Raw genomic sequence first — 144179 nt, forward strand, 5'->3', positions numbered from 1 at the left:
ACATGACATCGTCGATGGCAACCACCGACTCACGCTCGGACTCATTTGGACCATCATCCTCCGCTTCCAGGTACACAGAATATTATAAATGTGTAAAATATTATTTGTTCTGTTATTTTATAACATTTTTCCCCTACTCACTATAGTACTGTACTCTTAGATGTATTATTTATTTATATTTATTTATTTACTTAAACCATTTTTTATTATTTATTGGAATCTTTTATTTTAAATATTTATTTGTTTATTTATATAGAAAATATTCACTTTATATTATTTACATTCTAACTAGTACTGTCAAATCAATTAATCGTGATTAATTGCACTTAAAATTTTGTAAATATTTGTTATATACACACACACACACACACATATATATATTATATATTTACAAACTTTTGTTAAATGCGATTAATCGTGATTAATCGACTTGACAGTACTAATTTTAACACTTTTTTGCCCACTTGTTATGGTACTGTACTCATATATATTATTTATTTATATTTATGTACTTATATTGTAATCACTTGTTTATTATATAGAAAAAATATTTAGTTTTTATTAACATTTGAACACTTTTGTCCTACTCACTATAGTACTCTTAGATGTATTATTTATTTATTTATTTATATTTATTTATTTATTTATGTACTTAAACCAATTTTTTATTATTTATTTATTATTTAATTTCTAATATTTTACATTCACTTTCCCCCTCACTATAGTACTGTACTGTTTTATTTTATTAAGGTGTATTATTTGTTTATATTTATATATTATTCATTTATTTAAACTTTTTTATTATATATAAATATATATTATATAATTTTTAAAATATATTTAAATTTTTTTTTATTTATTTATATAGAAAATATTTAATTTCTATTATGTTACATTATAACCCTTTTTTCTACTCACTATCATACTCTACTGTTGTATTATTTTTTTAAATATTTATTTAATTTTTTTATATTAATCTGTTCCCCAGACCCGAGTTTTGAAACCCCTTTCGTAATAGCACTGTTTTCATTTTCATCACATGATTAAATAAATGCACAAAGCATCCATTTTGTGTTATCATTTGTGTAACAGATCCAAGACATCAGCGTGGAGACAGAAGACAATAAAGAGAAACGCTCAGCCAAGGACGCCCTGCTGCTGTGGTGCCAGATGAAGACCGCGGGGTGGGTGAATGTCCAGATGAAACACTTCAACGTATTCATGTTCCTGATGTCTGACTGTTCTCGTTTGTGTTTCACAGCTATCCGAACGTCAACATCCACAACTTCACCACCAGCTGGCGTGATGGAATGGCGTTCAATGCCCTCATTCACAAACACAGGTACCAATTTCAGTTCATTTAAATCAAAAGCTCTGCTTTGCAAACTTAATATCCTTAACTCTTAATACTTTTAATTTTTCCAGGCCAGACCTGATTGATTTCGACAGACTGAAGAAGTCCAACGCTCACTACAACCTGCAGAACGCCTTCAACCTGGCCGAGCAGCACCTGGGTCTCACCAAACTTCTGGACCCAGAAGGTAAAAGTCCATCCTGGTCTCACAGCTTCTACACCTCACAGTCAAACACACAATCACACCTTGTGGCGTCTTTTTTGCAGATATCAGCGTAGACCATCCCGATGAGAAGTCCGTCATCACTTATGTCGTCACATACTACCATTATTTCTCCAAGATGAAGGCCTTGAAGGTGGAGGGCAAACGTATCGGAAAGGTCTGAGTCTTCAAAACACGTAAACTTCTAGAAGGTTCTCCGTTGTCTGTGAAAGAAGATTTGATGATTTTAGTCATGTATGCTATTTATTTATTCGTTGATCAGTTTGGTAAGAAACATAAGATATTCTTATTAAAATAAAACATGTATTAAATAAAACAATAATTAATAAATAACATTAAATAAAAATAAATAAGTTCCTAATGTGCTGTTTATTTATTTACTTACTTATTTATTTATTTAGCAGTTTTGTAAATAATTAAATAAATACATTCCTTATTGAGATGTAACCATTAAATATTTAAATGTTCCTATTAAAAATAGTTTAAATATTCCTATTAAAATAAAATTAGTTTTATTTTTTAAATAAATAAATTCCTATTTGAAATGTCACCATTAGCAATGGCATCATCTTAATATTTACATATTTAATTGCAATTGGTCTTCTATCCTACCTGTATTTATTACTTATAAAATAAAATTAAATAAATAAATACATTACTTTTTGAGATGTAACCATTAAATATTTAAATATTCCAATTAAAAATAAGTATTTTAAACATTCCTATTAAAATAAAATGTTTTAATCTTTTTTACTACTAAAATAAAATAAAAATAAATTAATAAAATAAGTTTTAAATAAACAATTTAAAATTATAATAATTTAAATATGTAATATTTATAATTATATATATTAAAATAAATAAATAAATATAATTAAATAAAAAATAAATACCTAATTTAAATGTAACCGTTATCTTAATATTTACATGCTTAATTGTAATTGGTCTTTATCTTACATCTGTTTTACATTCTGAACTGTGATAGGTTCAGTTTTTGTTGCATATTTTTAACCAAATCTGATGTGGCGTTTAATGTACAGAATCGAAGTCTAAATCCTCAGCTTTAACGATGGTGCATGGCGACTCTTATTTCCTTCAGGAAATGCAAAACGAATTGACATTAAAATGTGTTTTCTCTAGGTGCTTGACAACGCCATCGAGACTGAGAAGATGATCGAGAAATATGAATCTCTGGCGTCCGATCTGCTGGAGTGGATTGAACAAACCATCATCATCCTCAACAACCGCAAGTTTGCAAACTCACTGGTTGGAGTCCAGCAGCAGCTTCAGGCCTTCAACACCTACCGGACAGTGGAGAAACCGCCCAAGTGAGTGTCCACCACAGACATACAGCAGAAATATCAGGACTAGAACAAACTGAATTTGATTTTCAACTCGTCTCTCCACAGATTCACTGAGAAGGGCAACCTGGAGGTGCTTCTGTTTACTATCCAAAGCAAGATGAGGGCCAATAACCAGAAGGTGTACATGCCCCGAGAGGGCAAACTCATCTCAGACATCAACAAGGTGAAAAATACCTCGTTTTCACTACGTCTTAAATCAAGAAAAAATTTACTGGAGAAGCAAAAATGACCATTATTAAGTGCTTAAAACAACAAATATCTGCTAGTGGGTTAAAAGCAAATTTATAGTACAAACACGGTATTTTTTGTAACTTCAGCACGTTAAAAGCATCAGTTTTCTCTGACTCTCTGTGTTGATGTGATGATGTCGCAGGCGTGGGAGCGTCTGGAAAAGGCTGAGCACGAGCGCGAGCTGGCGTTGAGGACCGAGCTGATCCGACAGGAGAAGCTGGAGCAGCTCGCCAGACGCTTCGACCGCAAGGCCGCCATGAGGGAGACCTGGCTGAGCGAGAACCAGCGCCTCGTTTCCCAGGTTCAATCTGACAGCGTTTGCTGTCTAAACAAACACATGTGCTGCGTAATATTACTTCAGCCTTGATTTTAAACGAGTTTGTGCCCCCTGGTGGTGAAAGAGTTGAATGACACACAATATAGCTGTTTGTACACTATTTTATATTTTAATAAATAATATATTTTATAATTACACACACATATACATATAGTATAATGTCAAAGTATAAATATAAAATAGTGCATTCAAAATTGTACTATATTTCTATATATATATATATATATATATATATATAACTAAATATCTTATATTAAGATATTTAATTATAATATATTTTAAAAAAATCTATTTATATTTAATATTTATTAATTGTACATTTATATTATTATTATTATTATTTATATTATTTTTATGAAAACAAAGGCTTTAAAAGCAAATTTTTATAACGTTCTGTGTATATATGTAAAATTGTTTTATATTTCTGTTATGATATTTAGACATTTAATTCTAATATATTTATATGTTCTCACTTATATTGTACATTTATATTATTATTTCTACTTTTTTTTTATGAAAACAAAGGCTTTAAAAGCTAATTTTCATAACGTTGTATGTGTGTAATATATATATATATATATATATATATATATATATATATATATATATATAAAAACAGTTTATTTATATTATATTATTTATTATGAATTATGTTCTAATTATAAATTTGTATTATCATTTATATTATTTTTATGAGCAATCTCTGCTTCTTCTAAATCATACATGAACCAAACAATAATTGTACTATATTTCTGAACAATGTTATGAAAGATATTTAATTAAAATATATTTAAAAAAGAAAGTTTATTTATATTTTAATATTTATTATGAATTATTATGTTATTACTTATTTATGCTATTATTATTTATATTAGTTTTTATGAAAATAAAGGTATTAAATTAGCATTTTTCATAATTTTGCCACAAAAAAATCTATGCTTCCTCTAAACATACATGAACAAAACAATAATTGTACTTCTAAACTGTTATGAAAGATAGTTTGTAGAAACATTAATTTCTTGATTTAATATACAGTTTATGTAAACACTGGTAAAACTGGGTGTTCCATCCATATACATAACTGATTTTTAATTTTTATTATTATTATTTGCTTTTTTTAATCATACATACAAATATATATACAGAACAAAAACAAAACATTAAATACAACAACAACAAAATAACCCCAAAACAGTCTTATAAGACAAAGAGAAAGGAAAAAAAAGGGGAGGAAAAAAAGCAAATTTTTAATAATAACATGTTTTTGAACTTTTTGTACAAAAACGAAGATCATAGCCAAACATTTGGCATCTCTCAAATTCCCAGATGTATAATCTTAGATTAATTCATTGAAAACAAATAGACAAAAATGAATCACAATGAAAACTAGTGTGTTTTTTCTCATCATTCCTGTTTGTTTTCTGCAGGACAATTTCGGATTCGACCTCCAGGCGGTTGAGGCAGCTACCAAAAAACACGAAGCCATCGAGACAGATATTGCAGCGTACGAGGAGCGCGTGCTGGCGGTGGTCGCTGTGGCCAAAGAACTGGAGGCCGAGAACTACCACGACATCAAGCGAATCACGGCTCGCAAAGACAACGTGCTGCGCCTGTGGGAGTATCTGCTGGAGCTGCTCAAAGCTCGCCGGCAGCGGCTGGAGATGAACCTCGGCCTGCAGCGCGTCTTCCAGGAGATGCTCTACATCATGGACTGGATGGATGAAATGAAGGTGAGAAGAAGAGAAGGGGCTCAAGTGTCTTAAATCGCTGGAATCTTTGGCTCAAGACGGATTCGCTCGTCGTTCGTGAAATTTTTTGGGTATTTTTTTGAAAAAATTACTTTTGCAAACTAGTTCCTGATCGGAACCAAACCAGAGCAGCAAGATCCTCTGGAGTCTGATTGTCAATAATTATCATAAAAAAAGTTGAAATTTCAATTCACGGTCTCTAAGGGCCGCCAAAACTTTCGAAGTGGGCGGAGCCACTTTGACTAAAATGGCTGTAACATGAAAAGAATGATATATTTTTACCAAATTTGGCACATCTATGTAAGAGCTCATTCTGTGGTCGTGTGAAAAAGGACGTGGTGACTGGCCACTTGGTGGCGCTATAACAGGAAAAAAACTTGAAAATGGCTATAACTACTTCACTGTTTGAAAATTGGCATGCAGTGACTTTGTCCAAGGCGCCATATGTCTCTGTGGACATTGACGCATCTAAAAAAACATGTCCGCCATCGGCCAATGAAGTTTGAGCAGCTATCAGACAAGGTTAACGGAGGCTGATCTGAACGAAACTCGCTGGGCTTGTTTGATTCATGCCCCTAGAGGCCTGTGTGTAATTTGAAAAAAAATCGGCCAGTGCAGGGTGCCTTCATGTTGTTTATGTGCGTAAAGGATTGTGTATCGAGCGATTTTTCGCACACGCCCACGACATGGTAGAACTCCTCATTCTGAGAAACTCTGCGTCTAGGACCGCCACTGTCCATCGAATTGTTCGTTAAATATTGGAGATTATTTCAAAAACCTGCTTTGTCAAACTAGTCCTAGGTTTTTGGTTCAACCTCGATAACTGTTAAAAAGCTTTGTAAACCATATATTTCCTATGGTAAATTGCCTGTATTTGGCTGTAAATGATCGAGATGGCTTGCCAAAGCTTGCCAAATAAAACATAATACCTTTTAGGCATGTGCTTAAAGGCCTTAAAGCGCTTGAACCCTGATAATTGCTGCTCGCAGCTATATTCAAATTCAGAATTATGATGATTATTATTGCAAATACAATACTGCTGTCTATAGCATGGTTTTTATTATGCCTGAGATTAAGTTTAGCTGAAAATGAGGATAAAAAATCTCATAGCTTTTCTATAGCTAATAATTTAAATGCTGAAGTTTTAAGTTTCATATCCTGATGATTGTCTGCTGTCCTCCGCAGATGCTGCTGCTGTCTCAGGATTATGGGAAGCACTTGCTTGGGGTGGAAGATCTGCTGCAGAAACACGCTCTGGTGGAGGCCGACATCGGCATACAGGCCGACCGCGTCAAAGCCGTCAACGCCAACGCACAGAAGTTTGCCGTGGACGAGGAGGGTAAGAAGAGCGCTCTGCTGCCCCCTTTCAAATACTAGCTTTTCTAGTCTACAACCAAAGTAATTTGGTTTAGTGTCTTCAGTGCATCAGGAACACTTTATTGTGAAGTTATTTAAATAATGCATAATATTCATAGAAATCATTTTATAGATATTCTATGCGTTCACATTTATGCTTTTCCAATAAAATCCTATTTTTTCAGAATAAAAAAAGTCCAGTACAGACAGCTCATTTATTATAGTGCAGTTTTGTGCGTTTACGAGGACATTATCTCACCTCTCGTTAGTGATTCCTGGTTAAAAACCAGCGGGTTCAGATTCAGATTTTTTCTTCGGAGGAAACATGCAGAGCTCGTCCAGACTGGGTTTTGCAAGGTTCCCACGGTCATTGAAAACTTGGAAATAACAGCAATTTAACAACTGATTTCCAGGCCAGGAAAAATCAGGGATATGTAATAAATTTTTAGAAGTCATGGAAAAGATGTGAACGTTTTATATTGAATATGAATTTCCCTGGCTGTGCTCTAAATGGAGATAAATCCTCGTTTGAGCCACATTCAAATCTCAGAGCATTTTGTGGTTACACTTTATAAGTAACTTTGCAACTACGTGTGAACTTTATATATAGTATATACTATATATTGGTATATTTATAGTATATATTTATATACAACATTTGAAGTGGATCAAAAAAGTTCATCAAAGTTGTCCTAAGAAGTCCTTTTAGGACAACTTTAATGAAAGGTTTTGATCCACTTCAAATGTTCACTACTATATATATATATATATATATATAATACTGTTCTAGTATTTATTAATATTTTGCATTAGTAATTTTTTATGTCTATTTAGCTTTGTCATTTTAATACTTAAACTTAAACTCATTTAATTTCAGTTAGTTGCCAAAGCAACATTTCTAATTTTAGTTTTTTTATCTAATATTTGTATTTTATTTCAGCTTTATTTTAATTAATGAAAATTAGTTCCAGCTTTAGTTTTAGCTAACAATAAAAACACTGCCTGATATACACGTAGAATAATCCCCAGCAAACTCCAATAATAATTTTAAAAATATTTAAAGGTGCAGTAAGCAATTTCTGAGAAACGCTGCTGATATTTGAAGTCACCAAAACAAACACGCCCCTACTTAATAGCCCCGCCCCTAAATTCACAAACACGCTATGCAGCACAGGCTCCTCCCCCCTCATGAGTGGACACGCCCCTTGCTGCGGATTGGCTACAAGTGTGTTTTGGTGCTCGGTCTGATCCACTTTCAACAGCGTTTCTCAGCATTTCTCCTTTAAGCAGTGCCTAAAAAAGCATTGGTCAAAAAGGATGAATATCCTTTTTCTAAAAGCATATGGAATTGAAAGTCACTGTACTCAACAATAGTGAAGAAAAAATGAAAACAGAGCTTAAGATTCAAAGTGGTGTCTTTACCCAACTGTCCTCTCCATCTGTGTCCCTATTTCCCTCTCTAATGTTTTCTACCTTCTCTCCATCCCGCTGCAGGCTACAAACCATGTGACCCTCAGGTCATTCGTGACCGCGTGGCCCACATGGAGTTCTGCTACCAGGAACTGACCCAGCTCGCAGCCGAGCGCCGCGCCCGCCTCGAAGAGTCCCGCCGCCTTTGGAAGTTCTTCTGGGAGATGGCCGAGGAAGAGGGCTGGATTCGCGAGAAAGAGCAGATCCTGTCCTCGGACGACTGCGGTAAGGATCTGACGGGCGCCGTCCGCCTGTTGAGTCAACATCGCGCCCTCGAAGATGAAATGAGTGGCCGCGCCGGTCACCTCCAGCACACAGTGCGCGAAGGTCAAGCGATGGCCGACGCTGGGCATTTCGGTGAAGCCAAGATCCGTGAGCGTATTGCAGATGTCCAAGCTCAGTGGGCCGCTCTGGAACAGCTGGCAGCGGTGAGGAAAACCCGCTTGGAAGAAGCCTGCAGCCTTCACCAGTTCCAGGCCGACGCGGACGATGTTGACGCCTGGACTTTGGACGCGCTCCGAATCGTCTCCACCGCTGACGTTGGCCATGATGAATTTTCCACTCAAGCTTTGGTCAGGAAACACAAAGACGCGTCATCTGAGGTTGCTAGTTATCGGCCAGTGATCGACGCCCTTCACGAGCAGGCGCAATCCCTTCCTCCCGAACTGGCGCAGACTGCGAACGTCAACGAGCGGCTGGCGGGCATCGAGGAACGCTATAAGGAGGTTTCAGAGTTGACCAGGCTGAGGAAACAGGCCCTGCAGGACGCCTTGGCGCTCTATAAGATGTTTAGCGAGGCAGATGCATGTGAACTCTGGATCGATGAGAAAGAGCAGTGGCTCAACAGCATGGAGATCCCAGAGAAACTGGAGGACCTTGAGGTCATTCAGCACAGGTGAGAGCTTAAGTCTGTATCTTTGTGAACATATTTATCACACCAGTTGGGATTTGTGGCATGCAAATTGCATTAATTTTGCATGCGTGTTTTGCGGCATTACTTGATTTGTGTCATTGAATACATTTACATTTACATTTACTCATTTGGCAGACGCTTTTATCCAAAGCGACTTACAAGTGAGGAATAACATGCTAAACAATGCAGTGTTTGCATATAAGTGATTCTTAGTGAATTCCACCAGAATGTTTGAAACTTTCAAGGTAATAGAATGAATCAGGAGTTTGTTTTGCACTCACAAAACCTGTAACCTTAATCACAGCCATCTCAAGAAGTTGTAGAAAAGTTGAGCTAGATGAGTAAAATTTGTCATGAAAAATCTTGATGTTGGCTTGAGAAAGCCTAAAGTTTGAAGTAGTTTAAAAAGCTTGAATTTTGAATCAGTTGTAGTTATAAAAGCTTGAAGCAGTTTTAAGTTTGACTTAGTTTAAAAAGCTTGAAGCAGTTTAAAACAGTTTAAAAATCGTGAAGTTTGAAGTAGTTTTAAGTTTAAAACAGTTTAAAAAGCTTGAATTTTGAATCAGTTTTAAATTTGTAGTAGTTATAAAAGCTTAAAGCAGTTGTAAGTTTGAAGAAGTTTAAAAATCTTGAATTTTGAAATGGTTTTAAGTTTGAAATAGTTTTAAAAGCTTGAGGTTTAAAACATTTTAAGTTTGAAGAAGTTTAAAAATCTTGAAATTTGAAATGGTTTTAAGTTTAAAATAGTTTTAAAAGCTTGAGGTTTGAAGAAGTTTTAAGCTTAAAGTAATTTTAAAAGCTTGAAACACTTCCAAGTTAGGTGGATGTAGCTTGACAGCTTAGTAGATCAAAATTTTGTTTTCCTCAACCCAACATAATTAGGATCATTTACTGCCACAGCTGAAGAACAGCAGTACAAGTAAACTTCTGCATGTTCCCTGTGGTCGAAAACAGATTGAACTCACTCTAGTGTGGTCAGACATCACATCCTCCATTTCTCAAGCATAAAACATTATTCTTCAGAGCTGCTGTTCTTGAACATGCTGATGATAGAGTGATAAAAATGACTTTTTTACGTTCCAGGTTTGAGAGTCTAGAGCCTGAAATGAATAACCAAGCCTCACGTGTGGCCGTCGTCAATCAGATCGCCAGGCAGCTGATACACAACGGACACCCGAGCGAGAAAGACATCAAAGCCCAACAAGACAAACTCAACACCAGGCAAGTCATAGTATTTTATGTTTCTGCCAAATGTATTTTTAAGCTCTGTGTAGAAAGCAGTACTAGTATAGCTGGTCACAAGAACGTTACTGGATGCTGAATGCCCAAAAAACTGCTATTTGCTTGATAAAAATGCAATTGTAGGGCTATATATATTCATTCTGTCACTGTTTGGATGTAGTAAAACACCCACAGATGTAGCAGAAAACATCTGGGTCATGTTTGCATTTTCTTCTGTCACTGGCCATAATTGAAATCAGCATTAGGCATAAAATAATGTTATACATGTGAATATTGGCTGAGAATTGAACAGATAGTTGTAACCTTGCTCAGTTTTTCTGGTGATTAAGGGTTAATGCAAGACTACTTTGAAAGTATTAGTCTTAAAAATTAGTTAGAAACAAGTAATGCAGGGCTGGTTAGCTGCGAGCAGCAATTATCAGGGTTCAAGCGCTTTAAGGCCTTTAAGCACATGCGTAAAAAAGTATAATGTTTTAATTAGCAAGCCTGTAACCATCTCGATCATAGATGGAAAAGACCATTTACAGCCAATACAGGCAATTTGCTATAGGAAATAAATGTTTTTTAAAGCTTTTTCTCCAAAGTTGTTTTTTGAAATAATCTCCAATATTTAATGAAGGTTTTGATAGACAGCAGCAGTCCTAGAGGCAACGATTGGGCGTGTGCAAAGAATTGTGCATAATTTCGAATTACTCACAGGCCTCTAGGGCCGTGAGTCAAATAGGCCCAGTGTGTTGCACTCCGATTTTTTTTCATAGCTGCTCAAACTTCATTGGCCGATGGCAGACATGTTTTTTGAGATGCGTCAATGTCCTCATAGACAGTCATGGCACCTTGGACAAAGACACTGCATGCCAATTTTCAATTCAATTGGACTAACGGTGAATTAGTGATAGCCATTTTCCTGTTTTTTTTTTCTGTTATAGCGCCACCAAGTGGCCAGTTGCTGCGTCCTTTTTCACATGACCTCGGAATGAGCTCTTACATAGATGTGCCAAATTTGGTGAAAATATCTCATTACGTTCACGAGTTACAGCCATTTTAGGAAAAGTGGCTCCGCCCATTTAGAATGTTTCAGTGGCCCTTAGGGACCATGAATCGAAATTTCAACTTTTTTTTGATAACTATTGACAATCAGATGCCAAAGAATCTTGCAGGACTGGTTTGGTTCCGATCAGGCCAAAAACCTAGGGCTAGTTCGCAAAAGTAGGAAATGAATCATGCATTTTGTCCATCTTGAGCCAAGGATTCTAACGATATAAGACATTTGAGTCTACGCCTAACGGTTTAGGAGTTTTGGTGTTGTTGTTAATGGTGTAATATTTCTTGTCTTAATTACAAACTGACTTAAATTTTAATATGTATTGCAGTTCATGTGTTTAAATACAACCTGATGCTCATCCGCAGGTGGAGTCAGTTCCGCGACCTGGTGGACCAGAAGAAAGAGTCCCTGAACTCCGCCTTGGGCGTGCAGAACTACCACCTTGACTGTAATGAGACAAAATCCTGGATCCGTGAGAAGACAAAAGTCATCGAGTCCACCCAGGAGCTGGGCAACGACCTCACGGGCGTAATGGCCCTGCAACGCAAACTCACCGGCATGGAACGCGATCTGGCTGCCATCGAAGCCAAACTGGGCGACCTCCGCGGTGAGGCGGATCGCTTGGCCGGCGAACATCCCGACCAGGCCAAAGCCATCACGGGACGGCTGGCGGAAATCACCGCCGTTTGGGAGGAGATGAAAGACACACTACGAAACCGCGAGGCATCTCTTGGCGAAGCCAGCAAGCTGCAGCAGTTCCTCCGCGAGCTGGATGATTTCCAGTCCTGGCTTTCCCGTACGCAGACGGCCATTGCGTCCGAGGACATGCCCAACACACTAGCCGAGGCGGAGAAGCTTCTAGCCCAACACGAAGGCATCAAGAACGAGATTAACAACTACGAAGAGGACTACCAGAAGATGAGAGACATGGGTGAGATGGTGACACAGGGACAGACGGATGCTCAGTACATGTTCCTGAGACAAAGGCTCCAGGCTTTGGATACTGGATGGAACGAGCTTCACAAGATGTGGGAGAACCGCCAGAACCTTCTGTCACAGTCTCACGCCTATCAGATCTTCCTCAGAGACACCAAACAAGCCGAGGCCTTCCTCAACAACCAGGTAATTTGTCTGTCTAAAACCACTTCAAACTTCTATTTCTAACTTTTCACCAGGCTTCCTCAATCCACCATCAAAGTTTGTCTTGATGATATTTCATCTTGTTCTGTTGCGTATCTTTCTGTAGGAGTATGTTCTGGCTCATACCGAGATGCCCACCACCCTGGAAGGGGCAGAAGCTGCCATTAAAAAACAGGAGGACTTCATGACCACCATGGACGCCAATGAAGACAAGATCAACAGTGTGGTGGAGGCCGGTAGGAGACTTGCCAGCGATGGAAACATCAACGCCGACCGCATCCAGGAGAGAGCAACCTCCATCGATGACCGGTAACAGGACACATCCGATTAATTGTGTTAAAGTGAATAGGAATAATAGATAAAAGGGTAGATCTGACCTTCAACCTTTAACCTGCAGGCACAAGAAGAACCGTGAGGCGGCTGTGGAGCTGCTCATGAGGTTGAAGGACAACAGAGACCTGCAGAAGTTCTTGCAGGACTGCCAGGAGGTGAGCTGAAATAGAAGGCAAAATCCATAGAAATACAGCTTAACTAAACAACTCGAACCTACTTTACCCATTTTAGAAGACTGGCAATTTATGGAGAAGATGGAGGGAATTTGTGGACCAAGAGAATTAGTAATTATATAATAGATGTCATCACAAATTGTTGTTATATATATATGTGTGTGTATGTTAGTGTGTTTGTGTTTGCTCTTCTGTGGTAATGTTTTTGTTGGGTTCTGTTGCCATTACAAATTCATTGTGACATGTGTAGGAAGTCAGCTGCATCCTATATGACTCTTATAAAGAAAAATAATAACAGAAATACATCTTAACTTGACTTTTTTACATCTTTTGTATAGCTGTCCCTGTGGATCAATGAGAAGATGTTGACAGCACAGGACATGTCCTACGATGAAGCTCGAAACCTGCACAGCAAATGGCTCAAACATCAAGCTTTCATGGCCGAACTGCAGTCCAACAAAGAATGGCTGGACAAAATCGAAAAGGTCAGTTATCAATGCGTTTAATTGATCATGTTAGATCATAAATGTGCTTATTGCATTCCATATCCTCTTCCAGTATTGTGTGTAATAGCATTAATCTAATTTTAAGTCATTATCATATAAATGTCTGTCTGTCTGCAGGAAGCGAAGCAGCTGGTCTCGGAGAAGCCGGAGACAGAAGCTGTAGTGAAGGAGAAGTTGGCGGCGCTGCAGAAGATGTGGACCGAACTGGAAACCACAACTCAGACTAAAGCCCAGTGCCTGTTTGACGCCAACAAGGCCGAACTCTTCACACAGAGCTGCGCCGACCTGGACAAATGGCTGGTGGGCCTGGAGGGTCAGATCCAATCAGATGACTATGGCAAAGACCTGACCAGCGTCAACATCCTGCTCAAGAAACAACAGGTTTGAGTTGATTTTTCAGACCTCACCAGCAGATACTTGTTCTTGGTGGAGTCCTGAGGGACTTTGTAAACATTTTTTGGATGAGACTAACTCTGTGCTTATTTGCTCCAGATGTTGGAGAACCAGGTGGAGGTTCGTCAGAGGGAGGTGGAGGAGCTTCAGTCTCAAGCTCATGTGCTGCGACAGGAAGGAAAGGACACGGACGAGGTCGATGGACGTCGGATCGAGGTGGAGCAGAAGTTCCAGGAGCTGCTGGAGCCGCTGTTGAAGAGGAAAAACTTCCTCATGGCCTCTCGTGAGATCCACCAGTTTAACCGTGACGTGGAGGATGAGATTGTATGTTTGCGTTTAAAATACGCCCACCTGCTTATGTGTTTACAGCAGATGTTTAACGGATAGTTTCTCTACAGCTTTGGGTTGAGGAGAGGATGCCTCTTGCTACGTCGACAGACCATGGCAACAATTTACAGACTGTTCAGCTACTTATCAAGAAGAACCAGGTAATGTGTTTAGGGTTAACTGAATTGCTATTTACAAGCAAATACTCACACATTCAAATCTGGAGCAATTCAACACACACTTACTCAAAATGTCCTGCTCTACAGACATTACAGAAGGAGATCCAGGGCCATCAGCCTCGCTGTGACGACATATTCGAGCGCAGCCAGAGCATCCTGAAGGCCGACAGCCCCAACGTGGAGTCGATCCGAGCCCGACTGACCGACCTGCAGCAGCTGTGGAGCCTGATCATCCAGGAGACGGAGAAACGCCACACCAGACTCGAGGAGGCCCATAAGGCCCAGCAGTACTACTTCGATGCAGCTGAAGCTGAAGCCTGGATGAGCGAGCAGGAGCTCTACATGATGTCTGAAGAGAAGGCCAAAGTTTGTGCAAGATTTTACCCTATTCACCTTTTGGTTTCTTGCCATAACTGCTCAAGTGAACATTAGGTTGGTTTGATATTTCGTATACTCCTTTTCAGAAATGTTGTTGTCTCGTTGTTGTTCTCAGGATGAGCAGAGTTCAGTGGCCATGCTGAAGAAACACCAGATCTTGGAGCAGGCGGTGGAGGACTATGCTGAGACTGTTCACCAACTGTCCAAGACGAGCCGAGGCCTGGTGGCCGCCAACCACCCTGAGAGGTACAGAGTTACCTCTCACACTTACAATGCACTTAATCTGGATCTGGATCTCATTTTGACTCAATCTGATTTTGACACTGACATTGAAATCTAAATCTGGATCTGAATTTGAATGTAAATCTAAATCTGATTTTGGCTCTGGCTCTAAAACTGACTTTGATTCTAAATCTGGATCTGGTTTTTCAGATTTTCAGACTCTGAAACGGACATCTTTGACAGTGATGTCATTTATTTAATTAATTATTCTAAACCTGGATATGGATCTGAATTTAAATATGCGGCTCTGAAACAGACCTTGAGTCTACATTTAAATCTAGAACCTGATTTTGCCTCTAAAACTAACTTTGACTTTTATTTTTTATTTTGATTCTAATCTGAATCTAATTCTGTTTTTGACTACAATTCTGAAACTGATTCTTAAACTATCTGTATTTTAATCTTGATTTGATTGATTCTGGCTTTGAAACAGTTTGATTTTATTTCTAAATCTGATTTTGACTCTAAAACTAACTTTCATTTTTTATTTTGATTCTAAATCTATTTTTGACTGTAATGCTGATTCTTAAACTAAATCTGGATTTTAATCTTGATTATGATTTGATTATGGCTTTAATTAATGGACTTTGATTCTAAATATGGATCTAAATCTGATTTTGACTCTAACTCTAAAACTAACTTTGACTTTCATTTTTAATTTTGATTCAAATTTTGAATCTAAATCTTCTTTTGTCTGTAATGCTGAAACTGATATTAATTCTAATCTAGATCTAGATTTTTATATTAATCTGATTTGATTCTTGCTCTAAAATGGACTTGGACTTTGATTCTAAATCTGGATTTGAATGTGAATCTTATGTTAACTCTAACTAAAACTGACTGACTTTGTTTCTAAATCAGAATTTGAATATTAATCTGATTTTGACTCTGAAACTGACTTTGAATTTGATTCTAAATCTGTATCTAAATGTGATTTTGACTTTTTCTTAATCTGGATTTGAATATTACTCTGATTTAGACTCTGACTCAAAAATTGACTTTGAATTTGATTCTAAATCTGAATCTGATTCTGACTATGGTTCTGGCTTTGTTTCTAAATCTGAATTTGAATATTAATCTGATTTTGACTCTGAAACTGACTTTGAATTTAATTCTAAATCTGTATCTGAATATGATTCTGACTTTAATTCTAAATCTGGATTTGAATATTACTCTGATTTAGACTCTGACTCAAAAATTGACTTTGATTCTAAATCTGGATTTGAATCTGATTTTGACTCTGAATCTGATTGTAACATTGATTTTGAATTGATCTGAATTAAACTCTCACATTTGTATTTCGAATCATCTTTACACCTCTGGCTCCAATAATATCATATGCTGAACATCTCTGAATATGATCTTAAAATTAACCCTGGCTTTGTGTGTGTCTGTGCTGTAGTGAGAGGATCGGCATGCGCCAATCACAGGTGGATAAGCTGTACGCTGGACTGAAGGACCTATCAGAGGAGAGGAGAGGCAAACTGGAGGAGAGGTTCCGCCTCTTCCAGCTGAACCGGGAGGTGGACGATCTGGAGCAGTGGATAGCCGAGAGAGAGGTGGTGGCTGGATCTCACGAGCTCGGCCAAGACTACGAACACGTTACCGTGAGTCAGAACAAATTAAAGTCCAGCATTTTCTTGAAGTTACTATGTTATATAGCATACAGTGTGCCTCAATTACAAAACAATCTGCAGTCAAATGCTCCGAACAAACATATAATCCTTCAACGCAATCCAGGATTGATGTTTAATTCAATTAATATTCATAAATGGTGCAGTGCAGAGTTGTAAATGTACTAAAAATTATTATCTTAATGTATTTGTCTTCCTCTCTCCTACAGATGCTGCAGGAACGCTTCCGTGAATTCGCCCGGGACACCGGAAACATCGGTCAGGAGCGTGTGGATGGCGTCAACCGCATGGCGGACGAGCTCATCAACGCTGGCCACGCCGACGCCGCGACTGTCGCCGAGTGGAAGGACGGTCTGAACGAGGCCTGGGCCGATCTGCTGGAGCTCATCGACACGCGTACGCAGATTCTCGCCGCATCCTACGAGCTGCACAAGTTCTACCACGACGCCAAGGAAATCCTGGGACGCATCCTGGACAAGCATAAGAAGCTTCCAGAAGAGCTGGGCCGAGACCAGAACACGGTGGAAACCTTGCAGAGGATGCACACCACATTTGAGCACGACATCCAAGCACTTGGAACGCAGGTGCGTCAATCAGATCCAAAAAATACACATAGATATTAATACACACAAAGTAATTTTTGGCTAGAATGAGTGGCATAAAAACATCTGATTGGTTGAGAAGTTTGACATGCCCTGTCGCAAATAGCCTGTGTTATGAGACTAATATTGCACAACAACGAAGTACATTAACCAGTTTTATTGGCTAAATGCACTAAGAACAATTGGCTGCGTTTTACTCACTGCTGCCCCCTGCTTGTGTCCTCAGGTCAGGCAGTTGCAGGAAGATGCCGTGCGCCTGCAGTCAGCATATGCTGGAGACAAAGCCGACGACATCCAGCGGCGTGAGGGCGAGGTGCTGGAGGCCTGGAGGAGTCTTCTGGAAGCCTGCGAGGGCCGACGGGCACGACTGCTGGATACCGGAGACAAGTTCCGCTTCTTCAGTATGGTGCGTGACCTCATGCTCTGGATGGAGGACGTCATCCGCCTTATCGAGACTCAGGAGAAGCCCAGGTGTGTGTCTGTGTGATGATATTGTGCCTGAATGTTCAGCATCATTTTGTGAGTGTCCTCGAAAGGGGAAGTTGTTCATAAAGAGACAAAAAAAGTAGGAGGTTCTGTGTGTGTTGATGTCCCAGATCAGTCTGGAGGTATTAATCTGTTGTTTTCTTCAGGGATGTGTCATCTGTGGAGCTTCTCATGAACAACCACCAGGGTATCAAAGCTGAAATCGATGCCCGTAATGACAGTTTCACGGCCTGCATCGAGCTGGGCAAGTCTCTCCTGGCGCGGAAACACTATGCATCAGAGGAGGTGGGTACAACCGCACACGACGCATTCAGAGGTTCTTATACAACCACTGGACCATTGAAAAACCATCTTTAGATATCTCGTTCCAGTCCTTCATGTCCATTTACCTGTCCCACAGATTAAAGAGAAGTTGCTGCAGTTGACGGACAAGAGGAAAGATATGATTGACAAGTGGGAGGACAGATGGGAGTGGCTGAGACTGAGTGAGTATGATAGGAAATGACTCAGTGTTATGAACCATTAGAAAGTAGTTTCCCCAGCTGTATGAAGATTAGCATAAAACTGATCAAACGTTATTATAAATAAATATGTTAGTATAAAAAAATTAAATAAATGTAATGTTAAGTTTAGTATAAAGCTTATATAATTTATTAATATAAATAATACATTCATATTAATATATTAAACATATTTCTGTAAAATTATTAAATTAAATAAATATAATATATTAATGTTAGTATAAAATTAAAAGAATATATTTTAGTAATATATTAAATCTATCATGTCGGCATAAAATTAAATAAATAAATATATATATATATTAATATAAATTTTTATTAATATATGAAATGTATTAATTTTGTAAAAAAATATATAAATACATGTAAGGTTAGTATAAAACTAATGTAAATAAAAACCATTTATTAATATAAATAATATATTTATATTAATATATTAAATGTATTATTTTAGTAAAATTAAATTAAATAAATTATACTAATATAATATATTAGTGTAATATTAATATAATATATTTATAATAATATATTAAATGTATTGTCAGTATAAAATTAAATAAATATATATTTAACTAAATAAATATTATTTATTATTATAAATAATATATTTATATTAATATATTAAATGTATTAAATGTAATGTATTATTTCAGTAAAAAATACTAAATTTAATATATTAGTATTAATACTTAAAAATATATTAATATAAATAATATATCTTTCTGTTAATATATTAAATGTATTTTGTAAAAAAAAAAATATATATATACATGTAAGGTTAGTATAAAACTAATGTAAATAAAAATCATTAATATAAATAATAGATTTATATTAATATATTAAATTTATTATTTTAGTAAAACATTTTAAATAAATTTAACATTAAAGTTTTTTTTTAAATGTAATATATAAGACAAGTAAAAAAACTAAAATAAATAAAATTTAATATATAGTTAATATTTTTATTAATATATTAAATTTATTAAATTTAACATATTAACAAGAATTTTCAATTAGAAAATCGAATAGAAAATTAAATGTATTATTTATTATTTTAAATGTATCACAGTGTTTTACTTCTGTCCATTGGTCAAGTGAGATCTCAAAATGGCGGACACGTGTATCAGTCTACCGCTGAACAAGATTATGATTTCATACATGTCTAATAAACCATTAAGAAGGAGTTTCCCATCTGATGTGATCCGAAGGGATCGGTTACTGCCATCGCCCTGTATTTGACATCTTGGGAGTCAGAGCCTCTCTTCCCATGATGCTTAGCAACCCTTACACACCTATTTCTGACCTTATAATGGGAAGTGTGTAAAAGGATGTGGGCAGCTTGGACTTTAAATTACATTGACTTTAACTTCCCCTTTCACCTTGCCTGTGTGTGTTTGCAGTTTTGGAAGTGCACCAGTTTTCACGGGACGCCGGCGTGGCAGAGGCATGGCTGCTGGGACAGGAGCCATATCTGTCCAGCAGGGAGATGGGACAGAGTGTGGACGAGGTGGAGAAACTGATCAAACGACACGAAGCGTTCGAGAAATCAGCCGCGACCTGGGAGGAACGCTTCTCAGCGCTGGAGCGACTGACTACGGTAAGAGAGAGAGAGTGTGTGTGTGTGTGTGGGTGTGTGTAAGACGTCACCGTGACTCTGAACTTCTCGGTTGTCTCTGGCAGTTGGAGTTATTGGAAGTGAGAAGACAGCAAGAGGAGGAAGAGAGGAAGAGGAAACCGCCCACACCGGAGCCGGTCCAGGCGCAGGACGCAGAAACACAGCAGAGGTAAACGCTCGACACGCTCACAGAAACACGCCACATGTCACACAGATGCTCCTCTACACTGTCAGGTAACGTGTGTTAAATACAGACTTCAGCTTTATTATCTGATGTTAAGCTCTGTGCTTTTAATTTGAACATATTTTGTGTAATTAGTGTTCTTAAACTAAACTTTTATAAACTAAATTATTATTTAAAATGTAATATATTAAAATCAGTATAATAATAATAATAATATAAATGAATATAATAATGTATTTATATTAGTATATTAAATTATTATTTTAATATACATTTAATATAACTAATATAAATCTGTATATAAATATAAATAATATATTTTTATTATTGCATTAAACATATTATTTAGTAAAAATATTAAATGTATTATTTTAGTAAAAATATTACATTTGGTATATTAAGATATTAGTATAAAACTATAATAAAATTAGTATAGTATAATTAGTACTAGTATAAAATTATATTAAACATTTAGTAAAAATATTAGTAAAAGTAAAAACAAGTTTGTACTAATCTTAATATATTAGATGTATATAATTAAATATAATGCATTTATATTACTATATTAAAAGTATTATTTTAGTAAAAATATTACATTTGGTATATTAAGATATTAGTATAAAACTAATATAAATCTATAAATATAAATAAGATATTTGTATTATTATATTAAACATATTATTTACTAAATGTATTATTTTAGTAAAAACATTTGTGTACTATTATTAATCTTAATTTATTAAATGTATATAATTAAATACAATTTATTAATATAAATCATATTTATATTATATTTAAAGTATTTTAGTAAAAATATGTTTGGTATATTGATAATATAAATAAATATAATTTATTTATTTTATTTTTTTAGTAAAACAATGTTTTACTAATCTTAATATATTAAATGTATATAATTAAATATAATGTATTAATATAAATCATATTCATAATAGTATTATTTTAGTAAAAATAATGAAATATGTTAAGATTAATAATATAATTTATTAATATGAATAAATAAAATAAATAAATATATTTTTTCAGCAGGATATTTAAAGAATATTTAGATATTTTACAGGAAAACAGGACTAGTGGTTAAACAAAATGGACGGTTAGTGGTGTATCATCATGTATGAGGTGTATATAAACTAAAATTAAAATTAAATCAACATTTTGTGCAAGATTTATTAAAAAAATTATTAAAAGCACAGTCAATATTTTTTTAAACTGATGCAAGGGGATCTTTCACTTCACCGGTCAAGCGAGATCTCAAAACGGCCTGCATGTGTCAGTCTACCACTGAACAAGAATATGATTTCATACAGTGTTCATAAGTAACGTTATGGCTTCATATGTGTGTGTGTGTGTGTGTGTGTGTGTGTGTGTGTGTGTGTGTGTGTGTGTGTGTGTGTTCACAGAGAAGGAGAGCAGATTGCCCAGAACGGACTACCATCAGACCAGGACTCGCCACGGGTTAGTTACCGCTCCTGTACCTACCCACAATACACTACCAGTCAACAGACACCACGAACTACCGGTCAGGGTCACTGACAGTTCCCATAATGCTCTCTGATGATCCCATATCAGTGACAAACACCTTTGCACCATCTGTGCTTGTCAGCTGTTTATTAACTACCGTCAGGTTATCAGTAATGACAGTGTGTATCAATAACTTCTGTGTGTTTTGTGGACATTAAGAAGATACCACGGATAAATAATGGAAGCCTATGGTAAATATGGAGCTCATTTTGTTGTTAATTCCCCAAATGAGTGTTATATAATGTGTCTTTTGATGTGGAACTTCTAGATGGATGAACTTCTGATTGTGTTTAAGGAAAAAAGGAACTTGATTCCTTCCAGTTTCTCTGTATTAATGGTGCGTTTTAGACGTCCATTGTAAGTGCATTACTGTAAAAGCGAAGTGTGCTTCCTCCTCTTGATATTCTTTTCCGTTTTAATGGACAGCAGTCGAGAGCATTGCTTTAAAACAACAGTTTTGATATTTAAATTGGTGCAAATTATCTGCCATTTTTGATAGTTTTGCTTTGCTTTGTTTTGTTTGTGAAACTGAAACATGTTGTTCAGTCCTAAAAGTCCAATAGAGTTTAAATGATGTGGGGCTTTTTTGTGTTTGTTTGAGGTGATTTACCATAAAATGCTCTGAAAACACTGTATGGCGGCTCTGTTTACTTCTAGTATCGCTGAGGACACACTTTCTTCACTCTTTACTAGCAACGTTCACTAACAATAAATTAACTGATTCTCTCTAGAGTTTGTATGTTGTGTATATATGACGGCTGTCACGTGATTATCTGTCTCTTTTGAATGACTTCACTGGCTGCTTATGAGAGTTTTTCACAGATGTTAGTGTTGAGATAGTAAAGATGAACTAAAGAGATTGTGTTTGAGTTCCTGAAAGCCGTTTTAGCGGAGCAGGACGCGGCTCGTGGTCCCCGTCAGACGGTGGTACAGTAACACCTCTGGAGTGAATTCTGTGTGCTGTTGCTTTAAGCATGACGTTTCTTTCAATCAGTTCGGCAAAATTAAGAGTATTTACGTGAACTGATTGATCTTCAGACATCTATGATGTTTCCTGACGCTCTGCAGTGACTGTAGATCGATAGTTTTCCATCTTGCATGATCTTTTTACATTTAAAGTCAACATGGAACGGCATTCAAAACGTTATTACTTCCGTTATGTGATGTATTGCAAATAATATTATCCAATAGTAGTATAAATAAATCTAATTTATTAGTATGCGTAATATATATTTATTAATATATTAAATGTGTTATTTTTAGTAAAAATATAATTTATTAATATAAATACTTTATATTAAATGTATTATTTTAGTAAAAATAATTAAATTATATTAATATATTAAGATTAATACAAAACTATACCTTATTTATATTAACATTAAATTTTTATTTTAGTAAAATAATTAAATAAAATTAATATATAAAGCTAATAAAAATAAATATAATTTATTAATATAAATAATTTATTTATATTTAATATATTAAATGTATTATTTTAGTAAAAAATAAATTAATAAATAAATATAATTAATATAAATACTTTATTTATTTTAATATATTACTTTATTTATAATAATATTATATATTATTATTGGAATAAAGTTAATATAAATAAATAGAATTTATTAATATATATACTTTATTTATATTAATATATTAAATGTATTATTTTTTGTAAAAAATTAAATCAAAAACATGTAATATATTAAGATAGTACCAAATTAATATATTTATATTAATATATTAAATTTATTGTTTTAGTAAAAATAATTAAATTATATTAATATACCTTATTTATATTAATATATTACATTTTTATTTTAGTAAATATAATTAAATAAAATTAATATTTTAAGATTCGAATAAAGCTAATATAAATAAATATAATTTCTTAATATAAATAATTTATTTATATTAAATGTATTATTTTAGTAAAAAAATAAATTACTAAATAAATATAATTTCTTAATATAAATACTTTATTTATATTAATATATTAAATGTATTATTTTTTGTAAAAAATTTAATCAAAAACATAATATATTAAGACAGTATCAAATTAATATATTTATATTAATATATTGCATTTTTATTTTAGCAAAAATAATTAAATAAAATTAATATTAAAATTGGAATAAACAATAATAATAAATAATTTATTAATATATATACTTTATTTATTTTAATATATTAAATGTATTATTTTTTGTAAAAAATTTAATCAAAAACATGTAATATATTAAGATAGTATCAAATTAATATATTTATATTAATATATTAAATTTATAGTTTTAGTTAAAAAAAAATTAAAAGATATTAATATTAGCATAAAACTAATTTAAATAAATATATTACTATTAAATGTATTAAGTAGAAAATAAATAAATATAACAAATAAATTTAGTATAAAAGTAATATAAATATTAAAATATAACATTTATTTTTTTAGTAAACCAAAAATATATATATATATATATATATATATATATATATATATATATATATATTAATATATATTAACATTATCCAGTAGCCTGCATGTCTTTGGTGACATCACAAAAAGGAAGCAAGTTAATAAATCATTAACAATAAGATCAGGAACATGTTTTATCAAACTAAATAGGGTGAACATTGAGTTCATGTTGACTTTCTAGTGTATTTTTTCTATTAATCACTTTTTCACTCCATTTTAATGAGATTCTCATCTCTAAATCAGCCAAAGTGATATTTTCCTCCTAACGATTTCTGAAACGGTTCTTTCAGAATTCATCATGTGTGACTGACTTTCTAAGTTGTTCAAACCCAACAGTGTTTGTGAAGTATTTCTCGTCATAAGCGTAACGCGTGGTCATGTGTTCGCAGGATGGAGTGGACGGCGAGATGAACGGAGTGGCCGAGAGGAGCTCGAAGGAGCCGAGTCCGATCCCGTCACCGACCGCAGACAGACGGGGGAAAGGCAGCCAGTCCGCAACGCTGCCGGCTAAAGGCCAGGAGACGCCGTCCGCCCAGCTGGAGGGATTCCTGCACCGCAAACACGAGTGGGAGGGTCACAACAAGAAAGCGTCCAGCAGGTATGATAACGAAGCTTCAAAATTAACTTTTGCCATTTGAAAGTTGAGTGTCTATTAATGGGAAAATCTTCAGTGTGTTTGGCGCTGAAATGGAGAGTTTGTCTGAGAAAATTCCATCATCAAATTCTCAGGTCATCTCAAGAATCATTGCTGAATTTATGCAGGAACATCTGGATTTGTTTTTCCACTTGGATTGATGAAACCTTTTCATTAAAATGACAAACAAGTCCAGATGCTCCTGGATAAACTCAAGCAGACGGTGTTTTGTTTGTCCGAGTGACTGAGCTCTGTGTGCGTCTCCTCAGATCCTGGCATAACGTGTACTGTGTCATCAATAACCACGAGATGGGCTTCTACAAAGACAATAAGAGCGCGGCTCAGGGCATCCCGTACCACAACGAGATCCCCATCAGCCTGAAGGACGCCGTCTGCGAGGTCGCCGTTGACTACAAAAAGAAGAAGCATGTTTTCAAGCTCAGGTGAGGAAGAGATTATTGTAGTTATTTTAATCATAATCTGAATGATGTTTTTCTGCTGTGACTGAACGTGTTGTTCCTCTTAACAGAGTTACTGACGGAAATGAGTATCTCTTCCAAGCCAAAGATGATGTAAGTCTGCTTTTATTATAACTCCAGTAATATTACACTATAAGAAAACTGTTCGTGGTTCACTTCTGCACACATTCTGGAGCGCTGCCCCCTTGTGGTACATGAGAAACTGAACCTTCACATGACTGACTGACTGAATTACAGGTTTTAGTTCAGTTTCATTAGTTCAATACATGAACTATAAATGAGATTTTATAATCAAATATCTAATTCACCTGCATATTGCAGCAACAGATAGATGGATAGAACGATGGACAGATGGATGGATGGAATGATAGATGGATGGATAGATAGAACAACAGAGCAATAGACGGATGGATGGAATGATAGATAGATAGATAGATAGATAGATGGAACGACAGAGCAATAGATGGATGGATGGAACGATGGATGGATGGATAGGTAGATAGAATGACAAAGAGCGATGGATGGATGGATAGAACGACAGATAGAGCGATGGATGGATAGATAGATAGAACGATGGATGGATGATGGATGGATAGATAGATGGATAGAATGATGGATGAATAGATGGATGGATGGATAGATAGAACGACAGAGAGCGATGGATGGATGGAACGATGGATGGATAGGTAGATAGAACGACAGATAGAGCGATAGATAGAACGATTGATGGATGAATAGATGGATAGGTAGATAGGACGACAGATAGAGCGATGGATGGATGGAACGATAGATAGATAGAAAGATAGAATGATGGATGGATGGATAGATAGATGGATAGATAGATAGAATGACGGAGAGAGAGAGATGGATGGATGGATGGAACGATAGATAGATAGAGTGAGATGGAACAATGGATGGATGGATAGATAGATAGAATGATGGATGGATGATGGATGAATAGATGGATGGATGGATGGATAGGTAGACAGAACAACAGATAGAGCGATAGACGGATGGATGGATAGGTAGATAGAACGACAGAGCGATGGATGGATGGAATGATGGATGGATGGATAGATAGAACGATGGATGGATGAATAGATGAATGGATAGATAGATCGAACGACGGAGAGAGATGGATGGATGGAACGATGGATGGTTGGATAGATAGAACGACAGAGGGCGATGGATGGATGGATGGATGGAACGATAGATAGATAGATAGATAGATAGAACGACGGAGAGTGATGGATGGATGGAATGATGGATGGATGGATAGATAGAACGATGGATGGATGAATAGATGAATGGATAGATAGATCGAACGACGGAGAGAGATGGATGGATGGAACGATGGATGGTTGGATAGATAGAACGACAGAGGGCGATGGATGGATGGATGGAACGATAGATAGATAGATAGATAGATAGATAGAACGACGGAGAGTGATGGATGGATGGAACGATGGATGGATAGGTAGATAGAGCGAAAGATGGATGGATGGAATGATAGAACGATGGATGGAGGATGGATGAATAGATGGATAGATAGATAGAACGACAGAGAGCGATAGATGGATGGATGGATGGAACGATGGATGGATAGACATTACAATAAAGTGAATTTATGCAAACGTGTATTTTAAAGTTTTCTGAATGTGATTAACTGTGTGTGTGTGTGTGTGTGTGTGTGTGTGTGTGTGTTTGAAGGAGGAGATGAACACATGGATTCAGGCCATTCAGAACGCCGGCAGCGGCTCCTCGTCCTCCGAGAAATCCGAGATCACGCCTAGCAACCAGAGCACGCCCGCCTCCAGCCGCGCCCACACGCTCCCGGCAACCGTCACCCTGACGACCGAATCCAGCCCCGGCAAGCGCGAGAAAGACAAGGAGAAGGACAAAGAGAAGCGCTTCAGTCTCTTCAGCAAGAAGAAGCAGTAGACGTCCGTCTGTTCCCCTGGCAACAGAAACATTCGATTCTCTCATTCCCTTAATTCTTTTACGACTTCTTCTCATTTCGATTCTGTCATTTTGTTTGTGTCTGCCCACCTCCAGTGATATCCCAGCATGCAAAGCTCATGAAGATGCCACACTCTGTGCCTGACACCCCACGAATTGGGTTCCAAAGTTGTACAAAACGAAAGGAAAATGTTTAACACAAAAAAAAAAAAAAAGCAAGAGTGTGTCGCGAATCGATTCCAATCCCGATTTGGAAGTTTTAAAGGACCGGATGTGTTTTTTTACGCTCTTACGTTTCTATTGTGGTTGATTTTCAAATCCTGAATCTTGCTATCTCTCGTTTTTGTATCTGTGTGTCATTGAGGGGTCTGGATATTTAAAACATTTTCCTCAATTTTGTGAGGCTGTCTTGGAGAGACGACGAATCTCTCTTTGTTGTTAGGGAACAAGACAGTGATGCTTCGAAACGATTCCATTGTCCCGCCAGCAGGTGGACGGACCGAGAAAATTCCACGTTAACGAATTGTTGCGCTGAAATAGCTACGCCAAGTTTCGTCAGATTTGCCTTTTAACGAATATAAGCTGATAAAACAGATACTTGCTAATATGAAAGTAGACTAACACTCGCTCGAGGGCCTGGTAGACTTGTGTCATGTGATCAGATCAAGGCGGGTCGTACCAAACTCTAAGAATGTTTGCTATATACAGAGGACTAGTAACCTGAATCAATTTTTTTTCCTTTTTGTTTGTTAATTGTCATTTCTCTTGGGTTTTATCATAATATATGTTTCAAATAATTCTAGTACAGAGTATAAAAATTAGATGTATTATAAACACTTTAAAGCATCAATGTTAAGTGAACAGTGGAACATTTACTGGTACAAAGGTAATGTTACTCCAACAACAACAACAAAAAAAAATTAAAAAAAGAACAAAAAAAAATATGAATACGGTTACTTGCTTGTGGGCTATAGCACTGAGCATTATCTTTTCTCTTTGTTTTCTCGTTATGGCTTCATCCCGCTCTCCTGCTCTTTGATACATAGTGCGCATCCCCTCCGTCACTGTATCTATTGTAATTTTCATCTACTGCACAATCAAAAGCAACATACTAGGAATGAAATCCTTCGCGATGTCGGGCGTCCTGAGCGCGTATAGAAACGCTCAGATGTATGAAACTGCACCTGTAGACTTTAACCCCCCTGCCCTGTTAAATATGTGCGATGTCATTAAATGCTTTTAAACATTATTCTTGTCTTTCGACTCATCTGTTGGTTTGACTGATTGTGTGTGTGTGTGTGTGTGTGTGTGTTAGCTAGATCTTGCTCTTTCTTAAAGGTAGGGTAGGCAATTTCAGAGAGGCTAGCAATAGCGAGCTAGCTTTGAAAGCATAAGATCGTTTCAGACAGGGTTGCCAGGTTTGTGTAACAAAACCAGCCCAATTACTATTCAAAAATAGCCCATTGGCATTCTGGTGTGGCGACAAATCAGGTCCTCTCTCGAGATATGGGCTGCATCCGAAAACTGAAAAATGCTGCCTTCGGAGGACGCGTTCCAAGGTAGGAAGGCATCAAGGCATGTCCGAATCCAAAGTTGGCTTCACTTGAGATGCCTTCATCTGATCGATTTTTGAAGGTAGCATAGATGTATCCTTCGCTGCCTTTGATATCCCACAATCCTGTGCTTTCAATTTCAGAGAAGCTAGCAATAGCAAGCTAGCTTTGAAAGCATAAGATACCTTAAGACAGGGTTGCTAGGTTTCCGTAAAGAAACCAGCCCAATTGCTATTCAAAAACTAGCCCATTCGCATTCTGGTGTGGCGACAAATCTCGAAATAGGGGCTGCATCCGAAAACTGAAAAATGCTGCCTTCGGGGGACGCGTTCCAAGGTAGGAAGGCATCAAGGCACGTCCGAATCCAAAGTTAGCTTCACTTCCTGTATTATGAGATGCCTTCATCTGATCGATTTTTAAAGGTAGCATAGATGTATCCTTCCCTGCCTTTGATATCCCACAATCCTGTGCTTTCAATTTCGGAGAAGCTAGCAATAGCAAGCTAGCTTTGAAAGCATAAGATACCTTCAGACAGGGTTGCTAGGTTTCCGTAACGAAACCAGCCCAACTGCTATTCAAAAACTAGCCCAAACGCATTTCGGTGTGGTGGGAAATCGAGTCCCCCCAGGAACTGGGTCTCCTCTAGGATCCAGAGTGATCCCATTGGTTCAACTGACTTTTAATGGGTAGTATTTTTAGCACCTGATTACAGTTCCTGCAAAATCACGTTATGATTTATGTAGTTTAAAATGCGTTAAAATGACCATTAATGTCTTTTAAATTACATGGTTCATTTAACTGAAGCTATAGACCTTATGTAGCCCCGCCCCTTTTCAGCGCTGCGCTCGTTGTCTTTTGTCTTCCGGTTTGTATTTCCACTGCGATCTTACGTATTTATGAATGAACTGCTCGTTTTAAAATGTTCCCGGTCTACTGACATTTGTTAAGACATCTGCTTTAAACATTACAATGCTCACGATAACTTTCATTAACTCTACAACAAGTAAATCCACTTCACCAGCTAATTATTCTTTGACAGCGATGCCATAGAAATGTACATGGCTACCGCAAAAACGGAAGTTCAAAGACAATATTACAAAGATGGCGGCGCGCTTGTTTCTCTGGCGCATAAGGTCTATAGAGGGTATGCATAGGCGTCACTTTCCCGCCGGAACGCGCTCCCTCAGCTGGACTGAGTGGCAAAAGAACCTGCTGGATGACTGGATTTAATAGGGGAAACTGCGAAAACGCGAGTAAAACACACGATTACACTAAAGGTTGGGCTCGAAAGTGTTCCTTACAACTTGTCAAATAAACCTAATCCATGGAAACTGACATGCAGCCAGGAATCGTGTTTCCTTACATTTATATGTGCCTGATTTCGACGCCAGGGAAATACATAAAGCAAATCTGCCTGTGAACCCTTTTTATAACTACAATATAGGTAGATTTAAATCCGAGAGATCACTTATCAGTGTTATATATATCGTCATATCATCCAGCCCTAAAACTTCTATAGTTTTTGTCGGTGTTTATTTAAAAACACCCAATTATGCAGAATATAAGATGGGAAATATTTAATTGATGAGTTGTCAATAGAGTATATAACAATAAAATATAAAGGGTACGATTTTACCTCAAAATCCAACATTTTGACACAAAATGATAACTGAAAATCCATGTTTCTCTGCCTGGAGTCCAGCTGTTTCTGTGAATTGCAGCATTTGCTTCTTTTTTCTGTAGCTTTTGGCAGTCTGTAAAATATACCTCAGATTTTGTGTCAAAGCTGTTTGTACAGTCAATCACAAAGCTCTTTCCCGTTTTGGATGTGTTTTGTGTGTTTTTCGCTGCATTCACGCTGAAAACCAATGCTGCCACTCAGTGGGCGTAACCGCAGTCATAACGGTCGACGGTGACGTCACGTGCATACCCTATAGGTTACTGGTTAGGGTACTGTTTTGTAGTTAGCTTATGTACTAGCATAGCATACATCTGCCCGATTAGCCTGCTAGCTTAGCTTATATTATATTAGGTAGGCCTGTGTTTTTTGCTTCCAGTTACATGTTTCAAATTAATGTTTGTGTGTACTTAACATGACAATTTATTAAAAATGTATAATAGTAATATTATATACTATACCACATTGCTATTAATGTGTAAAATTAATATTAAATTACTTTTACAGAACATATTGCTCTTTCATAAAAGCTATGGTAGACAAGAGGCTAGCAATAGCAAGCTAGCTTTGAAAGCATAAGATCGCTACAGACAGGGTCGCCAGGTTTGCGTAACAAAACCAGCCCAATTGCTATTCAAAACTAGCCCAATCACATTCTGGTGTGGCGACAAATCAGGTCCTCCCTTGAAATATGGGCTGCATCCGAAAACTGAAAAATGCTGCCTTCAAAGGACGCGTTCCAAGGTAGGAAGGCATCAAGGCACGACCGAATCCAAAGTTGGCTTCACTTGAGATGCCTTCATCTGATCGATTTTTGAAGGTAGCATAGATGTATCCTTCGCTGCCTTTGATATCCCACAATCCTGTGCTTTTAATTTTGAGGAAGCTAGCAATAGCAAGCTAGCTTTGAAAGCCTAACCCTTCAGACAGGGTTGCCAGGTTTGCGTAACAAAAACTAGCCCAATCGCATTCCGGTGTGGTGAGAAATCGAGTCCCCCCAGGAATCGGGGCTCCTTTAGGACCGGGAGTGATCCCATTGGTTCAACATACTTTTAATGGGTAGTATTTTTAGCGCCTGATTATAATTTCTGCAACATCATGGTATTTATATCGTTTAAAATGCGTTATAATGACCATTAATGTCATGGTTCGTATACTAGTATATAACTGAAGCTATAGGTTGTGAAATCAAGCATTTCTCGTTCGTACTGTTTTTTTAGTTACCTTATGTACTAGCATAGCATACCCGATTAGCTTGCTAGCTTAGCTTATATTATATTAGGTAGGCCTGTGTTTTGCTTCCAATATAGTTACCAATTACATGTTTCAAATTAATGTTTGTGTGTACTTAACATGACAATTAAGATATTAAAAATTATAATAGTAATATTATATACTATACCACATTGCTATTATTGTTTAAAATGAATATTAAATTACTTTTACAGAACATACTATGTTTAGGCATGGTTGTGTTTCCAGTTTGTTTTATTATACAATACATAGGCATTCATTTTATATTTCAATCATGTTGTTTGTGCACTTAATGTAATAAATATCACAAAATATTGAAATAGGTTGTAATTTGCCAAGACGTCATGATAACAACTTTTGATCAGGCATTACCGCCTGGGTCCTAAAGGAGACCCGATTCCTTGGGGGACTCAATTTCTCATGACACTGGTGTGGCGACAAATCAGGTCTTTTCTCAAAATCTTTGTTAGAACCCCGAGCTATCCCATTGGCTCAAAATACTTTTAATTTGATACTCTCTTTAGCGTCTGATTTCATAATCATGTTATTATAAATGCTGTTTGAACTATGTTATGACCATTAATGTCTGTATTAGTTAACCTATGTACTAGCATAGCATACAGATACCTAATAGCTTAGTTTATGCACGCATTTGCACTTACCCTTCATGTATTCACAATAATATTTAATGTAATTACGTGTTAATTTAAATGTTAAATGTCCAAATATTTCAGTTATTTCCTGTAAAAGAATGCAATGATGTTCAATTATTCACTTAATAGGCTATTATTATTATTATTATTATTATTAGGCTATTAATGAATGAACAGTTTGTCAGGTGAAAGAAATTACGTTCAATTTGTTTGATTATGCACTATATCGCTATACATATTTTGAATTAATATCGTTCGTTTGTACTAAGTTAACTTATAGTTGATGGAGACCGAATTTTGAGGAAGTTCCCGCTTCAATCGTGAACTAAAAAACAACCCGCGGGAACACTGTAAAAGTAGACCAATTCCGCGGGAAAACCACGGACTTGGCAACACAGTGAATTGAGTCGGCTCACGTGATTTAAGTTTCGCGCTTAAGAATTCCGTTAAGGTAAAAGGCAGCTGCTGTTTGTTTGCACACACTGATGACGTGTGATGTCTGCGCGAGCAGGGTGCGCGGAGGTATGCAAATACATGTTGACAGGCAGGTAGGACATCCTATTATTGAATTCGAACCGAATGCAATGATTGGATGAATGTTTTTTGGTCCTGAGACTTTCTTAGAAGATATATATAGGCTGCATTTTTAAATATTTGATGTGAAGAGAGTTTAAAGAGAGTGTTTATGAAAAAAATTGCCTACCTTTAACTTGTGGATATACAAACCGTTCAAATGTTGTTGTTTTTTTTGTTGTTTTTTTTAACTGGTAAAAATATTTTACAATATTATTGTTTTAACTGTATTTTTAATCAAATAAATGCAGCCTTGGTGAGCAGAAGAGACTTCTTTTAAAAACGTTAAAAAATCTTACCGACCCCAAACTTTTAGTGTATTTCAGGAAAGTCTCCATTTGCATAGAATTGAGATATTAGAGAGATCTATTTTTTCTTTCTGTGTGTGAGAGTTGCTGTAAAGCTTTTGGGGGCGACACCTCATAAGTTTTAAAGAAACACACACACCATCTGTGATCTCCATATGTCTGTAATTAGTTCATGAGGTTTACTGATTCAGCGATCACACACACCAGAACGTTTGGAATCAGCACAACTTCCTGTCATGTGACTCACCCTAAACCAAAACACTGATATCATGTCTGTGATACAAGCAATGCAGAATCAAGAGTCTCACAACTGACATAATTTTACACTTCACACTTCATAGATCTGAGACTTTTAATATAATTATTAAATTACTCAGCATTTCTAGAACCAGTTACGTACTTAATTCACATGAAACAGTCATTATGTAAAATATTAAGCTATTTTATTCACTTTAGTACCTTTTGAAAGTGTTTTCAAGACTAGTGGGCAGTATGTAGGATTTGAAAAAATAAATGTATGCTAAATAAACATTTTATACTAATGAATTGATGTGAAATCTGCAATATGGACATGATTTTTCTGTTATTAATTCATTCATTAAGATCCCGACAGATGCACTGAGCTCTTTAGTCACGTGAATCCGTCTTAAGCAGAATCAGTGGTGTCGGGATTTCCTTCCGCTGGGGGATGATGGGGGATGCTGGGGATGCCCTTCCCGGCGTCCTCTCTGTGACCGTGAACGTGTCCACTCACACGTGAAAACACGCTACTGTAGGTTTGTAATTGCATCATAAGCACAGCTTTTATCCATTCGACTATCACATTTGCAGCTGTGCAATTTATTTTTTATCCGCTAGTCGTACAATCCTAACGCAGACATTAAATTCGGAAGAAAATACGGTACAAACAATATCCACACTTCAACTTATTTTATATATATATATAATTTTATTTTTCATGATTTTATATAAATTCTTAGTGGATTCGTATTTGAATCACTTTAAAATTATTGTAAATAAATATACAATTAGAAATACAATATCATTCCTTTAAGATTTCTCGAATATGCTTTTTTGTTGTTGTTTACAAAATTACAATATAATATAATATAATATAATATATAGCAAAACCTAATCGCTGGATATAGTAAGAAGACCCGTATGTTCAGCACGTTGGACAGCGCGTGCTGAGCGCTCATGGGATTTGAAGTCATTTTCGTGCGGTTGCGCGTCATTGGCGACCGTTTAGAACTACAAGTCCCGTGATTGTTTGCGCGGCGCCGCTTTCTCTGCTTGTAGGCATCATCGGAAACGGGCCACAAGGCGTCGTAGTAACCAAGCCGAATGGGTTACTAGAAACCAGAAATCATATTCTCTAAAATATTACGCCAATAGCTCAACTCAGAGCGTCTTTACTCCCTCAACGCTGCGCTGACTTCGCGGTGGAGGGATTAATCCACCTAAACCAGCTCGCGCGGCTCTTCTCCTGGCTTCTGCATCTCAAACCCGGTTCCTGATGATTCAGTGATCCGGATCACGCGAGGAATGGAAGAGTTTGCTTGAGTATCACTGGGAATTGAAGAGCTTTAGGCGAAAGTTGAAGAAGATGAAGACGTTTGTGGGTAAGGTCTGATCGTCGGTGCTATGCGGGGCGGTCGAGAGTCGTCTGACGGTTGAAATCGTGGAGATTTTCTGAAATCCTGGCGGCAAACACGCCGACTTTTGCCCTTTAGAGAAGATTAATGCCATGATGGCTTTGAGGTTTGTCTCCTCGGTGAAGACCTGAAGTCTCTGCAACCCTTTAAAGACGTCCAGAGCTCAGTGTGATGGAAGTAGATGAACGCACGAGGATGTTATAGATGCATTTGGATCTTCTGCTAGTTGTTTTAATGGTAATGCAGATTTACCATGCTCTTTAAAGGCTTTTATACTCTAAAGCCTGATGCAATGGCTGGTAGGTGCAACCAACTAATCCATTCTTGACTGTTTCATAGTTGAATTCCCTTTAATCTGGATCCAAATATCAGCATTTTCCCTTCATTTTAGCCTGATTTCTTCATGACACCCATTGGGATCTTCAGACAGCCTTCCCTGTACAGGTGACCCAGCTGATGTTCCAGTTATGATGCCCATGCTGCATGCATGAACTTCAAGAGGGCATTGAATGCTGGCAGTGCTGTAGGGTTGGTGTTGCCTAGTGGTTAAAGATCTGAACTGGTGACTGAAAGCCTGTAGGTTCCAACCCTACAAGAGGTGATCCATCACCATTGTGTCCTTGACCTCAGAGAGACGGTCCCTGTAGAAAGTCCACTGTTAGTCAGCTAAATGACACATTTGTGACTTGTAGACGATTGCAGATCCCGAGAGCATGGCAGAGAAGACGGCTCCCCGCTGTCAGCTGAGGCTGGAGTGGATTCATGGATATAGAGGACATCAGTGCAGGAATAACCTGTACTACACCGCAGGGAAGGAGATCGTGTATTTTGTGGCTGGAGTTGGAGTGGTGTACAACACCAGAGAACACACACAGAAGTTTTACTTGGGACACAACGACGACATCATTAGGTATGATGGTCTTCATAACATTTATATTATTGGTACATTATTGGTGTCATGAATTTGTAACACTGAAAACATCAAAAAAATACTACATGTACTTTTTTTTAAATGCCAAAAAGCATCATGTATACCACGGTATAATATAGTAATAATATAAATAATAAATAATAATACTATATAATAAATAATATAGTAATCATTCAGTACCATCATATGTAACAAGGTACCATGATAATACCACGTTTTTAATGTCGTGTTATTTCTTTGAGTACCGTGATGTCAGTTTTTTGGACATATACTATGGTAATAGCATGATTTTAGGCCATGTACCATGGTAATGGCATTGCTTTCTTTTAAATGTGACAATGTATCATGATACAGTAATCATTTGGTACTATGATAGTTAACAAAGTACCATAATAATACCATTCTTTTAAGCATGTACCATGGTAATGTCATTGTATTCCTTGGGGTACCATGAAATTACAGTATAATTATTAAGTACCATGGTATGTATCAAAGTAATAACATGTTTTTAATATGCACCATGGTAATGTCATGGTATTTTTTGGAGTACTGTGATATCTCAGTTTTTTTGTTTGTTTTTTTTGGACACATACTATGGCAATACCATGTTTTTCTGGTCACGTGCCATGATGATACCATGTTTTGGGACATTTACCATGGTAATGCCATTGTATTCTTTTATAAGCCATGATATGTCATGCATATACCATGGTAAATTCATATATCAATCAGTACCATGGTATGTAACAAACTAATACCATGATAATACCATGCTTTTTAGCATGTACCATGGTAATGTCATTGTATTTCTTGAAGTACCATGATATTACAGTATTATGGACAAGTACCATGGTAATCCCATGATTTTTGGACATGTACTGCGAGGATACCATGTTTTCTGTACATTTGCCATGGTAATGTCATTGTATTCTTTTAAATGTCACAAGGTATGATGTAAATACCATGGTAAATTAATATCATAATTATACAGTACCATGGTATGTAACAACATTTCATGGTAATTCCATGTTTTTTAAAATGTACCATGGTAATGTCATGGTATTTTTTGGAGTACCATGATATTTTTTTTTGGACATATACTATGGCAAAACCATGTTTCTTTGGTCACGTGCCATGATGATACCATGTTTTGGGACATTTACCATGGTAATGCCATTGTATTCTTTTATAAGTCATGACATGTCATGCATATACCATGGTAAATTCATATATCAATCGGTACCATGGTATGTAACAAAGCAGCTTGATAATACCATGCTTTTTAGCATGTACCATGGTAATGTCATTGCATTTCTTGAAATACCATGATATTACAGTATTATGGACAAGACATGATTTTTGATTTATGGACATTTACCATGGTGATGTCATTGTATTCTTTTAAATACCACAAAGTATGATGTAAATACCATGGTAAATTAATATCATAATTATTTAGCACCATTGTATGTAACAAAGTAATACCATGTTTTTTAATATGTACCATGGTAATGTACATAGTACCGTGATATCTTTTTTTGGATGCATACTATGGCAAAACCATGTTTTTCTGGTCATGTGCCATGATGATTGATTAATATATCAATCAGTACCATGGTATGTAACAAAATACCATGATAATACAATATTGTACCATAGTAATGTCATGGTATTTCTTGGACACATACTATGGAAATATAATGTTTTTCTGAACCACAGCAATTACATGTTTTCTGTACATTTTTACCATAGCATTGCCATATTTTTGAGTACCATGGTACATGAATAATCATTGATGATATATATTATAATACCATCACTGTACTACGGTACTGCCACAGTACTTTTTTGTAAGAATGGTTTGTCTGTGCGTTTCTGTAGTGTCGACAGTAGTTGTTCCTCTATGATAAAGTCGTTTGTATCTGATTTGCACCGAGACACCTGATGATATCTGAACATCGGCACGTCTTTATCAGACCATCGTCTCCTGGATGGATCAATGCTGAGCTTTACAATCGCCCTCCAGCAGACGAGGGGTCATATACTGATCGTATCACTGAACAGCAGCAGGAGTTTGGAATGAAATGGGGTTCATGTGTAGAGACGACAGCAGGATGACCCTGATGGAGGGCAGCGCTTGTGTAAAAAGCTTTTCATGTTCAGCAAACCTATGCAATTTTTCTCCTCACTGGAGAGATGGGCCGATATACGGTGAGGAAGTGACCGTGTTTTTCCCCTCGCTCTCGCCTCCAGGTGAACTCACTCTGTTCGGACACGTATAAAAGAGGGCACTTGTGTTTCTAGCAAGGTGAAAGAGCAGTTTGAACAGTACTCGGGACCAATTAAGACTAAAAAAAAAAAGATCAAAAAAGCTGGCTTCAAGTTTGCATCTTGCATTTTGCGTGAAGACTTGGTTTGTGGACTGTGTTGTGACAGAAAGCCAAGCAGATTTAGCAACATTTGCGTTTTCCCAACTGCCAAATCCGAGACTTCCAGGACGAGCGCACAGCACAGGCTCTGTTTGCGCCCGAGGATGGGATGCTATTCTTATCATCTGATTCCATTCACGGCAATTATCGTCTTGCCCAGACGCTCTGGTATAACTATCCTGTTTGTTTATGATGAGGTTTAATTGCCTGGTTAGAGTTGGTGAAACTTCAGCGCATGTTACGTTCAAACAGTCACGGGATGTGGGCGAAAATATGTTATGCCGAGGCGTCTTGTTTTAGGCTGAGCCTACTATTGATGGATTTAGTAATTAGTGTTAATTGCCTCAAGTGTCCCGTCAGCTCGTTTAGCAGGTCTCTCTGTAATGTGCACCTATAAACGGAAACCACGAGACAGCGTTTGTGTTATTGCAGTAATTGTTTGTTTATGGAAACTCTGACATTCAGTGTTCTTGGCTTTTGCTGGATTGTATTATATTAGAACACACACTCACACACACACACACACACACACACACAATGGTCATGGTCGACGTAGACTGAAGAGTGAGTATATTAACCCAGTTCATCTCGCTGCCTGAGGGGGATCTTTGCTATTAAAAGTCATATTAAAAGTACTATGAAAAAACACACATGATGCCAGTGGCGCAGAAGTATAAAATATGCTTTTACTGCAGTGAAGAGCCAAATCTGATGAATATAGTGTCATTTTGGGCTATTTTACAGCAGTCTGGTGTAGCTGGTGTTTTATGCAACAGTTATTTAAGGTGTTTAAGTCAATCGGCACTAATGATACATGGTTCAAGTGACCCAATTCCGATGTTTTCGTCCCATGTGGCACAGATCGGATGTGACCCTCGAACATCTGATATGAATCGGTGTAATTCCCGTCTATGCGAGTCGTACGCCTTTGAAAATGCGACGGTGGTAAATGACATCTTCAACTGTGAACACATGACTCTTTTCAGTGGCGCAATGGAGGATGAAGGCTTAAAGGGGACCTATTATGGCCCTTTCACAAGATGTAAGTCTCTGGTGTCTCCAGAATGTGTCTGTGAAGTTTCAGCTCAAAATCCCCCACAGATCATTTATTATAGCTTGTCAAATTTGCCCCTATTTGGGTGTGAGCAAAAACACGCCGTTTTTGTGTGTGTCCCTTTAAATGCAAATGAGCTGCTGCTCCCGCCCCCTTTCCAGAAGAGGGCGGAGCTTTAACAGCTCACGCTTCGGTTGCTCAACAACAACAAAGCTGGAGAATCTCACACAGCCAAAATGAGGATTGTCAGTAACGGCGTTCAGCCTTACATAGTTCGACACTGATGGAGATGTCTATTTTGCCTTGTTTCGCCAAGTGTATAAATGCAGATATCGGATATGGGTCACTTTTAAAAGATGTAAGCTAGACATCAGAAAACTGGATATAGTCACCAAATTGAAGTTGGGCATCAAGACCTGCAGTGTAAATGCAGCCTTAGTGATTTAGATTTATGAAGAAGAATTAAAGTTCAGCTTGTAACTCATCTTGCAGTACATCTTCAGTACGTCTTGTTGAGGAGAAATGTGCTGTTATTATTATATGCTAATTTATTTATGCAAGAAGATTTAAACCTGGCAGGCGATAAAACAAGCGATTACTCAAGACCAGCTTCACTTGTTTTCTTGTACAAACATTCTTAAATCAAGATACATTTACTTGAGAAGCAAAATGGCTTAAGATAAAGTTTTTTTTTTTTTAAATTATCAAAACTAAGTGAATATATGCTGAAAACAAGACAAATATCTGCTAATGGTGTAAGAAAAAAATAAACTTCTGACCCCAATGGCAGATATTTTTTCTTGTTTCAGGCATAGACGAGTCGTTCTCTGGGCCTGGTGTCAATAAAAGCTTTTATTGGACTAACAAGGAAGTTTTCAGTTCTGAAACTTACAGGATATTCTTATAGTACGATGACCTCTTTATATATCAAAAGCTCAAGGAAAAGTTAATTTCTCAATTCATGACCCCTTTAATAAATGTTAATTTCCAACATACTTTGGGTTCATTTTAAGCAATCAATACAGTAATTTTTAAACAATAGTTGAATTAAATATAACTACCCAGCAGGTTGGGCAAACATTTAACCCAACCGCTGGGTTAAAACAACCCATTTGCTGGGTTAAAACAACCTAACTGCTGGGTTAAAACAACCCAAACGCTGGGTTAAAACAACTCAAACGCTGGGTTAAAACAACCCAACTGTTGGGTTAAAACAACCCAATCGCTGGGTTAAAACAACCTAAATGCTGGGTTAAAACAACCCAACTGCTGAGTTAAAACAACCCAACTGTTGGGTTAAAACAACCCAATAGCTGGGTTAAAACAACCCAATAGCTGGGTTAAAACAACTCACATGCTGGGTTAAAACAACCCAACTGTTGGGTTAAAACAACCCAATCGCTGGGTTAAAACAACCCAAATGTTGGGTTAAAACAACTCAAACGCTGGGTTAAAACAACCCAGTCGCTGGGTTAAAACAACCCAAATGCCGGGTTAAAACAACTCAAACGCTGGGTTAAAACAACCCAACTGTTGGGTTAAAACAACCCAATCGCTGGGTTAAAACAACCTAAATGCTGGGTTAAAACAACCCAACTGTTGGGTTAAAACAACCCAATAGCTGGGTTAAAACAACCCAATTGCTGGGTTAAAACAACTCACATGCTGGGTTAAAACAACCCAACTGTTGGGTTAAAACAACCCAATCGCTGGGTTAAAACAACCTAAATGCTGGGTTAAAACAACCCAACTGTTGGGTTAAAACAACCCAATAGCTGGGTTAAAACAACCCAATTGCTGGGTTAAAACAACTCACATGCTGGGTTAAAACAACCCAACTGTTGGGTTAAAACAACCCAATCGCTGGGTTAAAACAACCCAAATGTTGGGTTAAAACAACTCAAATGCTGGGTTTGTCTATTTTCAACCCAACTTGGGTAGTTTTTAAACCAGCATTTTTTAGAGTTTAAACATGAACATCATGATTTTCTGTAAAGCTGCTTTTAAACGATGTGTATTGTGAAAAGCACTATATAAATAAATGTTGCTTTGATATTTTTATTGGAAAATCAAAATGATGGTTCTTTGAAGATTAAAAAAAGTTTCTTTCTAGATTCTTCAGATCAGTGTTTTTGGTTTCTAGGTTCTTTAAAGCACCAGACAATAGATGGTTTTCTAAATGTTTTATTAACGTCTAGATTGCACATGTGTGCTGACTAGTACAGATGCTTTGAGTCAAAGCGCTCATTGTTCTTGTTTCTCTCAGCATGAAGGGCAAGTGTTGTTGGGTCACCTCTATCAGCCCAGATCTGACCCCAAACACAGTGAGATTAGCCGAACATTTGAGCTCTTAACAGGGGGCAGACGCTCCGTGGAATTACTGTAAGCTCAAATTCCACGCTGTCTCATCCCGTGAGCGGAGGACACGTTTGTTTCTTGTTTCTGTGCTGAAATGTCTTGTCATGGTTTTGGATATGCATGATTTTCAGAGCTCATTATGACTAAAACAAACTGACTACTCATTTCATTAAAGCTCTCGTTGGAGATGCGTTCATAATTGCATTATCCTAATGAACTGATCCCTGCTCACTCACTGCTTTTTTCTTCTCTTAAAAATAGCGCAGAATTGTTTTTTTGAGCAAGTGCAAATGGAAATTTGAATGAGCAACTTGTGATGGTAATTTAAATTAATTTATACCACAGCGTTGTTGCATTTTAGACTAATAACTGAGGTGTTAATTAATTAATTTGGCTATTACAGATTCATATTAGAATAACGGTGACATGCTCTTGTTTTAAGACACTACGGAGCCTCGCACGTGATATATACTGTATCGTAGCCAGGAATTAAGAATTTCTTTCCACAATTTATTAATTTGTTCCCTCGTTTTAGTAAATCGTGGCCTAATGCTGAACTAATTCGCTCCCTTGTTTTGGTTTAACTAACTTAAGTAAATTGAGGGAAGAAATGATTATATGTTAGACTACGGGGCTGTTGAATGCTTGATTGTGATTGGTTGATGAACGTTGTGCAATTATCAACTATCTGAACATTCTTAAATCAAGATACATTTACTTGAGATGCAAAATGGCATAACTTAAGATATAAAATGTTTTCTGGAAAAAATGATCAAAATGAGGTGAGTTTAAGCTTAGAAGAAGATAAAATATCTGCAAATGGGGTCAGAAAAATAAACTTAAAGCATAAACTCACTTCATTTTAATACATTTTTCAGAAAACAAGACTTAATATGTTATATAAATTTCCTTCTCAAGTAAATGTATCTTGATTTAAGAATGTTTAGATATTTGTACTGGAAAACAAGATCATTTTTTGCACTGTAATAGTATAAATATTGAAATATTGAAGTAGTTTTTTTGCACAGATATGCTGTAATAGATTTTTTTTTAATGATTAATTTGATCAGATTATCTGTGCACTGCAAAAACAATTTTTTCTTGGTTAGTAAGGCTGAACACCGTTACTGACAATCCTCATTTTGGCTGCGTGAGATTCTCCAGCTTTGTTAATGTTGAGCGACCGAAGCGCGAGCTGTTAAAGCTCCGCCCTCTTCTGGAAAGGGGGCGGGGAGCAGCAGCTCATTTGCATTTAAAGGGACACACACAAAACAGCGTGTTTTTGCTCACACCCAAATAGGGCAAATTTGACAAGCTATAATAAAGGATCTGTGGGGGATTTTGAGCTGAAACTACATTCTGGGGACACCAGAGATTTATTTTATATCTTGTGAAAAAGGGGCATTATAGGTCCCCTTTAATTCAAAGGGAAAACAAGTTATAAACTCACATGAATTTTTCAATAAACAAGACTTGAGTTATTTTGCATTTCAAGTAAAGATATTTTTACTGGAATTTTAATTGCAGTGTGGTCAGTAGTTCTTGTAGTTTTGTTCTTTTATTATGCTTAAAGCTAGTGTTTTTTGTTTAGCATCGGATCAGAAACCTGTCTCTGGTTGCAGGTCTCAGACAGCTGGAATTATTTCAGGCATTTCCAAAAGTGCGCTGTCACGACAGCGGTCAGACGTCCCACTTCACTGCACAAAGACTTCAGCACATCTGCGGAGGCATATCTCGCGCTCGCACTCTCTCTGGCATGCTTATCATCCGCTCTTCATATTCCCTTTCAGCTTCCTCCCTGGAGGCCTACAGTCACTGGTGTTCATTTGACTGCAGATCCTTCCCAGAATCCTTCAGCTGTTCACTGACTCACAGGGGTCCAGCACTAAACCCAGAGAGGGTCATGAGTAAACGCCTACGGGCGTCCCAACACACATACTGATGACGGGTCAGTCTCAGAGAAACATGTCCGGGAAAATAATATTATATTGTGCATAAAGAAAATAAAACACATTTAGATTTTTTTCTTTTTTTTGCATTGAGATATTATTCTCATGATAATTAAGCCCATTTCTCTCCAAATTCTAATTCTTGTAATGCATCTGAGGTTTGTTTTACTTTTACATTTTTTGAAGTTGAAAACTATTTCAGTCTTTCTACTTCAAAATTGCACGTGTTCTTTTCCAGCTAACAGGGAACATTCTCAGAAAAGAAAGAGTACTTCAGAAAGAGTACAGAATCTCCGGATCAAAACACAGGCGAAGAAGCAGCAGAAACAAGCGATAGAAGCATTGCTGACGCACATGTCAAATAACACAATCATCAAACATTAAAGGATTAGTTCACTTCAGAATGAAATTTTCCTGATAATTTACTCACCCCCATGTCATCGAAGATGTTCATGTCTTTCTTTCTTCAGTCGAAAAGAAATTGAGGTTTTTGAGGAAAACATTCCAGGATTTTTCTCCATATAGTGGACTTCACTGGGGTTCAACGGGTTGAAGGTCCAAATGTCAGTTTCAGTGCAGCTTCAAAGAGCTCTACATGATCCCAGACGAGGAATAAGAGTCTTATCTAGAGAAACCATCGGCCATTTTCTAAAACAAAATAAAAAAAATTATATTTTTAACCACAAATGCTCGTCTTGCACTGCTCTGTGATGCTCCATGCATTACGTAATCATGTTGGAAAGATCACGCGTGACGTAGGTGGAAGTACCGATCCAGTGTTTACAAAGCGAACGTGCAAAGACTAAGCTAAATGCCCTTTACAAAAAAGGGTAAAACAACGATGTCAGGTGATTTTTGAAGTTTTTCGCCCTACCGCGGTACTTCCGCCTACGCGTGACCTTTCCAACGTGATTACGTAATGCGTGGAGCATCACAGAGCAGTGCAAGACGAGCATTTGTGGTTAAAAAGTATATTATTATTATTTTTTTTTTTTTTAGAAAATGGCCGATGGTTTCTCTAGATAAGACTCTTATTCCTCGTCTGGGATCATGTAGAGCTCTTTGAAGCTGCACTGAAACTGACATTTGGACCTTCAACCCGTTGAACCCCAGTGAAGTCCACTATATGTTTTCCTCAAAAACCTTCTTTTTAATTATTTGTGAAAAAGTACTAGCAATTTCTGAGTGAAAACCATTTCGAAGGCTATTTTTTCCCCAATTGTATGAACGTGTTTTGTGAGATTCACCGACTCTCTCTATCCGCTCCATTCAAGCCAGAACATCTGTTCCAAAGCATTCAGTATTAGATTTTGTTGCCATATCTGATGTTTTTATGAGCACACACACACACACACACACACACACACACACACACACACACACACACACACACACACACACACACACTCTTTTATCTGTTGTGTGTGAAAAGCCTTGATTCGATCAATAGCCACAGAGTTGCAGCTGCACGCTGCTTTCAGAGCCGCTGTCAGTGATGTCAAAGTCACGGTCAGTGTTTCTTCTTCTCTTTCCTCTCGCCACATCTTCTCCCTCTCACTGGCAGAGCAGAATGTTGTTTCATCACTCAGGATGCTTAATGGAGATTTCAGTTATGATTAAGTTTAGTATAAACTTTGTTTTTGCTTCTGGAGTAATATAGACACAAATTAGATTCCCTGTGCAAGACACCCTGATGCTAGCGTGTTGTGGTCGGTTGCCAAGGTTCTTTGATACTGTTGCATAAAATGGTGTGAAATGAGTTACATATACGGCAAAGCTTGATACTTAGTTTTAGGGGTTTGTTGAAATGCAAGAATTAGCTATAAAATGAAACTGGAGAGAAGCTCGGATCATCTGATGAGAAATGTTTGAGTTCATAATAAGATCTCTGGCTTTTGGATTCTTGAGCAAATCTGAGTACAGTTTAAGACAGTGTTTATATTGTTAAAGGGTTAGTTCACCCAAAAATGAAAATAATGTCATTTATTACTCACCCTCATGCCGTTCTACACCCGTAAGACCTTCGTTCATCTTCAGAACACAAATTAAGATATTTTTGTTGAAATCTGTTGGCTCAGTGAGGCCTGCATTGCCAGCAATGGTACTTCCTCTCTCAAGATCCGTTAATGTACTAAAAACATATTTAAAACAGTTCATGTGAGTACAGTGGTTCAATATTAATATTATAAAGCGACGAGAATACTTTTTGTGCGGCAAAAAAACAAAATAATGACTTTTTAACAATATCTAGTGATGGGCAATGTCAAAACACTGCTTCATGAAGCTTCGAAGCTTTACGAATCGAATCAGTGGTTCGGAGCGCCAAAGTCACGTGATTTCAGCAGTTTGGCAGTTTGATATGCGATGCAAATCACTGATTCGACACAAAAGATTCGTAACGCTCCGAAGCAGTGTTTTGAAATCGCCCATCACTAGATATTGTAAGTCATTATTTTGTTTTTTTTGGCGCACAAAAATATTCTCGTCACTTTATAATACATTTTAAATATTAAATATTTTTATATTTTTAATATTTAAAAATATTTTTAAAAATATATATTTTTTAAAATAATTAAAAATATATATATTTTTTATTATTAAAAAATAATAAATTAAAGCTATATAGAAATATAAACAAATAAAAATGACAAGAATATAACAAAATTACCAAAATTAAAATGAAAATATACAAATAATTCAAGCTAATTTAAAATATTAATAAATAGTATAATATAAGTAATACTAAAATAACACTGGTTTAAGATGAAACATTTTACTTCGCTAATGTGATGCATTTCAGAGTAAAAACAGGATATTTAATGAGAAAAAACAATGTCAAAATTTGATCGGATGGTAAAAAGGTGGTTTCATTGCAATTAATGCATCTAAAGTTAATGGGTCATTTTTCATTTTATTTTGACTTTAAAGGGGTTGTATGTAGAATTCAGAAACTCTTGTTTTTAGCGACACCGGTGGCCGTTAAGTGAACTGCAGCAGCAACTTACTGAATATGTAAATATGTTCTGCGCACTTTCATCTCAATAACAAAATGTGAGACTATACTAATTAATCACATGACACATTGACATTACAGTACAGAATGGCTCTTTCGGCATTGACCCGAACATTGTATAAGCATTCGTTAGTTTCATGTCTCATAGAACGGAAGAGAAGCTCTCGGGCATAAACGTCACATCCTTTTGATTTTCCCGGTAAAAACGACCCGAGTCCATCACATAAAAATCAGTCTACCGGCTTTCATAGACAACCGGAGAAGGTCTCGGAAGCACAAGCTGTTCGTATATTGGCAATAAAAAAAGCGATTAATACATGAAAATTCTGACATATAGCCCCTTTAAGCAACAGTCCTGGTCTTGTAGAAGCAATTAAGATATTAAAGCGATCTCATTAGTGATTTTTCCCTACTGCAGGTTGTTACTTGCACATATGTGGTAACCCACAAACACACACACACACACACACTTGATGGCAGCACATCTGTAGCACATAACCGCGTTGGCACACAGCACAGCTGCTGGCTTGGGTTTTATGCCAGTGTACATGGAGAGACTTTGATCGTTCTGCAACTCACGGACACACACACACATACACACACACACACACATTGAGGCAGTTTAGCCCTGTTTAATCTGCCTTTGATCTGTGATTGAGAGGAAACTCCTGCCCCGTTACCCCTGCTGTTACAGATGGCAGGGGACGAGGTGCTAATATCAGCCCTAATGGGACTGTAGTGAATGTCATGTGCTCTTTTACAGTAAATCCCTGTGACTCTGCACTTTGCACCTGCCATAATGACACAATTATCGTGTATTATATTTATTAACGCAATAACCTGTCTGAGGCGATGTATGGCAATCCTTTTACCACAGTATAGGAGAGATGTTAGCATTAGTATTGTTAACTAAAACTATTAAAAGTCATTTTCGTTAATCAAAGCTGAAATATATATATGTATATATGACATTATTTTGGCTGGATTATTCGATTTTTTTGGTAACATCTCTGGTTTTGTCGCAGCAATGTCACGCTTCTGACAGGTTTATCTGCTTTGACTTTTTTTCCACCTGCTGCATGGAGAACGTCCCTGAGCTCCGGCTCTCGCGGTCCGTCACCATGGCAGAGCCGTTGCCTTGGAGAGACTCAATTCATTTGTGACATCATCTTCCTGTAAGGAAAGTCAGTGCAGACAGAAGGACTCGTCTCATATATGCAGGGCTGATCCCGCTGTGGCTTCCTCAAGCACGCGTTTCTCCCACACCGATTCATTTTAGCATTTAGTCACATTATCGCACTTTTCTGCACTCATGTATTGCTCTGGAGTAAAGCTGTTTTAATGAGATTAATTTCCTTACTTACATTCAGCTTTATATCTCATATTCAGACTTTTGACTAGCATTTTATTTGGGCCAAGAACTGCCCTGTTTTGATTTTGTTTTTTGTTTTGCTTTGGTTTTTTGTTCTTTTTTGGTGGCACAAAAATCATAAAATAAAATAAAATAAAAATTAGTTAAGTTCTAAATTCTGTTCTGTCAAAAAAAAAATATATTATTATTATTATTAATTAAAAATAATAAGTACTGGTATAGTAGAAATATATATAATGTATAATAAAACATTATATAATATTAGAAATATTTATATTTTAAAAATATAATGTGTATATATATATATATATAAAGATATTTATATATATAATTTATATAATTAGTGCTGTCAATCAATTAAAAAATAGCTAATCGTGATTAATCGCACCTAACATTTAAAGTTTTTAATATATTTTTATATTGTAATAATTTCACATTTAATCTCTAAATTAATATAGAGACAACATAAATATTTTTAACCCGTTAAACTGAAAAAAATAATCGCATGCGTTAGCGTGTTAATTTTGATATATGCAGACTTGGGAGGGTTACTTTAAAAATGTTTTCCGTTACAGTTACAAATTATTTCATAAAAAAAGTATTCAGTGACATAATCCAAGTACCACAATATGAAAGTAATGTAATCTGATTACTTTTGGATTACTTCAAGGTCACATATATAAAGAAAGAAAGAAAGAAAGAAAGGGGTAAACTTTACTGTAAATAAAGTGCATTTTTAAATTTAATTTTAATTAGTTCTTCTCAATTTCTGCAAGTTTTTAAATGTTACATGTTCCATACTATAGAATGTGTCTCAACAATAGAAATATTTTAAAAATCTGATAAATTATCTATTGCAATATTATTACCGTTGTTATTTAGAGCTTAAATATATAAAAGTGACATCAGATCATAACCAAACTGAACAAGCTCAGATCAAACATTTCTGTTCATGTTTGTTTTGCTTTAATTTTAATGTTTAGCAGTTTGGTTACTTTTAAAAACTATTAAAACTAAGCAATCATGTCTCATTTCCACAAATTGGGAATACACAGCCCTGAATATATATGTATAGGTCTATTCAGACATCCAGTGGCTACAGTATGGTATTACAGATTATTTTTTAGTCCTTGATAAAGAAAATGTTTTCGTAGCTGGAAGGCAGAGTTTGCACTGTACAACCATGTTGTTTGCATTTTCTTCTTTGAAAACAAAATAGCAGTGAAATTTCCATGAATTAAAGCGTTTTTTTCCCGCGGGCAGCATCGTACTCAACTAGCAGCAGTGATTCAATCTGCATCTGAGGAGATTGTATACAGGTGTTATTTGCGCATGCACCAGCAGGTGGCTCACGTGAGTCATCACTGGCAACAGAACCAGGAAATACTGTATAATCAAGCAGCGCTTAATATGGTGTTATTATGGCAAAATAATTATTTATTTAGAAACCACTGTAATCCTGATAGTATCCCCCCTTTTTTCAAAATGTAACTGTAATCTGATTACTACATTTTTTTACGTAACTGTAACGAATTACAGTTACTGGATTTTTGTATCCTGATTATGTAACGCCGTTACCGTTACTTGACATTAACGTTTTTGCTCATTATCGATGTGATTTTCCAAAGTTACTAGTCACTCAGCATTTTCACTGGCCACAATTTTGACATTGATACCATGGGGAAAAACTGTCATATAGATATTTTTAATATTATCTCATAATTTGGCAGCAGGTTTATTAGGCTGCTGTCACTTTAAGACCTGACGCACGGATCCATTATGCTGTTACACATGCGTTTTCTTTCTCAACTGTTTACGTTCACTTAAAACATAAGTGACTGTGTTTATGTGAATAATCGCCAAGACTGGCATTTTGACATTATTTTGTATGTATTTGACTGTTTAAGCACAATAAGCAGCGAAAAACTCAATTTAGTACTGAGAGGCGGCTTTATGTGGCGCACTTTGGGTGTGAGAACAAAATCTGTGGGAATGAGTAAAATTATGTGCAATCCCACGCCGAAATTCAAGCCCTGTAACACAGCTGGTATCGTGTATCTATTCTGCGGAAAATTAGTATTGGAAGCGTTTTTTGATATTTCAGTATCGGCATATATTGAAAAATCGATATTTTTGACAGCACTACATTGCACTTAGTTTATTATTTCAGATGCCTTTTTAAAAGACTACAGTTGAAAAGTGCGTATATTATATATAAGATTCAACCCACCAAAGTGGCTAGTAAGAGTGACTGCGTTACACGCCACTGCTGAAATACACCCGCATTTGGTGGGTTGGTGGGTGTTATAATATATTTCAATAATGATAACTCTCTGAATAGCTTTAGCATGTTATTGAATATGGCAATGTATTTGCTCTTGGCGGACTAGATCTGTTGCTGCTGCAGAGCAAAAATGGACTTGTTACTGCTAAGATCTGCTGCTGCTGCATAAATACACACATAAATCCTGTAGCAGATCTTGGCAGGTGGAGCTGGGGAGGTGGAGGGGTTCAGAGGAACTCTGATAGCGCTGCAGGACTAGAATGTTGAGCAAGCAATCTCATTGGCTGCAGGATCAGCAGAGACCAATCAGCTTGTGCCATATGGTAATGATCGCTTGCAGATTGCATGTAAAAATCCACCTGTGCCATCTAGAGTTTCATGACTGAACTAGATATATATAATTTTGTAATTTGCTGCAAAGTCCTCAAACGAAACACTTGAGTATCTTTCAGTGTTTCAATGCTTTCTTTCTTTCTTTCTTTCTTTCTTTTCATTCAGTGTAACTCACAGCATGCATCTCTTCTCTGTGTACTGGTGTAGTGCCAGCAGCATTTAAAATTGCTGCTGTGACCCCCGTACCAAAAAAAAATAACATTAATTTCAATAATCTTAATAATTTTCATCCCATATCCAATCTTCCGTTTTTAAAATTTTAGAATTCTCATCTTACTGCAAATAATCTTTTTGAGCCCCTTCAATCGGGATTCCGTAAACTCCACTTCACTGAAACAGCTTTAGTTAAGGTCACTAATGATTTGTTAATAGCTTCTGATTCTTGCTATCTTGATTCTTCTTGATCTCAGTGCCGCATTCGACACTGTTGATCATTCAATTTTACTTACTCGGTTAGAGTCTGTCTTTGGTGTTTCTGGGACTGCACTAAGCTGGTTTGATTCTTATCTCTCGGATCGAAAGCAGTTCATTGCTATGGGTGGTTGCAAGTCTGATATTGGTGTTGTGAAATCTGGTGTTCCTCAAGGACCAATTTTGGGCCCTTTACTTTTTAGCATTTACATTTATCCATTGGGTCAACTTTTAAGATCACTTGGTCTCAACTTTCACTTTTATGCAGATGACACTCAGGTTTATGTACATTCAAAATCTGATGTTAATGTGGCTGTGTCTTTTCTTTCTCAATGTATTTCTGAGATAAAAAAATAGATGTCTGGAAATTTCTTGTGTCTGAACAGTGACAAGACGGAGGTAATGCTCATTGGTTCACCCTACCAGATACGTAAGGCTGGGTCTTTAATTTTAAGTGTGGATGGCTCTACACTGGAATTTCAAACAAAATAAAAAAATTTAGGGGTGATATTTGATGCACATTTAACATTTGATCCCCATGTTCAGAACACTGTAAAGACATCATTCTTTCATCTAAAAAATATTGCCAGATTGCGTCCTACGCTGTCACTTCCAGTGGCTGAAAAGTTGATCAATATCTTTGTGTTTTCTCGCATTGATTATTGTAATGCTTTGCTGGTTGGGGTCTCAAATGCCACCCTAAATAAATTACAGCTGGTTCAAAATTCTGCCACCCAAATCCTGTCTGGAACCAGGAAAAGGGATCACAAAGAGTCTTTACATTGGCTCACTGTCAGATTTCGTGTGGATTTTAAAGTTCTCATGCTTACTTATAAAGCTTTGAATGGTTTGGCTCCTCACTATCTCGCTGAGCTTTTAGCCCCCTACACACCTGTGCGTGCTCTCCGCTCTTCGGAAACTGGCCTTTTAATCGTTCCACATACCCGTTTAAAATCTATGGGTGATCGGGCGTTTTCTTCAGTCGCTCCAAGACTATGGAATTCCTTGCCTGCTCGAATTAGGCAAGCAGAATCCCTTAGTGTTTTAAATCTTCCCTTAAAGCTTATTTCTTTAGGGTAGCTTTTACTTGATTATATTGAAATTGTTATTTTTATTTACTTGTTTTTGACAGTATGTTCTTATTTGGTGTATTTTTTATATCTCACTTATTTTAAAGTATTGTTTGTATAATTGTATGTTTTCTTTTTTTTCTCCTGTGAAGCGCTTTGAGATGCTACTTTTTAAAGGCGCTATAGAAAATAAAGTTTATTATTATTATTATTATTCTGTTCTCAGTCTAGCGCTGCATCCGGATAAGATCCAGGTGGCCACAGGTCAGGTTGGGAAGGATCCGTATATCTGCGTGTGGGACTCTTACACCCTGACGACAGTGTCCATCCTGAGAGACGTTCACACTCACGGTGTGGCCTGTCTGGCCTTCGACGCCGACGGACAAGTGAGTCAAATTATTTCTGAATCACTTCATATGATGATTCTCTGGAATACCTGATTCTGATTGATCACTTGCTGCATTCTCAAATATTTTTCTATAATGAGACTAACATAATCATTGACCATTTGAATATTAGCATGTTTTTTGCCATATTTAGTATTTGTATTATTAAATTATTAAAATCTGTGTTTGCAAATGGTCTCATCTAACTGCATATTTTCTCCTGTCGTTTGCATTTGTATAATCAGCGTTTAGCTTCGGTGGGGCTTGATGCCAAAAACACTGTGTGCGTTTGGGACTGGAAAAAAGGGCGTGTCTTAGCCACCGCCACGGGACATTCTGATAGGGTAAGACAGAACGGACTGTTCATCAGTTAATTACATCAAAACTGCCAAGTCCAGCGTTTCATTCATAATGCCAGAAAGATCTAGTTCACGAAGTTAAAAAATGCAGAACATGCCCATACGGTTCACACATGGTAGGACCGTTTCCATAGCAACAGATGCTACACCTCAGTGATGTGAATGAATAACTGTTAAGAGCATTATGAATAAGTTATTGTTATGTTACAATGCAGAGGAGAAATTCAATGCATGAACTGACAGATAGAGTATGTTTCCTAATCTGAATCACACACACACACACACACACAGTTTGAGATGACAGAGCAGCTTAGTGAAGATCCACAGACACCAGAAGATTCCCTAAGGTGCCATTAAAACCCTGCAGCTCTGTGTCTCTCTCTCCTGTTCCAGCTCAACAACTTCACTGGCATGACTGCCAAAATGTAAACTGCCGATGGAATATAAAGCCTTTTATAATTTATATCTGTTGCATTTTACATTTATGCGTTTGGCAGATGCTTTTATCCAAAGCCACTTACATTCGAGGTGTACGGTATATCAGTTAATGCATTCCCTGGGAATCAAACCCATGACTTTGCATGCTCTACGCTTTGAGCAACAGGAGTGCTTTAAGGGATGTTTATGTGCAGATAATGAATGCAAATAATAAACAAATCAGACTGTTTGAAAGATAAATGCATTATTAATAGAAGAAACATTAAAAGACTTCATGCATTGTTCCTATTGCAATTTAAACGTATGCATTTGGCAGACGCTTTTATCCAAAGCAACTTTCATTGCATTCAGGGTGTATAATTTATCAGACTATTTGAAAGATAATAGCATATTTTATTACGAGTAGCCGTGCGATATGGCTGTATATCAGCACGGCTGTGATTCGGCCGTAGGTAATCACAGCCATGCTGATATACAGCCATATTTCACAGCTACGAGTGTGATATTGCATTTATACAACAGTTTGATGGGACAAGCGTGTAAATAAATAAGAAAACCCTCTTTTGTGCAGAACTACTTCCATCCACCACAGATTTAAATCTTAAGATGACGGTTTAACCAAGACTCCGTTACTAATTCTAAAACGTCACTTTAGGACTAGTAACGAAGGAATGTTGAGTCCCTCCATTGAAATTCATTGTATTTTGTACAGTATTATTGAGAGAGAGAGAGAGATCGTTTGAGCGAGCATTACCTGTGTCTGATATAACATTCATTCTTCAGGTCGATGTCCATAATATTATATCCATTATAAAAATCCGTTTGAATGTCCGCTAAGGAAAGCAATCTTTGTATTTGTCCTTTTTACAGTTGAGGGAATTTTCCATACCAGCGCTAAAACAACACCCTTTGTTTACAAAAGTCCCTTAAAAATTTAAAAGTCTCTTGCGACTGACTCATTCACTCGTAAACTTTCGCTCAATCCATATTACGCACTAATGGACCCTTTCTCAATACAACATATTATTTATATAAAATAATATTTATTGAACAACAATATTTAAATGAGCAACAATAGCCATTATAAATGGCAATAGGAAATATACACAATTGTACAATTCAGTCAAATGTACAAAACGGACGCAAGTTAAATATAGCCTTAATATTAAATAATTAAATTTAACATAACCCAATTCGATTTGCTCAGGAACAAGTAATAGATTAATAAGACCAAAGATTGCCTTTTTATGTACCCAAAATGAATTATATCTCATGTTTAACCACTATAAGAGCCAGCAGCAAATCCCCGAAGCACTGGCCGAGATTAAGCTGTTCTCGGCGGGTACTCGAGCACTGAACGGCCGCTAACAGCCTGGAGCTCGTAAATGTCTAAACAAATTGTAAAATAGTTGCTATGATTAAATGAGTCACATATTTCAAAAACTCTTAAAACTACAGTTCGTGGTACAACATGTAAAAAATATGGTGGGTTTGATCGGCCGACCATGAAAGTCGCTTCAAGCGGAGTGATACAAACGGTGAAATGGTTCCTGTGGTGATACTGGTAGAATATCGCATGGCTGGAATGACCTCTCATCCAATCATACATATATATATATATATATATATATATATATATCAATGTTTTCACTGCACACAATTTACCAGTATTACAATGAAGGAATCAGACTGATCTGAAAGAAAATTGCATAGTTTAAAATTAAGGACAGAAGAAAAATAATGTTGAATAAAAGGCTTCATGCATTGCTGTTATTGTAAATTGTTAAATTATTAGCTAATTAGCAAGCATCACTATAATTATTGCTCATACTTATGGTTAGTGTTTTTCAAAACCATCATGTAGTACCTAGTTTGTGCATTAATTTATGATAATTTTGTATAAGTTTAGACTTAATGTGTGATCAGGTTTGCTGCTGGATGTTGTGGAGGTGTTGACGTATTTATTCCACCTGTTTGTGCTGCGGTTTCAGATCTTTGATATTTCCTGGGACCCGTTTCTGCCGCACAGGCTGGTGAGCTGCGGAGTCAAGCACATTAAAGTGAGTCAGACCCCTGAGACAAAGTTCATTTGAACCCAAGATGATTCCTGCGCTCTCGGAAAGAAATAAATGAGGCATCAGCGGGAAAAGATGCTGTAATTTATTCGTTCTTTCTTTTGTTGTTTGTTTTTGTCTTTACTGCAGATGCAATGTTTTCCTGCTTGAATATTCATTATTTTCCTCATATTCTCCATTGTTCAGCTCCTCTCTTCTCAGTCTGTCAGTAACGCTCTGTTTAGTTCCTGTCTCTATGAAGCCCCTCCTTCTGAAAAGCACACTGTGCTCTGATTGGTCGGCTGGAGTAGTGTGTTGTGATTGGTGTTTGGGAAATGTCCCACCCCTTACCATAACTGTATGAATTATTTAAATGAGGAATATTGTGACGTGTTCGTTCCCGGAAGAAAACTCAAGACTACAATGGAGGCGTTTCAGGGAGTTCAGAAACAGAAGTGGAGCTCACAGCCTTCATATGGTTAATTGTTTTTCAGGGCATCATTTCTCTTTTGTCTCATAGTTTTGGACATTATGTGGCAATGCTTTGACGCCAAAACGAGGGATTTTTGGAAAGACGGGGGACCTACAAACCATCCTGTGCTTAGCAACGGCGAAAGATGAAGTGACGTATTCAGGCGCTCTTAACGGAGACATTTATGTGTGGAAAGGACTCAACCTGACACGAACGATACAGGCGGCGCACGGCGTGAGTAAAGCTCATCACACATCCTACACAATCTCTCCCACCATATACACATCACATGTCTGCTATATGATCTCCCTTAAAGGATGTTCACTGACAAAGTTGCGGTCAGATCGTCAACGCAATGACCATTTGCGTCATGCATCTATAGTGAATTCAGCAGCATGTGCCGACGGTTGTGACCTGTTTGTGAACTCTCCTTGTTCTGCAGGCAGGGATCTTCAGCATGCATTCATGTGAAGAAGGCTTCGCCACCGGTGGGCGTGATGGATGTGTGAGGCTGTGGGATGTGGATTTCAAACCCATCACCAAGATCGACCTCAGGGAGGCAGAACAGGGTTATAAAGGTCTTTTTCTTGCCCTTTTGAAAAAGTTGAAATGTACTATATGAAATACTTGTAACCTTCACAACACAAAGCTTATATTTCATTAACATATGACTGTCTACATTTACACATAAAACAACTATTTAGTATTCAGAAATCTGACCAGCCCCACTAAACGTGTGAACGTGTAAACATGTGAAAGTGTGAATTACACCAGTTTACTCATAATAGAGCTCATTTAAATATAAAAGTCTTAAAGGTGCAGTATGTAAGATTGACAGCTAGTGGTTCAAATGGGTACTGCAGTGTGAATTCAAACTATAGGAGAGATCTCCTCAGATTTGACACTCACACGGGTTGCCAGATTGAGGACACACAACAGGAACAAGCGCAACTGACAATGGAATGCAACGAGTTGATTTATCTGCGTTTTAATAGGCGATTAGAGATTTTTAGATAGATACTGAGGCTTTCTAGGTCTACGATCTATTGCTGTGTTTTCCACCAACTGGCAACCCGGGGTGTTGAAATACGATCGGGTAAATTGGAAGTGGGCGGAGTCACACAGACCAAAACAAAAACAGATATTACGACACAGAATGCATGTTTCAAAGTAGTATAACTGGCTGTAGGATTGTTTTTTGAAGAAACAAGTGTGTGAACTTGGTATGTTTCCTAAATCTCTGCAAACAAGTAATGGCATTTTTATGCTTTAGTACAGTCAATAAAATTACATACAGCACCTTTAAAGGTATAGTAGCAAAAACAGCCATTTTTAATTGTGAGGGCAGAGAAAGTTTGGAAAATGATCATAAGAAACTAAATTAATACCGTTTTCTGTGCAAGAAATCATTATAGTTAACATTATAAAATGCTTAAAAAGTGTAGAACCCTTGAATAATGTTTTATAGATGCTGCAATGAGGGCCGGATGAAATCTGCTTTGTTTTTTCCCAAATTCTGTTTTTAATGTTTTAATTACATTTTAATAATCAAAAAGGATGTTTAACCAATTGAATTGATAAAATTTAAACAATAATAGCACCTTTTTTCTGAAATTCTATGTTGTCTGTTGTCTGGATTGTGTTTCATGATTTAATACAAATTTGTTATCAAAAACGGTGGTAATCAAATGACGGCTAATTTAACAATTTAATTAATATTTTAAAATGTAATAAAATAGCGCCACCAACTGTCCAAACTTGCACTTATATTTATGCTAATAACTTTTGAACCGTAAGGGCTAGAAACATTCCTTGGCTCAAGATGATTCAAATGCACCATATGACGTCGTTTTCAGTCATGAAAATTTCCCGCCATTTTGAATTTTCCGAAAAACCTACTTTTTCGAACTCCTCCTAGGCTGTTGCTCTGATTTTCAAGAAAATTGAACCAGACCATCTTCAGACCATGCCGACAAAAGTTGATTTGTCAAACTGTTTTTGAAAAACAAGACGAAACTTGGTCCATGTCATCAAGCATATTACATGCTGCGTTTCGGCGCAGCGCCACCTACTGGTCAGGAGATACAAAAAATGTCTATTTTTGCTTATAACTTATGAATGGTTCGTCCAAAAATCATAAAAGTGGTCATTAAATTCAGGGCATCATGCTAAGTCGAATGATATCCAATTTTCACATATCGGCCATTTTGAGCGTCGGCCATTTTGAATTTTGTAGTAAAATGACGTATTTTACGAACGCATGAACGTATCATTACGAAACTCGGTATGGGTCATCGGCACCATGCCCTGAAGGAGTCTGAGAAGTTTCGGACTAGCACCACCTAGTGGTGAAAAAAATTATTTACATGCTTATAACTTTGGATGTGGTTGACTTATTTTCACGGGAGCCATCTCGTTGGATTCATGAATCCTAGGTTAACATACTAGGTTATGTGATTTAGCATTTAAACAACATTTGCGAATATCTTAGAAACCGTTAGTCAGATTGAGACGAAACCAACATATGAAAATCGGAAACAGTTCGCTGACGATACACTAATGGCCAAATGTCAAAATTTTGATAGTAAATTTTATGTGTTTATACATATAAATGTCTATAACTCCTAAACGAAATGAGATATTTTCACCAAATTTAATTGTAATTGAACAAAACAGTACTAATTACAGTACTGTTGGTCTGAATGACTTCAAAACTGACATGCAGTGTCTTTGTCTCAGTTGATATCATAGTCCATTATGACATTGTTGGTCTGCTACTAGCTTCCTTGTTTGCTTCTGTTGTGCTTGACCCCTTAATTGCTGCCTGCAGCTATATTTATTATTGCTATTATTGTTAGTAACTTTTATTTTGACAGGTTGTTGTGAGACAGACTTCAGATTTAAACAGCGGTTTTTGTGCTTTAATATTCACAGATTCACCCTTTACTTTTTTTATTCATTCAAATTTTTCCAAATTACGTGCCATTCCACGATATTCAGTAAATTCCATTTTTATGACTGGATTCGGCAATTCCGTTTGTGTGAATCATGGGGCTCTGTGCAATGAACCACAAAAGCTTGTTCCATTATTGACCATTTTTCAAGTAAATTGCATTCAGTGATGTAGATTACAAATACAATACTTGATCAATAAAGCAGACGGTCTTAAACAGGAAGAGATCATTCATTTGACTCCATATGGTGGTAAAGGAAAGCCAGTATATAAGGGATTCAGTCACCATGGAAACATCGCCTGCGCTTATATCGCTCAAGTGACAGTGTTTTCAGCAGATGTAAGTCTTGTAGTAATGAAGCTGTCAGCGGTTTCACAGCAGAAGACTGTCAGATAATTGGGTGGGATAACAAACGATCAGGTCTGGTCAGCCTGAAACAAAAACCTCAGCAGATTTAACGAACCTCGCCGAATGCTTCCTGCAGGAAAGATCATTTGTTTATGTGTTTATAGCAATAAAATGTAGCTGAGAGTCTTTTAATGAAGCCTGAGAAAAACAGCCCAGTAATCTCACGTGTCTCAGTTTCAGAAGAGATCTCAACGATGTTTGCAATCAAAGTCAATATGAACTTAAATATTTCTCATCAAATGATCTGAGCTGCTCCCTGCATTCATGTTATATATTTATGTACTAGGTGATGAGTATTGACTCATTTGGGTCTGTTTTAGTTGAAACATCTCAGACAAAACTAACAGCGATATCCAGTATAGATATAGTTCTCTCAAAGTGTGAATCCAAAGCAAACGATTCACACTGGGTTTGTTTATTTGACATTTTGCTGGCTTTTCCAATTTAGACTTTCAGTATGGCATGTTTTTGACTTTTTTAGCCGTATAGCTTCATTTTTGGGGGTTTTACAGCCAGTTAATGAGCCAATTAAATTCTGCCCTGCTGAACACCAGCAAACCACCTTTGAGTGTGAAGCTTGTATTTTTCTGCACCATAAAAAAGTGTGTTATTTGAGCTGTAAGGTGTCTAAATCACCCTTTAAAGGTGGAACTGTTTTTTCTCGGTGGAGGAACTTCTGTCTGATGAACTACAGTCTCTTGTGAAATTAAAGTTATTTTTTGTCTTTAGTAACAGTTGATTTGATACAGAAAATGCGTCAGATAAAAACAATGAAAATCACAAAACAAATATTTATATAATTTAGTATTATTCATATATTTCAAGTATTTCATTTTACAAAATACTCTAAAAAAAAAAATCCCCAAACAGATTAATATTATTAATATAATTTAAAATGATAAATATTATTTATATAATTGAGTATTATTAATATAATTCAAGAAATTTATTTTTCAAATGGCTCTAAAAATCCCAAAACAGATGAATATTATTAATATAATTGAATATTATTAATATAATTCAAGTCGTTTATTTTACAAATTACTTTAAAAAAAAATCCCAAAACAGATGAATATTATTTATATATTTGAATATAATTCATATAATTCAAGTCATTTTATTTTACAAATTACTTTAAAAAATCCCAAAACAGATGAATATTATTTGTATATTTGAATATAATTCATATAATTCAAGTCATCCATTTTACAAATTACTCAAAAAAAATCCCAAAAACAGATATTTATTATTAATATAATTTAAAATGACTTTTAAAAAATCCCAAAACAGATGAATATTATTAATATAATTGAGTATTATTAATATAATTTGTCATTTATTTTACAAATTACTCTAGAAATCACAAAACAGATTAATATTATTTGTATATTTGAATATTATTAATATAATTCAAGGCATCCATTTTACAAATTGCACTAAAAAAATCCCAAAACAGATTAATGTTATTTATATAATTGACTATTATTAATATAATTTGTCATTTACTTTACTAATGACTCTAAAAATCCCAAAACAGATTAATATTATTAATATAATTTAACATTACTGTAAAAAAAAATCCCAAAACAGATGAATATTATTTAAATAATTGAATATTATTCATATAATTTGTATTATTCAAATAAAATAATAATATTTTATAAATGACTAAAAAATCCCAAAAGAGATTAATATTATTTAAATTATTGAATATTATTCATTTAATTCAAGTAATTTATTTAACAAATGACAGATTAATATTATTAATATAATTTAAAATAACTCAGATCAATTTGATTTATATATTTGAATATTATTTTTTACCATTTTACAAATGACTCTAAAATACAACCCACCAAAATCACTATAAAATCAAAGATGATCCAGATTAAATAAAGTCTAGTTGTTTTGTTTTCAAAGAATTAGGGACAGGTTTGTGTTAATCTTAACTGGTATTGAACCAGGAACATTCCTTTAAACTAGTTAAGATGCCAGAACACCAATATCCCATGGACTTAGTTAGGAAAGATGCCATACAAGTTGTTAAAAATTAAATGTGACACATACCATTACTAAACCATTACACACTAGAGCACAAATCACAAACATAATATTTGCTGGTGATCAAAATTTTTAATCTGCATGGATCTCCTTATTTTCTTTATTTGATTCATCTGACCGACTCTTTCTCTTCCAGGTCTGTCCATCCGCAGTGTGTGTTGGAGGGCTGACAGGATCTTAGCGGGAACTCAAGACAGTGAGATCTTTGAGGTGATGGTGCGAGACAGAGATAAACCGCTCTTGATCATGCAGGGTCACTCAGAAGGGGAACTCTGGGCCCTCGACCTGCATCCCAAACAACCGCTGGCCGTCACAGGCAGCGACGATCGATCTGTACGGTCAGTCCAATCCTTCTATTGGATTTTTGTTTATACCACATCAGTTCACACAGCAGAATGGAGCAAGACAGGTGGAAATGAGATAGTGATATTTTGGGTTTTCAAAATGCATCCCTTTTCATTTTCATTAGGCTGTGGAGTTTGTCCGAACACACGTTGATCGCTCGCTGCAACATGGAAGAGGCCGTACGCAGTGTTTCCTTCAACAACGATGGCTCCCAGCTCGCCCTCGGCATGAAGGACGGCTCTTTCACTGTTCTTCGTGTCAGGTAATTAAATCTGAATCACCTACACTTCATTACTTCAGATGCATATCCATAAGCTGAGAGTTTTTCTTGTTTTCTAAGGGACATGACGGAGGTGGTCCACATCAAGGACAGGAAGGAGGTCATTCACGAGCTCAAGTTCTCGCCCGATGGCTCTTACTTGGCCGTGGGCTCCAACGACGGCTTTGTGGACATCTACGCTGTGGCCCAACGCTATAAAAAAGTGGGAGAGTGCAACAAGTCCACTTGCTTCATAACGCACCTGGACTGGTCTGTGGACAGCCGATTCCTGCAGACCAATGATGGAGCTGGAGAAAGATTCTTCTACAGGATGCCAAGTAAGATTCTCCATTAACCCTTTCCCCGCCATTGATGGAATTTTCCGTCCATGTGTTCACTGTTATACGGTAGGGGGCGCTATCACGCATCTTCTGAAAGAGTACAGAATCTCCGGATCAAAACACAGGAGAAGAAGAAGCTGAAACAAGTGATAGCATTGCTGACGCACATGTAAATTATCGCGATCATCACATCATATAAATCAAAACTGCCTAACGTTACTGAATGAAATGTTGAACCCATGAAAAGGAAACGACTGTGAAGCTTTGAGGTGTTGATGGACTCAATCTACTCCATCTGTAGATCGATGGTACTCCAAATACTGGCAGGGAAAGAGTTAATCAAGCTGTGTTTTGTTTCAGAAAGGTGACGTGTGCAATTTATTTATCTATTAGTAGAATATCGCATGGCTGGAAAAGGCTCTTAGCCAATCAGATTCGAGAACCAGAACGAACTGTTGTATAAAATACTTTATTCCAGTTTATTACGGGACACGGAAACCTGTTTGAAAACAGGGATTTATGCAATTTTTTTTTTTATTACTAGGGTTTTCACAGTCATGAAAAACTATTTTAAAATTGTGATTGTACTTGTGAAAAAGGTCTTGAAAAATCATTAATAAGTCATGAAAACTCTTTACAATTCATTCAAATTTCCAAAATGAGTAAAGTTTTAAATATTTATGCATTTTAAAATTCATGAGTTTTTACATTAATAATAATACTGAACAATTCATGAAAATTAATGACAGTTTACTATTCATTTAAATTTGAAAAATCAGAATGCATAAATACTTAAAAATTTGAAAAATATATACTGACATTTAAAAAAAAAAATTAAATCATTTTCATGACTTTTCCTTGAATTATTAATGATTTTTCAAGAACTTTTTCACAAGCACCCTCTTTTTACAAGGTTTTGATGAGTTTTCCAGGTCTGGAAATCACAATTTGAAGCCTAGTAATAAATAAAAAAAGCATTAATACTTGCATAAATACTTAATGCGTAAATATTTAAAACTTTAAAAAAAAATGTATAAATTATTTATACAAATATTAATGATTTTTTTAAATTACTAGGCTTTTCACAGTCATGAAAAACAATTTTAAAATTGTCATTTCCAGACCTGGAAAAGTCACCAATGAAGTTCTTGAAAATGCATTAATAATTTATGTAAAGTCATAAAAATTAATAACAATCTACAATTCATTTAAATTTGAAAAGTCAGTATACATTATTTGTTAAATATTTTTAAATATTTATAAATTATTTAAAAATTATAATATGCAATATAATATATACTTTATTTTATTATATTATATTATATTATATTATATTATGATATTGTGTTATTTAAATATTATAAAATATATTAGAATTTTAATATATAATTTATAATAAAAGTATATGTTTTATATATATATATATATATACACACACTGAAAAAAAAAAATATATATATATATTAAAATTCTAATATAATTTTTAATATATATTAAAAATTATAATATACAATATAATATATACTCATATTATTTATATATTATAATATAAGACATTTTTATCTTATTGGAGATATTTGTACATTAAAAAGTCTATTAATTTCAGGAATTGGTACTGTACATGACATACAAATGAAAATCCTCCCCAAATATTTCTAAAAAAATTCTTGTCCAGTAATCCGTAACGCTGCAAAAGTCACTGAATGACATTCTGTATTTTATGAATCATGTCATGCTTACAGTATAATTGAAGATAAACCCTTGCTCCGTGTTCTTAGCTGGTAAATTCCTGCCAAAGGAGGAAGCCAAAGGAATCCATTGGATGACGTGGACATGTGTTCTCGGACCCGAGGTGAATGGAATCTGGCCTAAATATTCCAACGTCAATGACATCAATTCTGTGGACGCCAATTACAGCAGTGCTGTGCTGGTGACGGGCGACGACTTCGGCCTCGTCAAACTCTTCAGATTCCCTTGTCTTAAGAAAGGTCAGCTTACTTCTCCAGATATCGCGTCATCCATGCACAAATAAACCAGCGTGTTCTAACAAATGTGATTCTTTCAGCTGCCAAATTCAAGAAATACATTGGCCACTCTGCCCATGTGACCAATGTGCGCTGGTCACATGACCTGCAGTGGGTTCTGAGCACGGGCGGAGCGGATCACTCTGTGTTCCAGTGGAGGTTTCTGCCGGAAGGCGTCATGAATGGAGTTTTGGAGCCACTGCTGCAAGGTGAACTAATCGAATAGAACTGAATAGAAATGAGTTTTTAATGTTACTTTATTTTGAAAGTTCGCACTAAAATGAATCCTGTTCACAGAGGGGTACGCTGACTCTAACAGCGGCGAATCCGACTCCGACCTTTCCGACGTTCCCGAACTGGACTCAGACATCGAACAGGAAGCCCAGATGAACTACGAGCGTCAGGCAAGAACTGAGAGGGTTTTATATCTGTATTAGGAGTGGCCTGTGGCCAGTGTTTTATGTAACAGACATGCTCCGCTGCTTTAATCCTGTTCCTCTCATTATTTTCACAGCTGATTGGCTGGATGCTTCCCTACTGTTGCCCTTTATGCTTTTTCTGAATCTCTGAATAAGTGGATTTTGCCCTGTAACTCTTCTCCCAAACTCCCCTCAGGTGTATAAGGAAGATCTTCCTCAGCTCAAGAAGAAACTGGCTGGATCTCTGAAGAGGCAGAAAGCTCCAGACGAGGGGTTACGCCTGCAGTTCGTCCACGGGTACATTATCTGCAAACGTCATGATGCGTTTGATATGAACACAGTGTGTGTCCATCATGTCTTTGACACACTCACGATATCTGAATGTGTATATATGATTTATATTTTTATCCATTCATTTTATTATGCATATTAAAAATTATAATTATATACAATAGAATATATATTAGAATTTGTAATATATAATTTATAAAAAAAATTAATTAATAATATATAATATATATAATATATACTGTATAATAAAAATAATTTTAAAAAAATTATATTAAAAAATAAAATGTTTTATATATATATATATATATATATATATATATATATAAAATTATAATATACATATTAAAAATTATAATATACAATATAATATATACTCATATTATTTATATATTGTAAAATATATTAGAATTTTGTAATAAATATATATATATATACTTAATGATTTATATATATATATATATATATATTATAATAAGCATATTTAAAATTACAATATGCAATATAATATATACTCATTATTTATATATTATAATATATATTAACATTTACAATATATAATTTTTAATATATATAATTGTGTGCTTTATATATATATATATATATATATATATATATATATAAATAGAATATAAAATAAAATTTTATGTATAAATCATAGTTTATAAATATAATTTTTTATATATATATAAAAAAATTGTAAATATGTAATATATTTTATAAAATACATAAAATATATATATTTTATATAGTATATATTATATGATTTTATATTTACAGAATGAATCCATTATAATGTCAAATTAGAGGAATAGATGAATATTGGCTTGTTAATAATTTTACATAATAATTTTATGTATATGTAAAAATCTTTACTTTAAGATAATTATATATATTTTTAAAAAAAAATTCAATGTTTATCGACATGTATATAGTTCATGATTGTATAAATGATAATTTAGTGAATGAATCCTTTAATTGTACATTATACATATTAAAAATTATAATATATACTCATATTATCCATATAATTTATAGATTTATATTATAATATTTTTAATATATATTCTAAATATTGTTATATTTTATATGGTTTATATTATATGATTTTATATTTACAGAATGAATCAATTATAATGCCAAATTAGATGAATATTAGCTTATTAATGTTGAAAGATAAACATATTAATTGAATGTAGATGTGTAACAATAATGTGTTAACTTTCAGATATATGTATACAAATATTTTTTAAAAATAATTATTTTCAGTCTGCTTATCCACATTTACTTAGTTCATAATTAATAGTTTAATTGACTTCTCCGGTGGTCATTGATGGGCACATGTCATGTGACGTGACGTCTCTCTCTGTGTCTCAGGTACAGGGGCTGCGACTGCAGGAATAACCTGTTTTACACTCAGGCCGGAGAGGTGGTGTATCATGTGGCGGCTGTAGCTGTGGTGTATAACAGACAGCAGCACACGCAGCGCTTTTACCTCGGTCATGATGACGATATCCTGAGCCTCACGGTGCACCCGCTGAAAGATTACGTGGCCACCGGACAGGTGAGAGATATCTAAAACAACAGCGCTAAAAGTGATTTCCAAAAAATCAGATTTTGACCATATGAATGCGCTTTGCATTATTGGATTGAATCACTATTCATATTGCATTCAGCTGGTGACCATTTTATCCAGTGTGTATTCCTCTGTAAAGCATGTTTGTGTGTATGTCAGGTGGGTCGAGATCCGGCCATCCACGTGTGGGACATCCAGACGCTCAAGTGTTTATCTCTGCTGAAGGGTCAACATCAGCGAGGGGTTTGTGCTCTAGAGTTCACAGGTCAGTATACACTGACACCACACAAGAAGCTTTTGATATCTGAGTTAAAATTTATGTTAAATTGGCAACTTAATATATTTCAGAACTTTTTTATCATTGCATTGAAGCATTGACAAAATGCTCTTATTTTCCAAATTCATGTTTCCAGAATTTTATTTTTATGCAAATCTTTTACAAAGCTGAACTTTCAGCATTATTACTCCAGTCTTCAGTGTCACATGATCCTTCAGAAATTCTAATATGATGATTTGCTGCTCAATTATTAACCCTTGTGTGACCTTATGGACATTTTTGTCTTTTTCAGTTTTGTTTTTTTCATAATTTTGGCTGTTTTAACTGCATAAATTTTGGCACAAGTGTGTATTTTTATTGGAATTTTAATATTTTACCCCCATTTCCTTTAATAAATCTATTTTACACTAGTTTTAGTTCGTCTCAAGACCTTTTGGACAAAAACGTCCCCATTGAAACCCATTAAAACTGCCATTTTAAATCCCAGGGCCATTTAATTATAAAATTATATCAAATAAAAATGTAAAAATTAAATTTTTTTTTTTTTTTTTTTTTTTTTTTTTACCAAATGGTGCCATTTTCAATGGTGCTGCGCCCAAACAAAATCTTACTAAAAGCTCATTTTTTGAGATATCAACCTCAAATTTGGAACACAACTTGTTTAGATTTATGGCTTTGATTTTCTAGCAGTTTTAGAGTTCAACATGTTTCATAAAATATATATTTTATATAAAATTATGTTCAAAAATCATTTTCATAAACCTAAACCTCTATAACTTTTTTTTTGTTTCACTTTTTAAACTTTTTTTTACAAGATTCTGCCATAGTTTTTTAAAATGAGACCAAACTTAAGTCTGTGCTCCCAAACTTCAATTTTTATGACATTTTTTTGACACATTTTTGTCCTCTATGGACCTATGTGTAACTTTTTTAATTGACGCACAATGGTTAATAATGGTTCTTATTATTATCAGTGTTGAAAACAGCTTTTTTGATGCTTAATATTTTATATATTTTGTGGAAACCATGATGATTTTAATGCGTTCTCAATGTGCATTTATGGGTCACATTCTCTTATTTCTCTTTGAAAAATCTGTCCCATGTAGCGGACGGAAAGAGTTTAGTGTCTGTGGGAATCGATGAAGACCATTCCATAGTCATCTGGGACTGGAAAAAAGGCGAAAAACTGGCCAAATCCAGGTAAAACAAACCCTTTCAATGGTAAAAATAATGAACAACAAGCTGAATCGTTCATGAAAGACATCCGTTGTTCTCTCTGCCATAGAGGACATAAAGATAAGATCTTTGTGGTGAAAGGAAACCCGTTCCGCATGGACAAGCTGCTCACGGTGGGAATGAAGCACATCAAGTTCTGGCTGCATACAGGTAAAGACATTCGTTTAATCTATAATATTGTGAATATTGCATCCTTGATAACAGCAGCAGCACTTTCTTTTCAAATGAGAGGATTTCTGTTGTATGTGCAGAATCTTTTTACTGAAATATCTGAAGCACTAGCTCTTCCCGTCCCTCTCACGAGAACATGACTGTAGGAGAATCTGCCACATCACATTGAGCCGTCAGAAGCTGATGTGACTGTTTTGTCAACTTTACCATCAGCGGTCCGTATTTCACCAATTAAATGAGCGCGAGAGCTTTTAAAAGAGCTCAGTGAGTCAAAACAAAGTGCTCAAATAGCTGAATTACTCTCAGCGGTGACTTATGTTTAGGACGATTTTTCCTCTTGCTGATTTAAAACACATTTGCTTAATGTATGTTTCTCAATGCAGGAGGAGGTTTAACATTTAAGAGGGGCATTTTCGGAAATCTTGGCAAGCAAGAGACCATGATGTCCGCCTGCTACGGTCGCTCGGAGGATCTGGTGTTTTCTGGCGCGACTACGGGTGACGTGTACATCTGGAAAGACACCACGCTCATGAAGAGCATCAAAGCTCACGACGGCCCTGTGTTTGCTATGTGCTCTCTGGATAAGGTGTGTTCAAGAATCAAGATTTTATTTGTCAAATACACAATTATATACAGAATACAACTTGCAGTGAAATGTAAACCTGGTAAGCTGCTTAGACTGTGCGTTAGATATAAATAAACTGTAGGTGAAAATGGTCAAATAAGATGAACATGAGAAATAATAAAAAAAGTGATAATGAAAAACGAAGTGATAGTAAACAAAATCTCAATAAGGTAAGTAGGATTTTATGTGTGTGTGTGTGTGTGTGTGTGTGTGTGTGTGTGTGTGTGTGTGTGGAAATAGAATAAATTAAGATATAAAATGCAAGAAATAATGAAAGAAATAACAATTAAAAAATTAATAATAATAATAATAAACAAAATTTATTTAATATATATATATATATATATATATGTAGAAATAATAAAATAAATAATAATGAAAAATATGTAGTAATAATAATAAACAAAATATGATAAAGGTAAGTAGGATATATATATGGAATTAAAAAATTTAAATATAAAATGTAAGAAATAATAAAAGACAATAAAAGAGTAGGTAATAATATTAATAAACAAATGAATAAGGCAAGTACGATTATATATAGATGTATGTATATTATTTGTATATTATAAGAATTTTCAATATAGAATTTATAATATAATTATATGTGTTTATATATATATATATAATATAAAATAAAATGTTATGTATAAATCATAATGTGTAAATATATAATATATATTAAATATAATATTTTTTTATTTTATATATATATATACATATATATGTATATATATAAAATTAAAAATATATTATATTTAATATATATATTATATGTTTACAAATTATGATTTATACATAAAATAAAATTCATATACATTAAATATATTTTTTTATTTTATATATATATATATATATATATATATAAAATAAAAAATATATTATATTTAATATATATTATATATTTACAAATTATGATTTAAAATCATATATATATATGATTTTATATTTATAGAAGGAATCCATTATAATGTCAAAGTAGATGAATACTAGCTTGTAAATGTTAAAAGTTAAACATTAATTTTATGTATATGTAATAATGTTTACTTTTAGATAATTATATATATATATTTAATATATATATATATTCAATGTTTATCCATATTTATATAATTCATAATTGATTGTTTTATTGATATATAATTTTGTATTTAGTGAATAAATCCATTAATTATAAATTATACATATTAACAATTATAATATATACTCATATTATCCATATAATTTATATATTTATATTATAATATAATATATTTTAATATATATTCTAAAAATTGTTATATTTTATATGGTTTATATTTACTGAATTTAAAATATATATATATATATATATATATATGTGTATATATATATATATATATATATATATATACACACACACATATATATATATATATATATATATATATATATATATGTGTGTGTGTATATATATATATATATATATATATATATATATATATATATATATATGTGTATATATATATATATATATATATATATATATATATAATAAATAAATCAAGAAATAAGATACAAGAAATAATGAAAAAATATATATAAATATATATGTTATGACCTAAAGGGTTTTGTGACGGGGGGTAAAGATGGAGTTGTGGAACTGTGGGACGACATGTTCGAGAGATGTCTGAAGACCTACGCCATCAAGAGGGCGGTGCTCTCGCCTTCGTCAAAGGGTATGTTCCTGTGCAGCACTTTAGGCTCAGTGAAGAACTACTTTAGCTGTAAAGAGATCTTGAGTTGATACATGATACAGGTTTGTGTAATTCAGTTTAACTCTCAGGTTTTCCTCACTTGTGATCCTCGGCAGTCAAAACAATAAGCATAACTTTTTTTTTAATGAAACAAATGTACTATTTTTTGTTTCAATAGTATTTATTATTTAATATTTTGCATTTTAAGGGGATTTAAGGGGATTCCGCCAAGTTTCGTAACATTCCTAGTAAAAAATTCAGTCTAAAATGTCAGAAGAACACCAGAGTGTTAAGTTTGTATTATAAAACTTAGTTTCTTGTTCCTCTGGGGTTTGTTAGGACTGCTGTTAGAGGACAACCCCTCCATCAGAGCGATCACTCTAGGACACGGACACATTCTGGTGGGCACCAAGAACGGAGAGATCCTGGAGATCGACAAGAGCGGCCCCATGACTTTACTCGTACAGGTGTGATTCACGGTCAGAAATAAAGCTGCAGATCCAGAAGAAAAAGATGGTCAAACTAACGTAGGAGCTCAGGCTGGTCAACTAGTTCAAAATGTTTATCATTTACATGTTTGCATTCAGCAGACGCTTTTATCCAAAGTGACAAAAAGAAAGAAAAGCCCGATTTGCAGCAGCTTCCATTTTTATTACTGATATTTTGCACCAGGAAGTGACAGTTTTGTTGACTTAAACGGTTCTTTATTCACAAATGTATGCCAATTTTGTGCACAAGTTAAATTCGTATCTTTGGATGTCTGTATTGTGTTTTATGTGTGTTTTAAGGGTCATATGGAGGGGGAAGTTTGGGGTCTGGCGGCTCATCCACTGCTGCCCATTTGTGCCACTGTGAGTGACGACAAAACGCTGCGGATCTGGGAGCTTTCGGCCAACCATCGAATGGTGGCCGTCCGGAAACTTAAGAAAGGTGCATGATCACTCACATGACAGCTAACCTTCTGCCAGTGGGTATGATTTATGCGATGCCGAAAACACGGACAGAATTGCAGAATCAAGTCATAAAAACTTGGATGAATAAATCAAAAGCATATCTGTACGCTTAATCAAATACTAGCAGGTCAAATTCAACATCACGAACACTGGTTTCATGTTGTTGATGTGTCTGTTTGTAGGTGGCAGATGCTGTGCCTTCTCCCCAGACGGAAAAGCCTTAGCGGTGGGTCTAAACGACGGCAGCTTCCTGGTGGTCAATGCAGACACGCTGGAAGACATGGTGACCTTTCACCACAGGAAGGAGATCATCTCTGACATCAGGTTCTCTCAAGGTAACCATCTAGATGTAGTTAAACTGGGCGTCCCTGATTCTGTGTCATGTATTACATTAATCCTGGGACGTGTTTGTTTTTGCTTTTTAATTATGCAGTGCTAACAAGACACTCGTGTAGATTTGTAGCTCAAGAGCTGAATTCATCTTGTGAGCTTTGACCCACAAAGTTAGACATTTTTAAATTCTAAAAATAAAATAAATTATTCCACAATATTTTTGTATATGGAAGTCGAAAGAGATTGTGTCCCTGGAGGGTCAAATGAGGTGAAAACATTCATTGTTGTCAGAGATTCTTTATTTGTGTTGAATACGTTAAAGGTTTATATATATATATATATATATATATATATATATATATACACATTGATAATAAAATAATATAAATTAGTAATTAATGTTTCAATTAATATTAACATATTAAGTGATAATAAAATAATATAATTTTAATAAAATAAATAATATAATTTTAATAAAATAAATTATATATATATTTATGAATATATATAGATAATAAAAAATATAAATTACTTTATTATTAATTATTTTCAATTAATATAACATTAAGTGATAATAAATGATAGTGGTAATATAAATTATATATATATATATATATATATATATAATTGATAATAAATTAATGTAAATTTGTAGTTAATGTTATTAATTATTTTCAATTAATATTAACATATTAAGTAATAATAAAATAATTTTATTGTAATGAAATAATATAAATAATATATATACATTTATATTAATAATAATATATATAAATGTATAACATATATATATATATAATTTATAAATATAATAAATAATAAAATATTATAAATTATATTAATATTAATTATATTTATATTTTCTATTAAAAAACATGTATATAAAATAATTATATTTATTTTCAATTAATATTAACATATTAATTAATAATAAAATAATATAATTTTATATATACATTATATATATATATAATTGATAATAAAATGATATAAATTATTAATTAATATTATTAATTGTTTTTAATTAATATGAACACTAATTTATAATAATAAAATAAAAATATATTTATAATATTTTATTAAAAAACGTATATATAATAATAATAATTATTATTATTATTATATTTATTTATTATTACATTATTTTGATTCATTACATAATGGCTGCATAAAGCATGTAATATATGTAATATTTTCCTGCTTTTATCTTGAAGATGCTGGAAAATACCTCGCCGTGGCCTCCCACGACTCGTTTGTGGACATTTATAACGTTCTGACCAGTAAGAGGGTGGGCATCTGTAAAGGAGCGTCCAGCTGCATCACACATGTGGACTGGGACGTGCGCGGTAATCCTCGCATACCGAACACACAAATATACATTCAAGCAGTAATATGCAACTAAATGTCTATCTGCATGTAAAATCTGCCATTTTTACTCACTTTTGACATTTGGTGAGTGTTCACTTTGTACCCTGTCTGTAAACATGTGTATTTTAAATGGGTAATTTTGCTTTGGCAACAGTAGAACAGCACCTCCAGCATCATTTTAGCAAAGAAAGAAATAAAAGTATAGGGAGCTAAATATTTTTGTGTGCACAAATGCAGGAAAACTGCTTCAAGTCAACACTGGTGCCAAAGAGCAGCTATTTTTCGAAGCTCCACGCGGAAGACGACAAACTATCAGCAGTTCAGAGGTAGAGAAACTAGACACACAGCCAGTTACACATCACTAACTCCAGTGCTGTAACCGTGTGGTCGTCTGTGTTTGTGTGCGTTCAGTCTGAGAAGATGGAATGGGCCACATGGACGTCAGTGCTGGGCGCCACCTGTGAGGGCATCTGGCCCACGATCAGCTTCGTCAACGCCTCTTCACTTACCAAAGACAAGAAGCTGCTGGCCACCGGAGACGACTTCGGCTTCGTCAAGCTCTTCAGCTTCCCCTGCAAGGTCTGATAGCGGCACAATCACATCGTATTTTAATAAACACTGCCATTCAGAAGTTGGGGGTCGGTATGATTTTTTAGTTTGTGAACCCTCACCAAATCTGCGTTTATATGATCAAAATACGGTAAAAATTGTGAAATATTTTTACAATTTAAAATACCTGTTTTCTATGTGAATATGTTTTAAAATATAATTTATTCCTGTGATCAAAGCTGGATTTTCTGCTCACCAAGGCTGCATTTATTTGATCAAAAATACAGTAGAAATTGTGAAATATTATTACAATTTAAAACAGCTGTTTTCTATGTGAATATACTTTAAAATACAATTTATATCCAGTGATCAAAGCTGAATTTTCAGCATCATTACTCCAGTCTTCAGTGTCACATGATCCTTCAGAAATCATTCTGATACGCTGATTTGCTCTCAAGAAATATTTATTATTATTATCAAGTCATATTTCTGTGGAAACTATGATATATTTTTATTTTTATTAATGCTTTTTTGTTTTATACAGGGTCAATTTGCCAAGTTTAAGAAGTATGTGGCTCACAGTGCCAATGTGACAAATGTACGATGGTCCAATGATGATGCGATGCTGCTGTCGGTGGGCGGGGCCGACACGGCCCTCATGATCTGGGCGAGAGAGGGGATTGGTCCACGCGAGAGCAAAGCCGTGGACAGCGAGGAATCAGATGACGACCCTGAAGAGGATGGAGGTGATGTTTTTGTTTTTGTTTTTGTTTGTGAGAATAAACTGAATTTAAAGGCTTTTATCTGACAAACGTCTGTGTGTTTAGGGTACGACAGTGACGTCGCTCGAGAGAAGAACATGGATTACACAACAAAGATCTACGCCGTCAGTATAAGACAAATGACTGGTGTAAAGCCACACCAACAGCAGAAGGAGATCATAGTGGATGAACGGTGGGAAAAGCCACAGAACAGAATAATGCAGATGAAGTCATGATTTTCTTACATAGTAGTTTTGTCTTGTTTTCCAGTACAAATATCAAAAATTATTAAATCATGATACGTTTACTTGAGAAGAAAAATGAGTCTTGTTTTCTGAATATTTAAGTGAATTTATGCTTAAAACAAGAACAGAAAATCATTGTTTTCCCTTTGAATTAAGTACATTTTGATCAGTTTTTTTACTTCATTTTGATAAGTCATTTTGCTTCTCAAATCTTGGTTTACAAAATGTTTAGATATTTGTACTGGAAAATGAGACAAAAACACTTTTTTTGTAGTAATTGCGATTAATCATCTCAAAACTCCATTATTTGTTTCCTGCAGACCTCCGGTGAGTCGCGCTGCGCCGTTACCTGAAAAACTGGTGAAGAACAACATCACAAAGAAGAAGAAAATCGTCGAGGTGGGGCGGGTTATGAGCTCATGAAGATATAACCTTGTCCTCATTATTGTCAATGCGTACGATCATGTCTGTGTGTTCACAGGAGCTCTCTCTGGACCATGTGTTTGGCTACAGAGGCTTTGATTGTCGAAACAACCTTCACTACCTCAATGATGGAGCTGACATCATCTTCCACACGGCCGCTGCTGCTATTATTCAGAACCTCTCTGCTGGTACAGTCCTGACTGTTGACCTCTGAACTCTGGATCGCTGTCTGATTCTTGTCTCAACGTGTTGCAAATGTGGTAGAAGTTTTTGAAGATTTTGAAATAGGCTTTATGGGTTTGTGGGCGTGTCTTCTGAGACTAATCTGATTCCAGATCAGACGTGAGGCGCTGCTGACCTCTAGAGGCTGCAGGTGGAACTGCACTAGTTTCAGGAAGAAGTGCAACAAAAAGATGAACTAAATCAGTTTAATTTGATTAAAATGAGTACTTTGTTAGTATATCTTCAAATTATATATATATATATATAAACATATATTTAAAAAATTTACTGTATATATTATATATATAATTCAAATATATAACTAGTAAATACAGTACTGTTCAAAAGTTTGGTGTCAGAAGGATTTTTTTTTTTTGAAAGAAATTAATACTTTTATTCAGCGAGGGTGCATTAAATTGATCAAAAGTGACAGTAAAGATATTGTTCTTTTCACAGTTTCCACAAAAATATGAATCTTTAACACTGATGATAATAATAAATGTTTCTTGAGCATCAAATCATCATATTAGAATGATTTCTGAAGGATCATGTGACACTGAAGACTGGAGTAATAATGCTGAAAATTCAGCTTTGATCACAGGAATAAATTATATTTTACAATATATTCACATAGAAAACAGATATTTTACATTGTAATAATATTTCATAATTTTTACTGTGTTTTGGATCAAATAAATGCAGTCTTGGTGAGCAGAAGAGACTCTTTCAAAAACATTTAAAAATCTTACCGACTCCAAATTTGCAGTTTACTGAAATAATATCGCAGTGTGACAAATGTCTTTCTGTTGTTTTGATGCATGCACAATCTTTATACAAGGATTGGAGAATTATTACAAATGTTTTTAAGATGAAGCAGTGCTTGTGATCTCCAGGTACTCAGAGCTTTTATCTGGAGCACACGGATGACATCCTCTGCCTGACTGTCAATCAACATCCCAAATATCAAAACATCATCGCCACGGGTCAGATCGGTGAGTGTGCGCGTGTACAGCAGATCTATCGATGCAGATTGATGTGATTTTCACCATCTGAATCATTTTCATTCGCTTACGTTTGCTTCTTTCAGCGTGCACTGCTTGATTTGTGTTGATAACGAGCCTGCTTGTGATTTTGCAAATAATTTGAATCTCTCACGTAATTCTGCTTTGGCACTAAGAGCAGCTTCTCTCATTTTTGTTCGTCACTGTCTCATCCTCTCATCCAACACACCGACACACAGGCGACATCACCGATCTGCCAGGTAGGACAGCAGAAACCTCCTGCGATCTGACTGCATTTCATCCCACTGACCTTTTGTGCTTGATTCCAAAAATCCAGGACAGATTGTTTTTTGGGGCTCCAAACTAGAACACATGCTTTTAAAGCAATGATCAGCGTTCGGTTTGTGATGTCAAAATGATAAAATCACTTTTAATAGTTGTCACACTTCACTAGTATTACCAGTTAAATGCATGGCAAATATGGTAACCACCCACAAGTTCATCCTTCTAGAAGAATAAATTAAATAAGAATAGCTTAAAAATAACATCAACTAAAATAATGCAGCTCAAATAACATGTCTGAGCAGAATAATTCATATAAATTCTTTAGCAAAAATGCAAACTTCAGATTAAAATAATCAATCCTCTCATTCCCCTTGTGTTTTATGACCTGGTTTCATTTAAGACCATCACTATGAAGAATACATGTTTGAATGAAGCATCATGCAGCAAGAGTGGCTTGATTTTCTATCATCTCAGAAATCATTTCAGATAGAGTCATGATGCTCTTTCCCCCCTCAGCACTGGAATACATATCTAACGTTGGCATGTGTTTGTTTTGTCATGTTAAAAACCCTGAGGACCATCATTACCACCCCATAATAGTCATTCCAAACTCATCCTACTGCTTCAACAGTGTTGGGGAGTAACTAACTAACTAACAATAGCAGCACTATTAACTACATTTTTGCCATTTGTTTAAGGTCAGTACATTTTTAAGGACAATAGTTGTTTTAAATTAGAGTAGCTTTTCCAGGAACAGGCTAATTTTTTCAAGCTATAGTAGTGTGGCATGATGAATATTTAATTAAATGCTGCTTTTCATCACAGTGTTTTCGAATATTTATTTTTATGCATTTATTTATGCATTTAATGCATTAATTTTTGCATTTATTTTTGCATTTATTCATGCATTTATTTATGCATTTAATTTTGCATTTATTTTTGCATTTATTTATGCATTTAATTTTGCATTTATTTTTGCATTTATTTTTGCATTTTTTTTTTATTTATTTATGCATTTATTTATGCATTTATTCATGCATTTATTTTTGCATTTATGTATTTATTTTTGCATTTATTCATGCAGTTTCACATTTATTGATGCCTTTATTTTTGCATTTAGTGCATTTATTCATGCATTTATTTATGCATTTATTTTTGCATTTATTCATGCATTCATTTTTGCATTTATTTTTTTATTTATTTATGCATTTATTCATGCATTTATTTTTGCATTTATTTATGTATTTATTTTTGCATTTATTCATGCATTTATTTTTGCATTTATTTATGCAGTTTCACATTTATTGATGCCTTTATTTTTGCATTTAGTGCATTTATTCATGCATTTATTTTTGCATTTATTTGTGCTTTTAGTGCATTTAGTGCGTTTAGTTATTTCTGTTTGTTAAAAAATCATTACAAATCATAATTGTTTTTGTGCCAGAATACAGCTCTGATTGAATAATAAAGTTATATTCTAAAATATCTAAAATATAAAAAAAAGTATTTCTTTTAAATAGCTTCAGTGTAGTTAACTGCTTCCCAGCACTGTTTATATATATATATATATATATATATATAATCCACAACATTTGCAATGTCTTTTAATTTACCTAGTGGGTTGTATTTGTCAGATGTTCTTGTACTGAAAAGAAGAGTTTGTGAAGCAGCTCTGAGTATTGATGGTGATGATGTGTCTGTGTTCCTGTAGGTCTGGCGCCGTCCATTCACGTGTGGGACGCCATGAGTAAACAGACGCTGTCTGTGCTGCGCTGCTCTCATGCCAAAGGACTCGGATACGTCAACTTCAGCGCCACGGGAAAACTCCTGCTGTCTGTGGGAGTGGATCCCGAGCACACCATCACTGTGTGGAGATGGCAGGAAGGTGTGTGAACGACTGCTGCATGCATTTATTTTACTCAATATCTACTGCATTTAGTCATTTATTTTTGCATTTATTGATGCAAGGACTTCTTTTAAATTGCTTCAGTGTAGGTAACTGCTTCCCACCGCTGTTTATATGTATAAACAAAATAAACAAAAAGCATAATAGGGGCACTTTAAGTTTAACGGTTTAAACATGCAGATTTGCCTGTAGGTACATAGTGTTTTGGGGATGTTTGTATCTAAGTGAGAAAGTAATGTAGTCACTGAATGCATTTTGTGCCAAAACAATGATAAATGATCCACAGTTTAGCCCACATAGATTGCTGTTTTCTTACTGTGTGAGAGTCTTGATAAAGTGAGTATTGAGATATTAGTTCTAGCTATTGTAAGAAACTGTAATGCTTTCAGGCTCACGGGTTTGCAGTAAAGGCGGTCACACGGACCGGATCTTTGTCGTGGAGTTCAGGCCCGATTCGGACACTCAGTTCGTGTCTGTGGGAATCAAACACATCAAGTTCTGGACGCTGGTCGGAGGATCTCTGCTGTATAAGAAAGGAGTGATCGGAGCGGTGGAGGACGGTCGGATGCAGACCATGCTGTCTGTCGCGTTTGGAGCCGTGAGTCATTCTCATTCATGGATATTATCAGAAATAATATGAAGCAGCATGACTGATTTCAACATTGATAATAATCAGAAATGTTTAATCATATTAGAATGATTTCTGAAGGATCATGTGACACTGTTTAAGATCGTTTCTCTTGTGTGTAATGTCTGACAGAATAACCTGACGTTCACCGGGGCCATTAACGGTGATGTGTACGTGTGGCGGGAGCACTTCCTGGTGCGTGTGGTGGCTAAAGCTCATACTGGACCGGTGTTCACCATGTACACGACGCTCAGAGACGGACTCATAGTGACCGGAGGCAAAGAGAGACCGTGAGTTCAATAATATGCGAGCTAATAAGCAACTAATTAGAATAGTGAGAATTGAACCCTAAACTAAAGTGTAACTGTTGGTTTTATGTGTCTTTTAGACCTTTTTCAATTTAAAAAATTTATTTAGTCACCATGAAGAAAAAAATACTACATATTTCTTACACCTTGAATACAAAAGTTCAAAAGTCTGGAGTTGGTAAGATGTTTTTAAAGAAGTCTCTTCTGCTCACCATTTATTTGATCAAAAATACAGTAAAAATTGTGAAATATTATTACAATTTAAAACAGCTGTTTTCTATGTGAACATATTGTAAAATGTAATTTATTCCTGTGATCAAAGCTGTATTTTCAGCATCATTACTCCAGTCTTCAGTGTCACATGATCCTTCAGAAATCACTCTAATATGATGATTTGCATATTGCATATTTCGAACAATCTTTATTGTAGTAACAAATCAATATTCTTACTGTATATATGTGCAGGACTAAAGAGGGCGGAGCTGTGAAACTGTGGGATCAGGAAATGAAGCGATGCAGAGCGTTTCAGCTGGAGACGGGACTTCCTGTAGAGACGGTCAGATCTGTGTGCAGAGGAAAGGTCAGCCGTGCTTCTGGTTTATGCAAACTTCACATGGAAATAAACATTGTTTTTGCCTCATTTGAGTTATTAGCATCAAAAAAGAGTTGTTCTGTGTGACTGTGTTCATTTAAAGTGTTAGTTTCGTAGACGGACAATAGTGTGATGTTTCTTTATTGGATGAAAGGGAAAGATCTTGGTGGGAACGAAGGATGGCGAGATCATTGAGGTGGGAGAGAAGAACGCCGCCTCCAACACCATGATAAACGGACACACGCAGGGACGCATCTGGGGTTTGGCCACACACCCCTCCAAAGACGTCTTCATTTCCGCCAGCGATGATGGAACCATCCGGATCTGGGACCTGGCAGATAAGGTGAGGGATTGTGGATCCTTTCTGAAGGATCATGTGACACTGAAGACACTGAAAATTCAGCTTTGATCACAGAAATAAATTATTTTTTACTATATATTCACATAGAAAACAGCTGTTTTAAATTGTAAAAATATTTCACTATTTTTACTGTATTATTGATCAAATAAATGCAGTCTTGGTGCGCAGAAGAGACTTCTTTTTGAATGGCAGTGTATATCTATTAATACATTGTGAATTTTTTTCTGTCTCCCAGAAACTTCTGAATAAAGTCAGTCTGGGTCATCCAGCAAAGTGCACGGCGTACAGTCCAAATGGTGAAATGGTGTCCATCGGGATGGAGAACGGAGAGTTCATCGTGCTGCTGGTGAATTCACTGACTGTATGGGGCAAAAAGAGAGACCGCAGCGTGGCCATCCAGGACATACGGTCAGAAGATACACTGCACGTCAAATACAGAGTGTGATCAGTCAAACTAAACATTACAAATTAGGGATGCACTGATGTATTGGCCAATAATCTGTATCGGTCGATAAAACAGATTATTTTCACTATCGGCCAATAATCAGGGCCAATTAGATCCTGTCGGTCAAATTGGGACTGAAAAACGTGTCCTGCAACTCATACTGCGTAAGTTAAAGTGACAATAATGCTTTAAAAATATCGACGTTAAAGCAGGCTCTTTTTAACCCTATGAATCACCCATAGTTCAAGTCAGGGTTGCCAGGTCCGTGTTTTTTCCCTACACCAAACATTATTTGTAGCGCCTCCCATCCAATAATCGCAAATTTCTTTGTGCTTGTTACTTCTGATAAGAAACAAAGTCTCCGCTTTCAAATTCTGTCCATTTTATTACAAAATGCAAATAATAAATAGCGTTTTGGCGCTCTTAAATGTGACGTGAGTCTTTTCTTCCACTTTACTACTTTTCTTCCACTTTACTAGTTATAGCATGAAAAAACATGCATGAACATCAAAAGGTATGATGAAAAAAACAGTACAACTTAATGAAGTGTGTTATGTTTCAACGGTGGAAAGATGCCAGTAAAACAGCCACGTCATTTAACACCACATTGACCTCAGGAAAGTTATTCAATGTTCACAGTTCATTAGTTATAAAAAAGCTTATTTAATGTTTATTATATTTGTATGTTCGAATAAATGTTTTCATGAAGACAAGCGCTTGTGAAAACTACCTTATGTGCAACCGAGTTATACAAACATTTCAGTTTTTATTTGAGTGTAATTATTATATCTGAAAATAAATAGCAGTTAAATATAATAGTTTAGGCTCTGATGTCAATTTTAACCTCTAATAATATAGAAATGTACCAAATAAAAGGGGTTCCCAGTGTAGTCTAAGAAACACAAACTTTATTGGTATCAGATATCATTATAAATAATCGGTAATATCAGCTGAGAACTTTAGTATCTGTGCATCTCTAAATAAAATACATGATCAAAAATATAGAAAAAAAAATCTTAAATTAAGATACATTTACTTGAGAAGAAAAATGACTTAAAATATTAAGTTTTATCTACTGAAATTGATCAAAATTAAGCGAGTTTTTGCTTAAAACAAGAAAAAATATGTCAACGGGGAAGAAAAATAATAAAATAATAGTTTATTTTTCTTAAAACATTGACAGACGATTTTTTTCAGAAACCGAGACATTTTGCTTCTGAAGTAAGAGTATCTTGATTCAAGAATGTTTAGATATTTTAAACAGTAAACAAGACAAAAATACTGAGCAAGAAAAACATGTTTTCAGTGCATTAATCAGATCATGACGTTTCAAGCAGTGTTCGTCCTGTTGTCTTCACACAGGTTCAGTTCTGATAACCGGCTGCTGGCCGTCGGATCGGTGGAGTGCGCGGTAGATTTCTACGATCTCACTCTGGGTCCGGCTCTCAATCGCATCGGCTATTGCAAAGATATTCCTGGCTTTGTGATCCAGCTGGACTTCTCTGCTGACAGCAAATACATTGAGGTACAAAAACAGAAAACATGCAAGTGACTAAATAATCAGTGATAATAAGTGATGATGTTGTAAAGTTTATGAAATGGCAGGTATAGTTTATAAATAAAGTGCATTAATGGAGGTCATGTGTTCAGGTCTCTACAGGCTCATATAAGCGGCAGGTTCATGAGGTTCCCAGCGGTAAAATCGTCACAGAGCAGGCCCAGATCGACAGGATCACCTGGGCTACATGGACCAGGTGAGACACGGATCTCTATATAAAAATAGCCACGAATGTTGATGCGTGATACTGTGGTAAACTCTTTCTCCTGTACAGTGTTCTGGGTGACGAGGTTTTGGGCATCTGGCCGCGTAACGCAGAGAAAGCAGATGTGAACTGCGCCTGTGTTTCTCACGCCGGGCTGAACGTGGTCACCGGAGATGATTTTGGTCTCGTGAAGCTCTTCGACTTCCCCTGCTCGGAGAAATTTGTAAGTCAACTTGTAACTTGAGTCAAATTTATTCATAGACTTTAAGTGCTACTTTGTGACGTTGTACTGTAACCTACGGGAGAACAGCTGATTTGCCGTACGTGACAGATTAGGTAAGTAAATGTTATGTTTAATGGCATGTGGCGCTGTAATTGTATCTGTATATTATTGGGAGAACGCATTATGACTGAGTTTACTTCCAGTAGCCATTGCTAAAAACCTTATTATTAACCATATTAAGTCAGAATAGAAATGACATAAATTAGCATAAATCAGAAAGAGAATTTACAAATGTTTTATATAATAATAAGGATAAATATAGCTGCGACCAGCAATTATCAGGGTTCAAGCACTTTAAGGCCTTTAAGCACACGCGTAAAAAGGTATAATGTTTTATTTAACAAGCCTGTAACCATCTCGATCATAGATGGAAAAGATCATTTACAGCCAATACAGGCAGTTCACCATAGGAAATTTATGGTTTTTAAAGCTTTTTTACAGTTATAGCGCCACCTATGGTCCGCTCTCCATAAAAGTTTGCATGCTTGTTTAGTGTCATATGTCACATGTGCTCACCTAATTTCGTGTAAGTTTCAGTTTAGGAATTATAGGCTTTTTTGTACAATTAGTCACACCCATTTTCTAAATTACCCTATTATAGACATCCAAATGCAAAAGTTATATTTTTTTATTGATATTTATTGACCTAGAGAGTTCAGAAAATTGTGCTGCAGTGGTTTTATCGAGGTTGAGTAAAAAACCTAGGACTAGTTCACAAAAGTAGGTTTTTCAAATAATCTCCAATATTTAACGAACGATTCGTTTGACAGCAGTGGTCCTAAAGGCAAAGTTGTTCGGAATGAGGAGTTCTATTACATGGTATGAATCTTGTGCGCATGTTTAAAAATTACAATCCTTTACGCACATGAAAAGCGCAATGCGATATATTTTGAATTTCTAGGGCCGTGAGTCACACAGGCCCAACAAGTTTCGTTCCAATCAGCCACTTGTACTTCATTGGCCAACGGCAGCCATGTTTTTCAAGATACACAAATGTCCTCATAGGTAATTGCAGCACATTGGACAAAGACACTGCATGCCAATTTTCAAGTAAATCAGACTGACTGTTGCGTAGCTATAGCCATTTTCGTGTTTTTTTCCATTTTATAGCACCACCAAGTGGCCAGTCGTAGCATCCTTTTTCACACAACTACAGACTGAGCCCATACATAGGTGGACCGAGTTTGGTGAAATGATCTCATTCCATTCAAGACGGAATACCGTTTCACTTAAAGCGGCCACGCCCATTTTGAACGTTTTGGTGACTTTTTTCCAATAATTATTGACAGTCAGACTCCAGAGAATCTTGCTGTACTGGTTTGGTTCCGATCAGGCGACAAATCTAGGACCAGTTTGCAAAAGTAGGGTTTTAAAAAAATCTGAAATACCCAAAAATTTCAATCGAATACAAGACATTCGTCTTGAGCCAAAGATTCCAACGATATAAGACACTCGAGTCTCCAACGACGAGCGGTTTAGGAGTTATGAGCGATTTCGTACTTTTCACCTCTGTAGCGCCACCATCAGGCCGATTAAGGGAAAGCCTCTGTGACATTGTAGACGGGGTGGGTACTACCGACCCTCAAAGTCTCTGCGACTTTCGGTTTGGTCTGCCCGATCACTTTTAGGTCAGAATACTGATCTTTGAAAATCCTATCAATCACAATAGGGTTTCAGCATTACACACTTGAACCATAGACTGCAAAAAAATAAAAAATATGGACGACGCACCTCCACTCTTTTCCATTGTAGAAAAGTGAAGCCGCCAATGTCCCGATATAGCGCTGACATCTTGTGCTGATTCGGAAGCCAATTCTGCGCAGTAGTGAGCATGAAGTTTAACCTTGCGCTATCAAGGCCCCGCCCACACTTGTGAAAAATTACAATCCTTTACCCACATGAAAAGTGTGATGTCGCCCCCTAGTGGCCAATTTCTTTCGAATTTCTCACAGGCCTCTAGGGCCGTGAGTTACACAGGCCCAGCGAGTTTTGTTCCAATCGGCCTCTGCTAACTTTGTCTGACATTTCATTGGCCGACGGTGGCTGTGTTTTTCGAGATACACAAATGTCCTCATAGATAATCGCAGCACCTTGGACAAAGACACTGCATGCCAATTTTCAAGTAAATCGGACTGACTGTTGCATAGCTATAACCATTTTCGTGTTTTTTTCCATTTTATAGCGCCACCAAGTGGCCAGTCGTAGCATCCTTTCTCACGCGACCACAGACTGAGCCCATACATAGTTGGACCTAGTTTGGTGAAATTATCTCATTCCGTTCAAGACAGATAACCGTTTCACTAAAAGCAGCCACGCCCATTTCGGACATTTTGGTGACTTCGACTTTTTATCGATAATTATTCCCAACCCATGTCGGTGTGAAACAAACAGTTTTGGAAATGTAGAAATAAAAGTTAAAGCAAACCGTTACACGAAAAAAGTCAGTTGGTGCCTCAGTGTCATGACTACTTCACTCAGAGAAGCTGTCAATCACAGCTGTCAATCATGACGTCACACCCCCGTTTTTATAGCATCAAATAACTAACTAAAACCAAACTTATTAAAAAAAAAGCGAGCACTTGAACTTACATCAGCGTGATAAAAACTACATAAAACGACAGGAATCGTTTAAAAAGTTTAGTTAAATTGTTTCGTTTGTTTCACGTCCCATTAAATTACATGGAGAGGGCGGGGTTTACAAACTATACTGGGACCAACCACCTGGGGGCGATCAAGACGCCTTAGCTTTACTTTTCAGGACTTGTGCGGCACACTTAGCTTGATCCCTTATTATTAACCCCTGAATGGTTTATTTTAGAGCATTTGAGATTTTTACTAACGGTTTGTGTTTCTTCACAGGCCAAACACAAGCGTTACTTCGGTCACTCTGCCCACGTGACCAACATCCGTTTCTCTTATGACGACAAATATGTGATAAGTGTAGGAGGCAACGACTGTAGGTGAGCTGACGTCCATCCGTTTGTCTGTCTGTCAGTCAGTCTGAACTCTTATTAACGCATCTCCTCCGTCTCTCAGTGTGTTCGTGTGGAGATGTATCTGATTCCCGGCCGACAGCTCCAGCGTCCGGATGCTGCACTGCACTGTTATGCTGCGTTTTACCCCTCTAGACCTGATGGAGGACGGATGTGTGAGAGACGAGAGGGTTTTTTACCATTCTGTGAAGTGCAATGTTTACGCTCACATGTTCTTAAAAAAATATACACTCATAAATCATGCCAATATTTCAGAAATAAATGTATTTTTTGTTTGGATTCTGAAGTGCCTTGGAGACACAGTTTGCTGATCTTTGCCCCGAAATGTTCACATGATGCATATATGGTGCTAAATGGAATATGTCCACTTAGAGCTTTTTAAAATTATTTTAAAAACCATGCATTATGCAATTTTCTTTTTTTCCCCCCTTCTTTTTACATTTTGTACATAAATGTCTAACATATATATATATATAATCCTCTCATTAAATGCTCTTCCTGTTAAAAATATCCAAATACATGGGACTCAGGAGAAATTAAGTACTGTAATGTGTAGATGTTATATTTGACCTGTGCTATTTTTGTTAAAATATTTATTTTTTAATGTACGTATTTTACGTATGAAGTATGCAAATTAGTCGGTCTTCGAACTGTTGGCGTATATGAAACTTGCAAAAAAAAAAAGTCCAAATATAAAAGTGATATGAAATGTACGTAGTAGCGTTGTGTGTAGATTGCGATGCACTGTTTGTAGCCAATCACGTGACAGCAGCTGTTTATCGTGTGCAGATATCGAGTTATATCTGTCATTTGTATGTTCATGTTTTTTGTAATTTGTCTGATCAGAGGTCAGTCTAATTGAAAGATATATAATAATGCATGAATCGAAGTCTGTGTGATCGTTGGTCATGAATGAATACTGTTGTTTTATAATTAAAAAGAGAACAACGTGCTCACTGAGTGTTTTTCCATCTTTCACCAGCAGATGGCAGCGTGTCTGAACTGTTTCTCTCATCCAAGTCTGAGGCGATCTTATCAAAACAAATCATTTTTAATTCAATAGTGCGTAAAACATTTGGCAGCACGATTAAATAATTATATTATGGGATATATCGAGTTATGGAAGCAAAATAGTCCAAATTCAGCAGGGAATGAAAACAACAAAACAATGTTTTTGCCTGTAGCTTCAAAAAACCCTCGCGCTTGAAGCTGATTGGTCAGTGAACGTTCCTCGATGAACGCAACTTTTTCTCCGGATATATAACACTAATCAGCACATAAAAGAAAACAATACAGGGATTATTAATGAAGAGAACAGCATTCCAGATCCCACCCCACCACAGTGCAGATCCATGGAGTGTGTGAACGAGATTGTGAGTCATCAGTCTCTGGCACGCAAACACAAAACACACACACACACACACACACACACACAGTTCAAAATGTCATTCTGTTTTTGTAGATGGTGAAATTAGCTATTGTAAAACCACTAAAAATGCAAAACAGCCATGATTGGACTGATAGTAAATACCATGGTAGCGGTATATCATTTTGGAATAATCAACATCAGCAGTATATAAACTGTGATTAATGGAAGGTTTGTGAAGGTGCCAAAACATTCCAGTCATGGTTTCTTGCCACATTCAGTTTCGCTTCAGAGCACAATCATTATTCAGACAACAGTGAGTGTCTGAGCTTCACATCTCTAGTTAGTATTCATCTGTTTCTGTGTTTTACTTTTGAAGAGCAGATAATGAACTTACACAGTAACAAAATCAAGAAATTGCATTGTACTTGCAAAGTGTCTGGAGACACAAAATTCAATTAAATTGTAAAAAAAAAACAGCACAAGAAAACCAAAATAAATAAATGCCCCAAATTACCCCCCCCCCCCCCCCCCCCCCAAAAAACAAAAACAAAAAAAATAACATAAATGGACAAATACCTAAAAAAAAAAAAAAAAAAAAACACCCCAAATAAAATAAATGTACTGAATAAATAACTCTCCAAAAATACCCCCCGCCAAAAAAAGAAATTTAAAAAAAAAAAAAATGACATAAATCCCTAAAGATACCCACAAATAACATAAATAAACAAATAAATACATAAATAAAAAATACCATCCCTCTAAAAGAAACTAATTAAATTAAATTAAATAAAAATTCCCTTAATAAAATACATTTTCTGAATAAATAAATAAATCCCCAAAAATACCCTCCCCAAAAAATAAATAAATAAAATAAACAAATCCCTAAAGATACCCACAAATAAAATAAATAAACAAATAAATACATAAATAAAAAATACCATCCCTCCAACTAAAAGAAACTAATTAAATAAAATTAAATAAAAATTCCCTTAATAAAATACATTTAATGAATAAATAAATAAATCCCCAAAAATACCCTCCCCAAAAAATAAATAAATAAAATAAACAAATCCCTAAAGATACCCACAAATAAAATAAATGTACTGAATAAATAAAGAAGTCAATAAATAATCGAACAAGAAATCCTCTAAAATACCCTCCCCTAAACTAAATTAAATTAAATAAAAATTGCCTAAATTTCCTGAATGAATGACACTTTGAATGAATCACATTGAAAACTGTACAAACTCTTTGGGGTCATGTGTGATTCTTGCTCATTTATCAAACGTGCAGTTTGATTTTATAGGGTACATTTACACGACAATGATGTACTAAAAAACGTTTTCATGTTTTTCAGACATCAATGTTGTCAAAACGATCTCGTTCGTAAAAACGACTAAAATCGCTGTGTTCTGCTGCCAGGCCAGCAGATGGCGATGTCACTTTGTAAACGCACCTATAGACTGAACATGTAATACACGTGTTTCAGACAAGTCTGCTTTTTTCCCGCGGAATTAGGCTACTTTAACACTATTGCCTCGGGTTGTTTGAAGCAACCCTAAATAACATAATATTTAACCCCTGGAATGCGAATTTTACCAGGGGAACCCTGCCAAAAATGTGGATTTTACCCCCGGGAATGCGATTTTTCCTAGCAACGTGATTGGGCTAGTTTTGAGTAGCAAGTGGGCGGGTTTTGTTGTGAAAACACTGGCAACACTGGTTTCAGGATCATTTGTGATTTTATTTCACATCTAGAAGAGAGGCGTACACCACATGTTTTTTACGTTTGTTTCTCAGAATCACACATGCGCACATTTGAGAAATAATCGTAAGATCAGATGTAGGGCGGTTTCTTTTTAAATGAGGCGCCTGCAGGTCACTTGGGTTTTAAAATGCCACACTGAATGGAGAGTTTGAGACGCAGCTTATGCATAAGTGCTGCCTCATTAATGTTTCACAGACTTAAATATCACAAATCCAGCTCAGTCTTGTGCTAATGCAGCTCATGCTGTATAATGTGTGAAATTAATGGCCCAAGCTTTTTCATTCAGATTGTCAGCTTTGGTTTGAATTGTTTATAAATTAAAAAACAACATAAAATTGTCTGTTCTCTAGCAGCTAAAGCTTTAGTGTGCTGCAGTTTGAAATGGGCTCTGACGTACATTGAGTTTATCTTTGCACACTTTCAATCTCTTTATGGATGTGAAATGAGTCTAAATCATATTTGTTATTCTCGCCTCGTTCCCCTCGAGTCATCCTGGGACGTGTCTCTCATATGTTCTAGGCTCTGCTATCGATGTAGCTTAAAGGCGCTTTAATTAAAACTAGAGCACAAAGTATTGTGACATCTGGCCTGAAATCTAACGCAACATTCGCTGCATTTACTGGCAATCAGTGTTTCACCGTACAGCATCCCTGTGTCCTTAAGCCAGCATTAAATGAGATCACACACACACACAGCAAACAGAAAAACAGCCCATGTGCCCACATCTCATTTTCAGAATAAATAAAAGCATACGGCTGATGAAAATGTGTGAATGCAATCAATGCAGATTTCATCAAGCACTAACAAAAACTACAATAAAGCACCACATTTCTTGTTTATCTTTTATAACTTCGCATGCACTGTTCTGAAGGGTGTTTGTGTGTGATCATTTGATACACGTGTGTCATAAAGACATCCCTGACAGCAACATAGTGTCGGCCCAGATCCGGCCCACATCTGGTCCGTGTGTAATCCACATGTACCAGATGTGGGCCGGATCTGGGCCACACTATGTTGCTGTCTGGGATGCTTTGACCTGTGAACCATCTCACACCTGCAGCTGATGCACAACACCTGTATCCAGAGATCTGAATCTGGTGAAAAATGATATAAATACTGTTTAGTTTCTCACACAATCCGATCGTTTCGTGTCTTAGGACATCAATGTGTCGTCACGAGCCGCAGGGTTTAATTTGGATTTGTCTGTGCATGTTTTTTTGACTCTTATTGATTGTGTTCCCATTGACATGCATTATACGACTGACAGACCGCAACAGTTGGAGTTAAAAATCATCATTTGTGTTCTACTGAAGAAACAAAGTCACCTACATCTTGGATGCCCTGGGGGTAAGCAGATAAATTTTCATTTTTGGGTGAACTATCCCTTTAAGAACTAGTTTGACCAACTAGCAGTTGCATGTCATTTTTGATCTTAATGTTTTATTTTTTAAATGCAATGTTCAAATCTCAAAATCCAAACAACTGGGTAATCAGTCTTACTTTTAATTTTTTTAAATCCAATTAAAAAAAAATGTTATGAAGAGTCTTAAAGGAAAAACAACTAACTTTTTTAGTTTATGCAACCGGCCACAGAAAATGACAATTAAAGTTGGCATGCAATAAACTCAAACCCTATATATTTTCTAAATGAATATTATTAATCTTACTGCGAACAATTAATCCATGCATATATTTTATTTTTTAAATTGCAACGTCCACATCTCAAAATCCAATTACACACTAAAAAATGCTGGGTTGAAAACAACTCAAGTTGGGTTGAAAATGGACAAATCCAGCGGTTGGGTTAAATGTTTGACCAATATGCTGGCCAGTTTTATTTAACTCAACTATTAATTAAAAATGACTATATGTCTGGCTTAAAATGAACCCAAAATATGTTGGAAATTAAAAATCAGACACATAATTACTAGAGGAAACAATAATAATCAAAAGGTGAACATTTATTAATGTTTATTGTTTAATTATTATTCATTAAACTTATTAATAAATGTTCATTTCCAACATACTTTGGGTTCATTTTAAGCATGAAATACAGTCATTTTTAAGCAACAGTTGAGTTAAATAAAACTACCCAGCAGATTGGGCAAACATTTAACCCAACCGCTGGGTTAAAACAACCCAATCGCTGTCCATTTTCAACCCAACTTGGGCTGTTTTTAACCCAACATTTTTTAGAGTGTAACATCTGATTAATAGAAACAAGTCCCCTTTTTTGTTTCTGGATAATTTTTCACTCAGATGTACATCACAATATGAAAAAAAATAAAATAATTGTCACTACTTCCATTTCATAGCAACTTGAGTAGTTAAAAGTATTTTTTTCATGTACTGTACATACAGTAGAGTGTCTTTTCACCTTAAAGGTGCAAAAGTACCCTTATTTTTTATAAGGGTCAGAGAGAGTGTGGATAATACATACTATATGCAAAAAATAAATTATGAAACAAAGAGCGTGCATTGACCCCCTGTTAAAAATTCTGAAAAAGCGCTTTACAAACAGTCCGTTGATTATGTGGATGATCCTCGTGTTAAACTCTCATACTGTACATGCCCTGAGGGACTGAAGAGTAAGAAATGGCTCTGAATGTTCCACCCACCGTTTACCCAAAATCCTGTTCAACAGAACTATTCCGCCTCTTCTGGAGCCGCTGACACCTCACGAGGCGTGTCGCCTCACGAAACCTTCTGAAAACACACCGAGAGAAAGTTTACTAAAAGTGACGCACGCTGACTGTCACACCTGCTGTAGAAACGAGTTAAGACAAAAGCCATTCAGAGATCCGTGTAGATAATGCGTGTCATTCTCGTCACTTTTGTTGATTTCAGGGTGTAATTTGTTCAAGGTTTAGTCAATCAGAACTGAAGTGTTCTTGTAAACGCACATTATAAAACAGGCCTATTCTACTCTTTGATTTTCGGGATCGCATCTACATGATAAACTTTAAAAATATGCAGAGCTGAAATCAAACATACAATATTGTGTACAGACGTGCAGTGACATACCTTGTGTGTTGCAACTCTACCCATAACCGACTGAACGAACTCATCCTGGCCTGCAGCTAAAACGACAATGAACATAATTATAGTGAGTATTTGTTTGAGAGCTGTTTGCTCAGGTGAATCAAATCATCACTGAACAAGATCCAGATATTTGTGTCTCATTTCTGGTTTGTGGTTGTGAGTGGGTGCAGGTGAGATTGCAACTACATCGCTTCACGTTCCACTAATCATTGACTGTGTAAACTCATAAAATCGGCATTATTTCGACATATTTCGGCGTGAAACGGCTTCGCTAACAAGAACAAATGTAGGGCGGGGCTTGATTCTGTCCGTTGGGAATTGATTGGATGGTTGTGGTTTGCTATTGGTGGATCTCATGTGAGTGACAGGTTGCCCTGCCCTCGTCATCAGAGAAGAGATGTTGCTGCAAGAGGGAGGGGAAGTTATGTAAACATCTATCTATGTAAACATGCACTAGACGGACGTGTATGATCATTACGCTCGCGTCTGGCATCTTTTGCAGCGCCTCGCACATGAGCGTCGCGTTTTAAAGACGGCATAACTTTTACACGCAGCGCCGCTCATCAATGTCAGTTCCAAAACAGTGGACCAATCAGAAGAACTCGGGGGCGGGGCAAGCGTTGCAAGCTTCTGTTTACAGTAGCAAGTTGGCGTGGCAACTGTTTTATTTGTTCGTTTTCGCCGTTATTGTATCCCATCTCAAAAGCGCGTCTCGAGACCCTTGCGTTCTGCGCAGCGCTTTTTTTAAAGTTATTCCTGAGCGCTGCGTCTCGCATTTTTAGTTCTGTGTGAACGAGCCCTTATTCTGATACAAGATTACGAGGAACAATTTAAAAAATAATGACGTGCACGGATAAATCATTTAGGGGCCGTTCACACAGAACGTGTTTTTCTATTCCAATGCGCTACTTTTCCATCGTTTTTCTATGTAAACATGCTAGACGGACGTGTATGACCGTTACTCTCGCGTCTTTTGCAGCGCCTCACACATGAGCGGCGCGTTTTTAAGATGCTGCGTCAAGTTAAAAGAATTGCAAGTTTTACACGCAGCGCCGCTCATCAATGTCAGTTCCAAAACAGTGGACCAATCAGAAGAACTCGGAGGCGGGGCAAACGTTGCGAGCTTCTGTTTACAGTAGCAAGTTGGCATAGCAACTGTTTTATTTGACGGCAACATGGCGGAATAGTATATATCTATTCTGCTGTTTGCTTATTTGTATTGTTTCTGTTATTGCCGTTATTCCATCACGTCTCAAAAGCGCGTCTCGAGACCCTTGCGTTCTGGACTGCGCTTTTTTAAAAAACATTCCTGAGCGCTGCATCTGGCGTTTTTAGCGAGACACAGTTTTTGCTTTGAAAAACATGAGACGCGGGGAGTGAAATGGGGAAAAAACGCAAAGTCTCGATATGCGTTATTTTAAAAGTTGAACTGATTTTAACTTGAGCACCACTTTTATAGTTTGCCATGTCATGCACGAGACGCTGCAAAAGACGCAAGACGCGAGCGTAACGGTCATACACGTCCGTCTAGCGCGTTTAGATAGAAAAACAATGGAAAAGTAGCGCATTGGAATGGAAAAACGCGTTCTGTGTGAACGGCCCCTAAATGATTTATCCGTGCATGTCATTATTTTTTAAATTGTTCCTCGTAATCTTGCATCAGAATAAGGGCTCGTTCACACAGAATGTGTCTTTGCATCTAAAAACGCGAGACGCAGTGCTCAGAAATTGTTTTAAAAAAGCGCTGCGCACAACGCGAGGGTCTCGAGACGCGCTTTTGAGACGTGATGCAGTAACGGCAATAAAGACCAAATAAAACAGTTGCCATGCCAACTTGCTACTGTAAACAGAAGCTCGCAACGCTTGCCCCGCCTCCGAGTTCTTCTGATTGGTCCACTGTTTTGGAATTGACTTTGATGAGCGTGTAAAAGTTGAAATTCTTTTAACTTGACACGGCGTCTTAAAAACGCGACGCTCATGTGCGAGCCGCGAGTGTAACGATCATACACGTCCGTCTAGCGCATGTTTACATAGAAAAGCAATGGAAAAGTAGCGCATTGGAATGGAAAAACGCGTTCTGTGTGAACGGCCCCTTCGGCTATAATAAACACTGCAATATCCCATAAACAAAAATACAAACAGTCCATTTTGATTTCATGGCTATTTGAATGTATGTGAATGTAAAAGAGATACATTTTACCACCTGCAATGCAAAAAACATGTCAACGGTTTATGTCAATGTTAAACATCATGTGATGTTCCATGGGATTGTGTGTAATCACAGAGTTAAAGCTCAGAGCGGTTGTGTGTGGTTACTCTGTCAGATGGACAGTATGTTCTCAATCAAAGTCAGCATCTGTTGATGTGGTTAAAAACGCTCAGATTAAGAGAAGTTGATTTGGGTGAAGGTTACGCTGATGGTTCACCCTGTACATTCAGCAGCTTCTTTCTTCTTTAACACTAATCCTCACATTATCACTAATGTGATGCTCTGGGAGGAAATAAGTGTTTAGTTCTACAAGAAATTGTTCAGCAAGTGTGGCAGAGACAAAGAAAGAGAGTCATATTTATTATCAGCTTGTGAGTTTTATGTAAATGGAGGGTTAATGTAATCTCAACCGCAGGGCTGTAAAAGCGTACGTGCTCTCTTTTGCTTTACTTCCACTAGGAACTTATTTTGTTACCGCAGTATTGATCTGTGCAGTAACTACTCATGCATATTTGCTGTACCTTTTCTCTAAGGTTTCAGAGTTGTATGCAATATTAAAAATACTGATCTGAAGAACCTAATGAGACATCAAAAACTTTTCTCTAGAAAAAGTCAAAAAAGTTTCTTGTAAAGAAGAGAAGTGAACTCTACATAACCATATACATTATGAATTTATCAGCTGCCTCTAAGAGTAAAACTACAGAACAGAATTATTATAATAATTCATAAATGTAGAGAAAAGAGAATAACTTCACTCCTGTCATGCTGGTGTTTTCTTAACCACAAAATAATAAATCATTCAGGCTAAAACTATTTAAACATATATAAACGTGATTTGACTTGCAAATGAGGTGTTTCCAGACTTGTCCCTCTGCGTCAACGCTGGTTGGTCGCGCCAGACCTCATTAGCATGCGGTGGGCGTGTCTGCAGCGTATCAGTCAGATGAATGAGTAGAGCGCGTCAGTCGCGCATCGGGCAGCGAGTGAGAACTCAGCCGCTCACCGGCGCTCAGAATGCGGCTGCTACTGTGAACTCATCCCGCTCCCGTTCCCTGTGACGCCAACACTGAACGGGAAACATGTGGAACACTAAAAGAGGAACCTGCCTAAGCAGCAAAGGAGAGATATGGGTAAGTTTCTTAAACTCAAGGAAAACTGAATTATCATGACATCAAATTCTCTTGATAGTATCTGTAGTTTTCTTAATAATATCTTTAAGATTTTTATATGATCCAAATCCATCCTAATACTTATATATGTCTGTGAATCACAGGATGGATTTTACACTAATTGAATTATTTATATATATATATATATATATATTGCAATCCCTTATAATAATCATAGTTTGTCAAAAAAACATTAGTTATTAGTTAAAACTGTGGTGTCATCACCAAATAAATTAAACTGAGAGAAAGATTCTAGAAGCATAGTACACTGTTTGAAAGAGGTTTACATATTAATATTTTACCTTAGTAAAATAACTATAGAAATTATGACAGAAATTATGGTAAATAAATGGGTAAATATTTTGTCATATCAGTAGGGTTTGATGTAGATTTAGTCCAACCATCTCCAAATGATCACACACATAAGTGTTAAACTGTGCTTAATGTATAATTTATCATCTTTGCTTTCTTATTTTTATGCATACTTTCAATTTGATTTTAAAGCATGATGTTTTTTACTTTACTTATATTTCTGTTGCTTCCTATTAAATCATTTCTGTTGTTTATTTTCAGGGTTTGTTCATTCTCCTCCTGTACACCAGTCCTCTCTCCTGCTCTTCAAATTTCAGTCACCTCATCTATAAGATAAAAGAAGGATTACCTAAAGGGACACTCATAGGGGCTATCAGTAAGGACTTAAACTTGGATCTTTCCAGCGATCCCCCTCGCTCGTTTAATCTGGAGCAAAAAACGGCCGGCCAGCAGTATGTGAGTCTGAACAACACGACGGGGGAGCTGTTCACATCTGCCGTGGAGATCGACAGAGAGGCTCTGTGTGCCGAGTCCCACGAGGGCCAGGGCTGTGCAATCTTTCTGGATGTGTTAATCCTTCCTCAGCAGTATTTTCAGCTGGTTAAGATTAAGATCATCATCGAGGATGTCAATGATAACCGTCCACACTTCCCCGTTAACGAAATCACGATGTTCGTGCCAGAGAACGCACCGGTCAACGCCAGGTTCGCAGTGGAGCAATCAGCAGTGGATCCCGACATCGGGATTCATGGCGTTCAGACGTACTGGCTAGTTAACGACTATGGGGTTTTCACATTAGATGTAGAAGAGAACGAAGGGGGAGAACTGACGCCCTTTCTCATCATTATCGAGTATCTTGATAGGGAGACTCAAGCGAAGTATGTGACTGAGATTATAGCCGAGGACGGAGGCTCTCCGCCACTTCTGGGCACTGCCACTCTGACGATTATCATCACGGACGTCAACGACAATTGCCCCAAGTTTACAGAGTCACAAGTTAACGTTACCCTTTATGGAAACGCCACTAAGGGCATGCAGTTGGCTCGTCTACAAGCCTACGACCCGGATGAGGGGGCCAACGCCTTGATCACGTACACCTTCAGCGAACGGGTCTCCCAAGAAAGCAGAAACCTGTTTCATTTGGATACAATCACAGGGGTTCTTAAACTAGCAGGGAAGATAGACAACAATACCGGAAAGCTCTACAAACTAACCGTACTGGCCAATGGGCCGACATGTATTCCAGAAGTTGCAACGGTTACCATTCACGTCATCAGACAGCTTTCCGGCCCTCCGGCGGTTATACCGCGTTATATCGCGTCTGAGAAGGACGGGGTTGTGAGTTTAAGTGAATCAGAGCCACCGTTTTCACCCATTGCTTTTTTTACCATCAAAAACACTGAGCCACAACAGAAGATAGAGTGTCTTCTAGAAGGTACGGGTCCGTTTAGGCTTGTACCGTACGAACGCTTCAAAAACGAGTACTTGCTTGAGACCACTGAAGTACTGGATTATGAGCAGCAACAGGATTATGAAATGGTTGTTGTGGTCCGTAATGCTCATGGATTAGTAGTTAATACCGTAGTGAAGGTCCACGTGTTGGACGTTAACGACAACGCTCCGGTTTTCAAGCAGTCCTTCATTGACGTCACCGTGGAGGAGAACAACCCACCGAACACGTTCCTCGCTCAGCTTCAGGCGACCGATGCGGACAGTGAAAGCAGAGGCGAGGTTTATTACCTACTCGGTGCCGACGCTCCCACCATTTTTGACTTGGATAGGTCAACCGGGGTGTTGACGGTGTCCACGTCTCTTGACCGCGAGGAAAAGGAGACGTACCGCTTCATGGTGCGGGCCGTAGACCGCGGGACGCCGAGAAAGGAGTCAATCGCTACTGTGATTATCACCGTGCGGGATCGCAATGACAACAGTCCTCGCTTCATCAACAAGGATTTCACCTTCTTTGTGCCAGAGAACTTTCCAGGATTCGGGGAGATCGGCGTGCTCACGGTCACGGATGCGGACGCCGGGGAGAACGGATGGGTGGCTTTGTCCATCCTCAATGGGAGTGACATCTTCGTAATTGACACCGGACGAGGAGCGTTGCGGGCCAAGACCTCTCTGGATCGGGAGCAGCAGGGGACGTACTATGTCTGGATCGAGGCTATCGACGGAGGCGAACCGGCTCTTTCTTGCATCACAATGGTGACCGTTCTCCTCCTAGATGTCAACGACAACCCTCCGACTGTTCTTTTCCCCCAGTCAAACCAGTCATACATGCTGGTGCTTCCCAACACGCTTCCGGGAACGTCTATAACGGAAGTCTACGCGGTGGACCGGGACACGGGAATGAACGCTGTTATTGCTTACAGCATCATCAAGAGGACAGACGGAGAACCGGGATCGTTTGACATCGACCCGTACACGGGGAACATCACCTTGAGGAAAGCCCTGAACAATCGAGGACTATATAGTTTGTGGGTCAAAGTCAGGGATCACGGTCAACCAGAACTCTACTCTACTGTACTGGTCAACCTGTTTGTGAATGAAACGGTCAGCAATGAGACTCTCGTTCAGAGCTTGTTGCCCAGAGTGGTAGATATTGACCACGGCGAGGATCCTCCAGTTAAGGAAGGGAGGGAGGGTGATCGAGTGCCAAATCCGTGCCGCGAGTTGCAAGTGGTATTGCTTGCGCTGACGACTACCTGCCTCGGACTGTTTCTGACCGTTGTGTCATTGGTGACATTCATTTGCTGCAAGAAAAGAAAGCCGAAAAAGAAGAGATTAGACATCGAGATTCCTTTAAAACTCAACCATGAAATGGTGGACAAGAACCCAATGGAGATTTCAAACATATGACACTTGCCTGCTCAGCAAAAGACTGCTCGTACTGCCCAAATTATTCTGTTTACAATGTGTTTTGTGCATCTTAATATCTCTTTAAGTATAAAAAATGTATATATTGTGCATACAGTATGTTTTATAACTATGATGAAATCTATATATATATATATATATATATTGACAAGATCGCTGCAAAATTTGAAGATTTTGCTATTTGCATTCGCTGCCCAACATGCTTTTAATGTATCTTACAATGGTGCCCTCAGCAGTGTGTTGTGTCAAATTGTCAAACCTCTTTTATATGCCTGTCTTTGAAGCCCAATGCAGTTATTTACAAGAACATGGTTCTCCCTGTGGAAAGCTGTTCCCGTTCAGATGTTATGCTCCTCAAGTTTGTCATCACCTTTCCAAAAGAGATGAGAAATCAATTATTTCTCAGTGATTAACAGAAGTCGTTTGTGTTTTCTAGGGATGCACCGATATGAAAATTTTGGCCGATACCAATAACCGATAATTCTTTATATGTGAAATCCGATAACCGATATATTGGCCGATAAATCTAAATTAAACTTTTTACAGAGCCTGATTACGAAAACAAAAGTTCTTTTCTTATCAATAACAATAAAAAGGAACATATATATCGGCCGATACCGATATGGTGTCCGATATATCGTGCATCCCTAATCTCTTGAGCCCCAAAATGTCTCGGTTCCTCCAACTGATTTGTTCAGATCTGTTTGTGATGAATTTTTTACGTTTGTGGACTCAACTCAAAACTTTTTTTCAAAGAAGCTAAAGCTACATTTCTCTGATCTTGTTTCTCTGATGTGCAAGCAAAGAATTCATGAACATTAAAGTGCTTTATTTTCTTATTAATAGCTTGGATATGATGTTTTTTCATGTATTAGTAACTAAACTGGTATTATGACTCAGCAGTAACTGCTGAAAAATGCTTATCCTCATTTAAGCATCAATTTACACTGTTAAGATATTGTTCTTGGGAATCTACTGTAAATCGTTACGAGAAATCAAAAACCATTTGATTAGATCACTGTTTACAAGTTGAAGTGACTCTGTCTTGGAATGTGTACACATAGCATTGTGGTTTTTCTTTGGAAGAGATAAAATCCAAAGGGTTATCAAGAAGCATCTTATTAGAAACCAAGATGCAAACTAACAAAATTCCGCTGTTTTAATAAACAGTGAAAGAGATCTTGTGCGAATACATTTTCAAAAAAAAAAATACACAGAACTGTATTGTATAAGTTGAGGTCAAGAAATGTCACTTATAATGCCTTTGATGCAGCTAGAATTACACTAAGGGCTGATGGCGAGTCTTTTTGTTGTGGTGTGTTTGACATCTCGTTCTGTTCTTTTTAATCTACCTCTTTGTGTCGGACCAATGGGATGGTTTCTCCAGTGTCCCGACCCATGACGGGGTCAGATCAGGAGTGTGTGTTTAGCTCGTCATCGCTCGTGGAACACCATTCAGCTCTCTGAAACAGACATGGCCACTCGCCACTTCTATTATTCCCAAAACCAGTTGGGTTTCATTTTTCCCTTTCTCTCTCTGGAACACACTGAAACACTCACAATGGAAAGCAGTCATTTAAAACCACAAGAAGCCGGAGGACAGATAATGTATCGAGGCTTTGCGGTGCACAGGGCCTGTCACCTGGGTTCAGGTTCAACGCTTAAGCTGCTTACTTCACCAACAACATGTGTTCAAAACCGGCGGGAGACTGAAATCCACCAGCATGCATTTGAGAACATTTTCATCTGCGGGTCAAGATCAAGCATCTTATGTAGCACTTTATTAAATGCGTTTAAACGGGGGGTGTTAGCAATGCCAAGGTCGTGGGTTCGATTCCTCTGGATATTTATATAATGCATTAAAGGTTGCTTCAGATAAAAGCATTATAGATGCAAATGCATTACATTCACTGCGGAAAATTGGTGTAAAAACAATTTTCATTCAGTATTTTTGTCTTATTTTCTAGTAAAAAAAATATCTGCCAATGGGGTCAGAAATATAATCTAGTTTTATCTTTGAATTAAGCAGATTTTTCTGACTCCATTGGCAGATATTTGTTCTTGTTTTAAGCACAAACTCACTATATTTTGATGCATCTTTAGAAAAGAAGGCTTAATATCTAAAGTAATTTTGCATCTCAAGTAAATGTATCTTGATTTAAGAATGCTTAGATATTTGTACCGGAAAACAAGACAAAAATATTTTAGATATTAAGTTTTATTTTCTAAAAAAAAATAGTTTATGCAGAGAAATTATCTAGTTTTATCTGTGAATTAAGTTTATTTTTTTGACCCCATTGTCAGATATTTGTTTTTGATTTTAACAAACTCACTTTATTTTGATACATTTTTTTGAGTGAAAAATCTTGATTTAAGAATGCTTAGATATTTGTACTGGAAAACAAGACAAATATACTTTTTGCAGTGTGAATTTACATGAAATTTTGAAGTATAAGAAACTGAAATGGTGGTTTCTTGTAAGATATACTCCAATAATCTCCAATTTTTTACAACTTAGAAAAATTATTTTTCACAGGGCACCATTAATAACAACCTAAGCGAGCGTTCACATTGGCAGTGATTTAAAGTGACCAGAAATCATTCATTTTTAATGAGAGTTAATGAATTGAGTGCGAGCAACTATTGGCTCATTTGAATAAAGTTAAACATTGTTGCATCATCAATGCAGTTTGAAATCAAATCCGTGATAGATTATTCAAGTTCAAAGTAAACTTCTCTCAACGCAATGTTTTGATGACTGAATGGGTTCATTCAAGTCATATAAACAGCAGTTTAAACAGCTTTGATTATAAAAGGAACATGTTCTGTCACATTATGACACTTGCTGTAAGAAGAACAGTCTAACTTTATTAAGTGAGCTCCTATTGGCTGTTGGAGTGTTTTTAGTGTGGTGTTAGGTGATTATTAGGGCGTTACTTTTACATTTACATTCATGCATTTAGCAGACGCTTTTTAGATTGCATTCAGGGTATAAATTTGATCTGTTGATGCATAGCAGGGAATCGAACCCATGATCTCTGAGGATTGCAGCTCAAATCAAGTCTCTAGATCCCGAGACATGATTCAGGTTACATCCTTTCTTGACCATTTATGGTCTACCACACTGTAAACCCAAATAAGTTAAGAAATTCAAAGTTTAAGTAAGCAGAACTGGCAGATTTTTATTTTGTACTCACATATTTTAATTGTTCTTCACTTGAAATGTTTGAGTACACTAATTCATACATTTAAAGGGTTTAAAATTTTCTGTCAGCTACTCACCCTCAGGTCATTCCACACCTGTAAGACCTTCGTTCATCTCCAGAACACAAATTAAGATCATTTTTGGTAAAATCCGATGGCTCAGTGAGGCCTGCATTGACAGCAAGATAATTAACACGTTGCCCAGAAAGCTACTAAAAACATATTTAAAACAGTCATGTGACTACAGTGGTTCAACCTCAATGTTATGAAGCGACGAGAATACTTTTTGTGTGCCAAAAAATCAAAATAATGACAAAATATCTAGTGATGGGCGATTTCAAAACACTGCTTCATGAAGCTTTGAAGCTTTACGAATCTTTTGTTTCGAATCAGTGGTTCGGAGCGTGAATCAAACTGCCAAAGTCAGTGGTGAACCGTTGAAATTTTCGAAACACTTATGACGTAATGAAGACTCGTTTACTGAAATCACGTGACTTTGGCAGTTTGGTACACGCTCCGAACCACTGATTAGAAACAAAAGATTTGTAAAGCTTCGAAGCTTCATGAAGCAGTGTTTTGAGATCGCCCATCACTAGATATTGTTGAATAAAGTCGTTATTTTGGGGTTTTTTTGGCACACAAAAAGTATTCTCATCGCTTCATAACATTAAGGTTGAACCACTGTAGACACATGAACTGTTTTAAATGCGTCTTTAGTAACTTTCTGGGCATTGAAAGTGTTAATTGTCTTGCTGGCAATGCAGGCCTCACTGAGCCATCGGATTTCATCAAAAATATCTTAATTTGTTTTCCGAAGGTCTTACAGGTGTGGAACGACATGAGGGTGAGTAATTAATTACAGAATTTTCATTTTTGGGTGAACTAACCCTTTAACTTAAAATTTTCATCTAACCTCAATGTGAACATTTTTATTAGAGTAAACATAGCTAGCTAATTCAGAAAATGCTAACTTGCTAATTTGCTAACATGTTAACGATAACATGGTGCAGCAAACCAAGCCGCATGCTTCTAAATTAGCATAACAAAACATTAATCACTTCTAAATTTCCCACTTAGCATTAATCTTGCACAAAAAACATTATATAACACTTAATTTTAGCATTTATTCTCCCTTTTGAGTGCCATAGGCAAGGCATTCTGGGAAATAGAAATCCCAGCCAGTTTCAGTTAAACTTAAGTTTGTCTAAATTAAAATAAATAAGTTCATAAATCTCAAAACAATGAAACAGTTCAGTTTACTTAAAATATATTAGTTCTGTGAACTTGAAAGAAAAAGAAAGTGCTAAATACTCATAAAAGTTAATCTGACTGAACTAATTTGTTTAATTTAAGTTTGTCCTACTCAATAAATTATTTTGAGCGTTAGGGTTTACAGTGCAAGTGAAGTTGATTGGTTAGAAAAGTAACAGCACATGCGCTGCAACAATCCACAAGATTTGACGTTTGCAGCACAAACTGAAGTTTAATAGTGTTAGAGGTTTGTTCGAATCACTAACCGTAAATATGAGCAATAATAACAATGATGCTTTATTTAGCAAACAGCACTGTGCTGATTCAATAAACACCACTAAATGCATTAAAGCAAAATTTTTCCTCTACGAATCACATCCCTGCGGAGAAGTTCACACAAAAAAAATATTCTGCAATAATGTCATACTGTAGAAGTTATACATATTATGCAAGACACGTTTTTTTCCTCCTCTCATGTTATTCAATACATTCACTATGATGGGGTACAGTTGGGTCACATTTAATCTGAGCTTGATTACTCATGTCACTCTATAAGTATGTGTGTATGTTCTCACTCCTCCAGCGTACAATCGGCTTTCCTCTCCGTTTTCCCACCTGGCCTGACGATTGTGTGCGTCTCACAGCCCCAGACGGCCCTCCGCATCTGCTCGACGGCGACCAACACAAACAGAACATTAGCCTGCAGACGAACGGCCTGATTGCGCTCATGATGGAGGACCTGTGAGAGATGCACAACAAACAGCCTCTGATTAATAAAATACACTTTATTCCCTTCCTGCTCCAGCTCTCCCTCTGATTGCTGCTTGAGATGTGATGTGCGGCTACCAAAAAAAGGCTGTTCAAATTTAATTCAGGTTCTCTTGTCCGTTGGGTTTATAGTGTTTAAAGTACAATTACTATCATTTTTCTTGTTTAAAATGGTGTTGAGTTGGTATGCTATCATTTACTCCAATCTTGGTAATGTATATGCTTCTCGAAAACACGATAGCATGTTTCTGACGTGACCTTTCAAGACTCTTGACACTGTTTACCATTCCACATAACACGATAACCATCTACTTTGCAAATGAAAGGTGATTCAAATTGACTCGTTGCCTCTGAATCACGCGCACGGCCGCAGATTTTCTTTACAGATTATGAGGTGCGACGATTCTGCCACAATCCAAAATGGAGTCAAATGTCTCGGCAAAGTAGAAATGAGAAATGATTGCATTATCTGTCACAAGTTTGGAGGGTTGCTAGGTCTGCTTAAAAGTAGCCCAAAATCAGCCCTATCCCAAATATCAAAACTCAAAATACGCCACTTCCATACCTAAAATACATATTTTACAGTTACTGTATGCGTTCCACACAATTCAACTTGAAAATCACTATATATGCTATTCTACAGGACTGGTTCAAAGTCAGAGTTGGAAACGTCTTGAAAAAAAATGTTTTTTTCCACAAATTTTGTATGTGTGCAAATTGTATAATATCCAAGGTACACATTTCTAGTAATTGTGCAGTTAATTTTCATATTGTATTTTCAGAAAGTTTTGGAATATTTTTCATCTCTCCAAATTTGTCACTACCGTAACACAATAATAAATCATTTAATAAGAAGGGTTATATTGACCTATTACGATTTTGTTTACATCTTCCTTGTAAATATATATATATATATATATATATATTTTTTTTTTAAAGTTTTCACAGGTAAATCAATAACAATTACAATTTTAACAATATTTCAAGTGTAATTTATGAGATTTGTTGTATTTTGAATCCAATCTTTCTTTGTAAAAGTCATAAAGTTTATCATACTGATTTCAAAGTGAAGGATTCATTAGTTTGAATATACATTGTATCAAACACTATAATAACATCTTAGTTGATCATTCAATATACCGAAACATCCCATGTTTCGGTAGTGACTGCACATTTTTGGTAGTGACAGTAATGTGTTGGTAGTGACCACATCACATTAATTTTAACTCACATACTAAAACATATTAAAATACTAATGATTTGCATAACTGTACTAAAATTTTGTTTATTTCCCCAAAATAAATGATTATGTGTTCCCTTTTGTCACTTCCAAAACAATGATGACATGTTTCAGTTGTGACTCGTTTCGGAAGTGACACTTTTAGTTCTTTTTGAGCCTAGCTCAAAGATGCTAATCAGCACAAGGTTAGCTAGCACAGTTCTGAACAGTTGTACACAGAAAAAAACAAAATGTTATCGAATAACACTCAAAAAAACGATGTCACAAGTGAAACTTCACTACATGTTGCGTTCGTGACTGTTTCGGTAGTGACAATTTTAGATGCTTTTGAGCCTAGCTCAAAGACGCTAATCAGCTCATGGTTAGCTAGCACAGTTCCAAACAGTTGTACACAGAAAAAAAAATGAAATTTTAATTGAAGAACACTCGGATAACAATGATGTCACAACCGAAACTTCACCACGTGTTTCGGAAGTGACTATTTCAGTAGTGACGATTTTAGATACTTTTAAGCCTAGCTCAAATATGCTAATCAGCTCATGGTTAGCTAGCACAGTTCTGAACAGTTGTACACAGAAAAAAAAAATTTTTTATCGAATAACACTCAAAAAACAATGACGTCACAACCGAAACTTCACCACGTTTCAGAAGTGACTGTTTTGGTAGTGATTTTAGACACTTTTAAGCCTAGCTCAAAGATGCTAATCAGCACATGGTTAGCTAGCACAGTTCTGAACAGTTGTACACACATAAAAACTAAATTTTATAGAATAACACTCAAAAAAGTTTGCTTAATGGCAGAAAAAAGTTTTGGTAGTGATGTTCCTTAAAGCTACACGCAGATTTTCTGACTTTTGAACACATTTAACTCAAAATGATGGATCTATCTACTGTGAAAGAGAGGCTATGAGAGGGAGGGACACAGGAATATTTCCTGATCAAAAATGTAGAAGTGTGTTAAAATCAGTCTCAGCCAATGGACTAAAACATACACTGTTTCGGTAGTGACATGAAAATGCGGGACACGTTTTTTTACATAAAGTTTCATGATTTGGAAAAAAATGCAAAAATTATTTCAATATCATTTTGACAAGTTGAAATTTGGGGGTTCGGGTTCGGGACAGCCACCTCCCAGTTGAACCTACCCAATAAATGATGATTTTATATACAGTATATTAACCTTACTGATATTTTAAATATTATTGTGGGATTCAATAGAAAGATCTTAGTAAACACCTCAAATTTGAATATTTAAATGCTTTTTAAATGTGTTTTTTGGTTGTGGGACAGCAGTTTGGACCAATTCTGTAGAATGGCCCTAGTAGTAAACATAAACTGTCTGTTTTCATAAAGGAGCTCCCTACCAGTGCCCTTCCTCACAAAACTCGTATAGATGTTGTAAAATACAAGCATTTCAGTCAAGTAAAACTTTAAACCCACAAGTGGGAAAAAATCAGTTTAAAAGTAGCCAAATTCTGCAGGGAAAGAAAACCATGGACTTGGCAACCCTGCGCACTGGTGAATCGTGTTCAAGAAGACGGGGAACATTAAGAAAGTTATTCTTTTACATATTTAAACACCTGTGTTGTCCTCTTCCTCATTACTGTCAGTTTGCTTAAAGCTTAAGGTGCAAAAACAGGAAATGACATCACCCTGAGACCTCATAACTCACCCAATCCTCTGATGTCTGGTTTGCTTTTCTTGGCTCTGTTGGGTCAGAAACGGGGAACTACAAACAGTTTTGTTATTATTTCATTACATTTCATCTGTCAATGTTTTTATAGAACAGATATGCGATGTTTCTTTTACGAACATTAATTTAAGGATTTGGTGTTGGGGCTAAGCAGATTTAGATGGTCCTGCTGTGTTAAAGTTGGCAAGAAACGGAAGTTGTGGTAGGCTTTTCTTCCCTATTATGATGTGAAACGCTTCTCGAGTGAGAAAAAATGTAGGGCGGGGCTTAATTTTGTCTATGTGAACTGATTGGATGGTTGTGGTTTGCTATTGGTGGATCTCATGTGAGTGACAGGTTGCCCCGCCCTCGTCATCAGAGAAGAGATGTCGCTGCGAGAGGGAGGGGAAGTTATTTTGATTAAAGATCTCTTAAGGCACATGAATTAAAAAAAATTGTTGATTTGCATGGATAAATCTTTTATAATAAACAAACAAACAAAAATGTCGATTTTGATTTCATGGTGACTTTAAGAACAGCACAGATCCTGTACCGTGAGCGTTTGACAGCATGCCATTCTCTTCCTTTGGAAAGTGCTGGATCTGAAATTACGTTCAATTATTAAACGTGTAGACAGCAAGTAATTACTATCAGTCATGGGCCGATCCTGTTACCAGATCGGTCTTATAGTTCCTCCTATGCTTTGAATCCAAACAAACGTGGCCGCACAATGCCGCTCGGGATCGGGTTTCACCGCCATGGACCGCGCCGCCGTTCCCCCGCCAGACCGTTATGACACCGGATCCGTCTTCATCTTCTCACTCCTGTCTCCGCACTTCAATAATGCATTCAGATATTATTCTCCTCCCAAAAATCTCGGCCTTTGATCTAATAGGTCTTTCAGGCCTGTGATGCAATAGAAAATAATCCAATCCAAGCCTTTTGATCCTCGTCCGGATTATGTTGCTGATTTTGTTCCCTTTTCCCACTCTGTCTCCGCTGATATCTCTCACAGCCTTGGTATATGTGAAGATGATGGGCCTGTGAAAGCTTTGTGGGTTCGCTTTAAGACATAATAGCTGTTGTCAAAGCAGAAATGGGGCCAACGAAACAAGCAGCATCCAGATCTTGAATCACAAAGCCGCTTGTTGTCTTGTGGACAAGGCCTATTCATCGGCCTTAGTTTGTTTAGTTAGTCATATCAAACTTTGTGACCTATTCCCTATTGGTTATTGTGTGTTGTTGTAAGAGAAATGAATGTATTTGTAAAGCGGATAGGTCTCAGTTCTCTGTGTTGTTTATGTTGAGCACATGCACACTGCTTCTGAGAGCTTAATCTCATTATGCCCATCAGTGTTGGAAAGTAACTATTTAAACGTACTAAATTAACCACCTCATTTAGTAGCTTAACCATTTTAAAAATAGTGTAACCTTTCCAGGTACTAGTAACCGCCCTCTCTCCCTTATTTAGCATTGAAAAGTGTGATTCATTTTAGTGAATCAATTTATTCAGACAAAGAAAAAAAAAATCCCAGTGCAGCATTTCACATCTTCTTTTGTGTAGCGAAATATTAAGTTAAACGCTGCTGTTTTAAACTTTTGTCTAGTTTTCAGTGTCAGTTTATCTGTTCACATTTGATACTGTTCCCCTAATCAAAATGCTCAAAGTTTTATCCCAAATAAATACTGCTCTTATGTAAAATTTAAAATTTTTTATCAAATATTTAAAATTTGATCTAAGAGTTCGATATTTTCCCATAAATAGCTTCAATGTGATCATTGAATGACATTGAAGTATCATTGAAGTAACACTAATAAGCAAAAATGACTATATATATCATCATTTTTGCTTATTAGTATAGTTGAATTGGATCATCAATGGTTAATAAAGTGAGATTTAATACATAAAGTATATTTGCGTTATTTAACATTTAATTATTGTGGGTTTGCGTAATATTTAGAGTTTGCATTTCACTTTTTTTTCATTTTTAGGACAGGAGAGTAAATTTAAAGGTGCAATGTGTAAATTTTAGGAGCATCTATTGACAGAAATGCAATATAATATGTTTTCAGTGGTGTATAAAGACCTTACATGATGAACCGTTATGTTTTTATTACCTTAGAATGAGCCATTTCTATCTTATACACCGCGGGTCCCCTTAAATATTAAGTCGCCATTTTGCGTCGCCATGTTTCTACAGTAGCCCTAAATGGACAAACTGCTCTACAGAGTGTGTTTGCTTGACTAGCTATTCTATTCAATTTCAATTCACATTTATTTGTATAGCGCTTTTCACGATACATATCGTTTCAAAGCAGCTTTACAGAGAAAGCATATCAACATTACAATTTGGAGACTGCAGTTAGCTAATAATGTAATAATTTAGGCGATTAACATACAATCACTGTTAGCAATGTAATTGGAGGTAGAAGCAAAGAGCTCCTGGAAAAATGAATTACATATTAACAATAATTAGGATTTATAGAATGTGAATGTGCGTGTTGATCCAGATGTTGCATCTTCTGAAGTCATCGCAGGAGTTGGCGCCGTCTCTTCCAAAGTTTTAGTCATCTGAGGTCTTCTTAAGAGGCTGGATCCAAACTGAAACTGATGTACTCTCTAGTCACCTCGGGACGGGCGTCCCGAGGTAAAACAGAAAAGCAAATGGAGAATAATTAGCATAGCTGCTGTTCATAACATTAAGCAAAGATAGTCATGTGCAATTGATCTGATATGAGATGGATTATGTGAATGCTTGGCTGAAGAGATGTGTCTTTAATCTAGATTTAAACTGGGTGAGCGAGTCTGAGCCCCGAACATTATCAGGAAGGCTATTCCAGAGTTTAGGAGCCAAATGTGAAAACGCTCTCCCTCCTTTAGAGGACTTAGCTATCCTAGGTACAACCAGAAGTCCAGAGTTTTGTGATCTTAAAGAGCGTGAAGGATTGTAGGGCGATAAAAGGTCGGTTAAGTACACAGGAGCTAAACCATTTAGAGTCTTATAGGTCATTAGCAGTACTTTATAATCGATACGGAACTTAATAGGTAACCAGTGAAGAGATGATAAAATTGGTGTTATATGATCATATTTTCTTGACCTGGTAAGAACTCTAGCAGCTGCATTTTGTACCAATTGTAGCTTGTTTATTGAGGAAGCAGGACAACCAGCTAGTAATGCATTACAGTAATCTAGTCTAGACGTCATGAAAGCATGAACTAACTTTTCTGCATCTGAAACAGATAACATATTCCGTATCTTAGCAATGTTTCTGAGGTGGAAGAAGGCTGTTTTTGTAACATATGAAATATGATTTTCAAAGGACAAGTTGCTGTCTAATATAACACCCAGGTCTTTAACTGTCGAGGATGGAGTAACAGTACATCCTTCTAAATGCAAATTGTAGTCTGAGAGATTCTGTGTACAGGATTTTGACCCAATAAGTAATACTTCAGTCTTATCTGAATTTAATAGAAGAAAATTACTAGTCATCCAATGTTTTACTTCTTTAACACACTCTGTCAGATTGGATAATTTAGAGTTTTCATCTGGTTGTGTTGAAATATATAATTGAGTATCATCGGCATAGCAGTGGAAACTAATTCCATGTCTTCTTATAATATTACCAAGTGGCAGCATGTATATTGAAAATAGCAGAGGGCCTAACACAGATCCTTGAGGCACTCCATAATTTACTATTGTTATCTTAGATTTTTCCCCGTTTAAATAAACAAAATTGTGACGGTCTGATAGATACGACCTAAACCACCGTAATGCCTGTCCCTGGATACCAATGTAATTCTGTAGTCGATCTAGGAGTATTTTATGATCTAGTGTCGAACGCAGCACTGAGATCAAGTAACACTAGTATTGAGATACAGCCTTGGTCAGAAGCTAGAAGTAAGTCATTTGTAATTTTAACGAGCGCAGTTTCTGTGCTATGATGAGACCTGAATCCTGACTGAAATTTTTCATAGATAGCATTTTTTTGCAGGAAGGAGCACAATTGGACCGACACCACTTTTTCTAATATTTTCGATATAAATGGAAGATTTGAAATGGGTCTGTAATTTGCCAATACATTTGGATCTAATTGTGGTTTCTTAATGAGAGGCTTAATAACTGCTAACTTGAACGGTCTTGGAACGTGACCTAGAGATAAAGACGAGTTAATAATATTGAGAAGAGGCTCTTCTGCTACAGGTAACAATTCTTTCAGTAGTTTAGTGGGTATTGGATCTAATAAACATGTTGTTGGTTTAGACGCTGTGATAAGTTTATTTAGCTCTTCCTGTCCTATAGTTGTAAAGCACTGCAACTGTTCTTGAGGGACGATAATTGAGGCTGAATCATAAAACTCTGTCAAGGGTTGTACATTTACAACCGTATTTCTGATGCTTTCGATTTTTTCAGTAAAGAAATTCATAAAGTCATCGCTACTAAACTGTAATGAAATGTTTTGTTCTGGTGATGTCTGTTTATTTGTTAATCTAGCCACTGTACTAAATAAGAACCTTGGATTGTTTTGGTTATTTTCTATGAGTTTGCAGAGATGCTCGGCCCTGGCTGCTTTCAGAGTCTTTCTATAACGGGACGAGCTGTCTTTCCACGCGATTCTAAAGACCTCTAAACGAGTTTGTCTCCATTTGCGTTCTAGATTACGAGTTTCTCTTTTGATAGCGTGAGTAATACTGTTGTACCATGGTACAGTATTTTTCTCTCTAACCTTTTTTAATCTCATCGGTGCAACAGTATCTAATGTACTAGTGAAAGTGGTGCACATACTGCTAGTAATTTTCTCAAGATCATTTGTGTGTTTGGGTACAATGAGCAGGTGAGACAGATCAGGCAGTTTATTTGTGAATTTATCTTTAGTTGTCGGAAGAATTGTTCTACCTAGTCGATATCGTGGCGCAATTTGACAAATATCCGCAGTATGCAGTACGCATGTTACAAGGTAATGATCAGTGATATCATCACTTTGCGGTAGAATTTCTATATCAGTAGGATTGATTCCATGTGATATAATTAAATCTAGTGTATGATTAAGACAGTGAGTGGGTCCAGTGACGTTTTGTTTGACCCCAAACGAGTTTAGTAAATCTGTAAACGCAGCCCCTAACGCATCATTTGTATTATCTACATGAATGTTAAAATCTCCAACAATCAGCGCTTTATCAACGTTGACCAATAGGTCTGAGAGAAAGTCTGCAAACTCTTTTAGGAAATCAACATAAGGCCCTGGAGGTCTATAAACAGTAGCCAAAGCAAGAGATAGTAGCGACTTTTTATTTATATCTGAGAGTGTAACGTTTAGCACGAGAATTTCAAATGAGTTAAACCTGTAGTTTGTTTTCTGGGTAACGTTAAGAATCTCTCTATAGATTGTTGCAACACCACCGCCACGGCCAACCGGACGGCATTTATTTTTATAACAGTAGTCAGGTGGACAAGACTCATTAAGACCGAAATAATCATTTGGTTTAAGCCATGTTTCAGTAAGGCAAATTACATCAAGACTATTATCTGTGATCATTTCATTTATAATAACCGCCTTAGGTGTCAGCGATCTAATGTTTAGTAGCCCTAGCTTTAGAAATTGTTTTTGTTCGGTAATTTTGCGAATTTCTGGTTTGATCACGATCAGATTTTTTCTAGATCCTTTATTTTTATAGTTGAACCTCACTATTCGGGGAATAGACACAGTTTCTATAGACTGTATTACACTCACATTTCTATCAATTAAGTGGGTAGAACACAGACTGTGATTTGAGGTTTGACTTACTAGTCATACGGTGCGAAGCGTCTTGGAGATGTTCTCCGACAGAAGATCAGCTCCGATTTTGCTGGGGTGCAGGCCATCAGCACGGAAGAGCCTAGGTCGCTCCCAGAAAAGATTCCAATTATTTATAAAGAGCAGCTTCTGTTCAGTACACCAAGACATTAACCATTCATTTAAAGCAAATAATCTACTGAACCTTTCATGTCCACGTCGGTACGTCGGAAGCGGTCCGGACACGATGATCCTCGTCGCGGGCGATGTGGCTCGTACCGTCTCGATCAGGCTCCTGAAGTCCTGCTTCAGCACCTCCGTCTGCCGCAGCCTGGTGTCGTTCACCCCCACGTGCAGAACAACAGCTCCGATGCTCTCAGCGCCATTCAGGATCGCGGGAACCTGCGCAGAGACATCGAGGACACGAGCACCAGGAAAACAGTGACTGCGCACCTTACCTTTGGTTGTGGTAGCGTGGACGTGACGGACGATGGAGTCTCCGATGACCACGGCGTCTCGTTCTGCCTCGCGAAGAGGGGAGAAGCGGTTCCTCGTCGAGACCTCGAAGACCGGGGGCGGCGGAGGGGGAGAGGTCCTGGTCCGAGGCCTGGCTCGCGCCTTCCGTTGCTGAAGAACCCAAGGTCCCTGGTGTGACGGCGCCGGAGTGAACGAGGGCTGGGATGAACGCGTTCTGGGTTCTCGGGCCCTGTGTAGAGAAGTACACGGCGTAGAGGAAGCAGGAATGTTAATATCGCGCTGCAAACTTACCGAGGATTGGTGAGCGTCAGCACGGGATGTTTCCAGCGCTGTTCGCCGCTCCCGTAGCTCGGCCTGTTTCTCCAGAAGGGTCCGGATCTGTCGTTCCACGGCCTCCAGCTCCAACTGCACCGCATGCAGCTCGAACGTGTCCTCACCTGCACTCAAAGATAGAGACACATTCGGTACGCCCGCCATTAGTATAGATGAACAATAATATTGTGAGTGAGAAGAGTACAAACGCTAGTGTGACCACGCCGCTATTGCTAACGGGCTAAAGCTAGTAGCGAATGTTCGAGAAGTCGGATAAAACTAGCGATATCAAGGCAATCCGAGTGTTTTTTATATAAAATAGTGTCGGGGATGTGTTCCCCCGCCGCAAAAGAGAGAATGGTAGGTTATAAATTAGATTTTAAGAAAAAAAAAAAAAAAAAAACAAGCAATTAGGAATCAACTCGACGGAGCTCTAACTCAAACAGCGCGGCAGCAACAAACAAGAAGTGACGATATGTGGCTTGGAATTAGCCCGCTCACATATCTCACAGCTAGTAGTCGCTATCAGGCAATCCGAGTGTTTTTTATATAAAATAGTGTCGGGGATGTGTTCCCCCGCCGTAAAAGAGAGAATGGTAGGTTATAAATTAGATTTTAAGAAAAAAAAACAAGCAATTAGGAATCAACTCGACGGAGCTCTAACTCAAACAGCGCGGCAGCAACTGCTGTCTCTGCTGTCTCAGACGACAACATATTTGTCCTGTGTTGGCCACCGTAGCTTCTCTGCAATTCGCAACCTCATTGCTAGATGCTGCCAAAATTTACACACTGCACCTTTAAAAGTAAGACGTTACTTTACTAGTTACTTGAAAAAAGTAATCTGATTGCATGACTCCTTGTAATGCGCTACCCCCAACACTGTTTATGAGTAATGAAATATATTGTAACATTAGTTTTAAAAGAAGCGTTGAGCTGTGATCACTTTCCTTTAGTACTGATTCATTTATCAACAACAATAATCTATTACCAGCATATGCAAATACCTGCACCAAAAGATTTTCTGCATTTCCCATCAGCCTCTCTGCTTTGTAGTTTGTTCATAGCTTCTCATTTACATAGTAATGATGTTTTGTGGATTTCAGATGCATTATTCACCATTTCCTAATGTTTTATTTTTCTCTGAATCTCTCTAAAGACTCATAAATTCACACAGGAGAGAAATTGTTGGGTGTTTAATACGACTGACTGCCATAAAAAAAGCATAAAAACCATAATCAACCTCCTGACAGCATAATGCATATTTGTGAAATGTCTCTCGTTTTTTAATGCAGACAGCTATAGTATTGCCATAACCTTATTTAATCCACTGCCAGATTATTCTTCTGTGGTTCAGGCCTATATGCAGATACGACCCCTGTGTAAACCCCTCTTAAAAGAAAGTAAACCCCCTGGTGCTTTGACCTATTTCTGTACCTCATTGTTCATATGGCGCTCAGATTCTGGCCTTCACCGAACACAGTGTTGTCATTGTTGTTGCTTTGCTTGAAGAAACGATTTATATTTTTTGTCATTTTTCCCCCCATAAATCATTACTGTTGGTCACCTTTTATGGCTTTTGCAAATATCTAACCAATGAAAAGAATTAAAAAGAGCTTGTGACTAAACATCGTAACTCCATTGGATCTGTCAGTCAAACCGCATAACTCCGCCCCGCCTCCATTTTGAATGCGGTGTCGCACGCAGTTTGGAACGTCGCTGCTTGTTTGCAATGCAAGGGTAAGTAAATAGCTGGTTCACTATATATATATATATATATATATATATATATATATATATATATATATATATATATATAAAGTCTAATGTTTTATGTATTTGAGGAGCGGAGAAGAGTGTCTTAGTCAAGCATTTGTCTTCGAGTCATAGCCAATACTAAATAGCCTTTATGTAGCACAAATGAAGAATTAATATGAGTTGCACACTACCATATCCTGCATGCATAGACTTCTGCGGTGAGTGAATTACTGCAAACACGACTTTAGTTCGTTTTTTACAAACAGAGACCAAATGATCATCAGTTTTAATGGACTAGCGGCTGCAGATGCGCTACATTATAAAGCTTAATTTGTTTTGAACCGGAACGTTCTTTTAACCCTTTTGCAGCGTCTCTCGGCGCACAGAATCTGCATCTGCTGTTGTGTCTCTGTGTGAGAGCTTATGAGGATAGTAATCAGTGGCTAATGTAAGATAGATGCGAAGGTATAGCTGCGTTTAGGGGGGTCAGGATGGATGAATAGAGATTATACACTCCCTGAACGCCAGATTAAGATTATCACTGCATTTCTGATTCTATTGAAGCAAGAAAATAAACCTTATAGGCTACAGATATTAGTGGGTCACGACCAGCTGCAGGTTTTAGACTCAAAGCATCTGTCAAATATGATCTAATTCATGTGTAGACGGTTGCATAGCTTTTTGAATTCTTAAAATATCAGCACTGCTATCACAGGTCACAAAAAGACCTATTATGCCCATTTACAAAGTCTTGATGTTGTTTTTGGGCTCTACTAGAACAGGTTTTCATGCTTGAATGTTGATTATTTTTCTCATTGTTCAGCTCCTCTCTTCCCAGTCTGTCAGTGACCCTCTGTTTAGTTCCTGTCTCTATGAAGCCCCTCCTTCTGAAAAGCACAATGTGCTCTGATTGGTCTGATTGTGATTGGTTAAGCACTTCGAGTGTTTGGGGAAATTATGTTTTGAATTTGAAAGAGCCTGAGTTACTCTTCACTTTTTTAACTGGGAGGAGAGAAGGTATTTTAAAATATCACACTTTATCCTTAAAGATGCTTGATAGGCTTTGATATTGTGTTTAGGCACCTGTGAAGCCACGTGTTAGGTAAAATACTGTTTTAGTCCGATACATCAAGAACACACACACTCAAAAGTAGATGAACATGAGTGTGATCCATTTAATCTTGGTACAGGATATTAAAAATGAACTAAATACTTCAAATACAGCATAATAATCACTGAACTTCTGAACACATTTAAAAAGGGCATAATTCAGAAACTAAAGTCTTGCAGTTTTAAAAGTGTTCTTCATTTCTTTCTTTGCATTATGAATACTAATTCGCTTTTTTCTTCCTTTTGGCTGCACAGACATAATACGGTAATAATGTATGAATGGAGGGGTTTGAAAGCAGGTACTGGAAGATGCTTTTCTGCAGATCAATAAGGAGAAACATGTCAACATCACAGAGAATATGCTGACAGATCTCTTACGTGTCAAAAGAGATGAATGAGAGCGCTACAAACTCTTCACCCACAAACACGCAAGTATGCAACGAGCAAACACAGATACATGCACATCCAACAGCGTTTTCACCCAGAAAACTTGACAAGGAAATTAAAGTAAAAAAAAAAAAATAGAATTACTATTTAACTCATTTTTGTTATGAGAAAGAATGTCCGGAAAAATGAATTTCATTCATGTCATTCGGAGTAACCAATATAAAGGGACCATTTTGGATCAAGTCATGTGGTCAATATCATGTGACAGGATGTGACATCATTTAGACACCTGCAAAGGGCCACATGGTCATGAAGTAAAGTAACTAACTCTCTCTTAACTATTTGAAAACTTCATGTTTTCACTTGTTCATACGCATGTCCCGAAACATCAGGTCATTCGGTACAACCGCTATAAAACATGGAAAATGTTGTAATATTTTAAAAACTTTATAAAAATTTTTTTTTATATTAAATATAAGATGTTTGATTGTCCTTTTGCTAGCTAGCTAGATATCAGCCTGTTAGCATTGTTTGAAAATATCGTCATTTGGTAAAACCGAAATTTTGGTTAAACCGAATGACTTTTTGGTGACAAATTTTGTCTATCTTGTAAAAAATGACAAAAGCAGTGTTAATTGATTATAAAAATCCACATAATCTCATTGTTACCACTTAATAAAAGTTCAAAATTAATTATATCTCCATTGTGTTTTTTTACACTTTTAACCCTTAATGGTCCCTTAATTGGATTTAGTCCCTTGGGGTCAGATTGACCCCAAACTTTTACAGAGCAATTGCATAAGGAAATATAAATTTTTTTATATGATAAACTATATATAATTTTTTTAAATTTACTTCTCAACTATGCATTTATGCAGTGTTTTTGTGGATATTTTGTATTTGTTTTACCTATTTACTGCACAGTTTCTTAACCATGCCATAAATTGGCTTATGAAAAATTGATTTTTAATGAAAAAATCACTTTAATGATGAACTTAATTAAATCTAAATTGTATTTGGACATTGCTCTATGTGTTAGGGATAGAATAATACCATCTACAGGTTTGTGGAAAAACTTTAGGAATTATAGTTAAAGAAAGAAAATGCAATGACCACATATATCTAATAGAGGTTAATAGGGACTCATTTCATTTTCACTTCATTTTTCTTGATGCTTCAACTTCTCTCAATTTTATGATATAGTTTGTGAACATGCTTGTTCCGTGTTGTCTTTGTGCTCTAGTATTAGTCCTTCATTTATGTATGGAAATTTTTCAGATTTATGCCAGTTTTGAAGATTTTATTTGATTTTAATTTCTATAAAAATGCTCTCTGTTGCAGTCATGCACGTGTGTGTGTTTGTATGAGATACAAAGTTCGTTCCAATATGTGTTTATGGTCTAGGACCAGACCTTTATTTAAATGTAGAAATATTCAGATTTATGCCAGTTTTGTTGATTTTATTTGCCAATTTCTACAGAAATGCCCTCTGTTGCAGTCTCACACGTGTGTGTGTGTGTGTTTGTTTGTGTGTGTGTGTATATGAGATAGAACATTCGTTCCACTTTGTGTTTATGTTCAAGGACCAGACCTTTATTTACATGTAAAAATTTTCAGATTTAGGCCAGTTTTGTTGATTTTATTTGCCAGTTACTATAAAAATGCTCTCTGTTGCAGTCACACACATGCGTGTGTTTGTGTGTATGTGTGTGTGTGTGTGTGTGTGTGTGTGTGTATGAGATAGAAAGTTCGTTCCACTTTGTGTTAATGGTCTAGGACCAGACCTTTATTTAAATGTAGAAATTTTCAGATTTATACTGGATTTATTTATTTTTTTTGACAAATGAAATGAAAAAAAGTATGTTTTTTAGTTTTCCCATTCATCTTCAATGTGGGGTCAATCTGACCCCGAGGGACTAAAACGGTATTTTTTTTTTTTTACACACCTTTAGAACAACCAAATCAAGCCCAGATTTTTTGTGCATGTTTAGATAGATTATTTAGGAAAAGTCACAGAGTCTCAAGCCCCTGAGATGAAGGGAACACTCTTTAAAAACGAAGGAAACTGTCAGCGGAGTCAGATTGACCCCAGGGACCCATTATAAACCTTATTTGTCAGTAGGGTTGCAAAATTCCGGGAATTTTCAAAGCTGGAAACTTTCCATGGGAATTAATGGGAATAAACAGGGAATTTGCAAAATTGCAGGTTAGCCTATAACAGGGTACTTAAATGTAGTTGAAAAAAAAACATCTTGCAGCATAATTTTGGTTAAAACAACCAGATTTAATGCAATTTCAGTTGAATTTTTACCCTGACATTCACACAGCACACTACTTACTGCAGGGATATTGAGGCCACACCCCCTCCATGCACTGTGCATTCCCCCAGTCCATAACATACATATTTGATCAAAAATACAGAAAAAACAGTAATATTGTGAAATATAACCACAATTTAAAATAATGGTTTTCTATTTTAATATATATTAAAATATAATTTATTTCTGTGATCAAAGCTGAATTTTCAGCATCATTACTCCAGTCTTCAGTGTCACATGATCCTTCAGAAATCATTCTGATATGATGATTTGATGCTGCTTAATATTTTTATAACCTGTGATACTTTTTTTTCAGGATTCTTTGATGAATAAATATTTAAAGAACAGCATTTATTTAAAATACAAATCTTTTGTAACAGTATACACTACCGGTCAAAATTTTGGGGTCAGTAATTTTTCCCTTTTTTTTTTTTGAAAGAAATTAATACTTTTATTCTGCACAGATGTGTTAAATTGATAAAAAGTGATATTAAAGTGATATCATTAGAAAAGATTTCTATTTTGAATAAATGCTGTTCTTTTTAACTTTTTATTCATCAATGAATCCTGAAAAAAGTATCACAGTTTCCAAAAAAATATTAAGCAACACAACTGTTTTCAACATTGATAATAACTGAGTATCAAATCAGCATATTAGAATGATTTCTGAAGGATCATGTGACACTGAAATAAATAACACATAACAATTGCTGCAATAAAAATATTTTTTACATACTAAATTAGAATTAATTGAATGCGAAAAAGAAATAACTTATTTCATGTTATGACCAAACAAAATGTTTATATTTATGTTTGTATATGATACATTTTATATAAATGTTATACATTTATATAAATTTCCCAAAATTTCCAATTAATTCTCATAAATTCCTGTAAATTCCTGTTAAGTTTCCAAATTGGAATATTTCCAATTTGGGAAAAAAAATTCCCGTGGAAAGTTTCCGGAAATTTACCGGAAACTTTCCGCCCCTTTGCAACCCTATTTGTCAATGACCCAAATATATTAAAAATGTAATTGACTACTACTTTACTTGCTACTTTATTATTTTTCTACTAATAAAAGTTACTAATAGTTATTAATAGCAACTACTAATTATATATAATTTTTTTTTTTTTTTACAGTACAGTATGGCTTCAAAGGCATTACTGAACAGCTGTGTGTAATAGATGTGAGATATGCTAATGGTTGTGACTCCATTGGTGACCCATGTTAGAAAAACGAGCTGTATCGCATATTTGTGGTATAAAAAACCAACAAACCCTGATTCTCCTTGTGAAAGTGCATCATAATTCTCTTGCCAAAGTACCATTTTCATATTTGTGAGATGAACTCATGCATCTATTAACAAGCTAATGTATAAGAGTTGGAGCATAAAGTGCAGAAGCGATGCCAAGATTCATCTGATGTTTGACAGAAGTAGGAATCTGTGTTATGTGAAATTTGTTCATTTGTGTATCATGTTTCAAGCCGTTTCGTAACATCTAAAAGGCTGTGTTGATGCAGGAAAGAGGAAGTTCAGAGCAGGCTAAATGAGATTCCCATAAACAGCTCTGGTTTTAATTAAATATATCTCTGCTGGCGTTTTGACAGAAGCTTCACATCTACTGGAAGCCCTCCACCAGCATCTTCCTTTTTACTCTATTAACATTCCTGATGAAAGTTTGATGTAGTACAGAGGCACAAATCGTCCTCATGGCCAACTCTGTCCCTTTACATCCCGGCCGCTCTGTCTCCGAGTCTCATTCAATTAGGGTTTCACTCAAAAAGGGAAGCCAGATATTCTCTCAAAGGCTGGAAGACAATTTGCTCCTCGCAAAAAGGATGCATGAACCAATTTTGATTTAATATCCACCATCAATGACCTCCCAGTTTCTGCCTCATCTTGTTCCCTGAGCAACGGATGTATATTATACACAAAACTGAAACGCTCTTCCTCAATCTGGCGAACTCTAATCTGATTGGCTGACTTTGAGTAAAAACACACAGATTGAGTTTATCAGCATAGAAACAACGTCATGTTTATAACTCATTTCTAGCAGATAAGTGATCACTGGATTCAGGTAAATCAGGTATCTATGAGCAGAACTGTATATTGAGGGCAAAAAATAATTTTTTTGCATGGGATTTTTTTTTTTTTTTTTTAAATTTTACTTGCTCCCAAAAGTTAGTTACCTACTCAAAAATGAGTTTCAGTTTAAGTTAACAAAACCCTGTTATGCAGACACATTTCAAGTCGATACAGACTCGATAAAAACTCCATACATTTTCTCCAGGTTTTTTTTTTTTTTCCCTAAGGAATTTCTATAAACCTTATAAACCTTTAAAGACAACTCTACTGTGAGCTACGGTTGTTAATCGATGGTGTTTGCTTCTGTTGAAGCTTATTTTTAAAATAATCCTGTTGAACAGCAGAATTCTTAGTGAAAAACTACATTACCCATGATGCTGTACAGAAATTCCACCAATCAGAGAGTCAAAAAAAGCAACACGTTTCAAAAGAGCTCTTTAGCTCCGCCCACTCCCATCAAGCACTGCAAATTACATAATTGAGTCGATCTCTCTACGCTCTTAAAAAATATATTTATTAAGAGCGTATAAATATATTTATTTAAATATAAAATTTTAAATTTTTAAAATATATTTATTGCAATAAACTTGAAATATATTGTTTTTTAAATGTTTGTAAATGAGTAGTTTTATATATCTCCATTTTTAATTTGATTATGCTGTTCGCAATGATTCATGGGATTGTAGTTCTTTCCCTCACTGAAGCCTTTAAGTTCACAGTCTTTGTCTTTTTGTCAGATTTTCAAACCTTTTTTGCTTCAAATCGAGGTTTGGAGTGATTCTCCTCGTAGCTTGGCTCATGGCTTATAACGCTTTGATGAAGACTTTTTAAAAATCCCTATGGGAGAAATGAATGGAAAAGTACTTCCGGAAACAACGCCACTGAAAAAGTGGGCGGGGACTGTTGCACTCTATTATTGTGGCTTGTTAAATACTTGATTCTGATTGGCTGACAGATGTTCCATGTTTTTAACAGCATGACTATGAAGTAGTTCCAGGTTTGTTGGCAACATTACAGTTCAACTGCCAAATAATAAGTTATATTTGATATCTATATGGAAAGCAAAGCAATTTCAGCAGTGGAGTGAAGTCTGCATGGCCCAGCGTCCGCCCTTAAAAACTAGTTAGTTACACTCTGAACTGAACTGTTAAAGTTAAAGCGTAATCGTTCATAAAGAAACACTGGACCCTTCATGTCTCACAGCAGCTCTTTCTCTTAAACATCACAGCAGAGTTTAGCTCAATATAAAACTGACCTCATGTTTTTTATTCAACTGAAGCAGCGAGTCAGATCTATAACTAATAGCTCGTTATGCGAGGGCGCTTTCTCTTTCTAAGTTCTAAGAGCATTTGATATGAGAAATGATTAAAAATGCATAACATATAGTGCTGGTCAGTTATCGGACTGCATAAAACAAGAGCGTACAGAGAGTGCATCAAAAGTGAGATTCATCTGCTGGTGCTAATAAAAATCCAGTGCTTTTCTGTTTGTGATTAATTAAAGATTTTATTTAACTTAGTAAGGGATTCTATTATTTGAATCACTCGTGTTCAGTCTAATTATTATTATTGTAGCTCATTTCCTGTTTGCGACTTGTTTATTAGTTGACTTCACACAGCTCTCGGTTGCGCGTCGCTCAGTTAGGTTTTGTGAATAAACACTTGTGCTAATAGCACTTTTCCCATCAGTAGTCAGGTCTGAATTGTTTTCAGATTGTTGGGTGTGGCCTTCTATTGGCTGGTCACCTTGGCGACGGAGAGGCGGGCATTATGTGAGAATGCAGAAGCATTAGGCCGCTGTAGTCCATCACATCTGACAGCAGCGTTCTGCTCTTAAATCGGCACATGACGTTAGTGGCGACAGGCTGTCAATCCTGTAAGAGAAATCACACCGAGCACTCGGAAAATAGTTGAATGACACAGGCAAGAGGGTTTAGCGCACTATATAAATCCTGGTTTTGTAACAATGTAAAGTACAGCAATTTGAGTCAGATGGAGGTCTGAAATGCACTTCTGGGGAGTCAGTCAAACAGTACAGATACCAAGTCAAGCATTGCTTTGCTCATAGCACTGTGTATTAAACTTCATCATGCAACGACCACCATTTGTGCTACAGATATTAATATTTTACCTGGCCAACAATAAAATAGGTTAACAAAATCTCACAGACTTGAATTGAATGGGGATCTGGAAGTGAAAACTCAATTCATTTTCTCCATAGGGAAATGATTTTGAACGATAACTTATAAACCTTTAAACCTTGCGCAATTGCAAGTTATAAAGTCAGAATTGTGAGATATAAACTCGCAATTCTGAGAAAAAATGTCAAGTCTTTTTTTCCCCTCACAATTGCACATTATAATACGCAATTGCGAGTTTATATCTCGCAATTCTGACTTTAAATCTCGGAATTCTGACTTTAAATCTCGGAATTCTGACTTTATATCTCACAATTCTGACTTTAAATCTCACAATTCTGACTTTAAATCTCGGAATTCTGACTTTATATCTCACAATTCTGACTTTTTATCTGACAATTCTGACTTTATATCTCACAATTCTGACTTTAAATCTTGGAATTCTGACTTTAAATCTCGCAATTCTGACTTTAAATCTCGGAATTCTGACTTTATATCTCACAATTCTGACCTTATAGCTCGGAATTCTGGCTTTAAATCTCACAATTCTGACTTTATATCTCACAATTCTGACTTTAAATCTCGCAATTCTGACTTTAAATCTCGGAATTCTGACTTTAAATCTCACAATTCTGACTTTATAGCTCGGAATTCTGGCTTTAAATCTCACAATTCTGACTTTATATCTCACAATTCTGACTTTAAATCTCACAATTCTGACCTTAAATCTCGGAATTCTGACTTTATATCTCACAATTCTGACTTTATAACTCACAATTCTGACCTTAAATCGTCTCGGTTACAAAGGTAACCCTCGTTCCCTGAAGGAGGGAACGGAGACGTACGTCGGACAGACCGACGAATAGGAATCTCGCTAGAGAGGCCAATCTACTTCGAGTGTAACTACAACGAGCCAATGCACATTGGCATGCAATCATATGCATCAGCTGCTCGCCTCGCAGCGCGTGTATATAACGAGCAGCAGGTGCGTTGCATCTTCAGGTTTTCGCTGAGGAGCCGAACCGGATAGGCGGCAGCATCAGCGGGGTACAGCGACTGTGGCGACGGGACGTACGTCTCCGTTCCCTCCTTCAGGGAACGAGGGTTACCTTTGTAACCGAGACGTTCCCATTCAGTCGGTCACGTTCGACGTACGTCGGACAGACCGACGAATAGGAATCCCTACCAAAGCGCCACAGGGGCTGCCCCCTTCCAGCGCTCTGTTGTAAGCCACCTGAACCCCCTTGCCTACGGACGGTGGGACAGGGCTAACACAGAGAGTGTCGATCACTGCTGTTCCCCAAAACCCATTCAGTGAGACTATTGGATAACGCTGGGAAAGCGTACCCTTCCGTTGGGAAAGGAACGCTGCGGAAGCCACATCCTTCCCGAAGGAGTTAAGTGGAGAAGTACATATGGACTAACCCGTAGGCTGTACTACATATGGAAGAACTGGGGTGACTCCAACTCGATGAGAGGTGGGTTCTCCCAGAGGGAAAGACACGGGCTTCGTTTAGGAGCAACCGTGGAACTAGACATATGGGATCCCAGTAGGGTCACACATATGGTACCCAGCCTAAACCCGGTTCTCAAGGATACAACGGAGTATAGGCCTAGCGCCAGACGCTCCGCCACGTCGGCTGCCGAAGGGAGATCGGAGGACTCAACAGGGTCTGCCTTGTAGGGACTCTCTGGAGAAAAAAGCGCATGTAAGCGCAGCAAGCCGACACTAAGCCGGGGCCTCTCCGTGCCTCTGACCTGAGGTGAGAACACGGGAGGAGACCGGCTCGACACGAAGGCTATAGAATCTAGCGAACGTGTTAGGTGTCGCCCAGCCCGCAGCTCTACAGATGTCTGTTAGCGAGGCGCCACGAGCCAGCGCCCAGGAAGATGCGACGCCTCTCGTGGAGTGCGCATGCAATCTGAGCGGGCAGGGCACGCCCTGAGCTTGGTAAGCCAGGGCGATGGCATCCACTATCCAGTGGGCCATCCTCTGCTTGGAGACAGCCTTTCCCTTCTGCTGGCCTCCGTAACAGACAAAGAGCTGGTCTGAGGTCCTGAAGCTTTGAGTTCTGTCTATGTACAGTCGCAAAGCGCGAACTGGACAGAGCAAAGCCAGGGCTGGGTCTGCCTCCTCCGAGGGCAGCGCTTGCAGGCTCACTACCTGGTCCCTGAAGGGAGTGGTAGGAACCTTGGGCACATAGCCAGGCCGGGGTCTCAGTACCACATGGCCGTCACCCGGCCCGAACTCCAGGCACGATTCGTCGACCGAAAAAGACTGCAGGTCCCCTACCCTCTTGATGGAGGCCAATGCAACCAGCAGCAAAGTCTTCATAGACAGAATCTTTAAGTCTGCCGATTGCAAGGGCTCAAAGGGAGCAATCTGAAGTGCTCTCAGCACCAGAGCAAGGTCCCAAGAGGGTATGGAGGGAGGACGAGGAGGATTTAACCGCCTCGCCCCCCTGAGGAACCTGACGACCAGGTCGTGCTGACCAACAGCCATCTATGTGGTCATGATAAGCGGAGATAGCAGCAGTATGGACTTTGAGGGTGGAGGGGGACAGCCTACGCTCCAACCCCTGCTGCAAGAAGGAAAGCACGACACCGATCGAGCATCTTCGGGGGTCCTCTCGACGAGAAGAACACCACTCGACGAACAGGTTCCACTTCAAGGCGTAAGCCCGTCTCGTAGACGGAGCACGTGCCGAAGCGATGGTGTTAAGTACCTCGGGGGGTAAGTCACCTAGAACCTCCGCGTCCCGTCCAGGGACCAGACATGGAGTTTCCAGAGGTCTGGACGCGGGTGCCAGAGAGTGCCCCGTCTCTGAGAAAGAAGGTCCTTCCTCAGAGGAATGGGCCAGGGAGGGGCTGTCGCGAGGAGTGAGAGTTCTGGGAACCAGGTCCGGTTGGGCCAATAGGGCGCAACTAGCAGAACCTGCTCCTCGTCCTCCCTGACTTTGCACAGGGTCTGTGCAAGTAGGCTCACTGGGGGAAACGCATATTTGCGAAGGCCCCGGGGCCAGCTGTGCGCCAGTGCGTCTGTTCCGAGTGTTCCCCCGGACAGGGAGTAAAACAACCGGCAATGGGAGGTTTCTGGTGAGGCAAACAGGTCTACCTGAGCCTCTCCGAACTCTCTCCAAATCAGCTGGACCACCTGGGGGTGGAGTCGCCACTCTCCTGGCAGCGCAGCTCGTGAAAGCTCGTCGGCCACACGGTTGAGCACACCGGGAATATGAATGGCACGAAGCGACCTCAGATGCTTCTGACTCCAGAGGAGGAGATGGCGGGCGAGTTGCGACATGCGACGGGAGCGTAGACCACCTTGACGGTTGATGTACGCAACGGTCGCAGTGTTGTCCGTCCGGACCAGTACATGCTTGCCCCGTAGCGGCCCTTTGAGGCGGCTCAGAGCAAGGCGTACCGCTAGCAACTCGAGGCAGTTGATGTGCCAATGCAGATGGGGGCCCGTCCACACCCCTGACACTGCATGCCCGTTGTACGTGGCACCCCAGCCCGTGGCAGAGGCATCCGTGAATACCACAGCATGCCGGGACACCTGCTCTAGGGGTACTCCAGCCCGAAGAAACAAGGGGTCCGACCACGGGCTGAAGGTTTGGCGGCACTCCTGAGTGATTGCCACCCGGAACGTGCCGCGTTGCCACGCCCATCTCGGGACCCGGCCGTGGAGCCAGTGTTGAAGCGGTCTCATATGAAGCAGACCGAGCGGGGTTACTGCCGCTGCGGCCGCCATATGCCCCAGGAGCCTCTGAAAAAATTTCAGTGGAACCGCTGTCCTGCCGTTGAACGTATTCAGGCAGTTCAACACCGACTGAGCACGTTCCTCTGTGAGGCGTGCTATCTGTTCGACCGAATCCAACTCCATACCGAGAAAAGAGATCCTCTGCACCGGGGCGAGTTTGCTCTTTTCCCAGTTGACCTGAAGACCCAACTGGCTGAGGTGTCTGAGCACCAAATCCCTGTGTTCGCACAACTGATCCCGAGACTGTGCCAGAATGAGCCAGTCGTCGAGATAGTTGAGAATACGAACACCCTGTTCTCTCATGGGAACAAGGGCTCCCTCCACGAGCTTCGTGAAGATGCGGGGAGACAGGGCCAGCCCGAAGGGTAGGACTCTGTACTGATATGCTCGACCTTCGAACGCGAAGCGCAGGAATGGCCTGTGACGCGGAAGAATCGAAACATGAAAGTACGCGTCCTTCAGGTCGATCGCTGCAAACCAATCCTGGGGACGGATGCACTCGAAAATGCGTTTCTGTGTGAGCATTTTGAACGGTAGCTTGTGAAGGTCCGATTCAAAACTCGCAGATCCAGGATCGGTCGTAACCCACCGCTTTTCTTGGGTACAATGAAGTAGGGACTGTAGAACCCTGACCTCATATCGGCTGGAGGGACCGGCTCTATCGCGTCCTTCGCCAGTAGGACCGCGACCTCCGCACGCAAGACATGGGCATCTACATCTTTCACTGTAGTGAAGAGGACACCCCTGAACTTGGGGGGACGCCGGGCGAACTGAATCGCATAGCCGAGCCTGACGGTCTGAATGAGCCAGCGAGACGGCCTGGGGAGCGCTAGCCAGGCACTCAGAGACCGAACAAGCGGGACCAAAGGGACCGCAGGCGTACCCGCAGTGGGGCAGCGAGGTGGAAGCCAGGGACGCGGCCCGGGGGGCTCTCTTTGCGAGGCGGCCCGGAGCGGCGTCACAGTGTGATGTGCAACACTTACCTGGTTCCACGGGAGGACAGAGGGAGCGGTCAAGGCTTTGGTTACCCGCCGCTCGCTGCTGTCCGCTGGCGACAGAAGAGGGGGATGAGAGTGGTGAGGTTCTTGCCCTCCCACTGCTCTCCGAGCCCTCTTCGGACCCGGAGATGAAGGAAACTGCTCTTTTACTGAGAATTTGGGTACCGCTGGCTGTTGGGCCAGCGGCGGAACACAAACAAAAGGAAACAAAGGATTCTCCACCCGGCCCTCCTCCGGGGGAAGGAGTGGTGCGGTCACCATCTCCTGAAGAGCAGTCCCCTCCATCTCCGGGTCGCCCGTCCTAGGGCCTCTTGGACTTGGCCTTGCCGCCCTTCTTCTTGGGGGCGGGCAGGACGGGCTGGGCACCCTGACCACGACCGGCTCCACGGCGCCGCTTGGATGACGGCTGCTGCTGGGGCGCGGGAGCGGGGGCGGCCGCGGGAGGGCACCCTCGGCGACGAGCAGTCTGAGGGGCCGCGGGCGGTGGAGGTGCAGCAGCTGACCGCCTCGGCAGGATGTGACTGATCGCCTCAGACTGCTTCTGTACAGCCGAGAACTGCTGGGCAAAGTTCTCGACCGCGTCGCCGAAGAGGCCGGTCTGGGACACGGGGGAATTAAGAAACCTGACTTTGTCGGTATCCCTCATGTCCGCAAGACACAGCCAGAGATGGCGCTCCTGGACCACTAGCGTGGACATCGCACGACCCACAGACCGCGCCGTGACCTTCGTCGCACGAAGCGCGAGGTCCGTCGCGGCCCGAAGCTCCTGAAGAACTTGTGGGTCATGACCACCCTCGTGCAGGTCCTTCAGTGCCTTGGCCTGATGGACCTGCAGCAACGCCATAGCGTGCAAGGCAGAGGCGGCTTCCCCACAGGCCTGATAAGCCTTGCCGGTAAGGTCCGACGAGTACTTACAGGCCCGGGAAGGGAGAGACGGCTCCCCCCGCCAGGTGGAGTTAGGGCACAGTTGCATAGCAACGGCCCGTTCCACAGGGGGTATGCGCGTATAACCCTTAGCCGCCCCGCCATCAAGGGTGGTGAGGGAGGAGGACCCACCGACACGGTTTCGGGCAGTAAAAGGTGCCGTCCATGTGCCAGTGAGTTCTTCATGCACCTCCGGGAAGAAAGGAACTGGGGTGGGGGGCTGAGAACCAGCCCTGGCCACCCCGAGAAACCAATCGTCCAGCCTCGAGGGTTCGGGACACGGTGGAGGATTCCACACGAGCCCAACCCTGTTGGCGGCCCGGGCAAGCATAGCCATCATTTCCGGGTCCGAATCGGGCACAGTTGTCACTCCTGAAGGAGGCAGCTGCGCCGAATCATCATCCCCCGAAGTATCAGGCTCACCCTCCGATGCAGCGATCGACATCCTATCATCTTGGGGAGCTCCGAAGGATACGGATGGTACGCACCTCTGGGGTGGTCCACCGCGCTCCCCCGGCAGCTCTACTGGCTGCGGAGTGCAGGAGGGATGAGGGTTCCTAGGGGGTTGGTTCCCCGAAGGAAGCGCGCTCACCGTGATCCTCAGATCACCAGCACCGCTGCCCGCAGCAACCCTCTGAGGAGGATTGGAACGAGGCAACGGCACCGGGACTCCGCCCCTTTGCAGGAACTGGAGTCTAGATCGCAACTCCGAGATGGTCATCTTCCCACAATGGGTGCATGACTCATCCACAAACGCCGCTTCAGCGTGACTTAAGCCCAGGCACGCGATACAGCGTTGGTGACCATCCCGCGGTGATAGATAACGACCGCATCCAGAAACACACAAGTAGAACGACATCTTTAAAAAGACGCGAATCTACTTGTGTAAGCTCTTTTAGGGACTCGCTCTTTACGTGCCGAAGCACGCAGGGGAAAAAGCCGCAGCAACACAGACAGGGAAGTAGTGCAGCCTGTCGTGTGCACTCCCTCCTCACAACCGTCTCACCAGCTGTCAGAACAGCTTTTTAGCGCTCCAAGCGCACCGCTCTACCAGCCGTGAGAACGGCTCTGAATTTGCTCCTCGGCAACACAAAGGAAGGAGACCGGCCCGCTGCAGTGCTGTCCGCCTGCACAACAGAGAAGTCCCGCAACGGCTCGTCTTTCTAGTTTGATGCACTCCGTAGTAACCCTGAGGTTCGGCTCCGAAGCGAAAAGCTGAAGATGCAACGCACCTGCTGCTCGTTATATACACGCGCTGCGAGGCGAGCAGCTGATGCATATGATTGCATGCCAATGTGCATTGGCTCGTTGTAGTTACACTCGAAGTAGATTGGCCTCTCTAGCGAGATTCCTATTCGTCGGTCTGTCCGACGTACGTCGAACGTGACCGACTGAATGGGAACTCGGAATTCTGACTTTATATCTCACAATTCTGACTTTAAATCTCGGAATCTGACTTTAAATCTCAGAATTCTGACTTTATATCTCGCAATTCTGACTTTAAATCTCGGAATTCTGACTTTAAATCTCGGAATTCTGACTTTATATCTCACAATTCTGACTTTAAATCTCGGAATTCTGACTTTAAATCTCGGAATTCTGACGTTATAACTCGCAATTCTGACTTTATATCTCACAATTCTGACTATAATTCGCAATTCTGACTTTATAACTCTGGATTCTGACTTAATATCTCGCAATTCTGACTTTATATCTCACAATTCTGACTATAATTCGCAATTCTGACTTTATAACTTGGAATTCTGACTTTAAATCACGCAATTCTGACTTTATAACTTGGAATTCTGACTTTAAATCTCGGAATTCTGACTTTATAACTCAGAATTCTGACTTTATATCTCAGTTCTGACTTTATAACTCGCAATTCTGACTTTAAATCTCGGAATTCTGACTTTATATCTCACAATTCTGACTTTATAAATAATTATGAGAAAAATAAAAAGTCGCAATTACCTTTTTTATTTTTTATTTCATGGCGGAAAAAAACTCAAAAACCATAACTGTTAGCTACGAGGTTGTTATTCGATGGTATTTGCTTCTGTTGAAGCCATTAGCCCCAGGGTTGCCAGGTCTGCGCAACAAAAGTAGCCCAATGGCCTGTCAAGAGTAGCCCAAAAAATAGCCCACTGCGATTTTCTTTGCCGGGGGCCGAACGCTCCATTGAATTTGTACGTGTTGTTTTAAGAGTGTTGGAGCGCCAAAATCGTACATATGGGGTGGAAATCAACCAATTCCTACAAAATCATGTTATGATGAATGCTGTTTCAACTACATTATAATGACCATTTATGTCTGTATTAGTTAGCTTATGTACTAGCATAGCATACAGATACCCGATTAGCCTCATAGCTTAGTTTATACACGCATTTGCACTTACCCTACATGTATTCACAATCATCTTTAAAGTAGTTATGTGTTAAATTAGGTGTTAAATATCCAAATATTTCATTTATAAACAAAACAAATGAATGATGTTCAATTATTAGGCTATTATAATAATTATTTATTAATTAACAGTTAATCAAGTGTAAGAAATTACGTTCAGTTGGTTTTTATTATGCACTAATTTGTTTTCTTAAGCATTATATAGTATATACTTAAAATAATCATTACCTGGGGAGACCTGATTTCGAGGGAGGACCTGATTTGTCATGACACCAGAACCAGCATTGCTGATATAGGGGGCGGGGACTGTTGCACTCTATATCACTGATCAAACTGATTGACATTATGTCTCAACATAAGTATATACATGACAGAATAATACTCTATGTTGTAGTTAGGGCTGTGCAGAAACTTGTGAACTTTAGTTGTGCTATCGCCATTTAGTGATATCATTGTATGTCCTTATTAATTTCTAATCTATGTAATGTGATTCGAGCAAAAAGTTCTGAACGGTGATATCAAAGTTTCTGCTTATACTCTTCTGGCACTCAGAACCAGTGAGCGGGTCTAAATGAGACGGGCCTTATACGGTCACTGTGACTTCAGATCGCATTAGTGACGCGCGCCGTGAACGGACTCCTCGTTAATTCCGGCCACTGAGGCATTTCGGCCAGCTGTCACCATAAGAGCGAGCGCCGTGATCCCGACTCTCTCAAGGAAGCGTCTGATTGGCTGGAGATGAACAGCCGAAACGCTCCATCACACCTCTTATGGGCTCCGGTTTGGCCACATCACACAAGCCTCTGGAAAACTGGAAAAGCCTTAAAAGGAGGCAAACACCTCCTGCTGTCCAGCGTTTATAGTGTGATATATCATCACACACTGACCACTAACTGGACGCTTAGTAGAGAGACAGAAATAGCTTGTCTACTTGAGTAAAATGCTTCATCAAAAAGTGTTTGCATGGTGATTTTTTTTTTTTTCAAAATTAGTTTTTTTTGCAGTGATGCCATAGAAGAACCATTTTGGGTTCCCTAAACAGTTCCTAAAAGAACCATTTTTCCATTACAAATAATGGAATGGAAATATTCCATGGATGTTAAAGATTCTTCATGGAAACATAGATGCCAATTAAGAGCCTTTATTTTTAAGTTGAATTGAGGTAAATTGGTGCAGTTTTGATGCTGAGATGATTTAGTTTACCTGAATGCACAGCGGCCTAAAATGTATTTGGACACTTAAACATCTGAATTTTCTTGTTTAAAAGAAAATACTACAGTATTTCAGTCTTTTTTCTTCAGAATTTCACATTAAATTCAATGTGTTAATTGCCATTTCTATGTAATTAGGGGTTCAAGCGCGAAGCTCTGAAACTCTGTTGTAATTGTTAAAATTTCCAAGGATCAGCATTCTCCTTTTAAAGTGATCGGCAGACAAAACCGTATGTCGTAGAGACTTGAAAATTTGAGGGCTGGTAGTACTCACACCGTCTACAACGTCACCAAGGCTCGCCCCGATCGGCCATCAAAAGTACGAAATGGCTCATAACTCCTAAACCGTTTCGAACCGGATTCGGCAGGTATTTTGGATTTTTTTTAAAACCTACTTTTGTGATCTAGTCCTAGGTTTTTGGCCCAATCAGAACCAGTGCAGCGAGTTTCTCTGGAGTCTGATTGTCAGTAATTATCAAAAACAAAAGTTGAAATTACGATTCATGGTCTCTAAGGGCCGACAAAATGTTAGAAGTGGGCGGAGCCACTTTTACTAAAATGGCAATAAAACTCATGAACGGAGTGAGATATTTTCACCAAACTTGGCACATCTATGTAAAAGCTCATTCCGTGGTCGCATGAAAAAGGATGTGGCGACTGGCCACTTGGTGGCGATATAACAGCAAAAAAAACATGAAAACGGCTATAACTACTTCACCGATTGACTTGAAAATTGGCATGCGGTGGCCAATGAAGTTTGAGCACCTATTAGACAATGTTAACGGAGGGCGATCAGAATGAAACTCGTTAGCATGTTCGACTCATGGTCCTAGCGGTCTGTATGAATTTTAAATGAAATGTGTTTCACACATCCATACAATATTCACATCATTTGATAGATCTCCTCATGCTGATTAACTTTGCCTCAAGAACCACTGCTGTCAATCAAATCATTCATTAAATATGTCAAAAAACTACTTTTGCGAACTAGTCCTCAGTTTTTCGCCCGATCCTAACCATACCAGTGCAGTGCAGTTCTCTGGACTCTCTAGATCAATAATTATCAAAAAAAGTTGAACTTTACCCTTTGGATAGCTATAACAGGATAATTTAGAAAAAGGGTGTGGCAAATTATTCTCAAAAGCCTATAAATCCTAAACGAAAACTCAAAACTTCATGAAAATTGGTGAGCAAATGCAGCATATGACTCTAAAGAAGCATGCCAACTTATATGGAGACTGGACTATAGGTGGCGCTATAACTATATATTTCCTATGGTGAAAACACAACACAGTTCCTCAACAACCGTCCATACCGCCGTGATGAATACGATCCTCAATTGGATGGAACTGGAATAAATACTTTGAATGTTGCGATCCTGTCGGACTTATGATAGCTACCTGAATCGTAACAAAGCACTGTTGGCCAGAGGAGAACTGGCCCCCCGACTAAGCCTGGTTTCTCCCAAGGTTTTTTTCTCCATTTAAACACCTATTTGCCACTTGTCTGCCACCTGATGGAGTTTGGGTTCCTTGCCGCTGTCACCTCTGGCTTGCTTAGTTGGGGACACTTGACATTTGACTTGACATTTGATATTCAACAGTGCTTTGATCTGCCTGCATTGACACTATTCTTTAAGAGCTGCTGTGCAGCCAAATAATGTACCAGTTATCAATGTAAAGCTGCTTTGACACAATCTACATTGTAAAAAGCGCTATATAAATAAAGGTGACTTGACTTGGTGAACTGCCTGTATTGGCTGTAAATGGTCTTTTCCATCTATGATCGAGATGGTTTCAGGCTTGCTAAATGAAACATACTTTTTTGCGCAAGTCCTTAAAGCGCTTGAACCCCGATAATTGCTGCTTGCAGCTATATTTCTTTGTGAAATTTTCTATCAAAGTGAAAACTGTTTCCTAGCTTTTTTTCTCAAGTAAATCCTACTCCAAATTTTTCCAGTGCATTAGATAAAATTATTGGTAACACATACAATAAGGGTCCATTTAGTTAACCTGAACTAAAATACTTCTAAAGCAATTATTATTTTATGTTAATTTCAGCATTTGTTAAAATTTTAAAGTTGTATATTATTTAATAGACCTGAACTAATAAGAATCACCAAATGAACAGTTATTAACGAACACTAACAAAGATTAATAAATGTAACATTGCTCATTGTTAGTTAATGCATTAACTATGCCAAAATATCCAAGCAAGTGTAAAAGAAATCACATACAAAAAATTTTGAAATGAGTTTATAAAACAGATCCAAATACTTGTGATTTCTGTTATTCTAAATCCCCCCAAACAGTTCAGAGAACAATTTAGTTTCACTTGCATAAATGGATTCGCTATGTATAAAAGAGATATTACGTGAGATATTAATAATGTTATGTGATATTACATAACTTGCAAGAGGAGGCAGTGTGTCCTGCATTCAGTATGAACTTATGAGAACATGAGAAGCTCTCGTGACCTTGGGTCAGAGAAATAATCCCTCTGTCATTCTCTCTCTCTCTCTCTCTGAAGACTGTGTCCCAAACGCTGCATACTAAACCCCTAGAGGAAAAGCCAAATTATAGATTGAATTCTCCATCCACAGCGCTGATAAAACATACAGCCAACTGGAAATATTCCTGGAAATGAAAAACTAATCCTTGAAGAGATCCCATTGGAAACTATTTCAAATAGGCTACATACTTAAAAACATGGATGTAATATAAGCCAGAATGTTCTTTTTTTCTTATAGTAGGTAAAGCATGAATCTGTTACTTTTTTTATAAATCTTTTTGGTCCTAAAATGCATGCATTACAAAATTTATGTAAAAAGTGACGTCTTTTCACAACGAATGGGAAATTTCTGCACAATCACAGCCAATCAGAACATATTGATTGATTTTGGTCCAATGATATCTCACTGTAGATGCAGAAACAGAAACCAATTCACTGACAAAATGTCCTGACAGTCTCGTCACAGCTGTGTAACTTTAAGTTTTAAAGTGTTACGCCTGCAGGATACTGTTCTTTTACCACGAGGACATGCTTCACAACACTCTATATAGAACTACAGGGTTCTTGACTCAATTTTAAAGAACACTTTGTCAAAAAGCTTAATATAGAGTACCTCAGGGATGACGTGTTTTTGTAGGCAAAACCCGGAAGCGAGTTAGCATTTTAGGACTTCCGGTTCCATCGCCCCGAAGTCAATGGGTTTTTTGAATGGGTTTTTGCTAAATCATCTGAAATAAGGTCTGTGGTTAACAAAGCCTCTAAATATTTTCACGTTTTGATCTATGACATAAAACACACCAGTTATAACCCGCTTGTGATTTTTTTTAAAACCTTTATTGTGTCTTAAAAACAGCGGTTGCTAACAAATTGCTAAAAGGGACTACTTCCTTTGGCGGGGACTTTAGACGTCATCATGAGAAACAGGACATTTGGACAGCATTTCTCATGAAAAAGTGGATAAGTATTCATACACAGCGCAGATCATAATCAGTGAGCATGTTTTTAAATAAAGTTGTTTTCTAAATAAAGTTTGAGGAAGCTTGTTGGTGCTGACGTTGATCCGCGACCATGGTGTGCTGTAGTCCATTTATAGCCTACTGTTAGCTTTTTATATCTGACCACTTTATTTAGGCTTCAAAATGTATAAATGTTGTAAAGATTATTAAGATTATTAAGTGTCGTAACCCTTTGTTAAACACAAAGCTTATTTTTTGTGATTTTTCAAAAGTCTATGGGAAAAATGCATTGGCTTTCGACCGAGGGAACCCGTGCACCGCTAACTTCCGCGTTGGCCTACAAAAACACGTTATCCCTGAGGTACTCTATGCTTTCATGTTTAACAGGTTATTTCATTTTTTCTAGTGATAAAGTATGTTTATAAACTGTTTAATTCCTAAAATTTATTTAAAATAAAAATGAATTAAAACAAAACTATTAACTCATAAAGTTTCTATAGCCTATATATGAAGCGCCTGACAGAATTCTTTAAATGGGTTGTATGTAGAATTCAGAAACCCTTTAGCGACACCAGTGGCCGTTAAGTGAACTGCAGCAGCAACTTCCTCTGCTCGTGCTCGTGAACTGTAACGTACACTGACTGAACATGATTCAAGGCTGCGATATTCTCATGGCGAAGTTCTTTTTTGTTCTTTGCTTAGAAGTAAAGAGATGTTGGAAATACCTTTGCAGCGATATACTGTCAACGAACATCCCGACTCCGCCCACGCTGCTGAGTTAGATGAATATGTAAATATGTGCTATCCTCTCAAGAACAAAATAAACACTAAAAATGGCAGCGGTGAGAAATCATCTGATCATAGCGATGTGGATATGTTTGAACCAGCTCTGAGATTCACCGGCATCATGTCGACAGATGAGGTAATGAAAATCACACTGTTATGATAGTTTGATTATAAAATATATTTGAGACTATAGATTAGATCTGATTATGTGAGACTATAGTTTGAATTAATCCCTTTTCTTTGCATGATACATTGACGTTACAGTACAGAAAGGCTCTTTCGGCATTATCCTGAACGTAACCGTCACATCCTTTTGATTTTCCCGGCAAAAACGTCCCGAGTCATTCACATAAAACTCAGTCTACAGGCTTTCGTAGACAACCTAGGAAGTCGGCGAAGGTCTTGTTTTTTAAGTTTCGTTACAAGCTGATCACACACTGGCAATAAAAAAGGGATTAATACATGAAAATTTGTACATATAGCTTCTTTAAGGTTCTATATAGAACCTTTTCTTACAGAGTGTAGATTAATCATGTATTTTGCATATTAGACAGCATGTCCAAACAGATCAGTGTAATTTGGATTTTGTCAAGTTTTGTGAAATTAAATAAATAGAAAGTTGCCATTCAGTGTTGGCAAGACGTCTTGTTTCCACTTAATATTGGACTGAATCCAACATTCTGGCTGGATCAGCATGGCACTTTTGCAATGTTTCACACGGAGATGAAAGTAGTTATGAATCCTTCACATTAATGTCACTTTGGAATGTATTTACACTGCTGGTGAGTGTTTTCTAGTGAAATATTATTCACAAACCACCTGATTATGATGAATGACTATGATGATTGAATGACTGAACTACATTACATGTAGCAGAAAAATGATTTACTTGCAACTATAATTATTTAGAAAAACTGTTTTCAACATTGATAATAATTAGAAATGTTTCTTGAGCAGCAAATCATATTAGAATGATTTCTGAAGGATCATGTGACACTGGAGTAATGATGCTGAAAATTCAGCTTCGATCACATAAATAAATTATATTTTACTATATATTCACATAGAAAACAGTTATTTTAAATTGTAAAATTTCACTATTTTTACTGATATTTTTGATCAAATAAATGCAGCCTTGTCGAGCAGAAGTACGGAAGAGGATCAGGGCCAAGAAATAAAAACAAAACATAAAAATAAAACCATCTCGAGATTAAATTTCGAGAGAAAAGTCGAAATACAATGTTAAGAATAAACTCATTAAATTTTGAGAATAGTCATTATGTTTAGAGAATCTCATTAAATTTCGAGAAAAAATGTTGAGAATAAACTCATTAAATTTTGTTGCGTTTTGAGGAAGAAAAAAAACGCAACATTTCTTAAAATGTAATGTTTATTTAAAAACTTTTTTCTCCAAATTTAATGTTTTTTTTTTTCTCTCAACATTTTGACTTTTATCTTATAATTTAACAGGTTTTTTCTCAAAACGCGACTTTATTTTCAAAATGTAATGATTTTTTTCTCAACATTATATTTCGACATTCGAAATGTAACGAGTTTAATCTCGCATTATAATGACTTTAATCTCAAGATGGTTTTATTTTTTCATTATTGCTTGGCCCTAATCCTCTTCTGTACAAAAGAGACTTCTTTCAACATTAAAAAAAACGTAATTATTCCAAACTTTTGACCGGTAGTGTATAAAAGAGAGATATATAATTTTTCCACTGGACGTGCAGTACATGTAACCCAGGTTGTGTATCAATCACCTCACCTCTTGTGGTTAAGCCTCATTTGCAATGAAAACACGGCATGAAATCACAACCTGTGACACACATTTATTCAAGCGGTCGACCAAAACCACAACATGACTAGCGGCCTGGTTACTGTGGAAAAAGCACTGAGACTTCCTCTGATCCCTGCGTCACTGTTACAATTAAAACACACATAATGACCTCGAGTTCAATTTTGCAACAACACATTTACACTCACATCCTCTCTAGTGTGCAGCACACCTCACAAATCACACGCGGCGCGACATGTTTGCACGACGCTGGGATTTACGGCCGTGGCAGATGAAAAGATGTTTATAAAGCGGAAAGTTCTGGCTCTGAAATCTGATCTATCGGAGAGACACGTTTGTTGTAAAACAGCCGATATATGTACACCTGTGACCGCACATCAAATGAGCCACGTCTACATGGAATACTAGTGCACTTCTTACTGCGCAGTGTACTACTTTAAAACAAATAGTATGCATACACTGAGACATTTCAAACAGTAGCATGCTATAGTTGCTGCATAAAGCCCTATTTGTAAGAAAAAGTATGGTAAAAAGTAAACAAAACATGGTAATGAACTATATGACTTCACAGATGAATTGTAATCTGTTGCTGTTACTTTATAAAATCAATAAGGCACTTAAAGCGAGCTATGCAGCAAAGCTAGCAGACTGCCGGTGTGTCGGTGAAGCTGTTTGCACACTGATGGTTTGCTCTCATTATAGTTACGGTCTCCATGTGATGAAGAACATTTCCAGCCACCTCCTCATTAGTGTCCACAGTAACAGGTGGTGCTGATTAAGATCTGCACACATTCACAGCTTATCACTCACTGCAATTAACACACGCTGAACTGCACAAATAGCTTCGTCAAAAACGCTGGCTGTACGCTTTAAAAGGCATTTAACCTCAGTCTGCCCTCGTCGACACGGTCAGGTATAATGGTTAAACATTCTCTGAGATCCACAAATCACTCTCACATTATACTCAGACTTACAAAAGTAATAAAAATGTTCGAAATACAAGACGAAATTCAAGATGAAGACTTATTTTATAAAATGTGTACAGAAATGTCTGACAGTGTTGACAGTACAGTAGAAACTGCATTAAAAAGGTGGATATTTAAAATCTCTTCTGTCAGGACTCAATCATAATAGTTTTAAAGCTCCATTCATACAGTATATTAAAGATTCTCATATATTAAAGATTCAGAGTATGGGTTATAAGACCAAAATTCTGCACACACCATATTAATAAAGCATACTATGTACAGAAAAGAAGATGAGCCCAAAATATGAACGCAACACATTTAATTACATGTTAAGCATTTCTCCCATAGAAAATGTTATAAAGAAAACGCTTAACATGTAATTAAATGTGTGGGCTCATCTGCTTTTCTGTACATAGTGTGCTTTATTAATAAGGTGTACTGAGTTTGGTAGGGTTAGTTCACCCAAAAATGAAAATAATGCCATTTATTACTCCCCCTCATGTCGAATTTTGTTTCGAATCAGTTGTTCGGAGCGCCAAAGTCACATGATTTCAGCAGTTTGATGCGCGATCCGAATCACTGATTCGAAACAAAAAATTCGTAAAGCTTCATGAAGCAGTGTTTTGAAATCGCCCATCACTAGATATTGTTGAAAAATCGTTATTTAGTTTTTTTGGGGCACAAAAATATTCTCGTCGCTTTATAATATTAAGGTTGAACCACTGTACTCACATGAACTGTTTTAAATATATTTTGAGTAGCTTTCTGGATCTTGAGAGGTTCGGTGACATTGTTGGCAATGGAGGCCTCACTGAGTCGTCCGATTTCATCAAATATATCTTAATTTGTGTTCTGAAGATGATAGGTCTTATGGGTGTGGAACAACATGAGGGTGAGTAATTAATGACAGAATTTCATTTTTGGCTGAACTAACCCTTTATTACAAAGCCACGTTAAGGGTTTTTCATGTTAAGCGTTTTAGAATGTCCCAGAATTCTTAATTTGTGCCACGATTATAACTAAAATGAGGGAACAAATTATTATATTGCGTGCACGATTCAGTAAAACAACGGAATTAAGTATTATATTGCGTATCGTTGTATATCGTGTACGCAATGTGCACAATTTAGTAAAAAGAGGGAATGAACTATATTGCATGCGCAATTTAGTAAACCAAGGGAATGAATTATAATATTGTGTGCGCAATTTAGTAAAACGAGAGAACTAATTATTATATTGTATATCATGTATGCAATATATATTATTATATTGCATGCACAATTTAGTAAAACGAGGGAACAAATTATAATTTTGCGTGCACGATTCAGTAAAACGAGGAAATGAATTAGTAAGTCGTGGGAATGAATTCTTATTTTGTGGTCATGAATTAGCTAAAATGAGGGAATGAATTAGTAAATCTTGGCCACAATTTAGTAAAACAAGGGAACAAAGAATTATATTGTGCACACGATTCACTTAAAGCAATGAATTAGTAAATCTTGGCCATGATTTACTAAAATGAGAGAATCTGTGGCCATGATATATATATTTATATATATATATATATATATATATATATATATAATGTATTTGTTGGCATGCAATGTGCTGGGCTCTGCAGTTTTAAATGTGAATATATGTTAAAATATAATTTATTCCTGTGATCAAAGCTGAATTTTCAGCATCATTACTCCAGTCTTCAGTGTCACATGATCCTTCAGAAATCATTCTAATATGATGATTTGCTGCTCAAGAAACATTTATGATTGTAATCAGTGTTGAAAACATGATACATTTTATTTTTCAGGATTCTTTGATGAACAAAAAAAGTTCAAAAGAACAGCATTTATTTGAAAAAGAACCTTTTGTAACATTATAAATGTCTTTAATGTCACAACCTAATGTGTCCTTGCTGAATAAATGTATTAATTTACAGATCATGGTTGTGGTGAGTGAAAATGTTATACTGTAATTTTGATCAGATAAAGAGAAAATCAACTGAAAAGTACATTTGTGTGAAGTACACTGGAAAAACTCTTTCAAGCAGGTAACTTAGCCATCTCTCTCAAGCATCACCGATTTGAAATCTTGATGGTGCTTCAATCTCTTTCTTGAACATGACAGCGATTAACTAAGAGGATAAAAAAAAAAAAAGCACCAATGGCAAAGTTCAGATAATGTCAAGCAGAAATGCTTTGATCACCCAAAAGCATGTGTAGACAATTGTTAGATAGCTGTACAACATCGAGACAACTACACAAGTGACACATGCTGCAGTCAGGCAACAATATAAGCATTTCCCACACTGCTTTCTTAGTTCACTAACGCCATCTGAAACAGTCACTAAAGCATAGTGCCAATTTTGTAAAGATTTAACATTTCAAAATTAAAATGCAAATTTCATGTCGTCAAATGATATGAAATGACAGGCCAAAAGCATTAAAGGATATCCGCGTCATTCTTAATACTCATCCCATGTTCACAGTCTACAAGCCGCATGTCAACGGCAGGAAACTCATTCTCAAGATCTTGTTTTGTAAAAACACGCCAACAGCCAATCAAAGCCCGAAAACGCTCGACAACCTGGTGGGAAATTTCCTCAATGTGCCGAAACGTCAATCATGTTTAAAACTCATCACGGTTGTAAACAATTTTCACTCATTTGGTGCATGAAATGATTTTACAGACGTCAAGCACAAACTCAAACTGCGTCTGGTTTGCACTCATCTGAATTCTACATACATTTCTTGTGCGATTCATTCATTATGCATGAAGATGATAAATTACAAACCTTGGACTAAATCAGAGGCAACAGCACTGCTAATTATCTTTCTTTGAAAAGAAAATCACACCGCCGAATTAGCCTTGTGTGTTTATATTCATTATGAGTTCATTTAAGACCACTTCTGGGTGTCGACTTAACAGCACTAGAAAGAAAATACTGTGTCAACCGGAATCCTGAAACCAGAGAAATAAGTAAATGAAGACAGAAATAAAGCAGAGGTGAATTACAAATGAAACCAGGAGGTCTGATGTATGTTCCAAACTTAATGTCAATAAATGGAAACTTATTGTAAAGTGTTACCAAAACCAGCCATGAAATTGAAGTTACAATGTAACTTTTTATTTGTTGCAAAAATGCACTGTAGTCTACTCCAAGATAAACTGACATCCTCATGCAGGTTCACAAATCAGAGAAATCAAGTATCAATGCATTTCATCTCATCTTTCCTCTGTCTGTGCAGTTTGAAATCAAGCCCTTATTGTCTGAGGTTCACTATAAAAACTGACATGCAAACGCTTGACTTGATTTGGTTTGGAATGAATGTTCACAAACAACAAGAGCAGCTTATGGAACGAAGAAAGCAAGTAGATTTTTATGGCATATGCATTGAGGAATCGTTCAAACACTTGATGAACTTTCAATCACATGAGAAACACTAAACAATAGTAATAGCGATGCCACTTCTATGCAGTAAACAACCACATCCTCATTCCCAGCGTTGAACATCTTTTCCAGTGAATCAAAGACAACAGCAAAAAAAGCTTTGGTATCAGTAATTTTATGCCTCTTCCTTAAAAAGAATCATCTTGTTTGGCTGAAGAAGTCTCATACATTTACATGCACCCAAATAATCTGTTTATAATGGGAATGATGGCTCAATCGAAAAGTTTTCATGTAAACACCTTTAATCGATCCAACTGAATTTCGATCCGAATGAAACTTTGATTGGATTGGAAGGGGTTGTGTAGACCTGATCAACATAAAAAAAAAAAATAATTAAGCATGAATCCAACTATTTTCTATTAGATTTAAAAAAAATACCTTGTGCACATGCACAGTGCCTTGACGTGTGTGTTTATAGTTGTTTTTTATGTCTTACAAACATGCGTATTTTTACTCGCAGGTCTTACGAACTGTGTTGGAGGATTCTGAATATTTACTAAATATTTGCTTAAAGCTCTTCTGACATACAGGAGTAGGCAAAAGTGATGTCTGGAGGGGATTTTTGTTTTTAACCCTTTCCTCATTGACGGAATTTTCCGGCAGTCCATGTTTTCAGTGTTATACGGTAGGGGGCGCTATTACAGTTCTTCAGAAAGAGTACAGAATCTCTGGATCAAAACACAGGCGAAGAAGCAGCAGAAACAAGCGATAGAGCAAATGTAAAATAACGTGATCCTCAAACATCAAACAGCATATAAATCAAAACTGCCTAACGTTACTGAATTAAATGTTGAACCATGAAGAGGAAACGACCGTGTTGTTGGACACGATCTACTCCATCTGTGTTTAGATCATCGTTCTGAATCCCATCCAGATGAAGACTTTGAGAAAAACAACAGCGTAGGAGATTGACAGGGTAGGGACGAATTTGTTGAATAAAGTCATTATTTTTGTTTGTTTATTGCACACAAAAAGTATTCTCATCTCTTCATAACATTAAGGTTGAACCACTGCAGTCACATGACTGTTTTAACGATGTCTTTAGTACCTTTCTGGACCTTGAAATTGGTTATGACATTGCTGTGTATAGGGAGGTCAGAAAGCTCTCGGATTTCATCAAAAATATCTTAATTTGTGTTCTGAAGATGAACGAAGGTCTTACGGGTTTGGACTGACATGAGGGTGAGTGATTAATGACAGAAATTTATTTTTTGGGTGAACCCTTTAGGGGATTGGATTCATTCCAGTTGGCGGACGTTAGTGCATGGGAACATACCTACGTGCAA

The 144179-nt window shown here is 37.2% G+C and overlaps 3 protein-coding genes and 2 long non-coding RNA genes across 9 annotated transcripts in view; 3 read left to right on the plus strand and 2 right to left on the minus strand.

Annotated features, from left to right (window-relative positions):
• Positions 1 to 28369, plus strand: part of LOC127522348 (spectrin beta chain, non-erythrocytic 1) — a 90957-nt gene extending 62588 nt beyond the window's left edge. For all 4 annotated transcript variants that reach the window (XM_051912195.1, XM_051912189.1, XM_051912190.1 and 1 more), the window contains 33 exons: positions 1 to 70; positions 1093 to 1184; positions 1262 to 1342; positions 1426 to 1541; positions 1622 to 1734; positions 2718 to 2905; positions 2987 to 3104; positions 3315 to 3473; positions 4937 to 5239; positions 6443 to 6596; positions 8108 to 8978; positions 10080 to 10217; positions 11646 to 12402; positions 12527 to 12729; positions 12818 to 12908; positions 13265 to 13411; positions 13550 to 13813; positions 13925 to 14149; positions 14224 to 14313; positions 14419 to 14697; positions 14825 to 14955; positions 16394 to 16598; positions 16835 to 17209; positions 17454 to 17698; positions 17860 to 17998; positions 18114 to 18198; positions 19635 to 19831; positions 19915 to 20018; positions 21452 to 21506; positions 24438 to 24646; positions 24952 to 25125; positions 25212 to 25254; positions 26872 to 28369. The exon at positions 1 to 70 is cut by the window's left edge and continues 104 nt beyond it. In XM_051912195.1, the coding sequence (XP_051768155.1) occupies positions 1 to 70; positions 1093 to 1184; positions 1262 to 1342; positions 1426 to 1541; positions 1622 to 1734; positions 2718 to 2905; positions 2987 to 3104; positions 3315 to 3473; positions 4937 to 5239; positions 6443 to 6596; positions 8108 to 8978; positions 10080 to 10217; positions 11646 to 12402; positions 12527 to 12729; positions 12818 to 12908; positions 13265 to 13411; positions 13550 to 13813; positions 13925 to 14149; positions 14224 to 14313; positions 14419 to 14697; positions 14825 to 14955; positions 16394 to 16598; positions 16835 to 17209; positions 17454 to 17698; positions 17860 to 17998; positions 18114 to 18198; positions 19635 to 19831; positions 19915 to 20018; positions 21452 to 21506; positions 24438 to 24646; positions 24952 to 25125; positions 25212 to 25254; positions 26872 to 27102 (6652 nt within the window). In that variant the 3' untranslated portion in view covers positions 27103 to 28369. The remainder of the gene's footprint in view (positions 71 to 1092; positions 1185 to 1261; positions 1343 to 1425; positions 1542 to 1621; positions 1735 to 2717; positions 2906 to 2986; positions 3105 to 3314; positions 3474 to 4936; positions 5240 to 6442; positions 6597 to 8107; positions 8979 to 10079; positions 10218 to 11645; positions 12403 to 12526; positions 12730 to 12817; positions 12909 to 13264; positions 13412 to 13549; positions 13814 to 13924; positions 14150 to 14223; positions 14314 to 14418; positions 14698 to 14824; positions 14956 to 16393; positions 16599 to 16834; positions 17210 to 17453; positions 17699 to 17859; positions 17999 to 18113; positions 18199 to 19634; positions 19832 to 19914; positions 20019 to 21451; positions 21507 to 24437; positions 24647 to 24951; positions 25126 to 25211; positions 25255 to 26871) is intronic.
• A 5927-nt stretch (positions 28370 to 34296) lies between these two features.
• On the plus strand, positions 34297 to 86837 carry LOC127522901 (echinoderm microtubule-associated protein-like 6). 2 transcript variants are annotated; one of them, XM_051913247.1, is made up of 43 exons: positions 34297 to 35093; positions 35186 to 35704; positions 52285 to 52444; positions 52690 to 52788; positions 55233 to 55301; positions 55816 to 56001; positions 56210 to 56345; positions 61327 to 61528; positions 61660 to 61797; positions 61876 to 62132; positions 63914 to 64123; positions 64201 to 64368; positions 64457 to 64563; positions 64775 to 64875; positions 66244 to 66430; positions 66602 to 66707; positions 67826 to 67919; positions 68005 to 68105; positions 68510 to 68712; positions 70337 to 70448; positions 70806 to 70933; positions 71255 to 71396; positions 71602 to 71754; positions 72967 to 73098; positions 73358 to 73446; positions 73532 to 73699; positions 74214 to 74415; positions 74497 to 74623; positions 74996 to 75074; positions 75157 to 75286; positions 76214 to 76312; positions 76561 to 76581; positions 78318 to 78491; positions 78902 to 79110; positions 79273 to 79430; positions 79914 to 80028; positions 80195 to 80383; positions 80637 to 80809; positions 82209 to 82371; positions 82497 to 82600; positions 82679 to 82832; positions 85752 to 85852; positions 85929 to 86837. In XM_051913247.1, exons 2-43 carry the CDS (start codon positions 35508 to 35510, stop codon positions 85951 to 85953), a joined length of 5868 nt encoding a protein of 1955 aa, XP_051769207.1. In that variant the 5' UTR covers positions 34297 to 35093; positions 35186 to 35507; the 3' UTR covers positions 85954 to 86837. The 2 variants fall into 2 exon arrangements, with proteins under 2 accessions (XP_051769207.1, XP_051769208.1); XM_051913248.1 differs by lacking the exon at positions 76561 to 76581 and having other exon boundaries at positions 34298 to 35704.
• LOC127522903 (uncharacterized) lies at positions 82255 to 92194 on the minus strand. The gene is made up of 3 exons (XR_007932770.1): positions 92047 to 92194; positions 91641 to 91728; positions 82255 to 82348 (listed from the first exon to the last, which is right to left on the minus strand). It is a non-coding gene; the product is annotated as an uncharacterized LOC127522903 (long non-coding RNA).
• Positions 92195 to 95235: 3041 nt separating this feature from the next.
• Positions 95236 to 99470, plus strand: LOC127522986 (protocadherin-20-like). The gene is made up of 2 exons (XM_051913387.1): positions 95236 to 95403; positions 96016 to 99470. Exons 1-2 carry the CDS (start codon positions 95353 to 95355, stop codon positions 98611 to 98613), a joined length of 2649 nt encoding a protein of 882 aa, XP_051769347.1. The 5' UTR covers positions 95236 to 95352; the 3' UTR covers positions 98614 to 99470.
• A 9562-nt stretch (positions 99471 to 109032) lies between these two features.
• Positions 109033 to 113932, minus strand: LOC127522933 (uncharacterized). The gene is made up of 3 exons (XR_007932776.1): positions 113307 to 113932; positions 112551 to 113244; positions 109033 to 109386 (listed from the first exon to the last, which is right to left on the minus strand). It is a non-coding gene; the product is annotated as an uncharacterized LOC127522933 (long non-coding RNA).
• Between the last annotated feature and the right edge of the window lie 30247 nt (positions 113933 to 144179).

The sequence above is a fragment of the Ctenopharyngodon idella genome, chromosome 11, assembly GCF_019924925.1.
Source record: "Ctenopharyngodon idella isolate HZGC_01 chromosome 11, HZGC01, whole genome shotgun sequence".
Taxonomy (NCBI): Eukaryota; Metazoa; Chordata; class Actinopteri; order Cypriniformes; family Xenocyprididae; genus Ctenopharyngodon; species Ctenopharyngodon idella.

Excerpts from the sequence above, each read along its gene's own strand:
- LOC127522986 (XM_051913387.1), top strand. The coding sequence starts at position 95,353 with ATGTGGAACACTAAAAGAGGAACCTGCCTAAGCAGCAAAGGAGAGATA. Across the intron at positions 95,404-96,015 it reads GCAGCAAAGGAGAGATATGG|GGTTTGTTCATTCTCCTCCT; the intron begins GTAAGTTTCTTA and ends GTTTATTTTCAG.
- LOC127522901 (XM_051913247.1), top strand. The coding sequence starts at position 35,508 with ATGGCAGAGAAGACGGCTCCCCGCTGTCAGCTGAGGCTGGAGTGGATT. Across the intron at positions 61,798-61,875 it reads TTCACTGTTCTTCGTGTCAG|GGACATGACGGAGGTGGTCC; the intron begins GTAATTAAATCT and ends TTGTTTTCTAAG. Across the intron at positions 80,810-82,208 it reads GTGGCCATCCAGGACATACG|GTTCAGTTCTGATAACCGGC; the intron begins GTCAGAAGATAC and ends GTCTTCACACAG.